General features: G+C 42.0%; 1 protein-coding gene across 2 annotated transcripts; it reads left to right on the top strand.

Annotated features, from left to right (window-relative positions):
- Positions 1 to 24,037: 24,037 nt before the first annotated feature.
- LOC144497332 (guanine nucleotide-binding protein G(I)/G(S)/G(O) subunit gamma-12) lies at positions 24,038 to 141,326 on the top strand. Of its 2 annotated transcripts, XM_078218444.1 has the most exons (6): positions 24,041 to 24,213; positions 41,041 to 41,082; positions 44,476 to 44,532; positions 127,063 to 127,122; positions 127,228 to 127,334; positions 135,614 to 141,326. In XM_078218444.1, the coding sequence occupies exons 5-6, from the start codon at positions 127,254 to 127,256 to the stop codon at positions 135,737 to 135,739; spliced, it is 207 nt and encodes a 68-aa protein (XP_078074570.1). In that variant the 5' UTR covers positions 24,041 to 24,213; positions 41,041 to 41,082; positions 44,476 to 44,532; positions 127,063 to 127,122; positions 127,228 to 127,253; the 3' UTR covers positions 135,740 to 141,326. The 2 variants fall into 2 exon arrangements, with proteins under 2 accessions (XP_078074571.1, XP_078074570.1); XM_078218445.1 differs by lacking the exons at positions 41,041 to 41,082; positions 44,476 to 44,532 and having other exon boundaries at positions 24,038 to 24,213.
- The last annotated feature ends 2,853 nt before the right edge of the window (positions 141,327 to 144,179 follow it).

Raw genomic sequence — 144,179 nt, 5'->3', positions numbered from 1 at the left:
GAAATGGGTTTGTCTGTTCATGTCCCCACAATTGAACAGTCCACTGGCAATTACTGTAAATTGGATAAAATATTGGATGTTAGTGAGGTGCTATGGAGCCTAACCAGTACACTTCAGGGGGCGGGGGGGGGGGGGGGAGGGGTGCGGGGAGGAGATACGTACGTCATGAGAAAACCAAAAAAATGAAAAAAAGGTTCAATGCTATTTGTGCAGATTTATCACATTAACACTGAAAGATATATACTTCATCCATATTAAAATCAAAAATAATTTTCAGAGCCTCTGGCAGTGACTGGTGTAACAGCCTGGAATAATTTCAGATCTGAAGAATGATGCACAGTAGGAAGTGTGTGCAGTAATGATGTAGGAGGTGTGTAAGATCTATTAAATGCCTTTTAAAGTGTTTTTATAGTTTTTGCACCATCACCTGGCAGAAATAAGGTTTTACAGCATCGCAAAAACATAATATATGTTGCAACTTCAGGAATCATCTTCATTTTCCAAACTCCCAATTTTAAGAATCTAGTCCCTCTGATAACTTTAAACCTTTGACAAAAAATTGTACTCCCGAAAGTCAATAATTGGGGGGGTCCCAAATTTCTTTTCTATTCTTTCCCACTGTACAGAGAGGCTTTTTATGATATAGAAGAGGCTGAACCTTTCCTCAGCAGTCCCCCCTACTGGCTGCTGTAACATTAGCAGAAGATATGTGCAGACCCTAATTGCATAGTTTATATGGGGTTTCTGACAATTATCTGTCAAAGTTATGTTGATGAATTGGGGAATTTCCCTGAGGAAATTCCAAGATGTCATGAATTCTACTACAAATGAGAAGTGAGAGTTCGAACAACTGAGATTGGTTGAGAACAACTGAGGTTTAATGTACAATGGGTATCAAGCAATATGAGTAAAGGTGGATACATAGAGCTAAGATAAAGATCAGCCATGGACTAATTTAATAATGGAAGAGTTCAGAAGGCTAAATAGGATGGCACAGTGCATGGTTAGCACTGCTTCTTCATAGTGCCAGGGGCTGGTTCGATTCCCAGCTTGGGTCACAGTCTGTGTGGAGTCTGCACGTTCTCCCCGTGCCTGCATGGGTTTCCTCCAAGTGCTCCGGTTTCCTCCCACAGTCCGAAATACGTGCTGGTTAGGTGCATTGGCCATGCTAAATTCTCCCTCAGTGTACCCTAACAAGCGTCGGAGTGTGGCAACTAGGGGATTTTCACAGTAACTTCATTGCAGAGTTAATGTAAACCTACTTATGACACTAATAAATAAACTTAAACTTAGTCTACTCCAGTTTCTGTTTTTTATTTTTCTAGGAAAACTTCTTCACAGGTTTCTATGCTTTAATATGATCTCTACCTTTGCTACTTTCTACTGAGACTGTATTCATTGTTGGACTGCTCCTGTTCTAAGACCTGGTTTAGTCCTGAACACTCAGTTCTTCTCCACTGACAGGAAGTTTTCACATTGCACTCAGCTAGCTCTGATCTGTTCCTGCTGGTTCCCATGCTGTTCTGGATTTGCTCCTTCGCTGCCAAGTAACCATGTTTTGCTCTCCACAAGCGCCCTGTGGTCTCTGGCTTCACTTGTCTTTCAGAGTTCATCTGTCACCCTGTTGGACTGCCTTGGCCCAGATCTTCTGGCACTGGCTGCTGTTCCCGCTCTTGTATGCTCCTCACTGTTAATTGTATAAATTAAGAGTAAGGATAAATGGGTGGAGGGCATTCATTCATGTAAAGAGGCACTTAGTGACATTGCCATGGTGTAATGTCCTAACCATGGGTTTTACACAAATAGAAAAAGATTTGGTTTGCACACACAGATTCAAAATAACAACAAGGTTTATTGAAGAGCTGTTGCCTGTAAGAGTAGAAACTGAACCTAAACAGCAGCCTGTGAAACATCCTAATGACATCACCATCAAATCGTGTCATCAGCTCTGAAAGCAATCATGCAACAACTTAGATGTATCACACATGGCGAGTAGGGTGAAGAGCTACATACTTATAATGTATCATCTTGTGAATAAATTGAAACTGCGTTAAAAATGACTTCTGGTCTCCTCTTTCACCAAATGGCTGTTAGAAGTTTAACATTCATCTCCTACATCAGCTCTCCAGAGCAATTATCTTTCGCTGTCCTCTAGCTCCTTGAGCTTCAATAGCTTTGGTCTAGTATTCCTTGCTTCTCAGTTGGTATAGATCATCTCTGCTGGCTCATGGCTAACTCTCCATGACCCTTAAGCTCTCTACTTTCCATTCGATAACCTCCAGTATCTGATTAGCTCTGCCTCTTAAACAAATCTTTAATACACAACTATCCTTAAATCAGGACACGCATTCATTCATGCGCTCAGGAAACTTTACATACAAGTCAAGCTTATCCCATTCTACCACTTTTTTCTCTTCCTTCTCATGCACATGCTTTCGAATTTTGGTTTGAATAGTATCGCTCAGTTATTTCCAGTTGTACAGCAGACTGTAGGGTAGCTTTTTATTAATCATTTGAATGCTTAACTCACTCATACCAAATTCCTCCCTGTCACTTTAACAGTTGAAATAAAGCAATAATTTGCATTCTCCAAACATGTGTATAAATGAAATTACATAACCTCATTGAAACTTCAAAGCTGTCGAGGGGCAGTCAAGATGTCAAAGAATTTCCAAAGCTGTCAAAGAACTGTCAATATGTCAAAGAACTATCAAAATTCATTGGAACTGTCATAGCGAATTGGGACTGTAAACACTGTCAAAGGATTTAACTGTGATGGGCAAATTTTTAAAATGTGTTTTTTTTAAAAAAGAGTACGTACTAATTCACTTACTGCTTCACACTGTTGACTTTAATGGGCTGGTTTCCTGGTCAGTATTACTGATATTAGATTAATATTCCAGAATTATTAAATTATCTGAATTTAAATTCCCCAACTGTCTAGATGGGATTTGAACTCCTATCTCTGGATCATTAGTCCAGGCCTCTGAATTAATAGTCCAGTGGCATAAGCACAAGTTCACTGTATCCTGTCTCTCTGTCATCTCTTCCTTTCCCACTCTTTCCTATCCCTTTGTCTTCTCTTTCAATTTGGAGTTATATTCTTAGTTTTGTTCATTATTTTGTTCCAAGTACCAAGTGTTTTGCATTTGCGTCAACTCAATATATTATATTTAATGGCTCTATCATCTGTAGCACACAGCTATTTATTTTAGTGAAGAGAAGAATATGTTTATCATTTTACTGCACAATATAGTCCTAAGCTGCAGTAAATAACATTTTATCTAATTTTCAATCTAGTTGTGATAATCCAATTTATTTGAAGAATAATATTAAAGAGCAATCAACAGTCTTTTGGAGTATGGTTTAGAAGCAAACATAAGCTGTTCTTTTGAAGAGTCAGTGCAGACTTGATGAGCCGAATGACCCCCTCCGCACTGTAGGGATTCCATGATTCTTAATGTAAATTGTAATAGTTGAGGCCCCAGCATTGATCTTTGTTACAGCCCAATAGTAACAGCCTGCCAACTTGAAAATGGCCCTTTTATCCCTACTCTCTGTTTCCTGTTCTTTAATCAATCATCTATCCATGGTATTATACACCCTGATCCATGAACCCTAACCTTTTGTAACTTATTGTGTAGTACCCTATTTAAATGTCTTTTGAAAATTCAAATATACTTCACTCCTGATTCTCCTTTATCCTTCCTGCTTGTTACATCCTTTAAAAACTCTAATAGATTTGTTAAATATGGTTTTCCTTTTATAAAACCATTTTGATTTTGCCTAATCATATTATTATTATCACTTCCCTCGTAATGGATTACACCACTTTCCCACTGACTGATATCAGGACTAACAGGGCCTGCAGTTTGCTATTTTCTCTTTCTTTCTTTTCTCGAATAACAGTATTATATTTGCTCCCTTCCTATCCACTGGGACAGTTCTAGAATTTAGGGAATTATTGAAGGTCAAACCAGTGCACAGAAACTACCACTGCAGCCATTTATTTTATAACCTTTTTCCAGGCCATCAGATCCAGAGGAGTTGTTGGTTTTTTGTTCCATTAATTTTTCTAGTAATTTTTCTTCACTGGTATGAATTACATTAAGATCCTCACTCTCATTAGATCTTTGGTTCCCCAATATTTCAGGCAAGTTTTTCATGTCTTCAAATATGAAGACAGACACAAAATATTTGCTTAACTTCTCTGCCATTTCCCTTTAATCCATTATAATTTCTCCTGCGTCAGCCTCTCAAGGACAATTTTTATTTTCACTAATCTCTTCCTTTATACATACTTACAGAAGCTCTTAGAATCTGTTTTATGTTTCTTGGTTGTTTACCTTCCTTCTATTTTCTCCCTCTTTATCAAATCCTATGGCAACTTTACTTTATACTAGCTTTTGACTGTTTTGAACTGGTATGAACTAATTTCTCCTCCTGGTAATCTACTCTGCATATGTCTGGTGCATGCTCTCTTTGCCTGCCCAAACACCCTAACCAAAATCGCATTCGGTTCAGCCTGAATCAGAAATATGCACAAGATGTGAATAGCATTTTGGGTGCAAAGTGACACTTATAGTATCAAATATAAGGGCGCTATGCATAAGAATTTTTAGGTTTTTTTTTAAAACAATGCTTCCTCTTAAGAACCAATGACAGAAAAGTAAATGGGCTGGACTTTGTGGGGTATCACAGTCCTGATCCCCGATAAAAAGTAAATGGAGATCCCAGAGCTGCCCTGAAGCAACTAAATGCTAGGAGCCAGCTGGAAGCAATGGTCTCTGCTTGGGCTACAAGCAGTTCCACCACACTCACGGGCCCAAATAAGGCTGGGATTGGGGCATCTCAGTGAGCCTCGGGGGGTTGGTGGACTGTGTTCAAGAGGCAAGGGGGAGGATTAAAAGAGGGATGACCTAGGCAATTGCTTCTGACTCACACAAGGCACCTCAAACGTTTTTCCAACCTCACATCCCGCCCCTTGTTAAGACTGCTGGCATCCTGCACGGTGTTGGCCTACCCTGCTGCAGGCAAAATACCAATAATTGCCAATTAAGGGTCATAGTAGGCCCAATGGCAGGTGGTCCACATAACATCTCTCCAGGCCCCCTGCAAAATTTAACACAGGCTGGGGACAGGTAGATAGATAGCAGGAAGGCTACCCAAAGAATTTGATGTGCATCTTACTTTCAAACCTGCTGGCAAGAAAGGTAATATCCCACCCAATATATCCCCCTCACAACAATCGCAAAATAAAGCTGTCACTTGCCAAATCATAAAGCAAATATAATGACATAGTCATCTCCTCAATTAAATGATATAGACTTAATCCTAACATCTGTCATTGGGAAAATGTTGAATCCATTATTAAGGAAATAGTAGCAGGACATTTAGAAAATCTAATACAATCAAGCAGGGACAACATGCTTTTAAGAAAGGAAAATCATGTTTGACAAATTTATTAGAGCTTTTTGAGGATGTAAGAATAAAGGGGAACCAGTAGATGTAGTGTATTCAGATTTCCAAAAGGCACTTAATAAGGGCCACATAAAAGGTTACTACAAGGCAAGGGCTCATGGTGTTGGAGATAATGTATTAGCATGGATAGAGGATTGTCTAACTAACAGGAACCAGGTTTAGGATAAATGTTTCAAGTTGGCAAACTGTAACTAGTGGTGTGCCACAAGTATTAAGGAGGGATATGCTTGCGTAGGAGGCATTTCAGAGAAAGTCAATTAGGTTGATTCCTGGGATGAAGGAATTGCCTTTTGAAGAAAAGTAGAGCAGTTTAGACCTATCCTCATTGAAGTTTAGAAGAATGAGAGATGATCTTATTGAAACAGGTCAGATATGAGAGGGATTAACATGATAGGTGATGAGAGAATGTTTCCCTTCATAAAGGAATCAAGAATGAGAGGGAGCTGTTTCAGAATAAAGAGTCTTCTATTTAAGATGTATAGCAGGAGGAATCTCTTCTCTCAGAGGATTGTTAATCTTTGGAATTATCTACCTTAGAGAGCAGTGGAGACTGGGCCATTGAATATATTCAGCACCAAGTGAGACAGATCTTCGATTGACAAAGAAGTGGAGGCATATACAAGGCAAACAAGAAAATTATCAGACCTGCCATGATCTTATTGATTGGCAGAACAGGCCTGAGGGGTGAATGGCCTAGCTGTTCCTATTTCTTATGTTCTTACGTAATCACTTCATAACTGAACAACAACAGTAAATATTTTCCCGGAACTAGAGGATTTTTGTATTAGTGCCCACATGTTGAAATTTCGTACAGGCCAAAACAATTGATCAGAAAATAATTTCACAAATGTTTTCTGAATTTGCCGACTTTTGTATTTTCAATAAACCAGCTGCGCTCAGAGGAATATTTGTTGCATTATCAAGCAATGAATGATGATTGACTCACTTGACACCAGAGAAAAAGAATAGTAGTTGTACTTGGAACTTGTATCGCAAAGTATGGTTAAAAATGTCTAATCAGTTTTTAAAATACCAAAGATGATTCAGATATCAGCTTTTCAGAAAAGTTATCAATGTAATGTATTACTCCAGAGTTCATTCATACTGTTTCACATTGCAGAAAAATATTGCCTGGCTTTAACTATTCTACTCTGTTTTTTTGATAAAAATCCTCTCAGGGGTAGAAGAAATAAAAATGAAATTGATTAAAAACAAAGCTTTAATTTAACTCAGTGCATTGGGAACAAGAGAACAGTGGCAGGCTGAGACTAAATATGGAATTAATGTATTTTTTCACTCTTCTGTCTTTCAGTGTGATATGCACCTAGTGCAGTGTCTTTTACATTTGTTCAAATTGAATATTAGAGAATGAAATGGCTTTCAGAGTAAAAATATCATAAATTCCAACACTAGCACAGATCATTAACCTTTAATACCTTTCCGGTCTGATACAGGGCTGCTGTGAAGTACTGGGGCATGTTTTCTCAAGGCAATGATGGATTTGTCTTTCCAATAATTGATATGGAAAAATAAATTAAAACACCACTCCAAGAGTTTAATTTTTCCAAACTAGAAATGTAATATGTACTTAGAGGGCAATAGTTTGGTGTGAGGTTGCCAAATAATGGAGCTGTGTTTTTTCACTACTTTTCTCCCCCTTTTTCTTCTCCTTTGATTTTGTGGACATGTTAGAATCTAGTATCACAAACTATGCCCCCCACCTCGCCCTCATAAGGATTCTTCACTTATGAACCTAGAACTTATGGCTATCTGATTACGGTAGTAGGTGGGGAATTCACCTTTGAATGCCTGGCTTCCAGGAAATAGATGAAACCCCTTCTTACACACTTTGGAAATTCACTCTGGCTATTTAGTCTACTGCTTCACTTGGTCTTCCTTATTGGATCTGGCCAGGAAGCCTCTACTTTGACTGTTCTGACACCAATTTGTGGGGAAAGCATCTGATCTCCTCTCAGTATCTCTCCACAACTACAATATCAAAATCAAGATTTCAATGGAGCTACAAGTTGCAGTTTCAAATCCAAAAATGTCCATACTTAACATAAACATCTTTGAAGGTTTGCTGCTTTTCACCAGCGAATTGTCAATTTTAATTGGAAAAGACACTCATCCTAAAGAGAGAGGAAAGTAAACACCAGGGATGAAGGCAGTAATTGGAAGTATAAATGAAACATTCCAGCTTTGAGTATTGAAATATTTAATTCAGAAGTGGTTTGGTCAATGGTGAATGTCCGCTTATTAAATTATGCTGTATATTTCTTTGAACATGTTTGCATTAGATATGATATATATAGTTTTCTTTAGATCAGAAAAGCTTTTGCTCAGTTTTTACTTTTGCAAGTTGTTTGGAAGTAAATGGATAAATGGTCAATGTAATTTGAGATGCATATCCCTCATTTCTTCCTTCTGTGCTCTCCTGAGGGTGCTACAACAAGCAGAGAATGAACAGCAAAATGAACTGAGTCTATTTCTCAGCTCTCCAGCTGTCTTTGCACAGGTTGACATTCACTTCCATACTGGAGTGTGTACCACGTAGTGAAGCTGTTACTGCTTTCTTTAATTTCTTCTACACCATTCATTGACTCGTACATGAAGTGTGACCTTCTCTTGGGCTTCCCCTATTACTGCTTATGATCTTATTTGGGCAGCAGCACAAACAGTTCTAGAGCCAAATAAGTGGCTAAATAAACAGGATGGAAGTAAACAAGAAGAGAGGGAGGATATATGAAGAAAATGAGATTTTTTGTTGTGCATTTTTAGTACAGCTATACTGTAGATTTCAGTGTATAAGTCAGCCTGGCATGTAAGATGGCCCTTTATTTTTCGGCACCAAAGTGCATGTTTAGATCTATACTCAGCATATAAATTGACACCCTTGCCCATTTTTCAGCTATTCAATGCATGTTTAGGCTGTACTCGCATAAGGAGTTGGCCTCAATTTTTCAGCTCGGAGATAAATGTTATGCTTGCTTTACAAGTCAGCGCATGGGATCAAGCACTAATATGGGCCATGTTACTAAGAAGGTGTGCAAGCATTTAAGACAACCCACACAGAGCAGCCCACGCATGCTAACTGATGGACAGCAATGTATCCTCCTGTACCAACATTTTATAATTGACATATAAGTTAATCCCAGGATAAAAAGCACTTTGGAAGGATCTTTAAAGTTTCAAAAGTCAACTGGAACACTGTGATCTAAGGTATATTTTTCTTCTTTTCCTCCCTTATCTGAATGAGTTTAGGTTAAATGTTCACTTTTACTTTGAGTTTACTGATTAAATCGGCACATTCCTGTAAGGATGAAGGATAAGTATCTTTGTATCCTCACTGGCTACAGGGGAGGTCCCAGAGGATTGGAGAATAGCCAATGTTGTTCCTTTCTTTAAGAAGGGTAGCAAGAATAATCCAGATAATTACAGGCCAGTGAGCCTTACATCAGTGGTAGGGAAGTTATTGGAGAGGATTTTTCAAGACAGGATTTATTCCCACTTGGAAATAAGTGGACGTATTAGTGAGAGGCAACATGGTTTTGTGAAGGGGAGGTAGTGTCCCACGAACTTAATCAAGTTTTTTGAGGAAGTGACGAAGATGATTGATGAGGGTAGGGCAGTGGATGTTGTCTACATGGACTTCAGTAAGGCCTTTGACAAGGTCCCTCATGGCAGACTGGTGCAGAAGGTGAACTTGCATGGGATCAGAGGTGAGCTGGCAAGGTGGATACAAAACTGGCTCGGTCAAAGAAGACAGAGGGTAGCAGTGGAAGGGTGTGTTTCGGAATGGAGGGCTGTGACAAGTGGTGTTCCTCAGGGATCAGTGCTGGGACCTTTGCTGTTTGTAATATATATAAATGATTTGGAGGAAAATGTATCTGGATTGATTAGTAAGTTTGCGGACGACACAAAGGTTGGTGGATTTGCGGATAGCGATGAGGACCATCAGAGGATACAGCAGATATAGATCAGTTGGAGACTTGGGCGGAGAGATGGCAGATGGAGTTTAATCCAGCCAAATGTGAGGTAATGCATTTTGGAAGGTCTAATACAGATAGGAAATATACAGTAAATGGCAGAACCCTTAGGAGTATGTTGTGCCGAGCTTTGTCCGAAACCAAGATCAAGCTATCCCACTCCCCATAATTCTGGTGTGCTCCATGTGCCTATCCAATAACCACTTGAAAGTTCCTAAAGTGTCCGACTGCATTATCACAGCAGGCAGTCCATTCCACACCCCAACCACTCTCTGAGTAAAGAACCTACCTCGGACATCCCTCCTATATCTCCCACCATGAACCTTATAGTTATGCCCCCTAGTAACAGCTACATCCACCCGAGGAAATAGTCTCTGAACGTCCACTCTATCTATCCCCCTCATCATCTTATAAACCTCTATTAAGTCGCCTCTCATCCTCCTCTGCTCTAAAGAGAAAAGCCCTAGCTCCCTCAACCTTTCCTCATAAGACCTACCCTCCAAACCAGGCAGCATCCTGGTAATCCTCTGCACTCTCTCCAATGCTTCCACATCCTTTTTATAGTGAGGTGACCAGAACTGCACACAATATTCCAAATGTGGTCTCACCAAGGTCCTGTACAGTTGCAGCATAACCCCACGGCTCTTAAACTCAAACCCCCTGTTAATAAACGCTAACACACTATAGGCCTTCTTCACGGCTCTATCCACTTGAGTGGCAGCCTTCAGAGATCTGTGGATATGAAGCCCAAGATCTCTCTGTTCCTCCACATTCCTCAGAACCCTGGTTGACCCTGTAATCCGCATTCAAATTTGTCCTACCAAAATGAATTACCTCGCACTTATCAGGGTTAAACTCCATCTGCCATTTTTCGGCCCAGCTCTGCATCCTATCAATATCTCTTTGCAGCCTACAACAGCCCTCCACCTCATCCACTACTCCACCAATCTTGGTGTCATCAGCAAATTTACTGACCCACCCTTCAGCTCCCTCCTCCAAGTCATTGATAAAAATTACAAATAGCAGAGGACCCAGCACTGATTCCTGTGGTACACCGCTGGTAACTGGTCTCCAGTCTGAAATTTTTTTAATGATTAGCACAGACCAGAAGGTAGTCAAGAAGGCATACGGCATGCTTGCCTTCATCGGCCGGGGTATTGAGTTTAAAAATTGGCAAGTCATGTTGCAGCTTTATAGAACCTTAGTTAGGCTGCACTTGGAATATAGTGTTCAATTTTGGTCGCCACACTACCAGAAGGATGTGGAGGCTTTGGAGAGGGTACAGAAAAGATTTACCAGGATGTTTCCTGGTACGGAGGGCATTAGCTATGAGGAGAGGTTGGAGAAACTTGGTTTGTTCTCACTGGAGCGACGGAGGATGAGGGGAGACCTGATAGAAGTCTACAAGATTATGAGAGGCATGGACAGAGTGGATAGTCAGAAGCTTTTTCCCAGGGTGGAAGAGTCAATTACTAGGGAGCATAGGTTTAAGGTGCGAGGGGCAAGTTTTAAAAGAGATGTACGAGGCAGATTTTTTACAGAGAGTGGTGGGTGCCTGGAACTTGTTGCCGAGGGAGGTAGTGGAAGCAGATACGGTAAGGGGCGTCTTGACAAGTACATGAATGAGATGGGAATAGATGGATATGCTCCCCGAAAGTGTACAGGGTTTTAGTTAAGTTGGGCAGCATGGTTGGTACAGGCTTGGAGGGCCGAAGGGCCTGTTCCTGTGCTGTAATTTTCTTTGATCTTTGTTCTTTGTTCAAAGTAAGTTATTAGTTGCCAAAAGGCAAGTCTGGATGATGTGAAGTTTAAAGGCTGCTGTTTTTACAAAATCAAATCAACAATATTTACCTTTGATTGGAAAGGAAGAGCTTTGTGATCAGACAGGTGAAATAATAACACTTAACCTGGGTGACACTTGGGAACCATAATTAGTCTCAAAGCTCCTGGAGGGTGTGGTGATATAAACAGGGCCTAGTTTTAAGGCTGATAAAATTGGATATCCTAAATTAAAGAATTGGGCACATTGAAATCAAACAGTCAAACCTCAGGCAGGCCAATTGTACAATACACAAACGTGTCTGGGCCTGACCCATCAACCACCCATCAAAGGTCGTTACACTCTACTTGAGACTTAGCAGGAGATCATGGCACCTCATTGAAATGCATCGGTCTATTGTTAGAAGCCCAGATCGGGCCAGACTTTCTGTCACCAAGAGATCCTGTAGAAACCTTACCTGATAACAAGTTCAACAACATGGAGATGGACACCTGGGGGGTGGACCCTGGTGTCCTGTCAGGCAGACATCAAGAAACCCACTGGGTATTGGAACCCCCTCCTGGGACCTCATTGGCCGGAAGCCAGGGAAGTTTCTGGAAAGGCAAGCAGGCTGGGGATAAAGGGACACACTCAAAGGCACACTGCAGCGAAGACTCGACAGGGGAGACAGCCGTGACCATTCGGAAGACTGACCAGAGAAGGAAGGAAGGAAGAAGCGGCCATCGAGACTCACCTTCGTGACGACAGACCAGAGGGACTCAGAGAATCGGGCCTACAGTTTAACCAAACCACCTTTACGGGTAGTATACTTGAATCTGGGGTACCCTCTTGTTTTATGTGGGTAATTTAAGGGTTAATAGTGTTATTTAATAAACTTGTTGAACTTTTACTTGTGTTTGTCCTTTGTCCACCTTGCAAATAAGGGCACCGGGGTAAAACCTTGGAGTAAGTAAACTGGTTGAAAGTATCTGAGAATTAACAGGTACAACAAGGGGGAAATGAAAAATGGTTCCTGCTCTTTGCTTTTTGGTGGGAAATGTCGGTCAGTTTTAATGGTTATGTGATTCCATCCCCATTTGAACAGCCTGCTGACACCCACTGCCTCATGTTTCACACCTAAACCTTGGCAAGGTGTGGGTGGACAGCCAGCACCTATAGAACCATACCATCAGGAAAGAAGAGGAAAACATGGGAGTGGAAAAATAAAGTTTGTCAAATGCTTTTTCATGAAAATCATGCCTTTTTAGACAGGATAAAAGATTTACTCATCATATATTTATTTTGCTGTCAGGCCACTTATTTTTCATTCAGAGAGTGCCAGTTAATCTCTCTATTGACCAAACCACTTCTGAATTAAATATTTCAATACTCAAAGGTGGAATTTTTCATTTATACTTCCAATTACTGGCTTCATCCCTGGTGTTTACTTTCCTCTCTCTTTAGTGTCTTTTCCAATTAAAATTGACAATTCACTGGTGAAGAGCAGCAACCCCTCAATAAAAAGCATCAGTGAACATTCCATGACCACTCTAGGAATCATTACACTTGCTCTCTTCACTCCCCCACCTCTACTTTTCATGATGGTCCTTAGGGAGGCAAAAGCACAAACTGAAGATTGGAAAATGGGACAGCTTGCTGGACCCAACATCTCCGTCATAATTTATATTATATTATGGAAGAAAAGCAAGTTCTGGGTGAGGAGGAGGTTCCTTGGTCCAATTCTCCAGCTGTTTCTTCTGCTGCTCCATCCAACTTGGGACGGGATAATAGAGGAAAAAACAAGCTGAAGCATGTGTAAAATGATTGCAAGGAAAACAGCATTAAATAGCCGATGTGTTATTAACACAAGGAAATAGGGCACATTAAAAGCAATTGAAGATATTTAAAAGGCACATGGAAATTGCAAAGAGTTGAGGTGATCTGACAAGGAAGGAAAAGCTGACAAATTGAACAGGATTCAATAATCTGAGGAGGAAAAGGGGAGTTTCATGCTTGTGGAACAGACTGTTCCACCAGTATGATATTCCAACAGTGAATCTTCACTGCAGGTACAAGCCTCAATCCTCCCCTGCAGAGAAACACACCCATCCCACATTGCTGGGATCCCATATCTTAACGAAAGTTGCAGCCTGAAAGTATTACTGTCAGTATCAACGGTGCTATTCTTTAACTTGCGTTTGGTTTCACTGGAATAGCATAGAAAGCCCATGTTGGAGAGACCAGAGTCAGAACATGTTGGGAAATTAAACTGGTAAGATTCAAGGAGCTCAGGGACAAACTTGCAGTCAAAATGAAGATCTTTGGCAAAGTGGTCACCTCATCTGCATTTGGTTTCCCTACTGTAGAAGAGAATCTATGATGAGCTCATACAACATGCTGGATTGGATACATGCAAATCAGTGCCTTATATAGGAGTGTTTGGAACCTTAACCAGTGGTGTGAAAGGACATTGGATCCTCTGATCTTCCCATCTATAATTTAACCAGAAAAAATTGAGAAAGGATGCATTTGCCTTGCTAAGGGGATATTCTCATCAAGCATCTGGTGTAAATATAATGCAATATTAAAGCTGCTTATGGATTATTCCGAAGTACTAATAGTCAGAGGTAATATTGAATCCAAAAAGTGTTCAAAGCTAAATATTTGATGGCTAAAAGTAATTACATAATTTAAATATCAAGGTCTCTGTTTTGATCCTTCCAAAATGTTTGGCTTACATCTGGAGGCTGCTTAGACACATGTGTTTACTCATTTGCTTTTTTACATTAGCTCTGTTTCTCCAATATTGGTACCAAGGGAGAAATTACCACAATGAATTAAAGCACAGTGATTACACTGAGGAAAAACAAAGATTATTGGAGACCAGGTTGGAATGGAAGACAAATGTTTCAAAGACGAGCTTTGAAGAAATTTCAGTTCATAGAATCATAGAAACCCTACAGTGCAGAAGGAGGCCATTCAGCCCGTCGAGTCTGAACCGATAACAATCCCACCCAGGCTCTATCCCTGTAATCCCACATATTTACCCTACTAATCCCTACTATACATCCTGGGGCAATTTACCATGGCCAATGCACCTATTCTATTTCATACCCCAATGATTCAGAAGAAATTATATTGAATTCATGTTTAGTGTAAAATCAGTTCAGCTTAATGTGTAGTGTACCATGATGTCAGTATATACTAAAAACTGTGGGTGCAATCTTACCACCTCGTCGGACCCGCGATCAGCATGGCAAGCTGGGAAAATAGCATGTGATGCAAAACATCTGATTTGCGACTGGCATGAAATGGTTTGCAATCTTCCCGGCTGCCTTTTAATGGAGCGAATCACTTTGCGCCCAGAGGGGGCGCGAAGCTTATTAACATGAGATTGATTGGATTACAATATCATTAGCAAGTTTGGCAAACATACATTCCCCCCCCGGATGCTTCCCACCTCTCTGGCATGACATCATGATTGATCTGTAGAAGTGTGGCTCAGGTGCAGCAGAAGTGAAGGAGGACTAGGAGGTGAGTACCACTAAGTGCCAACTCCAGGGTGGAGGGGGGCAGGGGGGGAGTGGTAGCAGCTGCTGCCAGGGTGTGGGATGGGGTTGGGGGGCAATGCATGGGTGTGGGGATTTGGGGGAACTTGTGCTGGTCTGGGTGTCCTCAGTCGTGGGTCATTGCTGGCTTGGGGCATGTGTTGCATGCTGAATGACCCCTGACAGGTTGGATATGAGGTTGAGTCCCAAGCCCATTAATGTTGCTCTGGTTGTCCTGCCATTTGTCTGTTCGTCGGGCTCTGTGGTTTATTGGTGACATTCCATCATAGGCCACACTAACAGTTACAAGCTCCAGGACTGGCAGTTGTTGCCCCAATCAAGAGAGCTCTGCAAGTGTTAACACGGCTCCTCACACTTCATGGACTCTGCAGTGCTCCCTACAATGAACCGTTTTCTTTCTCCACCGTCTGTCTGTATCTCAAGCCATTCCTGGAAGCCAGTGCATCAGACGTCCATGTGTATGCTTCAGGGGATCCCAATGTGGATCTCATTGCAGCCATCCTTATGCCCCCCCCCAATGGTGAGAATATGCCAATGGTCGGCAGCCCATTGAGATAGTTCATGGAACCAGGTTTGTTGTTGAGTTGCCAGCATCCATCTGGGAGGGTTTGCTGGGACGGAGTACAGGGCCCAAGATGGATGACCTTACGGACTATCTCTCTCACCTTCCCCGCCCCAAAGGATCTTGCTTTGGAGCCAGTAGAGCTGGCGGTTATTCTCATGGCTGCAGTGGCAGTCAAGCCAGAGGCCACAGCAGGAGGCCAGGGGACCACCGGTCTGGGTTGTGAAGCAGCCGCCCATCAGTCTGAGTGGGGGGTGCGGGGTGGAGGGGGGAATGGTGGAGATGGAGACTCAGCGTGAACAGGACCCGCAAGTCCTTTAATGAGCTGCCAGACGCCCAGTGGCGGATTAACTACCACCCGGACCCCTAGGCTGAGCTTTAGTAAGGTCCCCTGACCTTGCCCCCTGCCCCACCCTTCGTTGAATAGAATAAAGTGACGTTAAGTGACGTTAAATAACTTATATCGTTGTACTATGTATAATGTACTACATGTATAATATCATAAAGTTATATGAATCAATTACAGCCCTTTTATTCATTTATTTTTCATTTTCTTTACATTTGTACTTTAAAAAGCTTTTGTGTTCTTTGGTTTACAAAAGTGTCGATAACAGCATGTAAATCAACGGATCGAAGCATGTCTGATTCAATGTGCATGAGTGCCTGATGACTAAGTTTCTCATCGCTCATTGTTTCTCGGTAGGCTGACTTTGTCACGTCTGCAGTGATTGGTCAAACAAGATTTACCAACCGCTATTGTTCCAATCAGATGCCTTCTTTCTTCAGCTTCATTATGATGTCATGCACGTATTATTAATGAATTATGATAATGAATTAGAACTCTTTGGCTGGTGAGTGGTGACAGCGAGTCATTTGTCGCGTTGTAAACAACAATGGCGGCGCGCAAACGAAAGTCTGTTTTGACGTTTTCACAGGCGGTAAATGTGCTCAACAACAGTTTTGATGATGGATTATGCAGTGATGATAGTGGGAGTGATTTAGATGCCGAGGATTTTGATGTTGATATTGGTGAATTATCAGATGATGATCGTGAATTTGATGATACATTGATAGCACTGGAGGCAGTGATGACAGTCATCGTGCTGGGGTGTGGGACTAATACTATGTAAGGGTGAATGTTGAAAAAAGTACTATATGTAACTAAGTATGCACTAAAATAAGTATGTATACATGTTATAGCATGACAATATACTCTTTGTTGAATTTATTTTGTATTTATTTGCATGTAGTACAAGTCCGGAGGTGAAGCTCCTCTATTTATAGGTATTAGTTATATTAATTCACCCACGGGGTATAGTTATGAAAGTTTATTCACCCTTAAAAGGGTTAAACCAATTTTCTTTTGCTCTCGGGCCCCCCTCCCTTCCGGGCCCCTAGGCTTAAGCCGACTCAGCCTAATGGTTAATCCGCCACTGCAGACGTCATAGAATAGAACATAGAAACATAGAACATTACAGCGCAGAACAGGCCCTTCGGCCCACGATGTTGCACCGACCAGTTAAAAAAAAAAACTGTGACCCTCCAACCTAAACCAATTTCTTTTCGTCCATGAACCTATCTACGGATCTCTTAAACGCCCCCAAACTAGGCGCATTTACTACTGATGCTGGCAGGGCATTCCAATCCCTCACCACCCTCTGGGTAAAGAACCTACCCCTGACATCGGTTCTATAACTACCCCCCCTCAATTTAAAGCCATGCCCCCTCGTGCTGGATTTCTCCATCAGAGGAAAAAGGCTATCACTATCCACCCTATCTAAACCTCTAATCATCTTATATGTTTCAATAAGATCCCCTCTTAGCCGCCGCCTTTCCAGCGAAAACAATCCCAAATCCCTCAGCCTCTCCTCATAGGATCTCCCCTCCATACCAGGCAACATCCTGGTAAACCTCCTCTGCACCCTCTCCAAAGCCTCCACATCCTTCCTGTAATGTGGGGACCAGAACTGCACACAGTACTCCAAGTGCGGCCGCACCAGAGTTGTGTACAGTTGCAACATAACGCTACGACTCCTAAATTCAATCCCCCTACCAATAAACGCCAAGACACCATATGCCTTCTTAACAACCTTATCTACTTGATTCCCAACTTTCAGGGATCTATGCACACATACACCTAGATCCCTCTGCTCCTCCACACTATTCAAAGTCCTTCCGTTAGCCCTATACTCAACACATCTGTTATTCCTACCAAAGTGAATTACCTCACACTTCTCCGCATTAAACTCCATCCGCCACCTCTCGGCCCAACTTTGCAACCTGTCTAAGTCTTCCTGCAAACTACGACACCCTTCCTCACTGTCTACCACACCACCGACTTTGGTGTCATCAGCAAATTTGCTAATCCACCCAACTATACCCTCATCCAGATCATTAATAAATATTACAAACAGCAGTGGCCCCAAAACAGATCCCTGAGGTACACCACTTGTAACCGCACTCCATGATGAATATTTACTATCAACCACCACCCTCTGTTTCCTATCCGCTAGCCAATTCCTGATCCAATTTCCTAGATCACCCCCAATCCCATACATCTGCATTTTCTGCAGAAGCCTACCATGGTGAACCTTATCAAACGCCTTACTAAAATCCATATATACCACGTCCACTGCCTTGCCCCCATCCACCTCCTTGGTCACTTTCTCAAAAAACTCAATAAGGTTAGTAAGGCACGACCTACCTGCCACAAAACCATGCTGACTATCACCTATCAATTCATTACTCTCCAAATAACTATAAATCCTATCCCTTATAATTTTTTCCAACATCTTGCCGACAACAGAAGTGAGACTCACCGGTCTATAATTCCCGGGGAAGTCTCTGTTCCCCTTCTTAAACAATGGGACAACATTCGCTAACCTCCAATCTTCTGGTACTATACCAGAGGCCAACGACGACCTGAAGATCAGAGCCAGAGGCTCTGCAATCACTTCTCTTGCCTCCCAGAGAATCCTTGGATAAATCCCATCCGGACCAGGGGATTTATCTATTTTCAGACCCTCCAGAATATCCTGCACATCCTCCTTATCAACTGTAATACTGTCTATTCTACTCCCTTGCAACCCAGTGTCCTCCTCAGCTATATTCATGTCCCCTTGCGTGAACACCGAAGAGAAATATTGGTTCAATGCTTCACCAATCTCCTCCGGTTCCACACATAACTTCCCTCTGCCATCTATAACTGGCCCTAAACTTGCCCTAACCAACCTTCTGTTCTTGACATACCTATAGAACGCCTTAGGATTCTCTTTAACCCTATCCGCCAAAGTCTTCTCATGTCCCCTTTTAGCCCTTCTAAGCTCGCTCTTCAACTCCCTCTTAGCCAATCTAAAGCTTTCTAGTGCACTACCCGAGTGCTCACGTCTCATCCGAACATAAGCCTCCTTTTTCTTTTTAACCAACAAAGAAACTTTTTTGGTGCACCACGGTTCCCTAGCCCTACCAATTCCTCCTTGCCTGACAGGGACATACCTATCACAGACTCGCAGTAGCTGCTCCTTGAAAAAACTCCACATGTCGGACGTTCCCAGTCCCTGTAATCTCCTAGTCCAACCTATGTTTCCTAATTCTCTCCTAATAGCCTCATAATTACCCTTCCCCCAGCTAAAACCATTGGCCCGAGGTTCATGCCTATCCCTTTCCATCACTAAGGTGAACGTAACCGAATTGTGGTCACTATCACCAAAATGCACACCAACTTCCAAGTCTAGCACCTGGTCTGGCTCATTTCCCAGCACCAGATCCAATATAGCCTCACCTCTAGTTGGCCTGTCTACATACTGAGTCAAAAAAACCTTCCTGCACGCTTTGAACAAAAACTGACCCCTCTAACGAGCTAGAGCTATAACAATTCCAGTCAATATTAGTCAAGTTAAAATCCCCCATAACAATTGCCCTATTACTTTCACTCCTAAGCAGGATTGACTCCGCAATCCTTTCCTCAACCTCTCTAGAACTTTTAGGAGGTCTATAAAAGACTCCCAACAGGGTGACCTCTCCTCTCCTATTTCTAATCTCCGCCCATACTACCTCAACAGATAAGTCCTCATCAAACCTCCTCTCTGACACTGTGATACAATCTCTGACCAATAATGCTACCCCTCCCCCTCTTCTACCTCCTTCCCTACTTCGACTAAAACATTTGAACCCCGGGACCTGCAGCATCCATTCCTGCCCCTGCTCTATCCATGTCTCTGAAATAGCCACAACATCGAAGTCCCAGGTACTGATCCACGCTGCAAGTTCACCCACTTTATTGCGAATACTCCTGGCATTGAAGTATACACATTTCAAACCCTGCTCCACCCCACCTCTGCAATGCCGTGCATTGCAGTCCCCATCCATGCATCCCTCACTTTCAGCCCCACTACTCAGGATCCCTCATGTGCCATCATAGGCTCCAGCTCAGGAGGGAGACAGGGCGGCACTAATGTAGACCTGGCACCTCGTGGGGCAGATGGACACCTGCTCCCTTTGGTAGTGAAGGTCATGGCCGCCCTCAACTTCTACAACACTGGGTCCTTCCAGGCCTCCAGCGGTGACCTCAGCAGCATCTTGCAGTCCTCTGCACACGAGTGCATCCGTGAGGTCACAGATGCCCTGTACACCAAGACAGCCAACTACATGCACTTTGACATAGGCCAGGGCCAACAGGATGCCCGGGCTGCAGGCTTCACTCCCATCGCCGGGATTTCCTATGTGCAGGGGCTATTGACGGCATGCACATCACGCAGGTGTGCGCTCCACACCCAGGGATCATGCACGATAGCTACATACTTACGAGCTCGGCCATCCCCAGGGACTTTGAGAACACCTCAGGCTGCCAAGATAGCTGATGGAGGACAAGGACTACCTGATGTGTTCATGGCTGATGACACCAGTGCTGAGGTCTGAGATCGAGGCCCACATTGCCACCCAACCCATCATCGAGCAGTGCATCAGGATGCTGGAGATGCAGTTCTGCTACCTGGACCACTCTGGTGGTGTCCTACAGTACAGTCCCCCAGGGTCTCCCGTGGTTTGCTGTGCGCTTCACAACCTGGTACAGAAGTGGGGAGACATCCTGGAGGAGGAGGACTGGGCTGATGCCGCTGAATAGGAGGAGAAGCCCCAGGAGGATGTGGAGGACGAGGCCGAGGAGGAGCTGGAAGATGGAGGACAGGTGGCAGCAAGGGTCTGGCAGGGTAGGACCGCAAGGGAGGCCCTCATTGCAGCAAGGTTCACCAACTAGGTGGCGTGGTGTCCTGCAGCTCCAACCCCTCTCCACAGCCAGGCTTCCTGCTATGGGTCCCATTGACATTAAATCAGGGTAATGGGCCTGGGTTGGCCGTGTTAGCGAGTTCTCTGTCCAGGCAGGACGGTAATGATGACTTGCTATGCGGCACACTGTGATGCCCCAGTGCAACACAAGTTTGACTCCTATCTGATCTCTGACTGCACACTGGTGCCTGGGTCCACGTCTGAGTGATGTTCGGGGGCACCACTGTGTGGTAATGCCCTGGGGATGGTGGGGGGGTCATGCTTAGACTCTGGTGGGTATTGGGGATGCCATTCCAGACCGTCTGTCACTGTGGGCCTACATGGTCCCCACTGCTGGGACTGCTCAGGGGGGCCAGCGTGGACTGGAGCAGAGGAACTTAGACATTGAGTCCCTCATCAGCGGTGGGGGCTGCTGACCTCACAACACTATCAGCATTTTCGGTTGAGTGCTTGGGGTACCATGGCAGTCAGGGGCCTTGTACAGGTGCTGGGAACTGGTGATTGCAGACTCATGGGCTGAAGGGCCTCACTCATGCAGAACAAAGCTCTGAGCCACACAGTGGAAGAACGAGGCTCCCTGTGGGAGGTGGGTCACAGACAAATTAGTCATAGTTATGGGGCTCAATAACATTTATTAGTGCATTTGTAAATTGACAGTTACCAAAACTCTAAATAGTGCATGCCTTCACCCATATTGCAGCGGAGGTCCCCACAGGAGGTCCTTCTATGGAGGGATCCTCCTCAATACATCAGGGACCTTGGGTGGAGGCTCGTGCATGCAGCAGCACCATACAACCATAAATTATACCAGTTCATGGGCTCCCAAGAAACCTGCCCTTCTTGCGGTCTTGTGGAGTATGTGGACCAGATTCACTGTCTTAGGCTGCACTCACTTTTTTGTTACCTCAAAAACCTTTTATTGAGGTTTTGTTTGCACTTCAGTCTCACGTTCCCGATTTACGGGCACCCAGCGCACAGGAAGGTGGGGAAGCCAGAGAACGTCCTTGTGAACCTACTCCTGGGCCCGGCCAGACTTGCCATAAACAGGTCCAGGCAGCATGCGACCGAGAGGGTCGTCCGACCCAACTTTTTGCCCCTCTACCATGGCTACATTCGTTGCCGGATGTCTCTGGAGAGGGAGCATGCGGAATCCACAGGCATCATAGAGGTCACCTGTGCCTGTTGGGCCCTGCAGGGGCTGGGGTTAATTATGGACCCATTTAATCACGTTTTGATTTGATGTTTTAAGTTTCCTTTACACTTTGGTTTATTTTGGTTGGCGTGGTTCCCTTCTTTTGGAGCTGTCCTTCTTCCTTTGTCCCCGAGTTTGTTTGATTTAGTTTATTTGGTTGGCACAAATGAAATGCCCTCTTGGTAACTCGACAACCTCTTAACCTTACATAGCCTACCAATATGTCTAGGTGCTCCTCTCTCCAGTATGTACATCAGAGGTGGTGGTGATCCGCTGTCTTCTGTGCCCCATGGCCTGTGATGCCCTTGGCAGATGTCCTTGGGGGTGCCGGGACCTGGAGGGCCCTGGCCAACTTTCGGATGTCAGGGTTATAGCTGTGCCACCCTGTTCAGCCAGCTGCCCACGAGATGCACTGGTATCAGGGAGGGGGGTTCAGAAGGGCTGGGGATAGCGGGGTCTCCTAAGTGGAAGGCCCTAGCATGGGCTCCTGCATCTCCTCTTCTCTCAGAGTGCTCGTGGCCCCCTGGTATAGCTGTCTGTGACTGGGCCAAGCTCTGGAGCCCCTCAGTGAGTACTCTCTGAGACTGGGTCATGCTCTCGAGGCCTGCAGCCATGGTCTGCTGTGACTGAGCTATGCTCTCGAACCTTGGATCATTTACCACCTCAGTTGAGTTGGCAGTCTTAAAACAGGAAATGCTGGATTCAACAGATCAGGCTGAAGATTTTTGTATGATTATCAATATTACACCAACTGTCTTTTGGTATGTTGCCCTGCTTTATTCCAATTTCATAGAACACTTGTACCAACCTTGATTTGGAAATAGGATCCTTCCTAGTGCAGTCAAACCACAAGTCACCCTTTATAACACTAAACAATAGGATCATTTCCTGCTCCTAGACTCCACATGCTACTAGATTTAAAGAGCTCAATTTCTTTAATCATTTTGGTCGTAATAGTATGTTGATACAATCGGGGTTTGTGTCATATAGATTGTAATTGTCTGAATAGCCTATTCTTTTGTTGTAAGCTGAGCCCATTCAGTGTTGTTAATGGCTCAATTGGCTAGTTGACATTAAACTGTTTCTCTCAGTTGTTTCTGCCATAGCCTGCTGAGTGTTTCCAACATTTTCTATTTTTATTTCTTATTGTAACTGCTCCCTGGAAGGTTGGAAAACTGTGGAGCTGAAATGAGGGTGGGATTGCCTCCAACCTCCTGACACACAGGTTTGACAGCGTCTATGGAGACAGAATAGAGGGAACAGTGGTTAGCACTGCTGCTTCACAGCGCCAGGGACCCGGGTTTGATTTGGGTGACTGTTTGTGTGGAGTTTGCACATTCTCCCTGTGTCTGCGTGGGTTTCCCCCCACAGTCCGGGTTAGGTTTATTAGCCATGCTAAATTGCTTCTTCGTGATAGGGAGATGTCAGGGGGATTAGTAGAGTAAACATGTGGGGTTATGGGGGTAGGGCCTGGGTGGGACTGTTGTCGGTGCAGGCTTGATGGGCCAAATGGCTCCTTCTGCACGTAGGGGATTCTATGATATTCTGTGGAGTCTGGATGACCCTTCGTGGCTCTGACAAAGGGTCATCCAGACTCGAAACGTTGGCTCTACTCTTTCTCAGTAAGAAGTTTAACAACACCAGGTTAAAGTCCAACAGGTTTATTTGGTAGCAAAAGCCACAAAAGCGTGTGTGGCTTTTGCTACCAAATAAACCTGTTGGACTTTAACCTGGTGTTGTTAAACTTCTTACTGTGTTTACCCCAGTCCAACGCCGGCATCTCCACATCATGTCTACTCTTTCTCCACAGATGTTGTCAGACCTGCTGATATTTTCCAGCACTTTCTCTTTTTGTTTCAGATTCTAGCATCCGCAGTATTTTGCTTCTATCCTGACACACAATACTGTCTCCAGGTTGTCACATTAAAAACGACAAACCAAAAAAAAGATCCAGAGGAATCCCAGTCCTGTGAGGAACAATGTGCCAACAAGAACAGGAGAGAAGGCAGAAATGTATTTTGTGGGAAAAAAAAACTCAGTCGCTGCAAATTCCAAAACAAAACAGAGGCGTGTGTTAAAACCCTGCAGAGGGCGCAGCTATAGCGACAACTCATCAATCCGCCATTCACCATTTCCTCCCCTTCCTCCTGTGGTAGCGGGCAGTCCTCCGGAGGAATTCTCAGCTATCCCGGCAATCCCAGCGGCCGGCCGAGCGGGCTCTCCCCCCCCCCCCTCCTCCTTCCCTCGGGTCATCGGGAACGAGGCTGGAAAAGAGGTGAAAGGTCAGCGGTGTCGAGCGGCGACTGGAAACGGGCTTTACGGAGGGACATTAAAAGTGAGGGGCGAGGTTGGTTCCACGACAAGTAGCCTTGGTTCAGGTCAGTTTATATCCGTCTCCACGCCTAGAAAATAAATAATTTCGAAGGAGTCTTAACAAACGAACACCGGAGTGCCTCAACGTTTGGAGCTCAGACAGCGCGGTCTGCCCGGGAACAGGAGCTGTGGCTGGGGGAGGAACAGCAGCCTCCAGCTTGACTGCTAACTTCGTCAATAACCCCGAGTATTTTATTATTTCAATTGACCTTGCCGCTCAGCTGAACCTTAGTTAAGTTTTACTGATGCCCTATGTTTTGGACAAAAATGTTCATCGTTCCATTTTTACAGCGAAGTCTTTATTACAAAACGTGCTCGTTACATTTGGTTTTTTTTTAAGTGTGTGATCTGCTTTTTCACCCCATTAATTCAGCGTACCGAATGGCGGAGCAGCCTCGTAAGGGCCGAGTGGACGGTTACTGGCTGCTCCTCTTACTTACGCTCGGATGTTGTCGTCTTCTCCCACCCACCCATAAATCGTAGAAGAAAACGTTTACGTCCGGGAGTTAGTTTTCGTTTGTTTGAATCTAATTTTATCCATCGTAAATGTCTTCATTTTGGGGTGCATAATTCCACTTTCTTGTTATATAAGGCTGTAAACAACAATCGATAGCGAATTATTCTCCTGGATCATGTGCTTTAAAGAGAAAGTTCTGTTCTGGTTTTGTTTGCAGTTTGATTTTGGTGTTGTTTGGTTATGCAGGATATGAACTGTGCTTATCATGATAGTGACTTCTGGACAAAGACTTGCAAAATTTGATTGCAGAATCAAAATGATGTTTATCGTGAGATGATTGAATGTGGATAAGCAATAATATTTTAAATATGTTGCCTGATATACAAATGTTTTGGTAATATCTGCTTTTTTCAGTATATTTCTGGTATGTTCAGTAACCTAATGTTTATACAGAGCTTTTGGCTTTGATCTTTATGAACCTAATGTTTATACAGAGCTTTTGGCTTTGATCTTTATGTCGTCATTGTCTACAGGAATAGTGCCAGAAGACTGGAGGATAGCAAATGTTGTCCCCTTGTTCAAGAAGGGGAGTAGGGACAACCCTGGTAATTATAGACCAATGAGCCTTACTTCTGTTGTGGGCAAAGTTTTGGAAAGGATTATAAGAGGATTGATTTATAATCATCGAGAAAGGAATAATTTGATTAGGGATAGTCAACGTGGTTTTGTGAAGGGTAGGTCGTGCCTCACAAACCTTGAGTTTTTTGAGAAGGTGATCAAAGAGGTGGATGAGGGTAAAGCAGTTGATGTGGTGTATATGGATTTCAGTAAAGCGTTTGATAAGGTTCCCCACGGTAAGCTATTGCAGAAAATACGGAGGCAAGGGATTGAGGTTTGGATTAGAAATTGGCTAGCTGTAAGAAGACAGAGGGTGGTGGTTGATGGGAAATGTTCATCCTGGAGTTCAGTTACTAGTGGTGTACCGCAAGGATCTGTTTTGGGACCACTGTTGTTTGTCATTTTTATAAATGACCTGGATGAGGGCGTAGAAGGATGGGTTAGTAAATTTGCAGATGACACTAAAGTCGGTGGAGTTGTGGACAGTGCAGAAGGTTGTTGCAGGTTACAGAGGGACATAGATAAGCTGCAGAGCTGGGCTGAGAGGTGGCAAATGGAGTTTAATGCGGAAAAGTGTGAGGTGATTCACTTTGGAAGGAGTAACAGGATTACAGAGTACTGGGCTAATGGTAAGATACTTGGTAGTGTGGATGAGCAGAGAGACCTACGGTGTCCATGTGCATAGATCCCTGAAAGTTGGCACCCAGCTTGATAGGATTGTTAAGAAGGCGTACGGAGTGTTAGCTTTTATTGGTAGAGGGATTGAGTTTCAGAGCCAGGAGGTCATGTTGCAGCTGTACAAACCTCTGGTGCGGCCGCACTTGAGTATTGTGTACAGTTCTGGTCGCCGCATTATAGGAAGGATGTGGAAGCATTGGAAAGGGTGCAGAGGAGATTTACCAGGATGTTGCCTGGTATGGTGGGAAGGTCTTATGAGGAAAGGCTGAGGGACTTGAGGTTGTTTTCGTTAGAGAGAAGGTTAAGAGGTGACTTAATAGAGGCATACAAGATGATAGGATTAGATAGGGTGGATAGTGAGAGCCTTTTTTCTCGGATGGTGATAGCTAGCACAAGGGGACATAGCTTTAAATTGAGGGATGATAGATATAGGACAGATGTCCGAGGTAGGTTCTTCACTCCGAGAGTAGTAAGGGCGTGGAATGCCCTGCCTGCAACAGTAGTGGACTCGCCAACATTAAGGGCATTTAAATGGTCATTGGATAAACATATGGATGATATTGGAATAGTGTAGATTAGATGGGCTTTCGATTGGTTTCACTGGTCGGCGCAACATCGAGGGCTGAAGGGCCTGTACTGCGCTGTTATGTTCTATGCAGTTACAGTATGGTAGTAATTAGTCAATTTGTGTTTTATTAGATCCCAGTATTAGTGTTATAAGAATGCTGAAATATACATTTAAAATTATTATACTAATTGCATTTTATTATTAATGATTTACACAGACAACAGCAATAATAATGTGCACCTTATCTTCAGGATGCCATTTCCAGATAAGTCAACAGTTGCCTGATCATGTAGGCAATTTGTCCTTGACCTTTATGGGTTTTATATTATTCTGATGAATAATATTTTAACTTTAGATATTTCAGAACTCTGTGAAATAAATTAAAGAATTACTTATTTTGTTAGATAAAGCAACAGAAATAAAAATAATCAAGGATATATCTAAAATTTATATTTTTCATATGGTGGTCCTGGATGCAAGGGTAGTCCTGTAAGACGGGCACTAATTTTTTTTTTTATAGTTGAGAAGCTGGTTGCAAAATGACGATTGAAAATGCATGTGCATTGGGTGTTGCCTCTGTGTGGTGTAGTGCTTCCAGCCTTTCCTCTTCCAAGCATGAGAACAGTGGAATTCCCAGTGGGAAATCCATACTTGATGATGCAGAGCTTTTTAAATTATTTCTGGAAAATTTAGTAATTGCCATTTTTAATCATCTTCTGCACCTTCTTCAGTTTTTGAAGTGACTTCCAGCCAAACAGGATTGCTCTCTGTAAGTAGTTTGAGCATCTTGTGTTCGAAAATGTGCCCATTCTATCAAATAGTTAACCCAGTAATGGCGTAAACCAGGATTGCAACAATAGTTTTAGTAAGCACTTATCTTGTAATAATATAAAAGACCAAATGCAGCACATTTCCCTGCACCGAGGATCACCTTGATAACTTGCACAAAATAAATTTCAATTAGCATCCTAACCAGGATCATGTAAAATCATGTTCTTGTAGCCACTAACCCTTTTTTTTTGTTATCCTCCTTGTGTTCACTGCCCATGGGAAGGGTCTATGCCAGATGATGCCTGTTGAGCATCCAGGCTGAGAGACATTCCAAATCATTGGGGTGTCAGCAACACAGGCTAACAAATTGCTTTTGGCTCATAATCTTTGAAGAAATAACTTGAAAACCCACGCTCATTAACATTTTAACTAACTTTTAAAATTTTGGCCTGCTGCATCCATGCTTTTAATCCACCAGACACGAGACCAGCCTTCTCTCTCTCACTTTCCATAAACTTGAGCTCATGCAAAATTCTGTGGCTAATGTATGTTGGCTGCTGGTCTACCAACATCTCCATTTTAAAATTGTCATTCTTTTTAAGTTTCTCCATAGCCTAGTTTTTCCCTATTGCTGTTATCTCCTCCAGCTCTGTAAGCCTCTTGAGAACTCTGTTCCTTGAACTCTAGTCTCCTGTGTATTTTAAAGCGCTCTTCCTCCTTCTCAAGGTGTCCCTTCTTTTGTCTCCTCGTGTCTCAGTTCAGGGTGAGTGGGCTCGGGCTATAGAGTGGAGGTTGGCTTTAGGTTGGCTGGACACATCTTATTTAAACTCTCGTGGCACCTGAAGTAGTTCGTGATGACCGTGCCTCTTTCATGACATTGGACTTGGATATGTAAATCCCATTCCAAGCTTTTGAGGCAATTAAGATTTTGAATGGCTGCTGGAATGGGCCACAAGCTGGGTATGAAAGCATATGTAAGTATAACCAAAATTCAATGTCTAGCATGACTGAGTCAAGCTGCCGATGATCCATACCACCACGTGGACATACCTGCCATTTGATGGAGTATTATGAACTATGCTTATGTTGACATTAGGAGGTTGATGGTAGTGCAGTTAGTTATGCTGTTAGTGTGACGGTACTGTGCCTTTAAGAAATGCTTTTATGTCATGTTTTTGGTGCAGGATTTATTTTAGCAGTCAGTTCTATTATTGGTGCCACTTTGTCTATTACCGGCAACCTTCTTGTTGATTCTGCAGAAGCATAATTTATCTTAATTGCTGGAATGTTTGTTTTTAATCTGGACTATGCAGGGTTTTAATGTTTTCCTCTGGGTATTTTTCAGAGTGGGGTTTGATTGGGTTGATTGACAAATAAGGTTATGTGACTGGGCAGGGCTAGGCTCAGAGAAACCCAGTTCAGTTGCTGCTTGGGAGCTGAAGAAAGAAGTAGCCCTTTCTCTCTCTTAGGGTTGGAGATTGGGATTTGCCAGAAAATAGGTCTCTTTTTGAGGTTCTGCTGTTTGGAGATTAGATCTTTCTCTGGCGACAGTTGTATGGGTCAGGTGTCTGTCTAGATCTCTGTCCAGAGTGTTAAAAGGCTGGAAATCGAGTATCCACATGAGCTTTTTTTTGTGCTAACTTATTCTGTTTTATGTCTGTGAGGATATTGCTTACATTGGAACTACAGCGCTAGCTAGCTGTTAAGAATTACACCTTGTCATGTTGGAGTATTTTCAAATGGTAAAAGTTATGCTGATCCTTTTTGTTATATTTTAACTGTTAAATATTTTTGTTTTAATGAAAGCTTCCTAGTGGTCAATCAAATCATACCTAGACTGAAACATCTTATGCTCACCTAATGCTAAAGTTTTTTTATTTAAAGTTGCAATCGAGGCTAACTTCATAATATACCTTGGAGTTTATGATCTGGTCCCTAACATGAGTGAGAATTTCATCTTTCTTAATATTGCATGCAAGAATTCAGGCCTGTGTTTTTGATCTAATTGCTAACTACTGACTATCCTCCAAGGTAAGTGGGTCATTTTTGGAGTTAAAGTAGCTTTGAGGTGAAACTTTTGTGATGGAAGATTGGAGCTATGTCAGCACTTTACCAATGTTTCTCCTCTACATCCCTGACAAGCCAGGAAGATCTGAGATCTCTCCATTTCTTCGTTGACAGAGGGCCCACTGGTCCCCATGCACCACCCACCCTCTTCTGCCTAAATGAACATATTTTTCACGTTGAACAACTTCTTCAACTCACTCACTTTCTCCAAATAAAAGGTATTGTAGTGGGTACTTGCATGGATTATAGCAATGCCTGGCTTTTAGTAGAATGTGAAATATGCTTAATTCCAGTCCTATTCAAACCCCTTCTTTTGTTAATGTAGTTCCCCATGCTCACTTGAACTGTCAAACTTCAACATCGTTTGCTCCTTTCTGTTGGTTTCAAATGGTCTATCTCTGACTCTTTCCTTCCCTGACTTCTGTTTCCATTTTTGGGAATCAACCAATATTCATGATACGCTCGCTGACCTCCACAGCCACCTTGACTTCCTCACAGCTACACCCTGTAAGGATTCTATTCTTCCAGTTTCTCCATCTTCGTTGCATCTGTTCTGACAATGAAACCTTCCATATTAATGTTTCTGTTACATCTTTTTTTTCTCAAAGGAGGACCCCCACCACCATGGTTAATGGGCTTTTGACTGTATTCATTTTGTTTCCTGCACTACTGCTCTCACCCCTTCCACTTCCTTCCAGAATCCTAAGATGTTCTACTTGTCCTCTCCTTCCACTCCACCAGGTTCAATATTTAAAGGATCAGTCACCACCAAATCCACTTTTCTTCTTTCAGCATTCCAAAGTGACTGTTCCTTCACAACCTGTTGTGAAGGATCGGATCAGAAACTCCCAAGCTATATTACGAAGTAAGCCTAGACCCCCAACTTTATTTGATTTTGGCAGTAGTGTGAGCATGAAGTGATTTGCTCCAGATGTGATTCTATTGACCCACGAGGTAGCTTTTATTAAAACAAACTTTATTGGGCAACACAGTTTAAAATATAACACAGAATTAGCATAACTTTTGCCAATTGACATACTTAAACATGACAAGATATAATTTTAAATTGTTAGCTATCTCTATAGTTCCAATTTAAGAAATATCCCCACACACATGTATCCTTCTTCAGAATAAGTTGGCACAAACCGTATCACTCATATGGATGCTAGGTTTCCTGCTTTTTAACACCTCTGGACAGAGATCTGGAAAGACAGCTGTCTTCTGACTCCCAAACAGCAGCCACCAGAGGAAAATACTTATTTCCTTGGAGATACCAGTCTCCTAATCCAGAGCAAAAGAAAGACTGAACCACAGAGCTATTTCGTCTCTCTACAGCTCCCAAACAGTGACAAAGCTTGTTTCTGTGATGCTAGCCCCACCCAGTCACACACCTTTTCCTGTCAATCAACTTAATCACGCTTCACTCTGAACAACACCGGGGAAAAGCACTTAAAAAAGCAGACCTGCATTAGTCCAGATTAAAATAAGCACCTTGGCAATTAAGATCAATTATTCTTCTGCAGAATCAGCATGTAGGTGCCCGTTATAGACAAAGTGGCACCGATAAATAGAACTGACGGCTAAAAGAAATCCTGCACAAGAAATGTGACACATACTTTTCTTAAGGGGTTAGTATCATGACATCATTATACAGGTTGCTTTCAATACATCAATACCTGTACGCCTGGGAAAGTAGGTCCAAATATTCCTTATCTTATCTCAGGCATTGTTATTGTGAAAGAGTGGGTTCATGAGTGTGATGTGAGAGAATTTTATGTTAGTGTTTGGGATCTTGGGGCAGCATTAAGAATTAGTATTCCACCAGAAAGAAGATCTCATCTACCAGTTGATGATGGGAACGGTCAAAAAATAAAATAATCCATAAATTTATGATAGTGATCATAATAAGGATATTCTCGCTTAACCTGTGATGGAAAACCGCAGTTTGTCGCTTCTTATTGCCGGGAACATCACCCATTCCCGCCCTTGCTATTTTGTGTTTGTCTGGATGTTTCTTTGACAGCCAGAACTTGGTCCCATTTGAATTCCTGGTCGGTTCTGTCATCAGAATTGTTCAGGTACACTGCACTGTGTTGTACTCTTCAACTGTCTTGATTCTACAGTACTATATAATTCTCCAAGTTTAAGGTAACAAGTGCCTGCTCACTTCTTGGGATTCTGCCAACAGACCAATAACCACTGCCCCCTCCATATTTCCTCCCAAGATGCCTGTTTGCTTGCAAGCAAGGCCTGTGCCATCCACAACCTACTTGTGGATAATTACATTGATGTAATGATCTTGACAAAAACTTGTTTCATGCATGACTATACCTTACTGCTTACTGAAGTCCCCTGACTGGCTATACTTTCCACCAACTGCTTTAACTCACCATTGCAGAGGCAGTGTGGCCTTTAACACTAAATCACCCTTGATCTCTTCCCCACCTTTTTTATTCTGGCTTGCTCTCTCTCCAGCACCTCATCTTGTTCTATCCCTCTCGCCTCACTATTTAAATCTTTATTCTCCAGTGCCCATCCAAACCCAAGTTTTACCATGAGATTTCCTCATTCCCTTCCTCCTTCAGCTTGTGCACTGAGAAACTTGTCTTCCTCTCTATCAATCTTCATCTTTACTTGCCTTGCCCCCTCTTTGAATTCATTAGCTACCTGCGCTCTTTAGTCTCCTACACAAATTCATGACAACCCTTTCAGTCTTGCCATCTCATGCCAAAAAAGCTGCAGAATTCTTAGTTACCCCAACATTGGCCTTTTCTGCACCCCTCACTCCTCATTCGCTTAACCCTACCATTAACAGCTGTCTAGGCCTTAAGGTGTGTAATTCTCTTCCTGCATCTATCTCTTCACCTTTTCAAGATGCTCCTGCAAACCCATTTCTCTTGTCACTATGAACTTCTCCATTGGCTAGGTATTAATTTTTGTTACTTAAATTTCTATTAAGCTCTGAGACATTTGTCTACTTTAAAGGTGCAATATACATGCAGGATGTTAATTGCAGCTCCCATCAGCTCTACTGCTGTTCTGTGTGGCACCCTCTTGGGATTCACTTACCCTTTCTCTTGAACATTCTTCCTCTTGCTCGCATGCCTTTTTAAATGCGAGGATACTAGTAGAGCTCTATTGTTCTCTTAAGTTTGCATTTTGGGCAATGCAGTGCACATTCTACATTGCATCAAAATGTCAGCTTAGATTATGTATACAAATTCATAGTTTCACTTGTATCCGGGAAGACTGGAGTATGTCCAATGAAACAAACTGGTATTTGATTTGATATTGTCATGTGTATTAGTATACAGTGAAAAATATTGTTTTTTGTGCATTATACAGACAAAGCATACCATACATAGAGAAGGAAAGGAGTGCAGAATGTAATGTTAGTCATAGCTAGGGTGTAGAGAAAGATCAACTCAATGCAAGGTTGGTCCATTCAAAAGTCTAATGGCAGCAGGAAAGAACCTGTTCTTGAGTCGGTTGGTACGTGTCCTTGGACTTTTTGTATCTTTTTCTTAGTGGACGAAGGTGGAAGAAGAGTGTGTGTGGGGGTCCTTGAATATGCTGGCTGCTCTTCCGAGGCAGCGGGAAGTGTAGACTGTCAATGGGTGGGAGGCTGCTTTGAGTGATGGACTGGGCTTTGTTCGCGACCCTTTGTAGTTTCTTGCAGTCTTGGACAGAGCAGGAGCCATACCAAGCTATGATACAGCTGGAAAGAATGGTTTCCATGATGCATCTGTAGAAGTTGGTGAGAGTTGTAGCAGACATACCAAATTTCCTTAGTCTCCTGAGAAAATAGAGGCATTGGTGGGCTTTCTTAACTATAGCATCGACATGGAGGGACCAGAACAGGTTGATGGTGATCTGAAACCTAAAAACTTGAAGCTCTCGACCGTTTCTACTTTGTCCCCATTGATGTAGACAGGGGCTTGCCCTCCACTACGCTTCCTGAAGTCGATGACTATCTCCTTCGTTTTGTTGGCATTGAGGGGGCGATTATTGTCGCACCAATTCTGTTTCCTGTACTTCGTATCATCATTGTTTGAGATCCGACCCACAATGGTGGTGTCATCAGCAAACTTGAAAATCGAGTTGGAGGGGAATTTGGCCATAAAGTCAAAGGTATATAAGGTATGACTTTTCAGTTAAATAAAGTATTGTATGTACTTTTATTTCCTTCTAAAGGTTTACAAAATATATATATAGTTTATTGTTAACTTTTGAGATCACCTTAGTGTGGGGTATTAACTTTGTGCAGGAAATGTAACTGGATATTATAAGGGAAATGGATGTCATACTATTTCTGTATACTGGCTGACAGGACATTCTCCTTCATTCTATTTGCACATGACGTCTTACTGCTCTACTGGGGATTTTAATTGATTCAACTATAAATAGCATTTCCTTTCGTGATTCCAGCATTGGAGTGAATGCTACCTGTGGTGGTTGTTGATTTTATTGCTCATGGGTGTGAATTTGACTAGATATCAGAAGGTTGATGGCATTTACTTTTCTTTGGGCAGCCAGTATTGTGGATGAGTGGCTTTGATTTATAATTGCAACTTATAACTAAATGAGAACAATTTACAGAACTCATGCAGACTTTTCTGAAAGGATATCAGCCAAGAGAGCTTTCTGCCGAATAACATTCTGTACAGTGTATTTGTATTCTGCTACATACGTTTGTGCTTAGTGCACAAAGAAACTATACAGCAATTCCTCAGATTTCATCTTTTATCTGTTTTTCCAGTTTTAGTATTCTCTAAATAACTGATTTGTAGAAAGTCCTTTCCTTGTAGTTTTATTTGTTCCAAATTATGTTTGTGCACAGAAGATTGTGAATGCATTGCTATGATGAAATGATTCTGTTAGAATATTTAGATTTAACTTAATATCCATCTATAATGTGTTTTCCTGTATACTGTGCTTCATCCATAGGCTTTGAAAGTATCATGAATCAAATGATTTTGTTTTAGATTAATTTGATAGCAGAAGGAATTTGGTTTATGAACTCAAAACAAAGGTCTTGCTATCGGTACAATATGTCTCATCCAGCTAATTCTTATTGATGCTCTTGCAAGCAAATCTGAGGTGTCAGAAGCAAACTGACGCACATGCTGGCATTACTGATTTATACTGACATTTTGGATGAAAAGGTTGACTTCAAATATATTGTTTCCGTTGAAAGTGATGAAAGGTCTGATATGTTGAAAAATGTGAATTATTTGGTCACTTGCATGGTATATGGCTGTTACTTTAAACTGCACTGGATTTCTGTCAGTAATTTTATTAAACAATGTGTGTTCACGTCCACTGTTTCCTTTGTAAATGTTAAATCTTTACAATTGAGTTTTGCATTCTGAGCAGATTGCAGAACTTAAGTTCTGGCATGGATAGAAGATTGGCTGACAGACAGAAGGAAGAGAGTGGGGATAAGGGGGTCCTTTTCAGGATGGCAACCAATGACTAGTGGTGTTCCACAGAGGTCAGTGTTGGGACCACAATTTTTCACTATATACATTAATGATCTGTAAGATGGAACTGAGGGCATGGTTGCTAAATTTGCAGATGATACAAAGATATGGAGAGGGACAGGTACTGTTGAGGAAGTGGGGAGGCTATGAAAGTGGACAAAGAAATACCGGATAGAATACAATGTGGGAAAGCGTGAGGTCATGCATTTTGGTAGGAAGAATAGAGGCATAGACTATTTTTTCTAAATGGGGAAAGGTTTCGGAAATCTGAAGCATAAAGGAAATTGGGAGTCCTGGTTCAGGATTCTCAAAGTTTACACGCAGATTCAGTTGGCAGTTAGGAAGACAAATACAATGTTAGCATTCATTTCTAGAGGGCAAGAATACAAGAGCAGGGATATATTGCTGAGGCTGTATAATTTGATTTATTATTGTCACGTGTATTAGTGTACAGTGAAAAGTATTGTTTCTTGCATGCTATACAGACAAAGCATACTGTTTTTATAGAGAAGGAAAGAAATGTAGAATGTAGTGTTATAGTCATAGCTAGGGTGTAGAGAAAGATCAACTTAGTCTGATGGCAGCAGGGAAGAAGCTGTCCTTGAGTTGGTTGGTACGTGACCTCAGTCTTTTGTATCTTTTTCCTGATGGAAGAAGGTGAAAGAGCGTGTGCGTGGGGTCCTTAATTATGTTGACTATTTTTCCGAGGCAATGGGAAGTGTAGACAGAGTCGATGGATGGGAGGCTGATTTGCGTGATGGATTGAGCTACATTCATGACCTTTTGTAGTTTCTTGCGAGCTTGGTATGGCTCCTGCTCTGCCCAAAACATATAACTAGAAAGAATACTTTCTATGGTGCATCTGTAAAGTTCCTGAGATCTGGCTCTGGTTAGATCCCGTTTAGAATATTGTGAGCAGTTTTGGACCCCATATCTAAGGAAGGCTGGGTTGGGCTTGGAGGGGGTCAAGAGGAGGCTCAAAAGAATGATCCCAGGAATGAAGGATTTGTCATACGAGGAGCAGTTGAGGAGAGTAGGCCTCCAGAATACTGAGAGGCTGAGGTAGAGTGGATGTGAAGAGAATGTTTCCACGAGTGGAAGAGACTAGAACGCGAGGGTACAACCTCAGAGTTAAGGGACGCTTCTTTAAAACTGAGATGAGGAGGAATTTCTTCAGCCAGAGGGTGGTGAATCTGCATTGCCACAGAGAGCTGTGGAGGCCAGGTCATTGAATGTCTTTAAGATAGGTTCTTGATCAATAAGGGGGTTAAGGGGAGAAGACAGGAGAATGGGGGTGAGAATCATATCGGCCATGATTGAATGGTGGAACAGACTCTATAGGCTGAATGGTTTAATTCTGCTCCTGTATCTTGTGGTCAATGCAGGCATTGTGGAAACATGAATAGCCATGGTATAGATGTTACAAGTACAGTGGAATCTTGGCAGTTGGACAACATGAAGAAAAATAATCATGGACCACGCTTGCTGCCCACCTATATAAGACTATATCAAAATTAAATGTTGTTAGGGAGCATCACTTTATCGCATAAAATTCCAAGCTCTGTTGTGATAAATGCCAACATTCCATTAGCTAATTCAATTACCTTTTGTAATTGTGCACAAGATTAAGTGATTTCTGTACACTTGACATCCAAATTCCTTTGTTCTTCCACAGTTAATGGTAGGGTGTTGGGGAGTGTTATAGAGCAAAGAGATCTAGGGGTACAGGTTCATAGCTCCTTTGAAAGTGGAATCACAGGTGGACAGAGTGGTGAAGAAGGCATTCAACATGTTTGGTTTCATTGGTCAGAACATTGAATACAGGGGTTGGGACGTCCTGTTGAAGTTGTACAAGACATTGGTAAGGCCACACTTGGAATACTGTGTACAGTTCTGGTCACCCTATTATAGAAAGGATATTATTAAACTAGGAAGAGTGCAGAAAAGATTTACTAGGATGCTACCGGGACTTGATGGATTGAGTTATAAGGAGAGGCTGGATAGACTGCGACTTTATTCCCTGCAGTTTTCTGCGCTTTTGTAGCTGCTAGGATGGCTTGAGCTTTCATGCCTTTAGAATTGGTTTACGTACAAGGGTGCAGAGATATTACTGTCTGTCTGGATAACAGCCTTATCTATGTCCATTTTGCAACTCTCTCCTATTAGATCCTGTCTCCTCAAAATAACCCTCAACATAACATATCAACACATCACTGATCTGCAAGAGCACAGACTTGACAAGAGTATTAAACTGATAGTGGCCCCAGTTCATTCATTCTTATCCCTGAGGCTGACATGAGCATCTCAGACCTGCCCTTTCTTGAGTTATAGACTCTGTCATGGGGATACAGGTGGGAGTTTCTGATGTAGATGATCTTGAAGTGATCATGTCTTCCAAGGCAGACTACAGAGTTTTAATTTCGCATATCAGTACCTGCACATGAGATGAAGAACACTGGAGTTACTTCACAATCAGCGTCATAAAAACATAGTGCCCATTGCCTTCAGCAATATCCAGTCCAAAAGCATCCTATCAAAAAGCAAAGGGCGGCACGGTAGCACAGTGGTTAGCACTGCTGCTTCACAGCTGCAGCGACCTGGGTTCGATTCCCGGCTTGGGTCACTGTCTGTGTGGAGTTTGCACATTCTCCTCGTGTCTGCGTGGGTTTCCTCCGGGTGCTCCGGTTTCCTCCCACAGTCCAAAGATGTGTGGGTTAGGTTGATTGGCCATGCTAAAATTGCCCCTTAGTGTCCTGGGATGCGTAGATTAGAGGGATTAGCGGGTAAAATATGTAGGAATATGGGGGTAGGGCCTGGGTGGGATTGTGGTCGGTGCAGACTCGATGGGCCGAATGGCCTCTTTCTGTACTGTAGGGTTTCTATGATTTCTTCTATGAAGGGGCTGAAGCTTGCATTTTTTTCCTTATCAGAAGAGAGCTGGCTCTTGTGAATAGCAATTCATTTTCCCCTCTTCCATTATTGCTTGCTCTATTCATTCTGATCTCTGTATCAGGCAGTTCACTTTTCTCCATGTCATTTTTAAAATCATGTAAGATGTGTTTCTGAACTAATACTTGCAGGATATAAATGCATGCTCTGCATCTTCAGAAAACGCTTTTTTCATATTACCCTTGCATGAATCTCAAATCCAAGATGCTTCATGAGTTTCATAAAGCAAAATTTGATTCAGTCACATAGAGATATTAAGTCAGATGACTAGAAGCTTGGTCAAAGAGATTTAGAGAGGGTATTCCAGACTTAAGGCCCTGGCAACTGATGGTGTAGCATTAAAATCGGGATGCTCAAAACAGCAGAATTAGCAGAGCCCAGATATCTTGGAGGGTTGTGGGGCTGGAAGAGATTAGCATTAGGGAGGGATTTGGAAACCAGATTAGAATTTTAAAATCGGCATTGCCTTTTTTTTCTTCCATTTGTCCATCCGTCCAGTTAACATGGGTGTCAGTGGCAAGGCCATTTGTTATCTACCTGTAATTGCTCTTGAAAAGATAGTGGTGAGCTAGTTTTTTGAACCACTGCAGATGTCGCTATTAGGGAGCTCCAGGCCTTTGACCCAGTGCCAGTGAAGGAATGGCTATACATTCCCAAGTCAGAATGCTATTTGAAATAAAGGGGTTCTTGTGCACTTGCTGCCTTTGTTGTTCTAGGTGGTGGAGGTTGCAAGTTTGGAAGATACTGTTGAAACATTGAGCTGCTACAGTGCATGTTGTAGATGGTGCAAGGATAGATTTGTGGGGATGTCAGAGTAATGGTGTGGAAGTGGGAAGAGATACCTGCCCCCTGTGGATGCATAGTGAAATCTCCATCCTGACTCCAGTTTTCATGAGGCCTTGGGTTTGAGTGTACAAATTGAACACCTTAACATTTCTCAGGTGTATGTCTCCTGTGTGTGAGCAACTTTTGTGCCATAGGTGCCATGTTCAGACCACTGGTGTCATTATATTCTGCAAACTGGCACTTTAACAACCTGCAGCTAGAGGACAAGTTTTTCCAGGACTTTTTCCATCACTTCTGGGCCCACTAGAGAAAGAAGCAGCAAAGCTTCCCCTCCCTGAAGTTATCATGGGACTTGGGCAAGGCTTGTGTCTCTGTCTTCTGTCAGAAGTATGTGAGGGGGTTGATGAGGTGGAAATCCAGGGTCGAGAGGTTGAAGCAGGCAGTCCTGCTTTGGTCAGACTGTCGAGGACCCAATCCTGTGTAAGATGTGTGAAGTGTGCTGAGGGACCTGCAACCTGTTGAGTTCCAAGGTATGTACATGAGGTCATAGATCTGGACCATGGCTTGCCCTGCTTCTTCTCAGTGGGTGAAAGGGAGGCGTGAGGTCTGTAAGAAAATCCTTAAGCTACTGCCTGACAGTGGATTCCCTTGTCTTGGATCTGTAGAGAATTGGGCTGTGAGGCAGGGTGACACAGTGGTTAGCACTGCTGCCTCAGCGTCGGGGACATGGGTTCAATTCCTGGCTTGGGTCACTGTCTACCATGGAGTTTGCATGTTCTCCCAGTGTCTGCATGGGTTTCCTCCGGGTGCTCGGGTTTCCTCCCACAATCTGAAAGAAGTGCTGGTTAGGTGCATGACCATGCTAAATTCTCCCTCGGTGCACCTGAACAGGTGCTGGAGTGTGGCGATTAGGGGTTTTCACAGTAACTTCATTGCAGTGTTAATGTAAGCCTACTTGTGACTGACTAACTTTAACTTTAAACACAAGTCTATTCCTGTGCTCTTTTGCAGATCTGTCCTGAGTTTTATGGGAGGACCTGCTGCAGGTGGTCACAGGGCGCCTAGAAGCTCGTTGCTCCACTTAGCTTGGTGGAGTTGACTGGTGCCTTGGACTAACTCTTGAGAAGTGTGGCTGGATGGGTGACAGTGGAGTCCATCAGGATGTTCTTTAACATCCTGGGAAATGACTAAAAGCAGGTCCTGGAGGAAAGTTTAGTGACTGGGCTGTTATTGTCCTGCTGTTTGAGAGAGTATTTCTGCCATTTAAGAATTGGCGTCTGGTTCCCTTCTCGGCACCAATTAAAGATTTTTGCCAAGCAATGTTGTTTTGCTTAGCAGATGAAAGGACTCTTGCTACGTTGACCAGAGTCGGTGACATGCTAGAGGAGAGAGGACTGGATGTTATCAGTAGAACTTGTGCATCATGCAATGGTGGATGTCACGACCAAAGCCTTTGAAAATGGCCCCAACTGCTCTGGAGGTGGCTCAAGTATGTGAACCCACTCCTCAAGCTTTTGGTTGCTCTTGGCAGTGGAACTAGCAAACAGTGCCAGCTCAGGATTGGAAAAGAGGATGTGGGAAGTTTTCGAGATATAGATGGGAAAAGTAATTTACATGGTAACATGACCTTTAACTTTGCCTAGGATAAAGTGATGGCAGAAACAAGTATCATGCTTTTATAAATAATAGGTGGAGTTTTCTGCTTTAGCATATCTGATAGGTCTTTGAAATTTATCCTGCTTTGCAACCTTGTCCTTGGCATTGACTTGGTCGGTTGCTTGATAAATCCTTGAACTCTTCACAGAATGTAGTGCCCATTCAAGGGAAACAGGGTGTTGTTTTCTGATTTGTTTGCCAACATCATCCCTGCCTCAAAAGGAAAATTGGGACACCTTCCCACACCTTTAACTACTTATTTACATCATGATGATGAATTAGAAATCAGTTGTTTCTGCTCTTGTGGCAGGGATGTTGCAATGTCCCTTTGTAGTGGAAGAATGTATTGCTGTCAGTGGGTGAGCTGCCAAACCTAAGCACTATTTATATGTGCAGCTCGTCCACAATGCATAATTGAAGAACCACCTGGAAATTCAGTGATCCTCTAGGATGCTTATCTTGCTGTTTGAAGTGGGTAGGTTAAAACCAGTTGTTAGATCAAGGCCTCTCAACCTCAATGGTAGATACTTAATTAGTTTCCACAGGGCAGGGTTTATAACACAAAAGTGGAAAATATTTGTGCATTGGTTTTTTAATATATTAGCCCGATTTCCTATCTTGAAGGTTGAGGATCATTCTACCTAATCTACAGCTGCTTCCTGGTTTTCACTCAGTTGATATCTATATTTAATTGCAGTCCATGCCAGTGCCTTGAGAAGAATGTGCTTTGACCTGTAGTTTGGTTATTTTGCAACAGTTAACGCTCCTAAATTTGTGCTCCTTTTATGTGCTCCTACAGTGCCTGGAGGATGCGTAATGAAGAAGATAGATATTTTGCCTGGTAAGTTTCTTTCTTCAAATGATGTGCATTATCCATTTACCACTATCCCTCCAGGAATGATGTTTTGGTGAGGTTCACATTGACTGGTTTAGGAGTTTCACATTGCCTTCAGGTCATACTGAGCTGATGTAACCTGTAAGGAAAGAGAAAAGTTGCATTTCTATGAAACATCTTTCATGATCTGTACTGGGACATCCTTGAAGTATTTTTGAATTGTAGTCACTATTGCAATACAGCAGCCAACTTATACACAGCAAGTCCCACAACATCAATGAGATATTAATTAAACTCTCTTTTAGTAATATTGTTTAAGGGATAAATATTGGCCAGTGCTCCAAGGGGAAGTTCCTTCCTCTGCTTTGAATAGTATGATGGGATATTTTATGACCCCCAAGACAGCATACTTGTATTTGAAAAGCAGCAAGTCCAACAGTGCAATACTTCATGAAAGTATTTTGAAGATTATATGCTGAACTTTGTGCTGGGACTTTGAAGCCATAATCTTCTGACTCCAGTAAGAGTGCCACCCCTGAGTGGAACCTTGTATAGCATGGAAGTAGGAGGCCATTTGTTGATTGCCTATCTACAGCATCAATAACTTGGATAGTAATATAATAAAATGTCCCAACATTTCACAGGAGCATTACAACACTGAACCATAAAAAGCTTGGTCAAAGAAAGTTTTTTAAGGAGTGTGTTAAAGGAGGAAGTGGGAGATGTCAGGAGGAATTTCAGAGCTTAGTGTCTAGGTAATTGAAGATGCAGATACCAATGGTGTAGTTGGGGAGACCAGAATTAGCAGAGCACAGTATCGAGGAGGGTTGTAGGGCCTGAGCAGACTAGAGGTGGGGCGTGGGGAGGCCATGGAGGAATTTAAAAATAAGAGTGGTAATTTTAAATTCAAGACTTTATCTGGCTGGGGTCAATGTAGGTTAGTGAGAATAGGACTAATAAGTGGACGGGACATGGGCAGCAAAGTTTTAGTTTGGGGGGTAGAATTTGGAATACCAGCCAAGAGTGTTGGAATAGACAGATCCAGAGATAACACAGGTATGAATGAGATGAGGTAGAGAATAGAGACGGGCAATGTTATGGATGTGGAAATGGGAAGTATTTGTGCAAAAAGGTGTTCTGAAGTTCATCTCTGGGTCAAATATGGCACCAAGATTATGAACATATTGGTTTAGGTCCAGATAGTTGTCAAGAAGGATGGAGTCAGAAGCAAGGGAACAAAATTTGGAGCTGGGGCCAAAATAAATGGCTTCTGTCTTCCCAATGTTTATTTGGAGGAAATTTTTACTTGCCCAGTACTGAATGTCAGATAAGTAGTTTGATAATTTGGCAACAGTGGAGGAGTCGAGAGAGATGGTAGTAGGTTAGAGGAAACTGAAAAATAATAGTCTTTGGATGGTTTGTTGGGGGTGGGCAACATGTAGATGAAAAATAAGAGGGAAGCAAGGATAGAACCTTGGGGAACACCAACAGTGATGTGGAAGCAGAAAGAGAAACCGCTGAGGCACTCATGATGACATTTTCGGGTGTGCACAGGCTGTGGCTTTCCGAGAAGCTGACAAGTTGAAGTTGTGTGTAGTGATAGGGCTAAAGTTCCTATAGGATGGGTAATCTCATTTTACTAAATCTTTGTGGGTCAAATATTTCATGTGTGTTTCAATTTACACTTTAACCAGTGTAATTTAGTTGTATCAGAACTTTACCAATCTTTTATTTAAAGCATTTTTTGTAAATTAGGATATTTTATGTTTTGGTTTGTACTGAATGTATCACTGCAATTCAACGCATAAGAGAAACTATTCTCATCTAAGTTTGTGACTCATTCATTGAATGTGGGCATTGCTGTCAAAGGCCTTCAGTTATTGCCCCTGGTTGCCCCTTGAAGCTGGGCCATTTCATGGGGCTGTTAAGAATCAGTCACATTGCTGAAGATTTGGAATTTCATTTGAACTGGATCAGGTAAGGATGGCAAATTTTCTTCCAAATCGGCATCAGTGACAAACCAGTTAGGCTTTTCATCAGTCTGGTAGTTACATGATTGCCATCACTGCTAGCAGCTTACTTATTAATCTCCCTAGCTTCCCAGGGTGGGATTTGAACTTGCATCTCTTGGTTCATTCGATCAGGCTTCTGGATCATTTCCAATAGATTCCAATCTTGTGGTCTGATTGTCGAATAAAGAACATGTATTGCTTGCCAAGTTGCTAGTGGTTTGGACCTAAATCTGTGTCCTACATCACTACTGTAATGAAATCTGAACATTCTGAATATTGGATTCTGAGAGTTTGAATTTGGTTGAAATCTGTTGTGCTGCTAAAATCTGAGTCAGGCAGCCTCATTTAAACAGTACGATTCCTGACTCACCTTGGGTAAATAAATCTAGAGCAATAGTCTAATCTGAGGATGTCGAATGGTTCTTGCCCGATTCCCAACCTGCCCAGTTAAATTGGAAGTGGATGCATTCCCACAATTTTGCCAACCCTCTTCCCACCCCTGCCTTGTCTAAAAATCCGAAAGAAATCTCTAGAATAGTTTCATTTCTGTAAGTTGAAGTAGAGGAAATAGTTAAAGCTCCAACTAATTTGAAAGTCAGTTAGACTCTCATTCACAAATTTTGGATAAGTTGTTTTGTATTCACGAGAATTTTACCTTGTAAATCTATTAAATATTAAAGTGAAGTCCCTTGGTAAATTGTACTGTATAAGGGTGTCATACTATTGTTCTCTGCATTCGTTCCAAATAAAAATGGACAAATTGTGTTTGCACACATGTCCCTTTTTGTTCTGAATTTAATGAAACTGGATCAGGTTCCATAGTTACTGGAAGCACTCATATCCTACGTGTAAATGTTATGTTAAAAGATGCACTGTGTACAATTTCAAAGTTTACGTAGGATTGAAAATGTTTAGGTTACTCAAGAACTGTTATATTGCCAAAAAATGTGAAGAGAATGTTTTTCAAAGGTTACATAATCACTTGTACAATGATTTCAGTTTTTGCATAGATTGCAGTTTTTCATTTAAGGATTGTGTTGTGTAGTACTTTATCAGTCTGCATTTCCTGATGTGTGTAGGTTAAGTTCTAAATAAATCTAGAGCAATAATCTAATCTGAGGATGTCTAATTATATAATAATTTTCCAGACCTTAGTAAGAAATGTACCATAATGGGTTATTTGTTAGTGTTCAGCTGCACTAATTTAAATGCATTAAATTAAGATTGTGATTCATAAAAGACCTGAAACTGAGTTGTTGGAAACTAATCTGCAGTTACTTATGCACATAAGGAGGTATGTTCAAGGTAGCAATCTATACATTATTTTTATTATCCAAACCATTAATGGCATTGACAAGTTAAATTTTTGCAATTTATTATTTTTCAGATGCCTACAAAATAGAAACGAGCTTTTAACGAGTTCCTTTAAGACTGCCTGCATCAAGTACGTAATTTTAACTTTCTTCCTCCTTGCAGACCAACTGTTGAATTATCTGAGTGTGTGTGATTCAATTCACTCTGTACCTCCTCTGCTATCTCATATTGAATTCCAGGAGAATCTGTTATTTTGGAGCTTGTTACAGATTGGTTCAAAGATAAATATCAGGCAGCCTCTCCAAATATAGTCCCTGCTCTGGTTCTGCTTCAATAACATTAGTCATAGTGACACCAATTCTAAATTTAAAAGCTTTTCTGCAATATCTGCAAGCAATCTGACTTGCCAAAAATTACCACCTTTCACCTCACTATGGAGTTGTTGTGTTTTGCTGCTTTTCATTATAGTTACACTGGATAGTAAGATGTGTTTCAAATTAAACCATGGGAACCTTCTGTGACCACTTTTGAGCTGGTTGAAAATTTTCGCTGAAAATGAATTGGAGTACCTTACTAATTAATTCACACTAAGTTTATCTGCTGCAAAACATGCTAATGAAGGATGAGCATTATCATAATTTTATCCTGAGTCTGCATAATCCAGGCAGTTATTATCTTTTCAGTTATTGAACAATTTTTCAGGCTTTTAACCCATTTGCTGCACACATAGTCTCGTGCTGTTTTGCAAATGATCGTATAGATCAGGCTCAAACAGGCAGGTGTGTGACATTTCCAAATGTAGATTTTATATAATTGGTTTCAGGTGCTCAGTATGGTTCATGTAGAGTTCGTTGTTTTATGCCACATCTGATTGGTTTTGTAAGGCAGTGCTGATACCTTTGGCTCTACATTGATAAATTATAGTCTATTTTTTGACAGTTCTCCTTTAAAAGTGTCAGAGTAATATCTGGTGCATCAGTCTGTTTGAAATCTGCAAAAGTGTGAGAGTGGAGTTGCAACATTGATACAGCAGATTCTGTAAATGTGTGCATCCTGTCTTTTTTGCATCATGTACTTGCATGTAAGTATATTATCTGATCGGGTGTGCAGGATATTTTTCTTGTATTACAAATAATACAGTTGAGGAATAGAAATGCAATGGGAAATTTTGTCTGCCTTCAATTTGTGTTGCCAAGCATTTAAATTGGACAAACTGGCACTGATTTGATACATGTAATTTGGCCTTTTTCTTTTGTGGTGGATGTCATTTTACACTTTAGAACCATGTTTGCTGGTAGATAAGCCCAAGACCAAGAAGCTCTGCACTTATGGGACTGATCAATGTGACCAGGGCTGATCAAGGCTAGTAAATCCTGGTTCTCAAGTTAAATATATTTTGTATGTTTAAATGATATATCAATATTGCAGTAGCACATCACTCTATCATGTTCAGGAACACTTGTGCAACATGTTAAAAACAAACATATTCTCCAGATAACCTTTGGTGTAAGGGCAATGTGTGCTCGCATGACAACCAAATCCCTCAATCCTTTCACTGTGTCCAAATTGTCATGCTGTTTGTCCGACATTCGGTACTGGTGAGCAGAAATTTCCTCCAGCTAAGTATTAGAGAAATAAGTTTCCAGTCCCTACTACAAATTCTGTTCACTGGCCAGCAACTCCCTGGCAATAAAATGAGACTGAACTAGACTATTTACAGTCTCGGTGTCATATTGACCCCAGGATAAATATCTGACCACATAGTTACACCCCCACCCTAGCTGCCTTCATGACCATGCCTAGCTCCACTCTTGCCTCAGCTCATCTGCTGAAGTCCTCATCTTTGCCTTTGTTGTCTCTGTATTTAACTGTTCTTGTTCACTCCTGGCTGGTCCTGCATGCTACGCTCCATAATAAACTAGACGTTGTCCAATAACCATGTTCCTATTTTCCCCTATATCTGGGACCTTACAATGATTGAAGGCATCACACTCTGATTTTATTTCTTGAGATTGAGTGTTTCCGGATTTTCCCCCGTGTTTGAGACCACATTCTGAAATTCTGCCTTTTTCTAAAGAAGGTCACAAATCACCGAGTTCAATACTTTTTTTGGTGTAGATCAAATATAGGACTTGGAAGATGGGCAAGTAGACAAAATGGCCCACAATGTTGGTTCTTTTTCAAGTAATTATGGCTGTTTCTTTGTTGGTTAAACCATACAGATTTTAATGAATTTGTTGAGCGAGAGCGTTGACTTTCTCCAATCTTAATTTGTGATGCTGCTCACTTCTTTAGACGCATTTGGTGTAATCTTAGCCAACTAACAACCAAATCATTAAAAAAAATACCTATCAGTTTAACATTGACGCTAAGTTTTAGTGACCCACCTCTTACCTGGTGCAATTTAGTATGAACTGGAACTTTGAAGAGAATATCAATATTAAATTGCAATTATACTTCAAAATGTTTATATTCATGTAATAAACTGCACTGCTGTTTGAAATCTTTGCATGTCATAAGGGGTAACCAAGAAGGGTAGATGAGGGCAGTGCAATCGACATTGTCTACATAGAATTTAGCAAGGCCTTTGACAAGGTACTGCATGGTAGGGTGTTGCATAAGGTTAAATCTCACGGGTTCCAGGGTGAGGTAGTCAGTTGGATACAAAATTGGCATGGCATCAGAAGACGGGCGATGGTTGTAGAGGGTTGTCTTTCAAACTGGAGGCCTGTGGCTAGCAGTGTGCCTCAGGGATCAGTGCTGGGTCCACTGTTTGTCACTTATATTAATGATTTGGATGAGAATTTAGGAGGCATCGTTAGTAAGTTTGCAGATGGCATCAAAATTGGTGGCATAGTAGACAGTGAAGAAGGTTATCTAGGATTGCAATGGGATCTTGATCAATTGGGCCAATGGGCTGATGAATGGCAGATGGAGTTTAATTTAGATAAATGTGAGGTGATGCATTTTGGTAGATTGAATTGGGGAAAGACCTACTCGGTTAATGGTTGGGCGTTGGGGAGAGTTGCAGAACAAATAAATCTAAGAGTACAGGTTCATAGCTCCTTGAAACTGGAGTCATAGGTGGACAGGGTGTTGAAGAAGGCACCCTGCATGCTTGGTTTCATTGGTCAGAACATTGAATACAGGAGTTGGGACTTGTTGTTGAAGTTGTACAAGAAATTGGTAAGGCCACTCTTGGAATACTGTGTACAGTTCTGGTCACCCTATTATAGAAAGGATATTATTAAACTAGGAAGGGTGCAGAAAAGATTGACTAGGATGCTACCGGGACTTGATGGATTGAGTTATAAGGAGAGGCTGGATAGACTGGGACTTTTTTCCCTGGAGCGTAGAAGGCTGAGGGATGGTCTTATCGAGGTCCATAAAATAATGTGGGGCATAGATCAGCTAGATAGTCAATATCTTTTCCCAAAGGTAGGGGGGATAGGTTTAAGAGGAGAGATACAAAGGGTCTAGAGGGGCACGTTTTTCAGAAGGTGGTGTGTTTGGGATGAGCTGCCAGGGGCAGTAGTAGAGCAGGTATACTTTTGTCTTTTGAAAAGCATTCGGACAGTTACATGTGTAAGATGGGTATAGAGGGATTTAGGACTAGCTTAGTGGTAAACACTGGGCGGCATGGACATGTTAGGCCGAAGGGCCTGTTTCTATGCAGTAAACTTCTATGACCTCTGAGTACTGCATTGTGCAATTTTAAGTAGCCATTCATGATTGAATCTAAATATTTGCCAGTTGTGTACGTTCATGGGGGACTGGGACTAAAAGAATACAGAAATTCAAATTTGGAAACGCACGAATTGCATGACCCTATTGTGGAACACCACCTCCACTCCGTCCACAAGCAGACCCTGAGCTTGCGTTTTAATTCTACCTTGGTCTCACATTGCCATTTCTTTCCTTGGCCTGCTGCACCATTCTAGTAAAGATCTATGCAAGCTACACCATTACCACTTGCTTTGCTTTTTGTACCATTAAATCTTTTGTCAGTTAATCTCACCCACCCTTTACCCTATCACCAACCTTGCCTTTTGTTCTTCCTCGGCCGTTCTCCTTTTTCAGTGGCCTGAAATCTATTATGTTTCTATCTTCTATTAGTTCTGAAGAAAGGTCCTTGACCTGAAATGCTAACTCTGTTTTTCTCTGTCTACAGATGCTGCCAGTCCTCCTAATTATTTCCAGCATTTTCTATATTTAATTCAAGAGCCTTGAATGGTTCAGCTGATTTTATATAGCATGCACATTTCCCTCCTCATCCCAATAGTTATGATTTGTATAAAACACAACTTGTTTTTATTGGCGAATGAAGCCATGTTTAGCTATTGTGCCTTTATTTTAAATTGAAAGCATGCTATCATTGTCCCATTTGCACAAAACTATTATTTTCTATTCGTATATCTTTGGCTTCATAGTTATATGTAATGCAGGATATTTTATCCTAAATTTTAGGTTCCATGTTCTTATTTGGCACTTTCTACTTATTTTAATAAGAATGGATTCAAAAATGTAGTTAATCAATGCAGAATGCTAACTTAACTCAACTCCATGTATGGTGTCCCAAAGTGCAATAAGAACATAAGAAATAGGAGCAGGAGTAGGCCATCTAGCCCCTCGAGCCTGCCCCGCCATTCAATAAGATCATGGCTGATCTGAAGTGGATCAGTTCCACTTACCCACCTGATCCCTATAACCCCTAATTCCCTTCCCGATCAGGAATCCATCTATCCGTGATTTAAACATATTAAACGAGGTAGCCTCCACCACTTCAGTGGGCAGAGAATTCCAGAGATTCACCACCCTCTGAGAGAAGAAGTTCCTCCTCAACTCTGTCCTAAACTGACCCCCCTTTATTTTGAGGCTGTGCCCTCTAGTTCTAGCTTCCTTTCTAAGTGGAAAGAATCTCTCCACCTCTACCCTATCCAGCCCCTTCATTATCTTATAGGTCTCTATAAGATTCCCCCTCAGCCTTCTAAATTCCAACGAGTACAAACCCAATCTGCTCAGTCTCTCCTCATAATCAACACCCCTCATCTCTGGTATCAACCTGGTGAACCTTCTCTGCACTCCAAGGCCAATATATCCTTCCGCAAATAAGGGGACCAATAGTGCACACAGTATTCCAGCTGCGGCCTCACAAATGCCCTGTACAAATGCAGCAAGACATCTCTGCTTTTATATTCTATCCTCCTTGCGATATAGGCCAACATCCCATTTGCCTTCTTGATCACCTGTTGTACCTGCAGACTGGGCTTTTGTGTCTCATGCACAAGGACCCCCAGGTCCCTTTGTACAGTGCGGCACGGTAGCACAGTGGTTAGCACTGCTGCTTCACAGCTCCAGGGTCCCGGGTTCGATTCCCGGCTCGGGTCACTGCCTGTGTGGAGTTTGCACATTCTCCTCGTGTCTGCGTGGGTTTCCTCCGGGTGCTCTGGTTTCCTCCCACAGTCCAAAGATGTGCGGGTTAGGTTGATTGGCCAGGTTAAAAAAAAATTGCCCCTGGGATGCGTAGGTTAGAGGGATTAGTGGGTAAAATATGTGGGGGTAGGGCCTGGGTGGGATTGTGGTCGGTGCAGACTCGATGGGCCGAATGGCCTCCTTCTACACTGTAGGGTTTCTATGATTTCTATGAGTAGCATGTTGTAATTTTTTTCCATTTAGATAATCCAATTTTCTATTATTTCCTCCAAAGTGAATAATCTCGCATTTGTCTGTTATACTCCATCTGCCAGATCCTCACCCACTCACTCAGCCTGTCCAAATCTCTCTGCAGACCTTCTACGCCCTCCACACGATTCACTTTTCCACTTATTTTTGTGTCGTCTGCAAACTTTGGTATCCTACACTCAGTCCCCTCCTCCAGATCGTCTATATAAATGGTAAATAGTTGAGGCCCCAGTACCGATCCCTGCGGCATGCCACTAGTTACCATCTGCCAACCAGAAAAGCACCCATTTATTCCGACTCTCTGCTTCCTGTCGGATAGCCAATCCCCAATCCACGCCAACACCCTACCCCCAACTCCGTGTGACCCAATCTTCAGCAACCTTTTGTGAGGCACCTTATCAAACGCCCTTTGGAAATCCAAAAACACTGCATCCACCGGTTCCCCTCCGTCAACCGCACTAGTCACATCTTCATAAAAATCCAACAAGTTCGTCAAACACGACTTTCCCCTCATGAATCCATGCTGCGTCTGCTTAATCGAACCATTCTTATCCAGATGGCCTGCTATTTCTTCTTTAATGATGGATTCCAGCATTTTCCCAACTACAGACGTTAAGCTAACCGGCCTGTAGTTACCCGCCTTTTGTCTACTTCCTTTTTTAAACAGCGGCGTAACATTAGCCGTTTTCCAATCCGCCGGCACTACCCCAGAATCCAACGAACTTTGATAAATAACCACTAACGCATCCGCTATTACCTCTGACATTTCTTTCAGTACCCTGGGAGGCATTCCATCCGGGCCCGGGGACTTGTCCACCTTCAGTCCTAATGAAGCAATGTGACTTCAGAAAGTTTAGTTTTGAATACTTGCATGTTTCTAAGATAGAGATGAGAAGGAATTTCTTCTGAGGGTCATTTGGCTTTGGAATTCTTGTCTAGAGAGAGAAGTGGGGGTCAGGTCCTTGAATATATTCAAGGCTGAGCCAGACATATTTTTGATCTACAAAGGAGTTGATGGTTATGCAGAGTAGACAAGAAGATTACAATCAGATCAGCTATGAAGGGAGGGGTAGTATCTCTCGTAGGCAGATTCACCACTCTTTGGAGTGGCTCATTTTGCATTGACCTTCACCTTAACCCAACTCTCACCTCTGGCTCCTAGTAGTTGTTAGCATGCAACAGTGGTCACACCCTGATCAACTGCTTTGGGTAGGCCAAATCAGGTGATGGGTCTCCAACCCATGGTGACTCGGCGATCTGTATATCCTGGCAGATTAGACTTGCCTACCTGAGGAGGGTCAGCTCAAGAAAATTGGTGCAGATTATTCTTTTGGAATGAGTGTGGAAAAGGAAAACAGCACACAGTTGGTGTAGGCTTTGCTGTCATGGACCATCTTGTCAGTAAATTGATTTGCCTTCCTAAATGTTAGCACCGTCAGACAGACAGTTATTAAATTCCCCCTGCATGGCAACAATCAATTCATCCGTGCATACATCCTTAACCATAATGCACTCTGAAGTCAAGGATAATTTTTTTTGATCTTTCTGATCTCTGCTTGACCTCCCCCTTTTGGCTAATGTGCCAAAGTCAGACAAGCTAATCATTTTTGGTGACTTCATTGCAAGATCACCAGACTTGGGAAAGTGTCATTAAAAACATGGTTGTCAGTCATAACAGCAATGGCCTCCTCTTCCTGAAGAAGTGTGCTGAGCATGAGCTCTTAATCACCGACACAGTTTGTTTTCTGCCTCCCCAGTTGCAGTAAGATGCTCTGAATGCACTCCCATTCTATGCATTTGCATCTAATTGACTGTTCACCAAGCAGAAGCACAAGTAGAATTTGAGTAAAACCATGTGCTGGACCAAACAAAGTCTGACCATTTCAAAGCTAAACAGCAAGATCTACCTGATCAAATCGACACTTGTTGCAGTGCACTTCACCGTTCGAGGCCCTTGGCCTACCTCTTGAGCATCAAGATTGGTTAGATGAAAATAGTAATGGTATCCAGAAACTACTGGAGGGGAAATATTGCATCTACAGAATTTATCACGATGACAGGTCATCACTATCCCAAGCATATTGTCTACTGACACAGCCACAGGACTGCCCCATGTGTTATAATTCAGGTCAGAGTGTTTTATGAAGTCGGCCTGGATCATAAGTTTTTTGCAATTTGAATTTGGCTCGGGTAAGCATGAGGTTTCACTTCAGGTATAATTCAAATGACCCACTTGAGAGCTTTTATCAAACAAAGTTTATTTAATAATACAGTTAACATCGATAGAAAGAAAATTAGCAATAACTTTTACCAATGACAAACAGGAAAAAAACCCATGATATTGTATAAACCTTAACGGTTAAATACAATTCCAACCAAACAAAACCTTTGCCACAGGTTTAGCACAAAATACAAATGCTCACGTGATGTTGGTACTTAGTCCTTTGGTTGGATACTACAGTCCTCTTGATACACACAGGTTTAAAGTCAGAATCGCTTCCCAAAACACCAGAGAGAGAGACTCCAAGTCAGTGCATTAGGCCCAGATTAAAAATAAACACAACCCCATTGAAGCAGCAATAAAAAAGCTTCTAGCGGACAGCTCAGCAAAAATGAAAAAAAACAAAGCTGCTTAACTGCAAAGAACATGATTTTTTAAAAAAACATTTCTTAAAGGCACACTAGCATCACACATGCAAGCTCAAATGCGAAACACTTGGTTGAATCAGAAAGCAGATGAACTTCAGTCAAATGCAGACCGCAAAGACTGGGAAAGATTCTGCAATGCTGTGAAATTTATGGGCTCCAGCTGGTTCATCGCCAATCCTTGGTGCTAAAGAGTCAATGCTGCTTTCAGAAAAAACCCAAATTCTGGAAAGATAGGCACAGCCTTTTAACCACATCCTCACTCTGCCATTATCCATTGACGAAGAAGCATTAAACAGGCAGCCACAGGTCATCGGCTGTTGTTTTCATGACTGTCCCACTCTGTTAGAAATGACAAATACAATCGCGTTCCTGTCTTGTAGCAAAGCTACAAGATTTGATGCTATCCCAGCTGAAATCTACAAAGCAGAAGGTCAATGTCTGGTTAAGAAGCTCACTGAACAATTTCAGTCTTTGTGAGAACAAGGAACCATCCAAAGAGACACAAGTCTTAATAATCCACATACAAGTGGAAAAGAACTTGCCAATCTTGCGACTATCAGAGGAATCTCAAATCTTCGAGGATCCTTCTGAATTGCTTAGTGCAACATTTTGACCAAGGTCTTTCAGGTAGTTTCTGCAGTTTCAGAAAACATTGAGGAACCACTGATATGGTGTTTACAGTTAGATGCTTCCAGGAAACAAGTTAAAAACAGAACATGGACCTCTACACCATATTTGTTGACATAACCAAGACCTTTGATACAGTCGACCATGAGGGCCTTGGAAGTAATGGAGAAATTCGGCTACCCTGAATAATTTATCAAAATGGTTCGACAATTACATGACAGCATGCTCGCATATGCCATGAATAATGGTAGGTCAGTCCAAAGATGTGTACATTAAGTGGATTAGCGATGGTTTTGATTTGATTTATTGTCACGTATTAATATACAGTATTTTCATGCTATACAGACACAGCACATCATAGAGAAGAAAAGGAGAGGGTGCAGAATGTAGTGTTACAGTCATAGGGTGTGGAGAAAGATTGACTTAATGAGGTAGGTCCATTCAAAAGTCTGATGACAGCAGGGATGAAGCTGTTCTTGAGTCGATTGGTATGTGACCTCAGACTTTTGTATCTTCCTAATGGAAGAGAGTATGTCCGGGGTGCATGGGGTCCTTGAGTATGCTGGCTGCTTTTCTGAGGCAGCAGGAAGTGTAGACGGAGTCAGTGGATGGGAGGTTGGTTTGTGTGATGGGCTGAGCTTCGTTCGTAACTCTTTGTAGTTTCTTGCGGTCTTAGACAGAGCAGGAGCCGTACCAAGCTGTGACGCAACCAGAAAGAATGCTTTCTATTGTGCATCTGTAAAGGTTGGTGAGAGTCGTAACGACATGCCAAATTTCCTTCACCTTCTGAGAATGTGATGGGTCTGGGTAAGATGTTCTTTTGGAGAGTCGGGGCAGACTTGATGAGTTGAATGGCTTCCTTATGCACTGTAGGTATTCTATGGTTCTGACCCATTCCTAATAACTAATGAAATTAAGCAGGGCTGTATGCTAGTGGTAAGTGTCCGTGCTTTTTTTCCTGCCATGCTATCCCAATGCTTTCCATGATGGTGATCCTCTGCTTGCTCCAGGAAAACCCTCAAGTTCAAGGTTTTAGTCCATGATTAGAACTCCTCAGCAAATTAGTTCACTTAGTTCAATAGCGCAATCTTTTGAGCTGTGCACGTCAATGCTGAAACATACAAGAATTCCTAGTGTAGCATCACATAAAAATTCCTAGTGATAGCATTTGCCAGATTTTAACCGTCAGTCTGGGAACAAAGAGGTGCAAGTCTATCTAACAAATCAAAAATCTGTAGAGCAATAACCCTACCTACTCCTCTTTACGGATACAAGACTTTGCATGAAGCTGACATACAGTCCAAGAAGTCCAGCTATTTTCTTTTGAGCTGCCTTCACCAGCTCCTAAAGATTGGTTGGCAGGACAAAATACCAGGCATGGCATCCACCCCATATTGGGATGGTCACATTTGAGTTGGTCTGTCATGTGGTCAGAATGTCTGACAACATGCTAAAACAAATGTTCCATGGAGAGCTCGAGTCTGGAGTGCGCTTTCACCATGGGTGAAGAAAGCACTACGAGGACACTGCACTACAAAACTTCAGAGTTTTGAAATTGATTTTGAATCCTGGGAGAAACTCGCTCAGGATCACTGCACCTGGCTCAACCAAATTTTTAAAAAGTGTGGCCTCCTTCGAATGCAAGAGCATATCAGAAGCCAAGCAAAAACGCAAAGAATGGAAATCCTGAGAGCCAAAAACTCGATCATTTGTGGTATCCTGTCTTATTTGCAGCCTGACTTTTTGGGTGCAGATTGGCATTAGCAATCATCTACGTAATCACCAGAATCCTACCAAATACATTTAATTAAGATGGTAATTTTTACCTTAAAGAACAAGCAAGAATGATGTCTTGCAAAAATTAGATATTGAACACTGCAGCCTTGAATAGAAAGGCAAGAGCAGTGTTGCATTCTGTGCACTGATTGCTACCTCTCCCTGGTGGATGATTGTTGAATTGCTTCTCTGCATAATTTTTTTTAAACCTGTAAGTATATTTGGCATAGTGCACTCTACTTTTCTCTGCTACCCACTCTTTCCCCCACTCCCCATGAAATGAATACGAAAACAAAACATATTTTGAAGAAGTTTAGGAACAATGGAACAAATCTTGATCAAATTATTTAAAATTCAACAAATTTAACATGATAGAACTGCAATAAGAAATGTTAATTGCAATTCTTTAATTGTTCTTTAATTCATTAGCATGTCAGTCATCCTGGAATCTCAGGTTTTTTTTTAACCTGAGAATATGTATTTGTTAACTCTTGATAAATGAGTAGAGATCATGACTGGTAGGACACTAGCTTTAACAGCCCACACGGTCTAGATCCTATCCATCATCAGGGTGTCATGTGTACTTCCATTATGTTCTCTTGTAAGCACCCCTCAGGACTTTGCATAGACAATGCCTTATTTAATGTGCTTGTATCTGGCTTGCTTATAAACGTTATAGTGAACCACAGTGTTTCTGACCCCATAATACTGACCAATATGAATTTGTATTAAAGTGAGCTGGGGAGGGGTTGGAATTTATGGCTATTTGTACTTTCTCTTTGCCAATCTCCAAATTTGCATGTTGGTCTAATTCACTTGCAACTCATTCCTAGTGACCCTTGCTGTTGCTAATAATAATTGGTTGTGGGGGGGTGGGCGGGGGGGGGGGGAGACAATAGCTAAATATCTAAATTAGGAAATACAGGTTAGAATGTTTAATTAAATGGAGAAGGTGAAATAGAGGGAAAAGTTAGCATTAAACAAGAGGGTTAGAGACAGCTTGCTCTTCAAATTATTTTTAAACCATCAACAATCATTAAAATCTGAAGGAATTAGACTTGTGTATAAGTGTTTAACTGCCAAAAAGTTTGGTCATATTTAAAACTGGTTACACCATTCAATTGTATGGGAATGGACAAGCTCCAACCTTTTCTTGCCTGCTTGATGCATATTCAGTGAATAAGTACCACAACATCTCCTTCCTTGGATTTGAAAGCTGAGTCTCTCAGCAATGTACTGTTATAGTGAGGCCTCTGAAGGTCAGGACAACTGTTTCCAGATCAACTGTAGTGGATTCTTAGATCATTGAAATTGATGCTCTTCCAGCTGGGTATGTTTTGCTTTTCTTTATCCCTTCTCATAGTTGCTTTATTTTTGGCTAGACTAAAATTTATTGCTTTTGAGAAGGTAGAGGTAAGCTGTTTTTTTTTAAACCACTGCAGTCCCTGTGGTATAAATACACCCAAAGTGCCTTGGTTTGATACAACTCCTTGCTAGGCTACTTCAGAAGGCAGGTAAGAGTCAACCATATTGCTGTATATCTGGAGTCACATGTAGGCCACACTAGGTTTCCTTCCCTAAAGGACATTGAACCCACCTGGTTTTTACGACAATTGACAGTGGTTTTATGGTCATTGTAAGACTTTTAATATATATTTTTATTGAATTCCAATTCCACCAACTCCTGTAGTGGAATTCAAACACTGGTCCCCAGAGCAATACCCTGGGTCTCTGGATTACCAGTCCAGTGACAATGCCACTACACCACCGCCTCCCCAATATGATCACTATTGGTCAGAATTTCTCCCACTGCAACACAGTCCAGTTTCAATTCCCCAGAACTACATACAGCACTCCGTCCTCCTTGGGATAGAAACATACTGGTATTAAGGAAGTTCTCCCGTACACATTTTAGGAACTTTTATCTTTCTTGCCTTTTATTCTTTTTACCTCAGAATCTGCATGAGGGTAATTAAGGTCCCCGACTACTTTTGCTGTATTAGTTTTTGCCTCGATTTGCTCCTCTACTCTCTTTCCTCCTGGCTATTTGGAGATCAAGATAAATACAAGACACAACAGCTCAGAGCTACTCGACTCTAATCAAATAGATTAAATCTTTTGAATCCTTAACATTGTCTCTAATATTATCCTTAATACTGCTACCTTACCTCTGCCCTTTTTCCTTCCTGAGTATATTGTAGCCAGTAATCCCAATCCTGCCAATGTTTAATCTAGGTCTCCATTATAGCAAATATATCATAATCCTGTGTGGCAATTTGCACCTTAATTCATAACCTTATTTGCAACACACCATATTAATAACATACATGCATTCCAACACCATGCTAGTTGGCTTTGCTTTTCTCTGCCACATAATTCCTGCTCTCTTCTTTGCTCTATTGTTGTATGTCCCTCCTGGTTTCTTTTCCACCTTGTCTCCTCTTGCAACAACTTAGTGCCACACCCCCCACCTCTCAAATTGGCTTCACAAAGATATTGGTTCCAATCCTGCTCAGGTGAAACCCATCTGGCCCACCTGGTCCCAGTGTCCCAGGAATCTGAATCCTTCCCTCCTGCCACCACTTGCCCAGCCGTCCTTTCAGCTGTATTATCTTCTGTTTCTATTCGCCAATCATAGAATCCCTACAGTGCAGAAGGAGGCCATTCAGTCCATTGAGCCTGCACCAACACACACCCACACAGACTTTATCCCCAATGCATTTACCGTGCTAATTCCCCTGACACTAATGGGGCAATTTAGCATGGCCAATCCACCTAACCTGCACATCTTTGGAGTGAGGAAGGAAACCAGAGTACCCGGAGGAACCCCACACGGACACGAGGAGAATGTGCAAACTCCACACCGTCACCGGAGGCCAGAATTGAAACCCAGGTCCCTGGTGCTGTGAGGCAGCAGTGCAAACCATTGTCACCATGCTGTCTGTGACACTGCAATATCTAAGTTCCTGACATTGATCTTTTGCTCAATTTCTTTATTAGCTTCATTAGGGAGTATAATTCTTGATCAAAATAGCTTCCTCCCGGTGAAGCCTACCACCGTTTAGATAAGCATTGCACTTCTCAGTGGCAAGATGCACTTCACTGCCTTTATGTAAACAGGAAACCTAACTGGGCCAGCTGATTAAATATGGTGGCTACAAAAGCAGGTCAGATGCTGGAAAATCCACAGCGAGTAACTCATTTTCTGACTCAAGTAAAATACTGCAGATGCTGGAAAATCTCCAGGTCTGACAGCATCTGTGGAGAGAGAACAGTTAGATTTTCCAGCATTTTCTGTTTCACATTGTGACTCTTCTGAAAGCTCTTAATAGGAAGTATTTGGTTCCTTGCACTCCAATAATGCGAATCTTTGCCAGAAAAATATTTAATATTGCAAAGTTGTGCATTGCAAAAGCAATTCTTTGGTGTCGCAAGTCCAAATTATACTGTGATACATCAATAGAAATTTTAAAATTCAGTAGGTGAGTTCTCAAAAATCATGCATGGGATTTATTCTTGCATGGATAATGGGTGTTACTGGCAAAACTAGTATTTGTTGTCCTTGAGAAGGTGGTCATGAGCTGCTGCAGTCTATCTGGCGTAGGTGCTGAACAGGTGTTCCAGGATTTTGATCTAGTTCCAAGTTAAGGTGCTGCTTGGCTTGGAGGGGAACTTGCAAGTGGTGATGTTCCTGTGCATCCTGCTGCTTTTGTACATCTAGATGGTAGAGATTGTGGGTTTGAAAGATGCTGTCGAAAAAGCCTATGTTACACTCTGCCATTGTGCATCAGTGCCAGAGAGGTAAATATAGAACATTACAGTGCAGTACAGGCCCTTCGGCCCTCGATGTTGCCGACCAGTGAAACCAATCTAAAGCCCATCTAACCTACACTATTCCAATATCATCATCTGACAGCACACATGTAATGTGAAGGATCCATAGTTCTTGCCACTGGTGGTACAGTTTCACTAACTCAAAGGGATACAGTTCACTGATGTAAAGTTGACATCAGCATAGCATATTTATTATTCTGATTGAACTTGTCCAAAAGCTGAGACAAGTGATACAAGATCAGTTAATTATTTAGCTACATTAGTATCAAACTCCATCTCCGGAATACTCAAACTATGAATGCTTAACGATTTAAGTGTTTCCCATTGATTTTCTACTTGCTAAGTACATACGTAAACCAGATTTGTATCAAGCCATAAAACCTGATGACATGGTAAGCCTCCTGTTTGCAACGGAAACTTAACTGTGCTATAAACTGTAACTTTGCTTTATAAAAATTCACTTACCTATGTTAATTATTTTGTCCGTTATTAAATCTGCAATGTAATTAATCATGAATGATCTTTGAAAATGCCTTTTAAAAGCCAGATGAACAAAATTGAGGCTGATGGAATAAGGGGGTCAGTTTCAGCTTGGATTTTTTTTTAAAAATTGGTTTCAGAACAGAATACAGCAAGTCATGACAAATTATTATTTTTTGGACTGGAGGTAGACGGTCGTGTTCTCCATCCCCATTTGATGGGCCGAATGGCCTCCAGAGCTGTAATGACTCTATGGCACTATTGCTATTGAATTTTTTTAGTATTTAAAATAATACTTGTGGCAGAAATAAGACTTACGTGGGTTAAAATACAAAGTAATTTTTGTCCTAGTCTAGTAGAGGAATAACAGCACTGTGGGATGGAACTTCTATGTTTGCTGCCCAATGTCTGTAGCATGTGGAGTTAAAACAACTTCCTCTACTTTTCAATGGTTTTGTTGGCCTACCCATACCACTTTTTTCTTCCATGCATGATCCATCTTTAACTGCCTTTTTTACTGTTCGACTGTGTGCCTATGGCTACTAAGAAATATTTAGGGATTGTCCAAGATTCCTTTCTAATAGTCATCTGAGGTGTCATTGCACCTTTGAACCCAAATCCCACAGGCAGATAAACTACTAATATTGTCAGACTCTTCACATTCTTTTTGTGAATGGAAGTAAGGAATTATTGCAATAATTGTCAGATTTTGTGACACGTTAGATTATTTTCATTGGCCAAATCCAGAACAGAAAGATGTTTTTGACATTCCCACTATTATCCAATCATGGAACTTTATAGCATAGAATGAAGAAGCCAGTTGTCCATCTCACCTGTCAGCTGTCAGAGCTGTACATTTAGTCCAATTCCACACACCCTTTAAAATTTTGAATTTTTCAAATGTTTATGGGAGCAGGAATAGGCCATTTGACCCTTCGAGCCTACTCCACCATTCAGTTAAATCATGACCAATCTTATCAGTCCTTGAACATGTTGTCACCTCCCAAATCTGTTCCCACTTTTCCTAGAACTCTTAAGTTTTAATTCTTCCAATTGGGTTTCCGCCCTGCCACACTGTTTAAAATTCCTTGCTTAAAGTTGTAGTTGCTTCCCTGAAAATTGTGACTTGAAGTGAATCATGGATTCCCATGGAAATCAATGTTAAACCTGGTGTTAGGTTCCATTGTAGTTTTCTCTCAATGTGCAGTTTGAAATACTGTACCATACACGTGCAGCACTCTGCATTCCGAGCTGAAGTATCCTGCAACATAAAAGAAATACTTCATAAGCTCAAATTGGATAACACTGTCTTGAGAGTCTTGTTTCTGCGGCAGTCTTTCAGGTTCTGGGTGACTTGCTTCCACTCTGGCTAAAAGCAACTTACTGCGGATGCTGGAATCAGAAACCAAAAGAGAAAATGCTGGAAAATCTCAGCAGGTCTGGCAGCATCTGTAAGGAGAGAAAAGAGCTGACGTTTCGAGCCCAGGTGCCCCCTTGTCAAAGCTTTGAGAATGGATCATCTGGACTCAACATCAGCTCCACTATGGCTTGATGGACTCTTGAGATGGCTGATAAATCCAATCTCTGGACTCTGCCACATGTTGCTTGAAGCTCAGTTGAAGGCTTTCACACTCTGCTGCTTTGACTTTACATATTCCTGATGAAGTCTCTGTTAAGTGCCTTCCCAAATAAACCTTCACCCAATTTGGTCAATCATCGTGAGTTGACCTCTTCAGTGATGCTTTGAGGCCATCCCTAAAGTGTTTCACTGGCAGTGTCTGAGTTATTTGAAGCCTTAAAGTTAATTGGTAGTAATAAAATGATGACAGATTATTACTTGAATGGCTGTAAATTGAGAGAGGTGAATACTCAGCGAGACCTTGGTGTCCTCGTGCATCAGTCGCTGAAAGTAAGGGTGCAGGCACATAGGCAATAAACAAGCTAAATGGTATGTTGCCTTCATTAAGTGAGGATTTGAGTATAGGGATGTTTTGCTGCAGTTGTATAGGGCATTGGTGAGGCCACACCTGGAGTATTGTGTGCAGTTTTGGTGTCCTTATCTGAGGAAGGATGTCCTTGCTATAGAGTTAGTAAGTTAAATTTATTTTTAGTCGCAGCTAGGCTTGCAATAACACTGCAATGAAGTTACAATGAAAATCCCCTAGTCACTACACTTCGCCTGTTCAGGTACACTGAGGGAGAATTTAGCATAGCTAATGCACCTAACCAGCAGCATGACTTTCAGACAGTGGGAGGAAACCGGAGCACCGAGACAGACACTGGAGAACATGCAGACTCCATATAGACAGTGACCCAAGCCAGGAAGCAAACCTGGGTCCCTGGCATTGAGGCAGCAGTGCTAACCACTGTGCCACCATGCTGCCCGAGGGAGTACAGCAAAGGTTTACCAGGCTGATTCCTGGGATGGCAGGTCTGTCATATGAGGAGAGATTAAGTCGGTTAGGATCACATTCACTGGAGTTTAGAAGAGTGAGAGGGAATCTTATAGAAACTTATAAAATTCTAACAGGATTAGACAGGGTAGATTCAGAAACAATGTTCCCAATGGTGGGGGAGTCTAAAATTAGGGGTAAACCTTTTAGAACTGAGGTGGGGAGAAATTTCTTCGCCCAGAGGGTGCTGAATGTGTGGAATTCACTACCACGGAATATGTAGTTGAGGCCAAAACATCATCTGATTTCAAGAAGAAATTAGATTTAGCTCTCGGGGCTAAAGGGATATTGATTGATTCAAAGAGGAATCAGGATATTGAATTCAATGAGCAAAATGAATGGCGGAGCAGGCTCGAATGGTTGAATCCTGTTTCTAGTTATGTTTAATCCTTGCCTGCTCATATGGCTCTCTCTGCTTTTAAAATGGCTTTTACTTCACCTACTGCAGACTTGAAAAAGGCCAGATTTGGGGGAGTTTTAATCAGATGAGTGCAGGGTTAGCTCCTGAAGGATACACCTTGTATTTCTCACCCAAACAAGTCCCAAGATAAGGAAAGCAATGCCTGTGTACTGTCGCAAATACCTCTTGTGCAAGAACATTGGCAATGACATGCAATGATGTAACAACAGAAATCGCGAGTCCGAGAAACGGGCCTTGAAAAAGAAACTACTTTAAAATGAAACCATGTTAAGCTGTGTGATTTGAAGTGAGGACTTGCTGTAGTACCAAAACAGTTCTTAAAGTCACAACTCACATCCTTTGACTGTGACAAAGTGTAATAACTTGGGAAGCCTGACTGGAAAGGTATTTATTGTTAAACACAAAATAAAGCTACTACTTTGTGGCATGCATACACAAGTCCCAACTTTTTATTTAAACAATTCATCCAAATACATTATAATTTCACAATGATAAATTATTAAAACAACAAGGTAACATGTCAACAGCAAATATCCTGTTAATACAGCAGCAAACAACCTCCCTTCCAATGAAAATGGAGCCCATTGTAAGTTAAGTTATGTCACCTTCTGGGGTTTCACCATCTGGAGTTTTGCTATCTGGGGTGTCATCTTCTAGGACAAAAGTCCCAACTGGAACAGCAGTTCTCAGCCAGGGCAACAGTTCTGCAGACACTTCCCAGTGTCTACTTTATAAAAGGCTCAGGTGACTAGTTCCACATGGGCAGGCCATTTCCTGTTACCAAGGGAACACGTATTCAACAAACCCCATAGGGAGATCAATTAGAGATTTCCCCATGAAACTCATGGGGGTTATCTCACAGGTTAATTCCTCTTCTCAACCTGTCTGCAGTCTTTACCATAATTGATCTCACCATCCTCCTCCAACACCTCTCCATTGGTATCCAGCTGGGTGGGACTTCTCGCATTTGGTTCCATTCTTATTTATCTGCTTATAGCTAGAGATCACTTGTAATGGTTTCTCTTCTTGTTCCTGCATAGCTACCTCTGTTTCCCAAAGTTCGACCCCTTGCCTACTCCTATTCCTAATCTACATGTTGCTCCTCGGCATCATCAGAAGGCATGGCATTTCACATGTATGCTGCTGACACCTATCTCTATCTCGTTGACACCTCTCTCTACCTCGCTACCACTTTTCCTGATGATTCCACTGTTGCTAAATTATCAAACTGCTTATCTGACATCCAGTACTGGATAAGTAGAAATTTCCCTTGATTTAAACATTAGGGAGAAAGAAGCCATTGTTTTTGGTCACTGCTCCAAACTGTTCCCTAACTAACGATTCCATACTTCTCCCTGGGAGCAATCTGAGATGAAACCAGCCTGTTGCCATGTTTGATCCTGAGATCAGCTTCCAACCTAGTCATACCATAAGTCTTTTTCCACCTTTCTATAATATCTCTCGACTTTGCATCTGTCTCATTATTTACTGCAAAAAATGCTTATTCGTGCCTGTGATACCTCAAGACTCAACTGTTCCAATGTGCTCCTGGCTGGTCTCCCATCTTCAACAGCCCATAAACCTGAGGTCATCCAAAACTGTTTTATTTGTATCTTAACTCTCAAAAGTCCTGTCTCCCTCTCACACTTGAGTTTACTGGCCTAAATTGGCTCCTGATCATTCAATATCTTGATTTTAAAATTCTCATCCTTGTTTTCAAATCCCTCTCTGGCCTTGTCCTCTACCTTTGTAATCTCTTCCAACTCCACAACCCTCTGTGATATCTGTGGTCATCTCATTCTGCCTCTTGTATATTCCCAATCATTTCTCCACTATTAGTGCCGCAGGTTCCACCTAAACTCGGCTGGGGCCACATTAAATTGCCTCAGTCCCAAGTTCTGAAATTCTCTCCCTCGCCCTCTATGCTCTTTACTCACTTTCCTCCTTAAGACACTTATTAAAACCTACATCTTTGACCAACCTTGTGGTCATCTGACCCAATATCTCCTTATGGGTTGTGTCATTTTGTTTTTAATGCTCCTGTCAATGGGTTGGGATGTTTCATTTTGTTAAAGGTGCCAGATAAATGTTATCTATCTCAGCTCCATCTTCTCACATTTGTTGGAAATGCTTTGTGTATTTGTATATAGTGCCATTAGACTTTATCTTTTCTGCTAATGTCATCTTAGTCACTAATGCCCCATTCCTGACCCAATCAGTTTATTTTTTACCAAAAATGCATCTCTACAGCTGTGACATTTCTTTTACTGCCTTTGAACTTGCTTTTTCTTGAATGCTCCAACAGCATACCCCTTCATGAAGTCTGTCGATTGCTGTAGTTATTTAATTCGCCAGAAAGGTGGTTCCAGCAGAGTTTAAGTGAAGCCTGTCCAAGCTGAACAGCTCATTTCCCCAGTACCATGCCAGTCTTCCATGAAGCGAGACTCCTGTCTCTCACCACTCTGAGTCACATATTATCTATTTATCCCTATGCCAAATTATGCTTGGCTCCAGAACAATGCAGATATTATTACCTTTTGAGATTGTTTTAATTTTGACTCTAACTCTTCTAAATCTCTCAGCAGAACCATGTTCCTAGTTCTCATGTTATTGGTTCCTTTGTGGGCCGCGTCAACTGGATCCACCCCTAATTTCAAGTTCTCCTCCAGTTGCAAGATGTCATCGCCTATGGCACTGGGCAGGCAATACAACATTGAAACGTGCGGTTCTCTTCCCCATCTATACAGTCTCCCTACCACATTTATTTTCACCCTCCTTGCTTGAATAGCCTCTTGTACTCTGGTGCCATGGTCAGTTATTCATTCACCCTGCAGGCATTGTCTGCATCCACACAGGTTGTAAGAACATTGCACCTGTTGGATAAGGGCAAAGGCTGAGGCTTCTTCTGGACTGCACCTGGGGTTCCTTTCTCTGACCTACTGACAGTTGCACACTTTTTTGTCTCTGATCGTTAACTGGACTTATCCCACAGCCTAACCTGAAGGGTGTGACTGCTTCCTGAAGTTTGCAGGTACTCCCTTTTGATACCCTTTGCACCTCCAGATGTATAAGTCAACCAAAGTTCCTTGAGATCCAAACACTACCGACATGGTTGTCTGGAGTCGCAGTGCTCTCCACAAACTCCCATATGCTGCAGTGCAGCACGCCATTGGCGTTACCATCCCTATGTAACCCTAGGTAATTAAAATTAAATCAAAATTGGAGGTTCCTTTTTAGACTGTTCTGATTCCTACTCTTACTCTACCCTACGCCTTGTCTTTTGTTTATCAATTCCTTTTTATTTACTTGACCCTTATTTGACAGATTTTAATTTAATGAAAACTCAGAACCCTTTTAATATTTTAACCCTCTATTTAGCTAATTAGTCTGATTATCATAATTAGATTTGCTGTTTAAGTTATACACCTTGAACTGGTTATAAAATAAGTTAATAACTTTGCCTTTACCTTCTTGCATCACTTTTTCAGATTTAGAAATTTTTATTTAGGGTTTTCCCGTATTTGTTTTCTAGCCTCTCGGCTGCTTCTCCCATGCTTTACGGCTGTCTTAAAACTAATGGAATCGGCTTTACTAACTTAAATGAGTAACAGTCTTCTGTATACATAAAAAGAAATAATCTGGACCTCTTCCTTCATTGTTCAGATATCAGCCACATTTATGCCTGCTAGTTATTGACTTGTTGAGCAGTACAATTGGTATATCACTATATATACCTGATGAAGAACTATTAGGTTTTTTATTCACTTGGGGATATGGGCGTCATTGCCTAGACCTGCATTTATTGCCCATCCTGAGTTGCCCTTCAGAATGTGGTGATGAGCTGCCTCCTTAAACCCCTGCAGTCCCTGAGGTATAGGTACACCCACAGTGCTATTCGGGAGGGAATTCCAGGATTTTGACAATGAAGGAATGGCAACATATTATCAAGTCAGAGTGGTGAGTGACTTGGAGGGGAGCCTCCAGGTGGTCGTGTTCCTAGGTTTCTATTGCTTTTATCCTTCTAGACCAGGGGTCTCCAAACTACGGCCCGCGAGCCACATCCGGCCCACAGCGGGTCACATCCGGCCCGGATAAAATTTTATTCATTCATTTTATAGAACTGATTTTTTTTCTTTGGCTCGCGAAGATGTGTAGAATATACGATGTGGCCCTCGTACTGAAGAGTTGGAGACTACCATTCTAGATGGTAGTGATTTAAGGGTTTGGAAGGTGCTGCCCAAAGAACTTTGAGTTCCTGCAGTACATCTTGTAGATGGTACACATGGCTGCCAATGTTTGTCAGTGGTGCAAGAATTGAATGTTTGTGGAAGGGGTAGCAAATCAAGTAGGCTTCCTTGTCCTGGATGGTGTCCGGCTTCTTGAGTGTTAACTTTTTTTGTTCTCGTGAACAGAGCCCTAGTTTCACTGCAGATAGGAATTTTCAGACGGTGTGAGCTCAGCATTTTTGGGCATGCATTGAAAACCTTGTAGATCAAAAAGGGCACAACAGTATCAATGCTGTTTTAAGATCTACAGGGAAGCATGGTGAAGCCAGGTTCACTGAAGATAAACGTCAGAATAGAACACCATTGAATTCATACAGTATTGATACTAAGCTGTTAGTAAATGAAGAAATTATTGGAAAAGGTTTCTCCATTTTAGGAACAAAAACGGAATCCCTCTAAATTCGAATACTGCCTTGGCCTGACGCACTTAACTGAGATACTGTTAATAGAGCATATTATCTCTTGCTGCCTGCTGTTATTTAATCTTAAATCTTCAAGATTTTAAATTAAAATCATATAATTAAACTTGAAACTTTACATTCAGAAGTTGTGTAGCCTGTGCACTATGGTTTGTAACCACTCCAGCAATATCATCACTGTGTAAACAATGTATAAAGTTCAGCTATCTCTGTCCCAGTTCTGTGATCGAATTTTCGGCAACAAACGGTCTTCCTGTGCGCACTTCCTACATATTGTCTTTTTGTTGCTTATTGTGAACAAGGATCAAGTGCAGTAAGATGGCTTGTTCAAAGCAGAGAAAAAGTGTGTTTATCTGACTATGCCACTAACCAGAGATGAGGCAGTCACAGTTTAGCAAGTTAAGATTCTGGGATGTTCACTAAAAACATTGTTCAATACTCTTCATGTAAATTTCACCATTAATGGGAATTTTAAAAATGTTAACGTATAAATCATAAAAATTAGTTGATAGCCTAATATTTTTGTGGTTAGATGCTATTGGTCATATAAAGTTGAAGTATATGCAATTTGCAATAGACATGTCGTATCAAATTCGAAAGTTTTGCTAGCAAGTTTAAAATGACTTAATTATTTATGTTACAAAAATCTAAATCGTAATTGAACTCTTTGATTATGGTATCCCACATGTTAAAATTAATAGAAGAAAAAAAACCTATCCTCTGATTTTCATTGGCTAAATGAGCATATAAGCATACAGATTTGTTGAATACAAGTCCGAAAAGAGATCTCAAACCACGAGCAATCTTAAAAGCCTGCAATTTCAACCAATTAGTTGTTCTTTCCAGTAATTCAGGCTGCCATTTTGTTTCTCCCACCTGGGCTGTGTAAATTAGATTTATGAGGGGTGGCGTGGCGGCACAGTGGTTAGCACTGCTGCCTCATAGCTCCAAGGACCCAGGTTCAATTCTGTCTTTGGGTCATTGTCTGTGTGGAGTTTGCACATTTTCCCCATATCTGCGTGGGTTTCCTCCGGGTGCTCCAGCTTCCTCCCACACTCCAAAGATGTGCAGGTTAGGTGGATAGAAACACAGAAAAACTACAGCACAAACAGGCTCTTCGGCCCACAAGTTGTGCCGAACACATCCCTACCTTCTAGACCTACCTATAACCCTCCATCCTATTAAGCTCCATGTACTCATCCAGGAGTCTCTTAAAAGACCCTATTGAGTTCGCCTCCACCACCACTGATGGCAGCCGATTCCACTCGCCCACCACCCTCTGTGTGAAAAACGTACCCCTAACATCTCCCCAGTATCTACCCCCCAGCACCCTAAACCTGTGTCCTCTCGTAGCAGATATTTCCACCCTGGGAAAAAGCCTCTGAGAGTCCACCCGATCTATGCCTCTCAACATCTTATACACCTCTATTAGGTCTCCTCTCATCCTTCGTCTCTCCAAGGAGAAAAGACCGAGCTCCCTCAGCCTATCCTCATAAGGCATGCCACTCAATCCAGGCAACGTCCTTGTAAATCTCCTCTGCACCCTTTCAATCTTTTCCACATCCTTTCTGCAATGAGGTGACCAGAACTGAGCACAGTACTCCAAGTGGGGTCTGACGAGGGTCTTATATAGCTGCATCATTATCCCCGGACTCCTAAATTCAATCCCTCGATTGATAAAGGCCAGCACACCATACGTCTTCTTAACCACCTCCTCCACCTGCGGGGCCGATTTTAGAGTCCTATGGACCCGGACCCCAAGGTCCTTCTGATCCTCTACAGTACTAACAGTCTTTCCCTTTATATTGTACTCCTTCACCCCATTTGACCGACCAAAATGGACCACGACACATTTATCTGGGTTGAAGTCCATCTGCCACTTGTCCGCCCAGTCTTGCATCTGATCTATGTCCCTCTGTAACTTCTGACATCCCTCCAGACTATTCACAACCCCACCAACCTTCGTGTCGTCGGCAAACTTACCAACCTATCTCTCCACTTCCTCATCCAGGTCATCTATGAAAATGACAAACAGCAAGGGTCCCAGAACAGATCCCTGGGGGGCACCATTGGTGACTGACCTCCATTTAGAAAAAGACCCATCTATACCCACCCTCTGCCTCCTTTGGGCAAGCCAGTTCTGGATCCACCGGGCAGCAGCCCCTTGGATCCCATGCCCTCTCACTTTTTCTAGAAGCCTTGCATGGGGTACCTTATCGAACGCCTTGCTAAAATCCATATAAACCACATCTACCGCCTTCCCTTCGTCAATGTGTTTAGTCACATTTTCGAAGAACTCCACCAGGCTCGTACAGCACGATCTGCCCTTGACAAAGCCATGCTGAGTATTCTTGAGTATACTAAACCTCTCTAAATGCTCATATATCCTGTCCCTCAGGATCTTCTCCATCAGTTTACCAACCACTGAGGTTAGACTCACCGGTCGGTAATTACCTGGGCTATCCCTATTCCCCTTCTTGAAAATAGGAACCACATCCGCAATCCTCCGGCACCTCTCCCGTCTCCATCGACGACGCAATGATCATCGCCAGAGGCTCTGCAATCTCTTCCCTCGCCTCCCACAGTAACCTGGGGTACATCCCATCCGGACCCGGCGACTTATCTATCTTGATGCCATTCAAAGATTCCAGCACAACCTCTGGCCATGCTAAAGTGCCCCTTAGTGTCAGGGGGACTGGCAGGGTAAATACGTGGGGTTATGGGGATAGGGCCTGTTTGGGATTGTTGTCGGTGCAGACTCGATGAGCCAAATGGTCTCCTGCACTGTAGGGATTCTATGATTAAGTTTAAATCCATTTATTTTTATTCTTTATTGAGAACTGAGCATTGCTAGCAAGGCCAGCATTTGTTGCTCATCCCTGATTGTCCTTGAGAAGGTGGTTGTGCCTACTTAAACTACTGCAGTCCCTTTTGATAGCCAAGTGCACCACAGTGCTGCTTGGATATTGACCCAGCAACAGTGAAAGAGCTGCAGTATATTTCCAGGCCAGGATGGTGATTTTGGTTTTTTGATTTATTATCACATGTATTAGTATACAGTGAAAAGTTTTGTTTTTTGCACACTATACAGACAAAGCATACCATACGTAACGAAAGAGAGGAGAGGGTGCAGAATGTGGTGTGACAGTCATAGGTAGGGTGTAGAGAAAGATCGACTTAATGCAAGGTAAGTCCATTCAAAAGTCTGGCAGCAGGGAAGAAGCTGTTCTTGAGTCGGTTGGTACATGTCCTCTGACTTTTGTATCTTTTTCCCGATGGAAAAAGGTGGAAGAGAGTATGTCTGGAGTGCATGGGGTCTTTGATTATGTTGGCTGCTTTTCTGAGACAGCGGGAAGTGTAGACAGAGTCAATGGATGGGAGGTTGGTTTGCATTTGCTGGGCTTTGTTCACAACCCTTTGTAGTTTCTTGTGGTCTTGGACAGAGCAGGAGCCATACCAAGCTGTGATACAACCGGAAAGAATGTTTTCTATGGTGCATCTGTAAAAGTTGGTGAGTTGTAGCAGACATGCCAAATTTCCTTAGTCTTCTGAGAAAGGAGAGTTGTTGGTGAGCTTTCCTAACTATAGTGTCCGCATGGAGGGACCAGGCCAGTTTGGTGGCCTGGACACCTAGAAACTTGAAGCTCCTGACCATTTCCACTTTGTCCCCGTTGGTGTAGATAGGGGTCCTCCACAATGCTTCCTGAAGTCAATGACTATCTCTTTTGTTTTGTTGACACTGAGGGAGAGATTATCATTGCACCAGTTCACCAGATTCTTTTTCTTTTTCCTGTACTCCCATCTCATCATTGTTTGAGATCCAACCCACTACGGTGGTGTCATCAGCAAACTTGAAAATCAAGTTGGTGTGTGGCTTGAAGGGAAAATTTTTGGGTGGTGGTGTTCCAATCCGTCTGCTGCCTTTGTCCTTCTAGGTGGTAGAGGTTGTGGGTTTGGATGATGTTGTCGAAACAGCCTTGGTGAATTGCTGCTGTGTATCTTGTAGACGGTACACATTGCAGCCACTATGCAAGGATGGTAGGAATGAATGGGATGCTATCAAGCAAACTGCTTTGTCCTGGATGATGTTGAGCTTGTGTTATTGGAACTGCACTCATCCAGGCAAGTGGGCAGCATTCCATCACACTCCTGACCTGTGCCATGTAGATGGTGGACAGGTTACCTGCTGCAGAATTCCCAGTCTCTAATCTGCTCTTGTAGCCACAATATTTATGTGGCTATTTTAGTTAAGTCTCTGGTCAGTGGTAACCCCAGGGTGAGTGTCTGGAAGAGTGCAACTCCAACAGCACTTGAGCTCAGCACCATCCAGGACAAAGCAGCTTGCTTGATTCACACCTCATCTACCTCCTTAAACAACCACTCCCTCCACCACTGAAGCACATTGGCCCACTTAGAAAGACAAGGGCAACAAACACACAGGAATCCCACAACCTGCAAGTTTCCCTCCAAGCACACCCCATCCTATAGTGGTCAAGAGAATTTCCTTGATCGGTACTTATCCAGCCCTGCAAGAAAGGCGGTATTGCTGGATCTGGGGAATGATGTGGATCAAATGTCACTAGAGGAACATTTAGGGAACACATTTTGTATTATCGTTAGGGTTTAGATTAGCTATGGAAGTTATGATAAACCTTTAAATCACTGGTTCAGTCTCAACTGGAATACTGTGTACTCGCGAGAATGGTTCTAGGGATAAGGAACTTGAATCATGTGGATGGATTCTAGATGTGGATGAATTCTCCTTGGAGCAGAGAAGGTTGAGAGATTTGATGTGTTAAAAATAGTGATAGGTCCAGACATAGCAGACAGAAAAAGTTCCCATTTGCAGAAGTATTGAGAACCAAAGTGCGTACATTTAAGGTGATTTTAAAAAAGGACAAAAGGCAACATGATAAATTTTTTTACATACAAGTGCTTAGGATCTGGAATGCACTACCTGATTGTGTAGTGGAGACAGATTCAATCGTGGCTTTCAAAGTGGAATTGGATAAACACCTTTGAAGGTGAATGGGTCTAGCTAAATTGCACTTGCCAATAAAGTTGAAATGTATACCATTTTAGGTTGATTTTTGTTCTTTCGTGAATTACACCTTCCCCCAATTAAATGCTGAAATTTTTTTAAAGTGAAGCAAGTTTTTATTTTCAATCTGTATTTGTAGATTTTCGAAAAGGAGTGGCGAAACTTCCATGTATACATAGAAAATAGGTGCAGGAGTAGACCATTCGGACTTTGGAGCCTGCACCACCATTCAATGTGATCATGGCTGATCATGCACTTTCAGTATCCCACTCCTGCTTTCTCTGCATACCCCTTGATCCCTTTAGCCACAAGGGCCACGTCCAGCTCCCTCTTGAAAATATTTAACGAACTGGCCCCAGATATGGTATATTGGTGCTTTGTTTTTGAGATTAATGTGTGTATCATTGTCTGTTTATAATCTATGCATAATACTATGACAACCTTTTGATATTGAACTTAATGTGCTGTAATAACCAACAAATTTCATCAATAGAAGTAAAACACTGCACTTGTTGGAATGGAGGTGGTGTGTCCCTGATTAAAAAGATGCTATATTTTTCGCAAAGTGCCAGAGGAACTATTAACAAATTACAAGGCTAATGAGTTCCAATATCTATTACTATATAAAATGGCATGTCATTCCACAGAATTTCAGCATAGCCTCCAGCAACTGACCAGGTGCCAAAGCTCAAAACTATTTTGGATTAAAGTGAGTTACCTTTCAGACAGTGTGAACCTGACCAGAAATAAGGTGGTGCAGAACTGCATATCTTTCATGTTCTGGCCTCCATTTGCATTCCTGTGGTCAGTTTTGGTGGTGATACTATTGACGAGCTTCAGGTACATAAACACCAATGATGGGTAGTTAGTGGGCAGGAAATTACATGCTCTTGCTGGAAGATTGCAAGCTTATAACCTAAATGCATATCTGGAACAAGTGCAAAAATCGTGCGTGTGCTTTGGGTCTCCGGGATATATGACTGCGGTTCCCAGTTCTCCTAGAATTCCTAGGAATCTTCTGAATCTCCTCGGGGAACTTCAGATGTAACTCTGTGGTAAGATATAACCATGCAGCAGCAGTAATGTATTGGATGATAAATATAAACAGTTGGTTATGCCAGAGGTGAAACAACCTGCTGGTTGGAAGGCTAGCTCGTGTGATGTGCTGTGATTTAATTATCGAAATCTACTTTGAGAATCTGAAAGATAAGCCCATCAGCCAGCTCTGCATGTGTGCTTGCTGATTTTGCAGCACAATAATCCACCATGTGGCAACTCCAGGGTTATATGTAGCAGAGTCCCAGTGATTGAATCACAATGGCTATTGGTACTTTTTATACAAATGTTCAAACCATTGTATTAGAGGTCTAGAATCTTACAACAGCAACAGGTTTACTTTCCAGATTTTAGGAATGCTTGGACAGAACCATGAAAAAGAGCTTCATTAATTTTATTGGTGATGTTTTTAATCAGCGGTAATGTTGAGGCAGAGCCCAGTCGCAGTGGCATGTTTTCAAAAAATCTTATTCAGCTCTTTTATACACCTGAGCCGCCGGCCACCCCGGGTCTCTGGGCCAGTAGCTAAATTGCTCCTATTGCACTGAAAAGTTTTTTTTTGTCGGTTATTGGAATATTCTTTGAACATTGAAATGACACCACAACCCAATAAAATACTTTCCCCCTCCAGGGGTGGGTGATACTGCGAGTAAGTGGGATAAAAAACAACACCCCTCAGTTCCTTTCCCAATCAAATATATTCCAGTATTTTTAAAAATCTTGCATTATTGTTTGGAAATATATCAAGTTATTCTGACAGTTGTTCAATATCATGTAACTTACCTCTATACTCTTGCAATAGTTACATGTTTAAAGTAAATAGGATACAAAACTTATCTGTATTTGATTTTACAAGTAATATTTATCCTTATTTTAAATAACCTATTTTTGTACTGTATTTCATAAGTGATTAACATGTTAAAATTTCAATGTTCACGATAACAAATGGAATTAAAGTTTGGATATCAAAAAGTTAGATCATTATTATAATCTATATCTTAGAAACCACACATGGTTACAGTGGTCCAAATGTTGCACCTCCAGGTGGTGCTATGAGCATAAAGTTTTGTAAAAATGCAAACTGCAGCAACAAATCGTGAATCCATTTTGGAGCCTTGTAAGAGAAAATGTTTAATATTTCTTCAAAACAATCTGCACCCTGTCTTTTTATTTCACCCTTCTACAATGAACAAATACACAGCACCCTAAAATTTCAATGTCTTAACTGAGCAAGATTTTGATCCAGACCAGTCATAATAATCAGTGGTGAAAAACCTGCCACATGTGGCCCACCTATTGAGTTGGCCACTGAGACATTTGTTGACTATTGCCCATGCGCAAGTTTGCCACATTCTGCTGATTTCCACTTGCGTAGTTTTCTTCCTACAGGTATGACAGTTCCAAGATGGCGCCGGAGTGAGGCGACTTCTTGCAAGCTGTGCCCAGCATACCTTCTAATTCTATATTTTACTCTTGTTCTATGCTTCAAAAACTTCATTCTAACTCTTTTACATTCTGCACTCTCTCGTTTCCTTCTCTATAAACGGTATGTTTTGTCTGTATAGCACGCAAGAAACAATACTTTTGTTAATGCATGTGACAATAATAAATCAAATCAAAGACTGAAGTGATATGCACTTAAAGCAAGGGCATGTGAGGTGCATGGTATTGACTGAAAACCATTTCTCCAAAGGGTAAATTTCTTCTGTTTTACCATGAAGTTGATAGTTCTATTATATAAATGATTAGGCATAAATCTCGTTACAGAACACTCGGCATGTATTTATTCCTATTCATGGGATCGTGGTTAGTGAACAAACCTGATTTCAATCTTGCAGTCCACTAAGGTTATGGAGTGCCACTCAATAGCCTAGTTGGCCATCACTGATGTAACTGAATAATAGATTGGCTTAAGAGGCTGAACAACCTACTTCTGTTCTTGTAATTCAACCCCTATCCCCTTCTCAAAGCCAAGGTTTCAAAAATGAACTCTTAACCTGTGAAAAAGACTGGCTCCACTTCTCTCTGCGATGAACCTGCCTTGTTTCTATGAACTGGTGGATGGATTTCTTTACCCCACTTCTTCCTCACCTCCTTGTTTCTCCAATCGACTCACCATCTCTTCCTGGTCTTGGCCCCCCATGTGCAGAATAATGAGCAGAAAAACTTAATGTACACCAAGTTAACCAGTATTGAAAGAGAACCGCAGTTGGAGATGGTTCCCTCCATCAGAGCTGGCTACGTCTTATTTTTCACTTCAAATTTCCAACATATCTTTTCCTTTTTACTGGTATTATTCCATTTAATCTAATTGAAGATTAGTTCAAGTCCAGAATCCACCCCTTCCACCTTGCCCCAAGTCCTCATGAACACTACCCCATTATTTGGAAAAGACATGGTTGGTTTGGAGGAAGAGAAAAAGTTGTAGTTCTTAAGAGCAAAGAGTAAACTAGAATATCCAGAGTGTATCCTAACGATCAGGTAGAGATTTTACAACTAAATTCATGGAGTGAATAACAAAATATGTATTTTCAGTTGGGGTGGCACAGTGGTTAGCCTCGCAGTGCCAGGGACCTGGGTTCAATTCTGGCCTCGGGCCACTGTCTGTGTGGAGTTTGCACATTCTCACTCTGTTTGTGTGGGTTTCCTCTGGGTGCTCCATAAGACATAGGAGCCCATCAAGTCTGCTCCGCCATTCAATCATGGCAGTTTCCTCCCACATTCCAAAGATATGCAGGTTAGGTTGATTGGCATGCTAAATTGCCCTTAATAGTAAGAGATTTCTGAGAACCCACTGTCCTCACTGTGGTTTTAAGGAAGCAAAAGTTGAGAAGTTTGAAATCTCTTTCCTTTTAATGTTGGCAACAATGCTAGTAAATAGTTGCTAATCCAGGAACAAATCATTGTGTGCTATGCATTTCCCGTCGTAATTATGAAGGGAGGCTGGGGTGAAGTTGCTTGCTTCATAACTGGAAGAGGATGTACAAGTTTGCCAAAAAGAGGAACTATTTATTTCTAGTAAGCCAAATGCAGATTGAAGGAACTTGCAACACTTTTCTGTTCAACCATTTATCATTCCTTGGTCTCATGATTTGCTAAAATGTGACCATGCACATGCTGGACTCAACTCATTACTTGCCAACACTTCAATTTTTTTAGACAAAAGATGTTAATGTTCTTGTACATTAAAGGAAATCAACATTTTTTTCACAAAGCTATAAGCAATACAGGTTTTAAATTCTACATTTTACAAATATGAGTTAAACTAAAACATTTTGCTTGTACAGAAATATATTCATTTTCTTTAGCATGTAAGAACATTTTTCAGGCAAAACAAAAGCTATTTTGAAGGCAACATTAAACTACTTGTGTTTATATGTTACCTTTAGCATAAAATTCTCCAAAGCACTTTGTAGGATATCTGTCAGAGTCATAGAGGTTTACAGCATGGAAACAGGCCCTTTGGCCCAACTTGTCCATGCTGCCCTTTTTTTTAAAAAACCCCTAAGCTAATCCCAATTGCCTGCATTTGGCCCTTATCCCTCTATACCCATCGTACCCATGTAACTGTCTAAAAGCTTTTTAAAAGACAAAATTGTACCCGCCTCTACTACTACCTCTGGCAGCTTGTTCCAGACACTCACCACCCTCTGTGTGAAACGTTTGCCCCTCTGGACACTTTTGTATCTCTCCCCTCTCACCGTAAACCTATGCCCTCTAGTTTTAGACTCCCCTACCTTTGGGAAAAGATTTGACTATCTAGCTGATCTGTGCCCCTCATTATTTTATAGACCTCTATAACATCACCCCTCAGCCTTCTGCGCTCCAGAGAAAAAAGTCCCAGTCTATCCAGCCTCTCCTTATAACTCAATTCATCAAATCCCGCTAGCATCCTAGTAAATCTTTTCTGCACTCTTTCTAGTTTAATAATATCCTTTCTATAATAGGGTGACCAGAATTGCACACAGTATTCCAAGTGTGGCCTTACCAATGTCTTGTACAACTTCAACAAGACGTCCCAACTCCTGTATTCAATGTTCTGACCGATGAAACCAAGCATGCCGAATGCCTTCTTCACCATTCTGTCCACCTGTGACTCCACTTTCAAGGAGCTATGAACATGTACCCCTGGATCTTTGTTTTGTAACTCTCCCCAACACCCTACCATTAACTGAGTAAGTCCTGCCCTGGTTCAATCTACCAAAATGCATCATCTTGCATTTGTCTAAATTAAACTGCGTCTACCATTTGTCAGCCCACTGGCCCAATTGATCAAGATCCTGTTGCAATTGGAGATGACTTTCTTCACTGTCCACTATGCCACCAATCTTAGTGTCATCTGCAAACTTGCTAACCATGCCTCCTATATTCTGATCCAAATCATTAATATAAATGACAAATAACAGTGGACCCAGCACTAATCCCTGAGGCACATCACTGGTCGCAGGCCTCCAGTTTGAAAAACAACCCTCTACAGAAGCCAATTTTGTATCCATTTAGATACCTCACCCTGGATCCTGTGAGATACAACCTACCATGCGGTACCTTGTCAAAGGCCTTGCTAAAGTCCATGTAGACAACATCAACTGCACTGCCCTCATCTACCTTCTTGGTTACCCCTTCAAAAAACTCAATCAAATTTGTGAGACATGATTTTCCACTCAAAGCCATGCTGACTGTCCTTGCGTCTCTAAATACCTTCCAACAATTTACCCACCACAGATGTGAGGCTCAATGGTCTGTAATTCCCAGGCTTTTCCCTGCAGCCCTTTTTAAACAAAGGCGCAACATTTGCCACTCTCCAATCTTCAGGCACCTCACCCGTGACTATTGATGATTCAAATATCTTGGCTAGGGGACCCGCAATTTCCTCCCCAGCCTCCCACAATGTCCTGGCATACACTTCATCAGGTCCCAGGGATTTATCTACCTTGATGTGCTTTAAGACTTCCAACACCTCCTTCTCTGTAATATGTACACTCCTCAAGACTCTTTATTTCCCCAAGTTCCCTAACATCCATGCTTTTCTCAATAGTAAATACTGATGAGAAATATTCACTTAGGATTTCACCCATCTCTTGTGGATCCGCACATAGATGACCTTGTTGATCCTTAAGAGGCCCTACTCCCTTCTTACTCTTTTGCCCTATCAAGCAATATTTGACACCAAAATGCATAAGGAGATTTTGGGCCAGATGACCAAATGTTTGGTTGAAGTATATTTTGAGGAATGTCTTAAGTGAGAAGAAATGTGGTAAGGAAGGAGAGCTTTTGAGCCTCGGCAGTTGACAGTATGGTTACCAAATGCTGTGTGATTAAAATTCAGGAGGTGTTGGAGATCAGAATTGGGTGCATGATAAAGAACTTAAATGCAAATGAAGTTTTTCATGCTGATGGTGGTGTTATTTTTGTAATACCTCCATCCATTTTGTTTTCCTGCCAATCAATGCATGTGCATGCACACCAGCTTGGAAAACAATGCCAGTGAGATCCACATGTTAATATAATCATTGTTCACTGTATGCATACAATGTAATCTAGCCAGTGTCATAATTCTTAACTTTTTCTGCAGCAACATTGGGATCTGGTATTTTTTAAGATATTTGTACTCCAGTCCAACCCAAATTTTTGATAAACAAGATTACGTTTATTGTAGACTTTTTTTCACCATGGGTGCAGCCTAAAATTTCAACTTGTCTGGAATGCCTTTACAGCTGTTTTACTGTAAACCAGTAGAAGCTGTATAATTCAGAAGCATAATACAAACTTGCCAATGGACAGTGAAAGAGTTGATTTATTTTCTAAGCACATAGCAACTTTTAAATTAGCACGTGTCAAACCTGTGTTTGGTGCAGAAACTTGACGGCCTTTAAGCCTTTATTGTCTTAAATATGGAACCTTTTTAATGCAGCACTACTTTGTTATATGGATGAAACTTTAACGCATACCAGTGAAAGGGAATTGGGCCATTCTAGCATGAGCAATACAGCCTTCACACCCCTCGGTGTGCCTGAAAATTATTTGGTTGGCTTTTTGACTAATTTCACATCAACTAGCAGAGATGCTCAAAACTGTCATGGTCACATTGGTATTTTTGTTGTAACAGTTGCAGTGAAATCGTGATGAGTCAAAGTTGGATGATGTGAAATTCCTGTTGAGTCAAAAGTTCCCATCGACAGAACAGCAAATCCCATAGAATTATGCCTGTGAGTCAAAATTCCTCACAGGTAACTCCGGATTAGCCAAACTTGTTTAAACATTGACCAATCAGAGCAGAGTCAGAACACGAATGCAAAATCGTATGGCGTTGAGAAAGCCATCATTTGACATCAAGATCTTCCTGTGTAAGGACATGCAAAGCCTGTGAGTATGGCTTAACCCCGTGAGTCAGTTAAAAGTGTTGTTGAGCAGAGAGAAGGTGAAGCTGATACAGCAAGTGGAAAACCATGGTGTGAAGTAGGAATGGGAGATTCGACCATTGAGTTTGTCCACATTATAAAACACAAGGTAAACATCTTGACAAGTCGGTATTCTCTCCTACAAGGAAGAAGATGAGAAAGGCTACTTATCCAAATGTTGAATAAGCTTTGTTAATGTGGTTCAAGACCACCTGAGCAGCGAATGTTCCCATTTCTGGTCCAATCCTGCAGGCAAAGGGAGTGACCTTAAAAAGAACATGGGCCAGATAAAGATCACCTGCAGCGATGGATGGCTGGACTAATTCAAAACCAGGCATAGCATCATCTTAAGAATGTGCAGGTTAGGTGGATTGGCCATGATCAATATGTGGATAGAGTGGGCCTGGGTAGAATGCTCTTTGAGGGTAGGTACAGACTCGATGGGTTGAATAGCCTCCTTCACTGTAGAGATTCTATGGATGATAAACGATGAGGCTAGATTACAGGAGCAATGATCTTATCCATGTCTTGAACTAGTATGCAACATTTTATTGTAGATGAAACAGGACTGTTTTACTGCCTTTTCCTAGCCCGCTCTTTGATATTTAAAGGTGAAACACTGGTGGAAAGCAGAGCAGGGAATGTGTTATTGCTATGGTCTGCACCAATATCGATGGCACCAAAGATCTGCTGCTTCCTGTGATGAGTGCGAGAAGCCATGTTCTTTTGTAAATGTAAGACACTACCCATGCAGGCTGAAGCTAACAAAACTGCCTGAATGATCTCCAGCATTTTTGAGTCACGAATCGGGAAACTGGACAAAATGCTTCAGCGAAAGAAGATTATCATCATTACAGGCAATTGCCATGTACACCCTGACATCACGGGCCCAAGAGTGTCAAGATCAAGTTCTTGCCTCCCAACAACATGGCCAATGGATCAGGGGTGAATCAGAAGATGAAAACCCACTGCCCACAGCAGCTGATCTCAGGTTATTGAAGTAATCACTAAGACGCGGGAGTATAATCCAACTGTTCTAGAGACCATGTTCGTGATGAAGGTGGCATGGAAGAAGGTGATGGAAACCACAGTTGCTAACTGCCTCCACCACATTGAATTCAAACAGGTTAGGACTTCAAGTGGCAGTGTAATTAGCACTGCTGCCTCAGTGCCAGGGCATGGGTTCAGTTCCAGTCTTGGTTGACTATGGAGGGGGGGGGGGGGGGGGGGGTGTCGGGGTCTGGGTAAGATACTCTGTCAGAGTTGGTGCAGACCTGATGGGCTGAATGGCCTCTTCTGCACTGTGGGGATTCTGTCGTGAATAAGGAGAAGCAGGATGAGTCCAACCAAACTGATAGTCATGCAGGAGGCTGGCATGGGCGTTTTCGTTTTATTCTTGCATGGGATATGGGTGTCACTTGCAAGGCCAGCATTTGTTGCCCATCCCTAATTGTCCTTGAACTGAGTGGCTTGCAAGGCCATTTCAGGGGGCAGTTAAGAATCAGCCACATTGCTGAGGGTCTGGAGTCAAATGTAGGCCAGACTAAGTACGATCAGCAGATGGGTTGAGTGCCAATTTGAATCGTTCACAGTTGGTTATTTTCAAATTTCTAATTGAGATATAATTGTCAACCATTTAATATGGACATCCATGACCATGAATATATTGACTATTTCTCATGCCTCTTGGGGGGGCAAATTGTTTATCTTTAAAGATTGTCTCCCTTCATTTAAACCAAGACAGATTTGCTGCCTCCTGATTAAATACTCAGCCTGCACTGTGTGCATTTGTCCTGAGAGCATTTTCAATTTCAAGAACTGATGCCAATTGTACTTACCACTGTGAGGATTAGATGAACGCAGTGCCTTTGCTAAATTGGGCCCCATTTGCCACTTCACCTGAACTGCCTACCCGAAATCTGGCACAGCCTCATTCGTGAAGTGCCCGTTTTGAGACACAGTGCTTGTATTAACCCTCAGACCAATGACATAGAAAAGGGCAGCACTTAGAGGTGGCAAGTCTCCATGAGCCTCATTAACAATGCAACCTGCAGCATGGCTCAGTTAATAGCATTCTCACCTTTTAAGTCTGAAGGGTTCAAAGCCCTGTCCAGAAAGAAAAATCTACACTGATACTCTGGTGCAGTACTGAAGAAATTCTCCACTGTCAGGGTGTTTTTGTTTGGATAAGATGTTAAACCAAGGCACTATCTGCCCCGTCGGGTGGAAAGGTCCCATGACATTTCAAAGAAGATTAGGAGTATTCTCCACACTGTCATGACCAATTTATCCTTCACCATTATAGAACCATAGAACCCCTACAGTCCAGAAGGAGGCCATTCGGCCCATCGAGTCTGCACCGACCACAATCCCACCCAGGCCCTAGCCCCATACCCTTCCACATTTACCCGCTAATCCCTCTAACCTACACATCTCAGGACACTAAGGGACAATTTTAGCATGGCCAATCAACCTAACCCGCACATCTTTGGACTGTGGGAGGAAACCGGAGCACCCGGAGGAAACCCACGCAGACACGAGGAGAATGTGCAAACTCCACACAGAGACAGTGACCCGAGCCGGGAATCGAACCCAGGTCCCTGGAGCTGTGAAGCGGCAGTGCTAACCACTGTGCTACCATGCCGCCCTATCACTGAAACAAATGATTTTGGTCACCATCAAATTGATATTTTGACACCTTGCTTCTTGTAAAATTAACTTGTACTCCCTACGTTATGACAGTAAGTACATTTCAAATATATTGTAAAGAGCTTTGGGCATTCTTGGGTCATGCAAAATGCAATAAAAATGTTAGATTTTTATTTTTATGCTATAAGTGCCAACATTCAGAAAACTTTGCAGAGTATGCCTTGGATTCATTCATCTTGATAGTGGGTTCAATTAGGCCATGGGGACAATTCTTGATGTGTGTAGCATTGCCACGTTGAGATTTACCTTTGGTTAAACTATAAAAGAAACAACAATCTTGGCAATTGACTTAATTACTTTGCATGATTGATATGTGATGCCATGTAAGAGGAGACATGAAAGCACTAAAAGCAAAACTGCATCGTGAGAAGCGCAGTTGCTTTTATCTCCTACACCTCAAAGCACAGTGACGCCTTTAAGCAGGGTTGGTCCACATGGCCCAATGGGAAGACAGCCAAAACTGGAAAATGTTTGCATTATGCAAAATACTGGACAAATGCTAAAGAAGCACATGAAAGCTTAATTCCCGTTAAAATTCTGAATTTAAGCTATAGATTTTGTTGATGAAATAAATACCATTTTAGTGAACATTTTTGAACCCTGATTGCAATTTTGTCTATAAAAATACAGCAAACCTGCGACCTCTACCGACGATTTCACCTATTTTACTCCAAACATCCTGCATCACCTTCTCCATTGGGCATCCTGCCCTCCGTGCCCAGCAGGCTGCCTCTGCTAGCCCTCATATCCATCTTTAGTGATTTATTGGAGGACCCTTGGCGCTACTGACTCCATGGTTGGAGTGGAGGAAAGAGGATGTTGATGGTGTTGTTGCTTTTGACATTGCTGCTATTCTTCTTTGCACTGTCAGGATACTTTAAGTAACTGCAGCAGTAGTACAATACCTACCAAGAGTAGCATTACTGCTTCAGATCTACAGATATGGCTTCCTGATCTCAAACCATTCCCTCTGGCTGGAGTACCCCAAGTATCTTTGGCCTTTCCTATTCTGTCCATGCTGTCTCTCAGTAACATCGTTGGAAGACAAGTCAGGCTCGACCCATACACAGAATATCCAGCTCCACCTCAGCATGCCTCTCAATCCCTCCACAGCCTGTGTTGTCAGACTGCTTGTCCAATACCAAAATTCCACCAAATAGATATTTGGATAACAAAAGCAACTGTTTTGGGTGTGGATCTCACACTCTGGGCATGGTCTTGGGCTGAACTGGGCAGTGAATATTCTTACTGTGATTTAACCATTAGCTGAGCTTTCGACCCCTGTTCCCACCACATAACATAAGAACATAAGAAATAGGAGCAGGAGTAGGCCATCTAGCCCCTCGAGCCTGCCCCGCCATTCAATAAGATCATGGCTGATCTGACGTGGATCAGTACCACTTACCCGCCTGATCCCCATAACCCTTAATTCCCTTACCGATCAGGAATCCATCCATCCGCGCTTTAAACATATTCAGCGAGGTAGCCTCCACCACCTCAGCGGGCAGAGAATTCCAGAGATTCACCACCCTCTGGGAGAAGAAGTTCCTCCTCAACTCTGTCTTAAACCGATCCCCCTTTATTTTGAGGCTGTGTCCTCTAGTTTTAACTTCCTTACTAAGTGGAAAGAATCTCTCCACCTCCACCCTATCCAGCCCCCGCATTATCTTATAAGTCTCCATAAGATCCCCCCTCATCCTTCTAAACTCCAACGAGTACAAACCCAATCTCCTCAGCCTCTCCTCATAATCCAAACCCCTCATCTCCGGTATCAACCTGGTGAACCTTCTCTGCACTCCCTCCAATGCCAATATATCCTTCCTCATATAAGGGGACCAATACTGCACACAGTATTCCAGCTGCGGCCTCACCAATGCCCTGTACAGGTGCATCAAGACATCCCTGCTTTTATATTCTATCCCCTTCGCAATATAGGCCAACATCCCATTTGCCTTCTTGATCACCTGTTGTACCTGCAGACTGGGCTTTTGCGTCTCATGCACAAGGACCCCCAGGTCCCTTTGCACGGTAGCATGTTTTAATTTGTTTCCATTGAGATAGTAATCCCATTTGTTATTATTTCCTCCAAAGTGTATAACCTCGCATTTCTCAACGTTATACTCCATTTGCCATATCCTCGCCCACTCACTCAGCCTGTCCAAATCTCTCTGCAGATCTTCTCCGTCCTCCACACGATTCACTTTTCCACTTATCTTTGTGTCGTCTGCAAACTTCGTTACCCTACACTCCGTCCCCTCCTCCAGATCATCTATATAAATGGTAAACAGTTGCGGCCCGAGTACCGATCCCTGCGGCACGCCACTAGTTACCTTCCTCCAACCGGAAAAACACCCATTTATTCCGACTCTTTGCTTCCTGTCGGATAGCCAGTCCCCAATCCACTTTAACACACTACCCCCAACTCCGTGTGCCCTAATCTTCTTCAGCAGCCTTTTATGGGGCACCTTATCAAACGCCTTTTGGAAATCCAAAAACACCGCATCCACCGGTTCTCCTCCATCAACCGCCCCAGTCACATCTTCATAAAAATCCAACATGTTTGTCAAGCACGACTTTCCCCTCATGAATCCATGCTGCGTCTGATTGATCGAACCATTTCTATCCAGATGCCCTGCTATCTCCTCTTTAATAATGGATTCCAGCATTTTCCCTACTACAGACGTTAAGCTGACCGGCCTATAGTTACCCGCCTTTTGTCTCCTTCCTTTTTTAAACAGCGGCGTAACATTAGCCGTTTTCCAATCAACCGGCACTACCCCAGAATGCAACGAGTTTTGATAAATAATCACTAACGCACCCACTATTACCTCTGACATTTCTTTCAATACCCTGGGATGCATTCCATCCGGACCCGGGGACTTGTCCACCTTCAGTCCCATTAGTCTACCCAGCACTGCCTCTCTGGTAACATTAATCGTATTAAGTATTTCTCCTGCTGCCAACCCTCTATCGTTAATATTTGGCAAACTATTTGTGTCCTCCACCGTGAAGACCGACACAAAAAACTTATTTAAAGACTCAGCCATATCCTCATTTCCCACTATTAACTCCCCCCTCTCGTCCTCCAAGGGTCCAACATTCACTCTAGCCACTCTATTCCTTTTTATATATTTATAAAAACTTTTACTATCATTTTTTATATTAATTGCTAGCCTAGCTTCATAGTCTGTCCTTCCTTTCTTTATCGCTTTCTTAGTCTCTCTTTGTTGTTTCTTAAATTTTTCCCAATCACTTGTTTCTCCACTATTTTTGGCCACTCTGTACGCAGCTGTTTTTATTTTAATACTCTCCTTTATTTCCTTCGTTATCCACGGCTGGTTCTCCCTTTTCTTACAATCCTTGTTTTTTGCTGGAATATATTTTTGCTGAGAACTGAAAAGGATCTCCTTAAAAATCCTCCACTGTTCCTCAGCTATCCTACCTGCCAGCCTGCTCTCCCAGTCTACCTTAGCCAATTCATCCCTCATCCTATCATATTTCCCTCTGTTCAAACAGAGGACACTGGTTTGGGACCAAACTTTCTCCTCTTCCATCTGAATCAGAAATTCGACCATATTGTGGTCACTAGACCCAAGAGGGTCCTTCACAATAAGATCCTTAATTCTACCTACCTCGTTACACAATACCAGATCCAAAATAGCTCGTTCCCTCGTCTTTGTGATGCAGAATGCTCTGCATCACAAAGACAGTTGATGTCTACTTCATACAAGGTAAACGCAAAATACTGCAGATGCTGGAAAATCTCAGCAGGTTTGACAGTATCTGTGGAGAGAGAGTAGAGCCAACGTTTCGAGTCTAGATGATCCTTCGTCAGAACTCTACTCTTTCTGTTGAAGGTGAAGACCACAATGTCTTCACCTTCAACAACCAGTTCTTCATCCAGACACATGGAACAGCCATAGGGACCAAATTCGCACCTCAATGTGCCAACATCTTCATGCACAGGTTCGAATACGACTTCTTCACCGCACAGGACCTTCAACTGACGCTATACACTCGAGACATTGATGACATTTTCTTCCTTTGGACTCATGGCAAACAAGCACTGAAACAACTATATGATGACATCAAGAAGTTCCATCCCACCATCAGATTCACCATGGACTACTATCCAGAATCAGTTGCATTCTTGGACATGTGCATCTCCAAGGATGGTCATCTCAGCACTTCACTGTACCGCAAGTCCACTGATAACCTCATGATGATCCACTTCTCCAGCTTCCACCCTAAACATGTTAAAGAAGCCATCCCTTTAAAGCCCTCTGTATACACAGGATCTGCTCAGATAAGGAGGATCACAACAGACACCTACTGACGCTGAAAGACGCCCTCATGAGAACAGGATATGGCGCTCGACTCATCGATCGACAGTTGTGACATGCTACAGTGAAAAACCGCACCGACCTCCTCAGAAGACGAACACTGGACATGGCAGACAGAGTACCCTTCGTCGTCCAGTACTTCCCCGGAGCAGAGAATCTACGACATTTTCTCCAGAGCCTTCAACATGTCATCGGTGAAGACTAACATCTCGCCAAGGCCATCCCCACTACTTGCTTTCGAGCAACCGCGCAACCTTTAAACAGACCATTGTACGCAGCAAACTACCCAGCCTTCAGGAGAACAGTGACCACACAACCCTGCCACAGAAACCTCTGCAAGACGTGCAGAATCATCGACACATGCCATCATCTCATGTGAGAACACCATCCACCAGGTACACGATTCGTATTCTTGCGACTCGGCCAACGTTGCCTACCTGATACGCTGCAGGAAAGGATGTCCTGAGGCATGGTACATTGGCGAGACCATGCAGACGCTAAGACGACAGATGAATGGACACCACTCGACAATCGCTCTCCTGTCGGAACACTTCAGCAGTCAAGCGCATTCAGCCTCTGATCTTCCGGTAAGCGTTCTCCAAGGCGGCCTTCTCGACAACACAGAATCACTGAGCAGAAACTGATAGCCAAGTTCCGCACACATGAGGATGGCCTCAACCGGGATCTTGGGTTCATGTCACACTATCTATAACCCCCACGACTTGCTTGGGCTTGCAAAATCTCACTAACTGTCCTGGCTTGAGACAATTCACACCTCTTTAACCTGTGCTTAACCCTCTCTCCACTCAGCCTGTACCTTTAAGACTTGATTACCTGTTAAGACTCGCATTCCAACCATTATCTTGTAATTGAGTTTGTGTCTATGTACGCTCTTTGTGAATCATATCCTGCACTCACCTGATGAAGGAGCAGCGCTCTGAAACTTCATGTTACCAAATAAACCCGTTGGACGTTAACCTGGTGTTGAGATCACTTACTGTGCCTACCCCAGTCCAATGCCAGCAACTCCACATCATGAGATTTTCCAGCATTTTTCTGCTGTAATTCTATTTCATACAATATTGTTTGCCTATATCCCTACTTCAACCCTTCTACTGAAACCCTCATTCATGCCTTGGTTATCTCTTGATTTGCCAACTCCACTGCTCCCTTTGTCTGTTTAAAGCACAAACTGCAGTGGGTTTTCCACTAATAAACCAATCAACAGGTGGTGAATTCGTCCCAAGATGCTCATTTCAGGCAGAGCTCAAAGGTTCAGGCAAGAAAGATCACCAACTTTGGTTGCATTGAATTTCTTCACATTGATGAAACTCCTCACCTCAAAGCAATATTGTCCTTTTGAGAGGATAAAATTAATGCTTTTCTAATTTGCCCGACAGCAGTTATGCCTCCAGGCAACGTATGGTCTGGAATGCATGCCTTTCCACCCTAATGAACTTCAATTTTATGCTGCAACCCCAAGTACAAGCAAAAAGAGAAGAAAACACAAGAGATTTATTAGTAAAGACTGATTTGGAGTCAGATGGGGCTGAAATGGGCCGCAATCTGACTGTGGCAACATGAGGTTTGCAGAACCTCCATGCAATAAGGCAAGTTTTTTTTTAAACCTTTCGGACTACAACTTTTGTGTTGCTTCTGGCCTTGGCTCACCTTCCCATAGGTTGGCCTGGTTGGACAGCTACTGTGGCTTACCCAAATCTTCCACACAAAGAAGGAATGTTGCTGCCTGTCCGCCCACCCACCCAGATTCTGCTGATTGGACAGGCTTAAAATCATCCCTTAGACTTTTTGTATCAAAATCTAAAGATTTCAAAGCTTTGACTATACACTTGGTCAATTCAATTTTCTTTAATGTATTAAGGCTGAGTTGAAACTTCAGGGTGCCTTTTCTGGTTTATTTCTTTACCAGATCTGTGTTGTTCAGTAGTTTCAGTGGTGGGCGGGGGGGGAATAAGTCCCCTCAAATTGTAGCTTTGATACTGGTTATTAACTGAAGCAGCTGATGCAAAGCACTTGCGTCAGCAGATGCTTTACCTTGTGTAATCATAAAGGTTATTGCTTAAAACTCTCTCGTGCAATGTCCTAGTTCCTGGTAAATAAAGAAACGAAAAACAAATATTTTATCCATGTTGTATCTTCGCTACTTCAATAAGTTTTTTTTAAATGAAATACTTTTTTGCATGAATCCTCAGTCTTGGCACTTGCTGTAATACGAACATAGAATCATTAGAATCCCTACAGTACAGAAGTAGGCCATTCTGCCCATAGAGTCTGTACTGTCACATCCCACCCAGGCCCTATTCACCTAACCCCCACACACTTACCCTGCTGATTCTCATTCTCTCTCTCTCTCTCTCTCTTCTCCACCCCCCCCCCCCCCCCCCCCCCCACCCCAACATTAGGGTCATGTCCCCCCCGTCCCCCCAAACATTAGGCTCAATTTAGCATGGCCAATCAACTTAACCTGCACGTCTGTGGACTGTGGGAGGAAATCAGAGCACCCGAAGGAAACCCACGCAGAACAGGGAGAGAGTGCAAACTCCACACAGTGACCCTGGTGCTGTGAGGCAGCAATGGTAACCACTGTGCCACCGTGCCACGGAACAGGAGTAGGTACTCAGCCCTTCAAGCTTATTTCGCCAATCAAAGAGATCACAGCAGATCTGATTTATAACCCCAAATCCACATTCCTGCCGACACCTGATAACTCTTCACCCCTTTTGCTTCTTAGACGCTGCTTCCACTGGCTTTTGAGGAAGACAGTTCCAATCAACCTGCAGAAAATATTTCTGCTCACCCGTCCTAATGGGCAACCCTTTTATTTTTTTTAATGTGGTCCCTAGTACTAGATTCTCCCACAAAAGGAAACCTCCTCTCTACATTGACCCCTGTCAAGACCCCTCAGGATCTTGTATGTTTCAAACAAGTCGTCCCTTACTCTTCTGAACTCCAGCAGATACAAGCCTAGCCTCTCACCTTTCCTCATAAGACAACCCACCCATTCCAGCTACTAATCTAGTAAGCCTTCTCTGAGCTATTTCCAATGCATTTACTTTCTCCTTTAAATGAGGTCAGTACTGTACATGGTACCTTGAATGTGGTCTCATCAATGCTCTGTATAACTGAAGCATAACCTCCCTACTTTTGTATTCAATTCCCCTTGCAATAAATTATAACATTCTTATAGTTTTCCTAATTCATTGCTGTACCTGCATACTAGCCTTGTGATTCGTGCACTAAGATACCCAGATCCATCTGCATTTCAGAACTCTGCAATATCTCTCCATTTAAATATTTATTTTTCCTGCCAAAATGAACAAGTTCACAATTTCCCACATACTCCATTTGCTAGATCTTTGCTTTGTAGCCTCTTTGTGTCCTCTTCACATCTTACTATCTGACCTATTTTAGTGAAGTCAGCAAATTTAGCAACCATTATTTCTTCCTTCGTACCCCATCCTGCCATATAGTTACTGTTAGCTGGCCTATACACCATTCCCATAAGTGGGATTGTTGCCATTATCTCTCCACCTCTTCTCTCTCTCTCTCTCCTCCCCCGCCCCCCAACCACCACCACCACCACCCTCCCAACCAACCACTTGAATGGCTTCCTGTACAATATTGCCTTGAACAATTTGAACATTCACCGTGCAGCCCTTCCATCCAAACAAGCTGAGAAAACATCAAACCTTTTGGACATTTACAAAAGGTAAGGCTCCTTCAGTTCTGTCCTCTGGGTCTCCTTACCTGCCTCACGTGCAGTAACATCCTTCCCAGTCCCTGACTACTAACCAAATCAGAAGACCCAATCCTAAATTGTGTGACTGCCTCCTGCTGCAAAACCTTCAGGCAACACTCCTCCTCCTTGATCCGTCAGTGTCTGAAGCTCAGCTTCTAGCTATGTAACCTTGAGCCAGTGTTCCTGGATTACACTGGCATCCAGGAGCTCCCACATTCTACACCCTAAACACATTATCTGCCCTGTCATCCTTAATGGGTTCTAATTGATTACTTTATTATTCAATTCTTTATTTTCCTATTTTACATATTTTATGAACTTTATTACCAGTTTGTGCATTATTTTAAACCTTGGGTCTGGAATAGACCATAACCACCTACCAGAAATTAACTAGTCCAAAGATGTGTGGATTAGGTGGATTGATCATGTTAAATTGTCCCTTAGTGTTAGGGGGACTAGCTAGGGTAAATGCATCGAGTTGTGGGGATAGGGTCTGGGTGGGATTGTGGTCGGTGCAGACTCGATGGGCCGAATGGCATCCTGCACTGTAGGGATCTATGATAAACAATGAGTTCCTTTCCCTGTAGTAGAATAAGAACCAGTTCGTATAGTGTGAAAAAGGTAGGAAAGGAACACTTCCTTCCCCTCCTTGCTGACTCGGTTCCAAAGTTGCACTTGTTTACCTAAGATGCACTAAAGAACCCTGAACTTACAGTAAACTGAACTGGAGCTAGATAAACCAGATTCCACCAGTTAGCTAATTAACTAACTAGGGTGGCACAGTAGCACAGTGGTTAGCGCTGCTGCTTCACAGCTCCAGGGACCTGGGTTCGATTCCCGGCTTGGGTCACTGTCTGTGTGGAGTTTGCACATTCTCCTCGTGTCTGCATGGGTTTCCTCCGGGTGCTCCGGTTTCCTCCCACAGTCCAAAGATGTGCGGGTTAGGTTGATTGGCCATGCTAAAGTGCCCCTTAGTGACCTGAGATGCGTAGGTTAGAGGGGTTAGCGGGTAAATGTGTAGGAATCTTGGGGTAGGGCCTGGGTGGGATTGTGGTTGGTGCAGACTCGATGGGCCAGATGGCCTCTTTCTGCACTGTAGGGTTTCTATGATTTCTATGAACTACTCGGCTCTCTCAGCAGTGTGTTTACCCTGCCGAAGGCTTGAAGAAAGAATCGTAGTCTACTTGCATAGAACTTTTCAGCTCCTGCTAATTAGAGACTAAACTAGGTTTTTCAAAAACAAGATTAACTCATTAAACACTCCATTCACCAAATTCCCAGGTATGCACTCTGTTCCAAAGCTGCACTTGTTTGCCGAGCAATAAAGTTGCATACTTTGAATGTGATCTTAAAAGGGGATGTTTGCTGTAAGTGATGCTTTCGTTGTCCCTAAAATATCTCCCTTTCCCTCTCCCAAAAGTCAACGTTTATGTGGGCACTGACCATCCTTGGTTAATTTGCTCAAGTGATCCTTCCTCATGCAAGTACAATACCCCCATCCCATTGCAAATATTCTACCTCATCTTGACAGTTTACCTTCCTACCGATCTTGGTGTCATCTGCAAATTTAGCTACCATACAGTCAGTCTGTACACTGCCAAGTCATTGATGTAGATTGTAAATAATTGAATCCCCAGCACTGTGGCACTTCACTAGTTACAGCTTGCCAACCTGAAGACTCATTTACCCCTACTCTCTGCTTGCTGTTAACTAACCAATCCTTTGTCCATGTTAGTATTGTTGCCCTCGAACTCTGGCCATCTGACACTATGGAAAATTTTAAAGTTATTGCACAACGAATTTCCTTTATTGTACTCCCAAGTTGCCACGAATACTAAACTTTAGCACACCAGGCATCAGCTTTGTTATACACAAAGTAACTAACTCCTGACTTAATTATGCACAAAGTAACTAACCCCTGACCTGCTTTATTATGCGCACAGTATTCACAAGGTAACAAAACTTCACAAAATATCCAAACTCACAACTTGGACTTAGAGATACTACCCATGGTGAGGCGAACTGATCAGATTCCCTCTTGAGAGCTTTGATCTGATCTTCCTGAGTCCCAAATTTGGGGTCTTGCTGTGCTTCTGCAGTGGTTGACCCCCGGTTACTGCTGCCAATGTTTCCGTATCTCTCTTCCTTATTCAGATATTGCTGGCACTGATTATGCATCCAGTCATGTACTCAGGGCAGGCACTAATCAATCACTGTCTTTTTGGGAATGAATGCTGTAGAGTCGTGCCTCTGTTTGGGGTCATAATTCTACCCGGAACATGACTCTCAGGGATCTGTGTTCAATCATTGTCTATTCAATGTCCAATTAACTCCCATGCTTGTTCCATGGCTACACATCCTGTTCTTTGCTGGTCCTACAGTCCCTAGCCTGAAATGTCCTTTTAACCATCAGGCTTTGCTGGTGTCTTTATGTATACCCATCAGACTATAGTACATTACCACCGACAACATGTTCTTTTCAGTAATATTTGGTACCTTTTCAAATGCTTTTCGGAATTCCAAGTGCATAGCATCTACAGGTTCCTCTTTTTCCACCTTGCTTGCTACTTAGAGTCACAGAGGTCTACAGCACAGAAGGGCCCTTCAGCCCATCACATCTGTGCAGGTCAAAGACAGACTACCCAATTACTTTAATCCTATTTTTCAGTACTTGGCCCACAGCCCTGTATGCCTTGGCATCGTAAGTGCACATCTAAATTCTTAAATGTTATGAGAGTCTCTGCCACCAGCACCCTTTCAGACAGTGAGTCCCACTGTCCTTTGTGTGGAAAAAGTTATTCCTCACATCTCCTCTAAACCTCCTGTCCCTTACCTCCGGTCATTGATCCCTCCACCAAGGGGAAATGTTTCTTCCTGTCTACTCTATCTAGTCCCCTCATAATTTTATACATCTCAATCATGACCCCCTCAGTCCCCTCTGCTTCAAGGAAAACAGTCCCAAACTCCAATCCAATCTCTCTTCATAACTAAAACTCTCAGCCCAGGCAACATCCTGGTAAATCTCCTCTAAACCCTTCCCAGTGCTATCACAGCTCTCCTATAACAGGTTCCAGAACTGCACACATACTTGAACTGTGGCCTACTGAACATTTTATATAGACTGGTGTACATGCACATCAAGATCCCTCTGATCTTCAGTGCTTCCCAGGGTCCTGCTGTTCATCATGCATTCCCTTGTTTGTCCTGCCCAAGTGCATCACCTCACAATTATCCAGATTGAGTTCCATTTGCCACCTATCAGCCCATCGGAGCAGCCCTCTATATCTTCCTGTAATCTAAGACTATCTTCCTCACTATTAACCACACTATTAATTTTCGTATCATCCACGAACTTGCTGATCAACTTTTGGAATCATTTATATAAACCACAAACAGCCGGGGCCCCAACATTGATCACTACAGGACCCCACTGGACACAGCCTTCTAGTCCAATAAACACCTCTTGGTCATCACCCTCTGCTCCCTGCCACTCTCAGTCAATTCTGGATCAAGTTTTCCAAATTTCCATGGATCCCATGGGCTCTTACCATCACTATCAGTCTCCCATGTGGGACCTTGTCAAAAGCCTTGCTGAAGTCCAAGTAGACTGTCAAATGCATTGCCCTCATCTGCACACCTGTCACCCCTTTGAAAAATTCAATCAAAATTGGTCAGACATGACCTTCCCTTAACACAACCTGACTGTTCCTGACTAATCCCTGCCTTCCAAATGTAGATTAATTCTGTTTCTCAAAATTGCTTCCAATCGTTTCCCGACCCCACCTGAGGTTAGACTGACTGGCCTCTAGTTTCCTGTTCTATCCCTTCCTCCTTGAATAATACTGCATTGACTGATCTTCAGTCCTCTGGCACCTTTCCTCTGGCCAGAGAGGAATTGAAAATTTGCTCCCTTGTCTCTCTGAACAGCCCTGATTTCTATACCCTCTTTCATGAGTGAACACCGACACAAAGTATTCATTTAAAACCCTACCTATGTCCTCTGGCTCCACACACAAATTACCACAGTGGTCCATAATGGGTCCTACTCTTTCCCCAGTTATTCTTTTATGCTTGAAGGAAAGTGTTTTATAAGTACATTATTCTACCTGCTGGTATCCTTTCATGCCCCCTTTTTGCTCTCTTAATTTCCTTTGCACACACTCTAGTCTTCTAGGGCTTCTGCTGTTTTGAGCCCTCAATGTGTGCCACAAGTCTCCCTTTTTCTCGATATCAAATTCTGTATATCCCTCGATATCCAGGGTTCACTGGATTTGTTGGTCCTGCCCTTCCTCTTTTTTGGACCATGTTGGTCCTTCACTGTCCCTATTTCCTCTTTGAATGCACCCCCTACTGTTCCTTCGCACATTTACCAGTCCCCTCTGGCCAAATCTTATTCAAATCAGCTTTCCCCCAGTTTAGAACTTGGACTCCTTGTCCATCCTTGTCCTTTTCCATAAACAGTCTTGAATGTAACAGAATTTTGAGTGCTGTCTGCAAAATGCTCCCCCACTGATACTTCAACCACTTGCCTGTCTTTGTTACCTCAAATTCAGTCTAGGACCGTGAGATAGTCAGCATCGAATCACCTTTTCAAGGCAACAGATGAATCGACTTGGAAACTGACAAACAATTAATTTGGGGTTCAGTTTAATTCAGGCCACCAGTTATTCTCAGCCAGTCAATTTTCAAAAATCTATTTGTTACCTTAGGGGCCAGCATGAGAGAGATCTCCCAATGGGACTCACCAGTGTATTGGCAAGCATCGATTTCCCTGCAGCCCAGAACTTGAAGATGACTGCAGTTCAGCAGAAAAGGTTAAAATCTCACAGACCACCTTGTAGGACCTTCTATGTACTGGCTTTAAAAGCTCTCCTGGACATATTTTAAGAATTCAGCTCCCTTTTATGTTTGGGAAGTTGAAATTCCCCATTATCACCACCCTATTACTTTTACTGTTGTCTGAAATTTGCCTACATATCTGCTCATCTATTTCCCTTGGACTATTAGAACACTCCCAGTGGTGTGATTTCTCTTTTTTTGGTTTTTAAGTTCTACCCATATGGCTTCATTTGAAGAGCCTTCTCTGATGCTCTTCTTATTGCAAAATTGCAAGATCCCCTCCTCTTCTTTCCTGTATCACCTGAGGATCCAATCTCCAGGAATATTGAGCTGCCAATCTTGTCCTCTCTCAATCATGTTGCAGAGACAGCAATGACATCATATTCCCATGTATTAATTTGTGCCCTCAATTCATCTGCATTGTCCGTCAGGCTCCTTGCATTAAAATAAATACCATCCAGTCTTGCCAAACTCCCTTGTACCTTAAGTAGTCTAATGTTCTCTCAGGATCCCGTAACCTTGCCAAGTTAGTTCAAACACTCCCCAACAGCAGCACTAGCAAACCTCCCTGTAAGGACACTGGTCCCAATTCTGTTCAGGTGCAACCCGTCCACCATGTACAGGTCCCAGCGTCTCAGAAATCTAAGGCCTTCCCTCCTGCGCCATCCCTCCAGCCATGCATTCATTTGGACTAATCTTCTATTTCTGAACTCTCACACACACACACACACACACACACACACACACGTGGCACCAGAAGTAATCCAGAGATTGCTACCTTCTGGGTCCTGTTTTTTAATCTACTTCCCGCTTCCTAAATTATGCTTGCATGACCTCATCCATTTTTCTATCTATATCATCAGTACCAATATGCATCCTGATCTCTGTCATCCTGATCTCTGTCTGTTTGCCCTCCCCCTTCAGAATGCCCTGCAGCCATTCAGCGACATCCCTGACCCTGGCATCAGCGGGGCAGCACATCAACATGGAGTCTCTTTTCCGACCGCAGAAACCTTGTTGACTTTGCCTGATCACATTGTGATTTTCTAAGTATCCTGTATAATACCCTTAATGATGGATTCTAGCAATTCATTTAATTTAGTAATTGGGATTAAGATTTTTTTCCTGGTACAGAATTGGTATTTTTCAGTTTTTTTAGGCCTTTATCAAACCATTTACAAGTCCCCTTGCCTGATTTTTCTCTTCCCATGCTGAGATTCTAAACATATTATAAATAACTAACTTCATAATTGGAAAGATGCCATAGTTCTTACGCAAGTTTATTTTTAGTACACTACTTTGCAATATTCCTGGAAGACTTTTGGGTGGAGTGGGGATGATGGAATCTATGCAGAACGTTACCATTATGCAAAGGATAATTGGATACAATAGTATAGGATTGTATGCTAGTTGAAAGCGTTTTAATTCTTAAACTGTTGCAAAGGCAGAAGTTTTTTTTTGTATCTCTATTCCAAAAACTATCATTTAAAATATAATTTTCAGTTTAAAGCTAAAAAGTGAAGCATAGGAAATATTGATGGTCCTATTTCCAAATAGGGTTTTCAGTGTTTTAATGTGTTTAAAAGTCTGTTTTTCAGTTAGTTAAAATTCCAGAATGTAAATTCTGACACACACAGCGTTATAGAGGCTCACCCAAACAAGTAAACTTTCTGGCAGCTTTTTGAGATTTACTGTCACAGGTGAATTAACTCTGTACATCAACTTTTATGTCTCCATGGTAAGGGCATCCAGTAAGAATGCAAACCTGGACAGAAACTTCAACACTGCAAAAGGTGGAGTTGTTTATTCAAATACTTTAAACTAAGCTATTACTCTCGGTTGTTTTCAGGGTGTTGCCATGTATGTTAGCATACATACCAACCTAGAAAAATTCAATAGCTAATGCAACTCCTAAAAAGTTGACAACTCTCAAAGGAACAACCCACCACTCCTAAACACCCCTGAATATAGGCCAATGTCCAAGGCCGTTTTTAAAAAAATGTGCTAAATTCCTTATTTGTTCTATATGATCTTTGAATTTTTCACCCTTGTACAGTACAGAAACAGGACACTCAGCCAAAATGGCCTGTGCTGGTGTTTATGTGCTCTTCACCCCTCTGTCTCTAAGCCATCAACATTTTTTCCTTTCTCCCTTATATGTTTATCTACCTTATTAAATGCATCTTTGCTATTCATCTCGACTAATTCTTATGGGAACTCATTCCACATCCTAATTATTCTCTGGACAATTAAGTCTGAATACCTTTGAGCCCCTTATTGGATTTATTAGTAACTATCATGTATTTAAGTGATGCCTATTGCCAATTCTTCACAGTTCCACATTTGGGAAAGTAGATTTTAAGTACTTCTTGTTGATTTCCAGCCTGCAGCAGCCCCTTTAAGGGCTGAGAGTAGACCTAGTTTTCCAGAATGCAACTGACAGATTACATAACCTCTTTCAGAATCCTTTCTCCAATGCATCATTTTAATACTTATTTTAAGACTTTAAATTGATGATTTTAAAAGGTAATTGTCTTCTGTAACTCTGAAATACTGGAATGGTTACAGCTGAAAATATTGTCCTACCCTAGATTTCATAGACAATCCGCGAGTAATTTTCAAGAGCTAAGGTGTGAACCACCTACAACGCCATCACAGCAGGTCAAAGGATGTTCTGTTTTATAAGGTGAGGCAGATTGGGAAGAACTTGTCAGTGTGTGGTTCCGGTTAGAAGCACACACTGGTAAATTCCATGTGTTTCTTTCTCTCTCTTGAAAATTATTTTTCAGCTGTAATGTCTTGGGCAAAGATTGTTTATTAAAATATATTCAGAAGAAAAATAACAACACGTATGTTTTATTCTCAAGAAGCATCATGCATAATAGTGGCCTGTGTTCTGATTATTGTAAAATTCGTTATTTGTGAAAATGTTTCCCCTGCAACAAAGGTGCAACAGGCAATTACTTGCCCCATCCTCAAGGTTCACAGCTCATTATAAACTTGCATGAAGGTGCTCCTTGTGCAGTGAAATTCACAGCAGCACAAGAAGAACATTCAACTGTGGATTATGTAGCTGAGGTTTTATTGCAATTAGGATATGCAGTAAAATACTGGTATCCCATGCTGGTATATGCTGGAAGTTATTTGTTCTGTAATTTATTTAAAATCCTTTAAACTGCAAGTGGCTGCATACAGCTTGCATTTATTAAATTTATAATACTGAGTGAAGTATGTGGGGATTAAATTAAACCTGGCAAATATGAAATTTGATAGGTAAATGGGATTTTGATATGTTGGGGTTCTTTATCTAACATTCAACGGATATAGTTTCTTACACATTTCTAAATAAGCTTTAATTTTGCTTGGTGTTTCAGAAGAGAAATGCAAAATGTTATTGGATTCAAAGTTAAGGCTGTTATGATGTGGCAGGGTGGTAACTGCCGGGCTGACCAAATCCCAAAGGGAAACTTGGACAAGCTATGATTTGCGATTTATGTATTTTATTGCAAGAAGGTACATGTACTAAAGTCAGGAGTCAAAAATTCTAATATTACTTTTGGAGATTTTAAATATTAAATTAAGCATTTATTAACAAGAGAAAAGAAAACTTAAACACTAAGATTACCTTTACGCAGTTGAGAATTAGTCTTAGAATCATTTCCCCAAAAGATTTCTACTTAGACTCAAATAAACACCCTTTTTAGGCAACAGTCTAGAATGGGGCATGCTCATGAGACAGGGACAAGTGCCTTGATGAGCCCTTCAGAGGGTATCCGGAGACCTACAGATGGAAGGTATGGGTTCCTCTAAATGTGGTTTCCTTTTAATAAATAAAATGCTGACTTGGAACTGTATTGCTGTTCCTTCGCTGTTGCTGGGTCAAGGTCTGGAACCCCCTTCCTGATAGTGCTGTGGGTGTACCTAAACTGGGTGGACTGCAGCGATTCTGGAGGGTGACTCACCAGTGCCTTCTCAGGGTCAATTGGGGGTGGACAACGAATGCTGGCTTTGCCAACGATATCCCATAAGATGTGGGTAATGAAAAAGTCAGTCTTTCTGACTAGGCAGGGCAAATTGAAGACCCTGTGATGAAACTTCGAGGAAAACATCCAATCAAGAGTCAACACCATCTGGCACTGATCTGCTTATTTTCAGATTTTATCTAACTGCTTTTTTTTGATCTCTTAGCTTTTGTTTCCTTATTTGACTGCCTAGTATTATCTGCTAATTTGGTTATTTTGCATTGGGTTAGAATGGAACAAATTAATGTAAAGCACTAAAGCCTTTAGCACTGATCCTTGCACTACCCCACTAAGGAGAGTGTCAGCGTGAAGGCAAGTACCCATTGCTCTGGTACAATGAGGAAAGAGCATGAGAGTGGGACACCCTCAGATAATGAAGTAGTTTGTGCCCACATGCAGCAGGAACTGGACAACATCCAGGCTCGGGCTGATCAGTGACACATGGCATTTGTGCCACACTAGTGCCAATGACCATCTCCAACAAGGGATAATGTAACCAGCTCCTCTTATCATGCAATGACATTGCAAGTGCTGAATCTCCCATCATCAACATCCAGAAACTTAACTGAACCAGTCATATAAATTATATCAGAAAATGCTGAAAATAGGCAGCAAGTCACGTAGCAACTATGGACACACAAACAAATAATCATAGATTGGTTATAGCATGAAGGAAGCCATTCAGCCCCTCATTCCTGTGCTGCTGACCCTCTGAAAGAGCAATTTAGCTACTGCCACTCTCCTCCCGTTTCCCTGTAGCCCAGCAAATATTTGCTTTTCAGTTAATAAATTCCCTTTGGAAAGCCTCAGTTGAGCCTGCCTTCACATGCGCAGTGCATTCCAGATCCTAACCATTCGCTGTTTGAACAAGTTTCCTCGTGTCACTGTTGATTCTTTTACTAAATACCTTTTAAATCTGTGCCGTCTGGTTCTTCCTTCAATGGGAAAAGTTTCTCTTCTATCTAGCTTTAAATTGAGGGGTGATAGATATAGGACAGATGTCAGAGGTATGTTCTTTATTCAGTGTAGTAAGGACGTGGAATGCCCTGCCTGCAACAGTAGTGGACTCGTCAACATTAAGGGCATTTAAAGGGTCATTGGATAAACATATGGATGATATTGGAATAGGGTAGGTTAGATGGGCTTTAGATTTGTTTCACAGGTCGGCGCAACATTGACGGCCGAAGGCTCTGTAATGTTCTATGTTCTATTCTGTCTAGATCCCTCATGATTTTGGATACCTCTATCACATCTCTCAATCCATGAGAACAGTCTCAACTTTTCTAATCTTCCTCCAAAAGTTCCTCTTTGCAGGAACCATTGTCAGGAATCTTTTCTGCACTCACTCTAAGGCCTTCATATTCTTACTGGTTAGGTTCATTGGCCATGCTAAATTCTCCCTCAATGTACCCAAACAGGCACTGGGTGTGGCAACTAGGAGATTTTTTACAGTAACTTCATTGCAGCGTTAATGTAAGCCTACTTGTGACACTAATAAATAAACTTTAAAGTGTGGTGTCTAGTACTGGACGCAATACTCCTGCTGAGGCTGAAGAAATGTTTTATACAGGTAACATCCTTGCTTTTGAACTTTATCAATCGATGCATAAAGCCCAGGATACTATATGCTCTGTTAGCCACTCCCTCAGCCTATCTTGCCACCTTCAATCATTTGTGCATATAAAAACCCAGGTCCCTCTGCTTCTGAACTGCCTTTAGAAATGTACCCTTTATCTTGTAGGTTAGATGGATTAGCCATAGGAAATGTTTGTGGGTTATGGGGATAGGGTGGAGGAGAGGGTCTGGGTAAGCTGGTCTGGGTGAGCTGCTCTCCGAGTCGGTGCAGACTCAATGGGCCGAATGACCTCTTTTTTGCACTGTAGGGATTCTATAATTTCTATGATGGTAGCTAAGAAGAGTTATATTGAACATGGTTAGTAAAAAGGATTGACATTACTCCAATAAAGATACAAAAGTCTGAGGACACATACCAACCAACTCAAGAACAGCTTCTTCCGTGCTGCCATCAAACTTTTCAATGGGCCTACCATGTATTAAGTTGATCTTTCTCTGCACCCCAGCTATGACTGTAGCACTACATTCTGCACTGTCTCCTTTCCTTCTCTATGAATGGTATGCGTGCGCAAGAAACAATACTTTTCACTGTATACCATAACATGTGACAATAAATGAAATCAAATCAAAGTAAAATACTGCAGATGCTGGAATCTGAAACAAAATCAGAAAATGCTGGAAAATCTCAGCAAGTCTGGCAGCATTTGTGGAGAGAGCGTATTTGTGGAGAGCGTAGAGCCAACGTTTCGAGTCTGGACAACCCTTTGTCAGAGCTAAGAGCAAAGAAAATCGGAGATTTTCTGAAGGTGAGGAAGCACTGTCATTGGACAAAGGGAATGTAAATGAGGATGAAGAAGGTTGAGAAAGGTGCTATAAGAGTCCATTAAGTGATCAGAATGTGTGAATGGCAGAATAGAGGCGTAGATGGTTAAGGCAGCTGCCTTGAAAGTGAAGGGGGGAGGGTGGGTGGGGATTGCTAGCAGGGTGGCAGATGGAGATTGGGAATGGAGAAGTGGAAAAATGGAAGTGAGAAAGAAGGATGATAAAAATGGATGAATGAGATGAAAGGAAGAAATGGAAATGAGGTGAAAGTGGAGGAGAGAGTTCATTCTCTGAAGTTGTTGAACTCAATGTCCAGTCCGTAAGGTTGTAAAGTGCCCAATCGGAAGGTGAGGTGCTGTTCCTCCAGTTTGCGTTGGGGTTCACTGGAATATTGCAAAAGGCCAAGCATGGGCATGTGGACAGGAAAGCAGAGTGGTGTGTTGAAGTGGCAAACGATAGGAAAGTCTGGGTCCTACTTGCGGACGGACCGAAGGTGTTCAGCAAAACGGTCGCCCAGTGAGTGGAAGCCTCCCCCTGTTCACCTTCAGCAGATCCTTTCACCCACCTCCAGCATCCCCCCTCCACCTGGACCCCTCTCTCTGGCCTCTTACCTGCTCTTGATTTTTTCATTGAGAATTGTCGGCATGACATCGGCTGTCTCAATTTCTCTGCTTCTCTCGACTGACCTAACTTGTCTCCTTCCCAGCTTGCTGCACTTTGCTCTCTCAGGTCCAACCCTGACCTTGTCATCAAACCAGCCCACAAGGGCGGTGCTGTTGTTGTCTGGTGTACGGACCCCTACTTCGCAGAGGCTGAGCCCCAACTCTCAGACGCTTCCTCCTACCTCCCCCTAGACCACAACCTCACCGCCGAACATCAAGTCAGTGTTTCCAGGCCTGTCCATGAGCTCATCTCCATCAGGAGATCTTCCCTCCAGAGCTTCCAACTTCATAATCTCCCAACCTCCGATAGCCTGCTTCTACCTCCTTCCCAAAATCCACAAACAGGGCTACCCCGCTAAGCACGTCGTGTCAGCCTGTTCCTGCCCCGCCGGACTAATTTCTTCCTTGACTCCATTCTCTCTCTTCTTGTTCAGTCCCTTCCCACCTACATCCATGATTCCTCCAATGTCCTATGCCATATCAACAACTTCCAGTTCCCTTGCCATAACTGCCGCCTCCTTGTTATGGATGTCCAATGCCTCTACACCTCCATTCCCCACCAGGATGACCTCAAAGCTCTTCGCTTCTTCCTCGAACTGAGGTCCGAACAATCCCCATTCACCACCACTCCTCTGTCAGGCTGAACTGGTTCTCTCCCTCAACAATTTCTCCTTTTAACTTGTCTCACTTCCTCCAAAAAAAGGTGTGGCTATGGGCACCCGCATACGTCCCAGTTATGCCCGTCTCTTTATGGGTTATGTGGAGTATTCCTTGTTCCAGTCCTACTCCAGCCCCCTCCCACAATTCCTTAATCGGTACATTGACGAATATTTTGGTGCCACTTCAAGCTCCCGTCTGGCCCTGGAAGAATTTATCAATTTTGCTTCCAATTTCCACCCCTCAATCACTGTCACATGTCCATCGCTGTCACTTCTCTTCCCTTCCTAGGCCTCTGTCCCCATTTCTGGTGATAAACTGTTGACCAGTATCCATTACAAGCCCACTGACTCCCACAACTACCTTGACTACAGCTCTTCACACCCCACATCCTGTAAAGACTCCATCCTATTCTCTCAGTCCCTTCACCTCTGCCGCATCTGTTCTGATGCCACTTTCCAAAATAGCGCTGCTGATGTGTCTTCCTCCTTCCTCAATCGTGGTTTTCCACCCACTGTGGTTGACAGGGCTCTCGCCCATGTCTGACCCATCCCCTGAGCCACTGCTCTCACTACCTCCCTCCCAGAACCAAGATAGGGTCCCCCCTGTCCTCCCTTTTCACTCCACCAGCCTCCGTGTTCAAAGGATCATCCTTCTCCATTTATGCCAACTCCAGCATGATGCCACTACTCAACACATCTTCCCCTCACTCCCCCCGTCAGCATTCCGCAGGGACCGTTCTCCGGGATATCCTGGTCTACTCCTCCATCACACCCAATACCTCCCCCCCTGCCCATGGCACCTTCTCATGCAAACGTAGAAGGTGCAACACCTGCCTGCCCCCTTACCTCCTCCCTGCTCACCATCCCAGGTCCTAAATATCCCATTTCGGGTGAAGCAACGCTTCACTTGCACCTCCTTCAATCTGGTCTGTCACTTTCGCCGCTCCCAATGCGATCTACTCTACATCGGAGAGACCAAATGCAGACTGGGTAACCACTTTTTGCTGAACACCTTCGATCCATGCGCAAGCAGGACCTAGATCTTCCTGACGCTTGCCACTTCAACACATCACCTTGCTCTCCAGTCCACATGTCCATCCTTGACCTTTTGCAATGTTTTAGTGAACCCCAACACAAGCTGGAGGAACACCTCATCTTCTGTTGGACACTTTACAACCTTCTCGACTGAACATTGAGTTCAACAATTTCAGAGCATACTGTCTCAACCATCTATATCTCTGTTCTGCCATTCACACTTTTTGATCACTTAATGGACACTTTTAGCACTTTTCTCAGCCTACTTTATCCACGTTTACATTCCCTTTGTCCAATTACTGCGCCCCCTCACCTCCTTGTATAAATCTCTCCTGATTTTCTTTGCCCTTTGCCCTGACAAAGGGTCATCCAGACTCGAAACGTTGGCTCTATTCTCTCTCCACAGATGCTGTCAGGCCTGCTGAGATTTTCCAGCATTTTCTGTTTTTGTTGTTGACTTTACCTCTGCAGGTTTTGTTTTTCTGACACTTCATGCACTAGTATTGTCATTGACAGCTGAGATTTTGTTTTTCTTTATTCATCGTGGGACATGGCCATCACTGACTGGCCAGCATTTATTACCCTTACTTAGTTGCCCTTGGATGGCAGTTGAGTCAACCACGTTGCTGTGGCTCTGGAGTCACACGTAGGCCAGACCAGGTACAGACAGCAGATTTCCTTCCCTTAAAAGACATTGCTTAATTAGTTATTTTACCTCCGCTACATTGTAGCATTGCGTAGATGAAGAGAACAGAGCTGTGATAACAGTAGTATGAAAAGAAATGCATTCCACAAGTGAGCTGGAGTAAGCAATATCTGTGATAGCTCACATATTGAAACTTTCATGTGCCATTGTTTTACTTGTCAGGGCAAATTGGGTTATGGAGGCATATCTGTGACAATGCATCAACTCTCAAGGGTCTGTACCTTGACCTTAACTAACTTCACTATTATTTTCTTCCCATCTGCAATGGTTTTATTTTATCTGATATGAGAACATGATAGTTGCATTCAGTATATGATGTGTTCATATCTTCAGCGGATGGCAATGAAGTAACTAACAAGTTGGAATTCATTTGGGTTAATTTTGTGGTGGTCACCAAGGGCATGCTTGTAAAACAGTAAGGATAGTGTAATCTGGCAACATTTAAAAGCAGCAGACAATTGCTGACAAATGTGAACACAGCAGGAATTGAAAAAGCGAAGTGAAATGGAAAAGTAAACATGCATTTAAAAACGTGGACTAGTAGCAGGCAATTATCAATTAATGTAGCAATCTTTTTGATGGAAGAAAGCTATTCTGCGTTGGTAAATTAGTTTTATTTGGCTTAGAAGAGGGACCTTTTTTTTTGAAGAAACATTCAGGCACAGCTATGTTGTCATGGAACAACCCTACTCGAGTCAGAAATACTTTCTTTTTAAAGGGCACTTCTTGTGATTTTCTAAAGAGCTACGTTTTGAGTTTTGAGGATCTTTTGGTTTTTGGGGGCTCCTTATTCATTTTCACACTAGTTCAGGATATTATACTTAGTTACTAGTGGAGTGCCACAGGGATCAATACTGGGGCCTCAATCACACAATCTATTTGGATGAAGGGACTGAATGTATTTTTGCAAAATTTGCTGATGACATAAAGATGGGTAGGAAAGTAAGTTGTTGAGTGGACATATGCTGGGATTATCTGGCAGCAGAAGGGGCTTGCCATTGGCCGCCAATGGGATCGTCTCGTTCCACCAAAGTCAATGGTCATTTACGTTGCTTGCCAGTTGTGTCACTGGGAGCCTGCCATGGGGGGTTGCATTGGCAGCACTAGAAGATCCTGCCAGTAGGAAGGACTAGAAAATTCAACCCTTAGACTCTGCAGAATAATTTGGATAGGTTAGGTAAGTGGGCAAAAATTTGTTAGATGCAGTATAATGTGGGAAAATGGGAACTTGTCCACGTTGGCAGGAAAAATAGGAAAGCAGAATATTACTTTAGTGGAGAAAAACTGCAGAGCCCTACAATACAGGGTGATTTGGGTGTCCTAGTACATGAATTCAAAGTTAGTACACAAGTACAGCAAGTAGTGAGGGAGGCTGATGGAATGTTGGTGTTTATTGCAACGGACACTGAATAGAAAGGAGGGAAGTGTTGCTGTCGCTGCACGGGGCCTTAGTGAAACAGCATGTGGAATACTGTACAGTTTTAGTCACCTTACTTAGGATATAATTGCATGAGAAGCAGTTCAGAGAACGTTCATTTGATTGATATAATAGCAAATTACAGCAGATGCTGGAATCTGAAACAAAAACCAAAAATGCTGGAAAATCTCAGCAGGTCTGACAGCATTTGTGGAGAGAGAACAGAGTTTCACTTGACTTGACTGATACCATGGATGAAGGAATAGTTATGAGGGAAGGTTGAGCAATTTGGGCCTACGCCCATTGGAGTTTAGGAGAAAGGTGATCTGAAATATTTAGGATCCTAAAGGAACTTGACAGGATAGATGCTAAGGATGTTTTCCCTTGTGGGAAAGCCTAGAACTAGGTGACACTGTTTAAAAATTGTGGATCTCCCATTTAAGACCAAGATATAGAACATAGAACATAGAACATTACAGTGCAGAACAGGCCCTTCGGCCCACGATGTTGCACCGACCAGTTAAAAAAAAAAACTGTGACCCTCCAACCTAAACCAATTTCTTTTCGTCCATGAACCTATCTACGGATCTCTTAAACGCCCCCAAACTAGGCGCATTTACTACTGATGCTGGCAGGGCATTCCAATCCCTCACCACCCTCTGGGTAAAGAACCTACCCCTGACATCGGTTCTATAACTACCCCCCCTCAATTTAAAGCCATGCCCCCTCGTGCTGGATTTCTCCATCAGAGGAAAAAGGCTATCACTATCCACCCTATCTAAACCTCTAATCATCTTATATGTTTCAATAAGATCCCCTCTTAGCCGCCGCCTTTCCAGCGAAAACAATCCCAAATCCCTCAGCCTCTCCTCATAGGATCTCCCCTCCATACCAGGCAACATCCTGGTAAACCTCCTCTGCACCCTCTCCAAAGCCTCCACATCCTTCCTGTAATGTGGGGACCAGAACTGCACACAGTACTCCAAGTGCGGCCGCACCAGAGTTGTGTACAGTTGCAACATAACGCTACGACTCCTAAATTCAATCCCCCTACCAATAAACGCCAAGACACCATATGCCTTCTTAACAACCTTATCTACTTGATTCCCAACTTTCAGGGATCTATGCACACATACACCTAGATCCCTCTGCTCCTCCACACTATTCAAAGTCCTCCCGTTAGCCCTATACTCAACACATCTGTTATTCCTACCAAAGTGAATTACCTCACACTTCTCCGCATTAAACTCCATCCGCCACCTCTCGGCCCAACTTTGCAACCTGTCTAAGTCTTCCTGCAAACTACGAAACCCTTCCTCACTGTCTACCACACCACCGACTTTGGTGTCATCAGCAAATTTGCTAATCCACCCAACTATACCCTCATCCAGATCATTAATAAATATTACAAACAGCAGTGGCCCCAAAACAGATCCCTGAGGTACACCACTTGTAACCGCACTCCATGATGAATATTTACTATCAACCACCACCCTCTGTTTCCTATCCGCTAGCCAATTCCTGATCCAATTTCCTAGATCACCCCCAATCCCATACATCTGCATTTTCTGCAGAAGCCTACCATGGTGAACCTTATCAAACGCCTTACTAAAATCCATATATACCACGTCCACTGCCTTGCCCCCATCCACCTCCTTGGTCACTTTCTCAAAAAACTCAATAAGGTTAGTAAGGCACGACCTACCTGCCACAAAACCATGCTGACTATCACCTATCAATTCATTACTCTCCAAATAACTATAAATCCTATCCCTTATAATTTTTTCCAACATCTTGCCGACAACAGAAGTGAGACTCACCGGTCTATAATTATATAATATGATTTTTTTTTTTCTCTCTTGAGGGTCATTAATTTGTGGAATTCTCTTCCCAGAGAGAAGTGGAGGCTAGGTCATTGAATATATTCAAGGCTGGGTCAGATAGATTTTTGATTGACAATTGATTTTTGATTGAGGGTCATTAGAAGGCAGACAGGAAAGTGGAGCAGAGACCACGATTGGATCAGCTGTGATCTTATCAAATGGCAGAGCAAGCTCGACGATCTGAATGGCCGCCTACTTATGTGCCCTTGGTATTTCTCTCACATTTGAATTCTAAATATAATTCCATATTTATAATAAACTAAGATCAAACTTTTCTCAAATTCCAGCTACTTGACACAATGAAACAGCAATCACAGGGCTATAGAAAAAAAGCATGGGTGTAAATGTACAGAAAAACTTTAACATAAGGAATGAGATTCAATGTTATAATTTAATCAGGAGCTTCAATTGTAAACCAGTTCGGCTTCACCATAAAATATGATAAATAACATCCTTGCAACTCTGTTCTAGTTTTTGACGCCCTGTTAGAAGTATCAGTTAAAGGTACCAAGTTGCTGAACAGAATTTAATAAAGCAGAACTTCAAAATATTGCTCTGTCACCTCTCTCTATCCCCCACTTGGATGCGTAGGAGAGAGACACCCAGTCTTGACTATAGTCCACGTGCAGGTCACTCCCAACGTACATACCAGCTTTAGTTGAAGCTGGATTCGGAGACAGTTATAGATGGATCCCCCAGGACCCGAAGCTTAGTGAGCTTCCACTGGCAGAGGAACAAGTGGAGGACAAAGGGCATGGAACCTGTGGCGACTCAAAGAACAAAGAAAATTACAGCACAGGAATAGGCCCTTTGGCCCTCCAAGCCTGCACCGACCTTGCTGCCCGACTGAACTAAAACCCCCTACCGTTCTGGGGATGATATCACTCTCTTCCCATCCATTCACGTATTTGTCCAGATGCCCCTTTTTTTACACCCTCTGTATAAAGAAGAACTTGCCTTGTACATCTCCTTTAAACCTTAGCCCTCGAACCTTAAACTTATGCCCCCTAGTAATTTACTCTTCCACCTTGGAGGGGGGGGGGGCTTCTGACTCATCCCTGCTCAGGCCAAAGCCAAAACCTGTTCCTCCAGAGCCAGTCTCCAATTTCCTGTCAGCCACATCCACCAGCTACTGCACAGTGTGCAAGGATCTCTTTGCGAAGCATGTCAAGGTTGGAGCCCCTGACAGCCATCACAATCTTGCAAATTGCTGTCAGAGTGACTCGGAACAAGAAGACCCCATCTTCCCTGCCACATCCAGCTCGCCATCCATGATGATGAGGAGCTCAACAAACTGCTGGGAGGATTTGCCATTGCCCCGGGTGAGATCCTATCCAAATTCCAGTCCGTACACCTGTCCAGGAAAACATGACACTCCTGCAAGGTAAATGGAAAAGATTAAAAAAAACAAGTGGGAGGGAAGGGGCCTGTGATTGGAGGAGCTGGAGCAGCAACATGGGAGATATAGAATCTGCGATTGGGGGAGTTTAGAAGTTCATATAAAAGGAAAATGCTGTGGATGCTGGAAATCTTAAAGTTGAAGTAATGTTAGACTCAGCGTTAATGCTGTTTCTTTCTCCACAGATGTTGCCAGACCTGATGAGCTTTTCCAGCATTTTCTGTTATAATTTCTGCCACATCCAAATTAGTTAGCATTTATGTTGTTGAATGGGGCTTTTTGTCACTATCAATTATGTTTCCAAAATTTAGGAGATGCTACAAAAATACTGTAAACATGCTTTCGTTCTGGAATGACTGCGGGATCTCTAATCTGTCTGGTCTGTTAGTTTTGAGAATTGATGTAACGTTAAAGCAAGTAGAATGTCTATAATGTGAGTTTGCTGTTAGACCTTTCCATGTTCATGCCAGTAATTTGAATCTTTGATTGCACATGGGTTTAATTGTATCCTAAGTGCTGTACAGTGTGTCCATCTCCAATTGCTCTAGGTTGATTATCTCAAATTTTCAAAATGCAACCCATTAGTGAGAGAAAGCCATGTCTTTAAAGCCCATTTATATTGTTAATCAAATAGAAACTGTTTATCAGCTCTCTTGGTCACCCCTTTACTGCAACGTAGTGATGCACAGCTTTTTTAATGTTTAGCCTAAAATGCCATCTGTACATGGTAGGGATTTGTGTTTCTGTCACAGGAATATTACTTGTCCCCTTTTTGAAGTGATCATTTTTAGAAAACAAGGGCTACATTTGGGAAAGATACAAATGGACTTTTTTGGGGGTTCAGGGGTGGTAGAAGAGAGTCAGTGGTTCCACTAACATGCCACGTGATATTAACCATCTATCTTTGCGCTTGATCTGAACTTCCAGCAGGAAAAGAGCGTTAGGCTCAGTAGAAAGCCAACTCTTAAGAAAAAGCAAACTTTTTTTTTGTAATCTCAGAAATCTGAGTTTTGCAGGTGAGGTGCTAACGGGTGTTCAGACTGGCCCCTTCCCCTGATAAACTCGCTGCACAACCTCTCTTCCCTGGTCTCTTTTTCAATTGACTGATATCCATGTCCAGTGTGTGTGTACGCATATTTAGTGATAGTTCAAATTGAATTCCCTTTGTATTAGAAAAGGGAATGCTGCTCGAGGACAGGCAACCACCTAATGTCATTCCTATATTTAAAATGGGAGGTCGAATAAGTGCAGGGCATTATATACCAATCTACTTAATGCCAGTGGTAAGGAAGGTAATAGGATCCTTACTCAAATAAAAATAACCATACACGGCACAGATTTTAAAAGGGAGGGTTAGGCTTGACTAACTATTGAATTCTTTAAAGAAGTAATGTAAAGGTCAGCCAAGATTAATGTTGTAGATGTACTGTATCTGGACTTTGACAAGACCTTTTATAAGGTACGTGTGGTAGACTTACGGTTGGAGTCAGAACGTGCAGGGGGAGAAATAGCATTTGACCTAACAACATCTATCAGAAATTGCTTATTCGTAAAGTGGGATTATAAACAGTTGAAGAACTTTAGTTGACAAATATAGCTAAGCTGTGAATCTGAGTCATACAAAAAATTTGAGGCTTGATTATGCAGAATTAGCTGATTTCTGTCAGGCTGTGTCAAACTACTTAGCATGTTTGAATTCCCGCTTCTGTGTTCAAAAATGCGCATGTTCAGTATTGCATCCATAAATACCCACAGTCTAAATTCCCTCTTTTAAGAAATAGCCATTTGGCCGAGGTGTTCCATAGAACCATGCCATAGCTAGAAATTATACTTTCAGGGGCAGAACAAAAAATCGGAAGAAAATATGATGCTCCCATACCTTTTTAAGAGGTATAGAAATAAACATGTTTTTTAAAAATGAAACATGCTAAAATCCTTGTTTTAGAGAATATGATTAGTTGCTAAGTTTTATTCTTATTTCGATAGATTTATAAAAACTCCTGCAAAGTATTGGGACTATTTCAGTCCAAAGATGTGCGGGTTAGGTTGATTGGCCATGCTAAAATTGCCCCTTAGTGTCCTGAGATGCGTAGGTTAGAGGGATTAGTGGATAAAATGTGTAGGGATATCATAGAATCATAGAATCATAGAAACCCTACAGTACAGAAAGAGGCCATTCGGCCCATCGAGTCTGCACCGACCACAATCCCACCCAGACCCTACCCCATATCCCTACATATTTTACCCACTAATCCCTCTAACCTACGCATCTCAGGACACTAAGGGGCAATTTTATCATGGCCAATCAACCTAATCTGCACATCTTTGGACTGTGGGAGGAAACCGGAGCACCGGAGGAAACCCACGCAGACACGAGGAGAATGTGCAAACTCCACACAGACAGTGACCCGAGCCGGGAATCGAACCCAGGTCCCTGGAGCTGTGAAGCAGCAGTGCTAACCACTGTGCTACCGTGCCGCCCTATGGGGGGTAGGGCCTGGGTGGGATTGTGCTCGGTGCAGACTCGATGGGCCGAATGGCCTCTTTCTGTACTGTGGGGCTTCTATAATTCTATAATTTTATAAATGCAGGTAAAATGACTGGAACTTGTCACCCACTCAGACTAGTTGCTGCCTGACACCTGCCGTTACACAGACTGTACTACTGACCCTAAAAATGAACTAGTTTGTCTAAGCTCCTTCTCCCTTCAACCAACTTACAGTAATATTTGGTAGCCAAACGCAATAAACGTAACTTTTTTTATTTACATTGCTTTTGTTAATCTTTGTTTTAGCTTAAAAACATATTCAAGTACTTCCTGAGCTAACTGAGACTACTTTGAAGAATTCCATGTTCCTTGTTGGGACATCATAAATACAACTTGTACAGTCCCAAAACACTGTTCCATTGTGGTGTCATATGCACTTGATAGTGGTTTCCTAAAAATATGAATATAGACTGAGGCTGAATTGTGACCATTATATTGGAATAATGAACAGATAAATTCAGATAAGAGCACTCCTGCTCATTAATATCCTTTAGGGAATGTGACCTGAGTTACTACGGACCCCCAGTACTGTGGTTCACGCTTAATTGTTGTTTGAAATGGCCTTGCAATCCATTCAGCTGTATCAAATAGCTGGAAAAAAGCACAACAAGAATAAAGCTGGGTAGGCCACCCAACTTCGTTCTAGGCATCGGATTTGGACAAGACTAGGCACATCCAGTTCCGTCGACCCTGCAGTGTCCTTGTTAACATCTGGAGACTTCTGTACCAAAATTAGAAGAATTGCTCCACAGACAAGTCGAGCTTGATATTGGTATGATTCTCCGAGTGTGGTGATCAACCAACATCCCAGGTTCCATCCCTGCCTTTTTTTACTGACGGTAAGAAGTCTCACAACACCAGGTTAAAGTCCAACAGGTTTATTTGGTAGCAAATACCATAAGCTTTCGGAGCACTGCTCCTTCGTCAGATGGAGTGGAAATGTACTCTCAAACAGTGCAACCAGACAAAATCAAGTTGCAGAATACTGATTAGAATGCGAATCCTACAGCCAGCCAGGTCTTAAAGGTACAGACAATGTGGGTGGAGGGAACATTAAACACAGGTTAAAGAAATGTGTATTGTCTCCAGACAGAACAGCTAGTGAGATTCTACAAGCCCAGGAGGCAAGCTGTGGGGGTTACTGATAATGTGACATAAATCCAACATCCCAGTTTAGGCCGTCCTCATGTGTGCAGAACTTGGCTATCAGTTTCTGCTCAGCGACTCTGCGCTGTCGTGTGTCGTGAAGGCCGCCTTGGAGAACGCTTACCTGAAGATCCAAGGCTGAATGCCCGTGACTGCTGACGTGCTCCCCCACAGGAAGAGAACAGTCTTGCCTGGTGATTGTCGAGCGGTGTTCATTCATCCGTTGTCGTAGTGTCTGCATGGTCTCCCCAATGTACCATGCCTCGGGACATCCTTTCCTGCAGCGTATCAGATAGACAATGTTGGCCGAGTTGCAAGAGTAGGTACCGTGTACCTGGTTTTTTACTGACACCAGAGGTGGTGGTGCAATGGGATACAATCGAGAGGAAGTGACCCTGGGAGTCCTCAGCACTCACACCAGACCTCAAAGGCTTCTTTGACACCACTTCTTAACTGCACTACACATTCCTAACCTACAAACTCTACTAGAAACATAGAAACTAGAAGCAGGAGTAGGCCATTCGGTCCTTCGAGCCTGCTAACCACTGTGCCACCATGCTTCCCAAGTTGCTTTGAAGTAAGATGGAGCGAGCCCCAGATACTCTAAAAGAGGCAGTTCCACCAAGTAGTTAAAGTAAAGTTTATTTATTAGTGACAAATAAGGCTTACGTTAACACTGCAATGAAGTTACTGTGAAATTCCTCTAGTCGCCACACAGCAGCGCCTGTTCAGGTCAATAAACCTAATCAGCACATCGTTCAGACTGTGGGAGGAAACCGGGGCACCCAAAGGAAACGACGCAGACACTGGGAGAACATGCAAACTCTACACGGATAGTGACCCAAGCTGGGAATCGAACCCGGGTCCCTGGAGCTGTGAGGCAGCATGCTGCCCTGTGCTGGTGCTGTGCTATGCTGGGTTTCAGGCCAACCCAGCCAGACAAAGTAGCTGCTGCTTCTGGAAGCATTTATATTTGTCAGCAGCAGAGTATTCTATTTTATTATACAGTACCAGTGACAGTCCTGTCACTGAAGATTCTGTGATGAAAGAGTGTTTTAATACTGTTTAGTTGACCAGTGAAGTTCTTGCATATTGATAGTTTGCTCCAGTCCTTCATTTTCAACCAATACGAATGGCACACAAGTCGTCGTCATTGTAGAAAGACAGCTGCTGACATTTGCAACTATAATGCTTCAGAGTCTGATGTCTGCCCTATCCACGTCGATTTGTCATTTTGTGTCCCCATTTGACCAACTTGTCTTCAGTTTATGACCCTACTAATCTCGCATATTTAGTACACGTTACTGTTTCTATTAATGCTGTTTTGTTGGAGAGTCTTGCCCAGGCTGCAACTTGATAGTTGGATTTGCATTGCATAGAGCTGTGCCTTGGCATCATAAGTGGCATACAATTTAATGGAGCTTATAGTTCATAGCTAGATCTTGATGAAAGGTGATTGAGTGCCTAACAAAACAGAAACCAAAAAAAAAAAGTTTTTTATTTAATGATTCATTCACCCTGGCAGTTCACTTTTCTGCAGATTGGTAGCTGATTAATGCCAACAACTACACAAAGATGAGAATCAACAATGCCAACAACTTGCATTCATAGTGTCTTTAACAGAGAAAAGCACCCTAAGGCAGTTTGCAGGAATGTTATCAAGAATTCCAGGGCTTTGAAATTACCCATTACTTAATCAAGCAGTAATGCGGTGACCGGTTTCTACGTCAAATATTCTGGAGTTCACCCACCCATTCCAGAGCGATTAGCAAAATGATGTTGTTTTATTTAAACTTCAGTTTGCTATGTTAGAAGCACAAGTGATCATTATGTGCTATTTAGAGGTGCAACATGAGCAATAATTCTTCCAATACAGTGTAAGATATAAGAAGTAGAAGCAAAGAAGCAAACTACCAAGAGAGATGAAATCACTTTGAAGAAATAGCTTAACAGCTCTAGCAGGAAGTTGAAGTTATTGCTGCAGTCCTTAGAAGCACTTGCTTTGCATTCTGGTACAGTGCTATTTATTATAAGCCCTTGTGTTCAGTGGCAACCTTGAGCAATCTAATATTTTTTTAATGGAAGCTGAATCACACTATTTTCTGTCTCTTTTTCTAGTGCAACCCAGAGCTATTACAAAAATATACCTGTGTGATCTGAACTGGATATTTCTGTCATTCCCGCATTATGTTCAGTTTCTCCTGAAGGCAGACTCTATTAGTTGGGCTTTGGGCCAAGCCATTTTATATCATGAATTGTTGCCTACACTGACTTATTTCTCAGTCATTGTTTCCAATTAAGCTGGTCCAGTGTGAAATTTGGTTTGGATGTAATGTGCAAATGAGAGAACAACACATATTAGTTGTCTCCACAGACCTGCAGCCCAGTACAGTATGAAGTAACTTGAGACAAATTACTGGCCAAACTAAGCAACAAGATTGAACAGTTAAACATAAAAGCATAGACTTGTGCAACTTTGTTTATGAACAGGGCTGCAATTGTCAGCGCTAGTACTGTACTATCAGTTCAGCTTTTTATTCTTGAGTAAAGTATGAGGGCTCGTATTAGCATCAAGTAAGAGGTGCTTCACCATATCCCAACCCTCATCAAAACAAGCCTGCGCTCATCATTTAGCTGTTCAGAACTTTCCATGGGGTATTTAATGAAGACATTACTGACCATAATTAACTTTATTACCTGAGGAAGATCATGGATGGATATTCGTGGCCTTGATCTTTATACCTATGATTCACTCTCAGTGCCAGCACTTCAGCTCCGTCACTGGTATATAATTTGTGAATGCACTGAATCTTTGTTTCAATAAATATTGGTAAAAGTAAGTAGTTTTTAGATTACTGATTCCAGTTCAAATTTCTCAAATTTTGAATAAATCTTGGAAGTCTTTTGAGGTTTCCAAGTTCTGCATGTAAAGCAATGTGTTGCTATGTACTCTGCATAAACTACGATTTGCCTATTCCATATGCTATATCAAAGTAGAAAAAATTAATTTCTAATTCTCACTTTAACTGCTTATTAATTTGATGTAACTAATGGTGACAATGAGCATTTACTGATCATTAATGTCACCATTAGTTACATCAAATTGATAAGCAGTTAACAGTGAGAATTAAAAATTATTTAAATTTATATTTTTAATTAAATAAGTCCGTTTCTTCACATGGTGTTATGCCAACTATCTGTATTTCCTGGTGAGCATTCAATATTGAGGCTGGTGTTGTCATTTGTAGACGAAAACCAGTAGTTCTCACAGCTACTGCTTCAAGGAATTAAATACTGCTGTGCTTTTAAGTGCTTAACTTTTTACTAGTTTTTCAGGTTCATGTACATGCATTTATGACTCCAAATATAAAGCAGACAAATTTGCAAAAGGCATGGCAAAGGCAAATGGGTAATTTAAAATTTGAACAATCAGAATTATGACTTGTGTTAATCCACCTTTCAATCATTTAATTCTTCAATTTTGTTCCATCCTCCATCTCCTCAGTACTGTCTTTTAATGAGACTATTCCTACATGTCTCAATGTAGCTAGCCATTTTCTTGATAACTCTTCCCATGCCTCTGGCCTATCCCAAAGTTCCATCTTTGCCCCATATTCCTCATCTACATGCTTCCTCTCTCGGATACATTCCATGAATATGCATTCAGTTTCCATGAGTATGCTGATAATACACAACTCTACTGTTACTATTGTATGTATTTGCCCATCACACATCAGGTCCGGATGAACCAGAACTTCGTCCAACTCGGTGTTGACTATTTTATTCAGTCCCCAAATGTGAGGATTCTCACATTTGGCTAGTGTTGGGGAAAACTAAACAGGGCTCCAAATAGTTTTCCATTTAATCCCCATGGGCACGACTATCAGGTGAATGTGGGCTCTGCTTAGAATGAGGTCCCACATTCAAATTTTACTTGAGTTTGGCGTCCTAGTGGCTTTCCACCTATGTAAAATGTCAATCACTGTAAACAATGAAGAAAATAGTCTCCATTATTGACACTGCCTGTAACTATTGGTAGATGTTCTAAGTAGCAGAATAAACAACTTGGATGAATAGCTTTAGTGTAGCTTTCATTGGTTAATGCTCTCATTGCTTTTATTGACAATGAATTAATTTTCTGTTTTAGTTTACTGCACTTTCTCAGACTTGACGCTAACTTTTATGTTTTGCATTTGACCAAGTATTTTTCAGCTTTATTTATCCAGCATTATAAGACACAATTGTCAATGTTTAATGCTTATATACTTTTGCCCAACGTTGCTCTTGTGCTTCATATTGTAACAACTTTGTTTTATCTCTCGCCCTGTTTTTTTTTGTCATTTTTATATTTACCTCAGGTTTGGCTGTATGTAGCAATAGTGCCTGTTCATTGAATGTACTTTGCTTAGCTCATCAAATATTTGGAGAATATTTATTTAATAGGTAGGCAGTAGGAAAAAAATTACATTTTAGTTTAAGGGAGAAATAAACTTGCTACAGAAAATGCGGACTCGCCACCACCCCATTAAGCGCCTGTTTTATTTCACTTCCGAAGGTGGTAAGTTTTGCTGAGGTCAAGTTCCATGGCTGCTGACAGGTATCATCTGGTAACTTTCCCAAGTGTTCATTCCTCACGATGAACCAAGAGTGTAAGTGAGCTATTCTGTCATGGGGATATGACAGGCCTGACATTTACACATGTATGTTTTCAAACAGAGACCAATGTATATCATTAAGAACTGGGAACTCCAGGGACTAGAAATTAGTCTGGACTAGATTTCCATAGCGACTCCATTGTCGAGCGAAGAGTTCAGTTTATCTGCCTCGCAGGTGATGGTTCACCGATCATAAGGCATATGGTAGGAGTTTGTGGGGATTGGAGACTCCTGTGCAGGGGGGAAAAATTCAATTTAAATATTTTCACAAAACTACCTTTCAGTTGGCAATCTTTGAGGGCACTGAAGATTCCTCGCACGTTGAAGATAAATTTCTAAAAGGAGTCTTCAACTATAAAGTAGTGATAATGGGATCATGAATTATTTTAACATAGACTGGGATAATAGTTTAAAGAGTTGAGAAGGGGAAGAGCTTTTGAAGTGTGTTCAGGAGAATTTTCTTGATCAGTAGATTTCTGAAGGAGGAAGGAGGAATTGCTGAATCTGGTTCTGGGGAATTCAGTGGATCGAGGGGAACATTTAGGGTATGGTGATCATTAGCATCATACGGTTTAGATTAATTATGAAAAATTATATGAAGCAATCTGGAGTAATAATACTTAACTGGAGGAAGGCCAATTTCATTGGTGTGTAAATGGATTTCTCGCAGGTAAATTGGAATCAAGGGTTGACTGACAGAACAATCATTGAATTAAATGGACTGTAATTAAAGAAGAGATGTTTTGGGTATAGTTGAATACATCCCCACAAGGGGGAAAGGCAGGGCAACCAAAAGCAAAGCTTCCTGGATGATGAAAGAGATAGCAAGTAAGATGAAGCAGGAAAAAGGTGAGTTTGACTGATATAAAATTGATGATGCAACTGAGAACCAAGCATAATACGTAAAGTTGAGAGAGGAAGTGATGAAGGGGGAGGAGTATGAGAGGCATCTAACATGAAGATATCTGTAGCATACAAAGAGTAAAAGGAAGGATAGGGTCAAGTGAGACCAAAAGGGTGTCTATATGCATGGAGACGTGACTGGGTACTAAATTAATACTTATCTGTTTTTACCAAGGAGTAAGATTCTGCCAAGTCATATTGAATGATGAGGTAGTTGAGATACTGACTGGTTAAAAATTGGTGTTCGAAAAGCTGGCTGTATTTAAAGTCGATAAATTTCTAGGATCTGAAGGGATGTATCTGGGGAAGCTTGTGGGAAGTTGGGGTGGAAACTGTGGAGACACTGACAATCTTCCAATCCTCTCTTTTAAGGGACTAGCAAATTGTAAATGTTACACACACTTGTTCAAAAAAGGATGAAAAGTTAAAACCAGTAACTACGGGTCAGTCAGTTTAACTACATTTGAGAAAGCTTTTAAAAATGATATGGGACAAAGTTAATAGTCATTTGAATAAATGTCAATTAATGAAGGAAAGGCAGCACGTATTTATTGAAGACCAGTCTTGATTAACTTATATGATTGAATTTTTGGATGAAGTAACAAAGACGGTTGATGATGGTAATATAGTTGATGTGGTGTCTCTGGACTTCCAAAAAGTATTTGACAATGTTCCATATAAAATAGGCTTGTCATCAAAGCTGAAGCCCATGGAATAAAAGGAAAGTGGCAATAAAGGTGCAAAGGTCGCTGAGTGACAGAAAACAGTGGGTAGTGAGGAATGGTAGGAAGCAATGGTGAGGAAGGCACACGGGGTTTCTCAGGGGCTGCTACTAGGACTGCTTTTCTTGATGTACATTAATGACTTGGCTGTGCAAGACACAATTTCAAAATTTGCAGTTTGCACAAAACTTGGAAATAATATGAACTGCGAGGATGATAGCGGTCAACTTCAAAAGGATATAGGCCGGCTGGTGGAATTGGCAGCTGGAATAGGCATGTGACAGATGAAATTTAATACACGCTACTGTGAAGTGACACATTTCAGTAGGAAAAATGAGAGAGAATATAAAATCAACTATATTTTTCAACAGGGTGCAGGAACAGAGACCTGGGGGGTGTATGGATGTGGTGGCACTGGAGGCAGTTCAGAAGAGATTCACCAGATTGATTCCAGGGATGAAAGGACTGTCGTACGAGGAACAGTTGAATAGCTTGGGCTTGCACTCACTGGAGTAAAGAAGAATGAGGGGGGAATCTGATTGAGGTATATAAAATGCTAAAGGGGATTGACAATGTGGATGTTGAACAGATGTTCCTCCTTGTGGGACCGTCTAGAACAAGAGATCATAGATATTGAGTGAGAGGAGGTAGGTTCAAAACTAAGATGAGGAGAAACTTCTTCTCTGAGGGCTGTGAATCTGCAGCAGTAACTGCTCCAGAGTGCAGTGGCGGCAGAATCAATCAACCGATTTAAGAAAGAGATAAAGGGCTATGGGGAGCAGGCACGAAAGTGGAATTGAGACCAGGATAAGGTCAGCCATGATCATGTTGAATGGCAGAGCAGGCTCGAAGAGCTGAATTGCCTACTCGCACTCCTAATTCCTATGTTCCTATGAATGTGCAGAAATCGTTGAAGGTGGCAGAACAGGTTGAGAAAGTGGTTAAAATAGTATCCAGGATCCTGGGTTTTATAAATAGAGGCATGGTGAAAAAGCAATAAAGTTATGATGATACTGTATAAGATAGTACAGCATCTACTGGATGTTCTGTCCAGTCTTGGGCATTGCACAGTAGAAAGGATGTAAAAGTTTGAGGATAGAAAAGATTTGTAAGAACGGTTCCAGGCTTGAGGGACTTGAGTTATGTAGATAGATTATAGAACTGGGACTGTGCTGTTTGGAGAAGAGAAGAATGAAAGGAGATTTGGTAGAGGTATTCAAAATCAAGCAGGGTCTGGACAGGATGTATGGGGGGAACCTGTTCCCATTAGCAAAATAATTGAGGATTAGAGCCAATTTAAGATGATTAGCAAAAGAACTAACAGCAACATAAGGAAAAATGTTTATTGCGTGCAAGTAGTTTGGGTTTGGAATGCACTGCCTGAGATTGTGTTGGAGATGGAGTCAGTTATGGCTTTCAAATGGGAATTGGATAAATATCTGAATGGGAAACATTTTCAGGGCTGGGGACATGACTGACTGGCTTCCTTCTGTGCTGTAACCATTCTGTGACTCTAAGCATTAGGCCCTTCAATTATACATTCTAAAAATGCAAAGGCTATGGGGAAAAAGCAAAGGAGTGGAAATAATTAGAAGCTCTTTCAAACAGCCAGCATAAACCCAATGAGCTAGGTGGCCTCCTATATTGTGTTATTCAGTAACGTGCAACTATTTTGGGCATGCTCCTTTCTAATAAATAAGGGCCTGATGAATAACAGAGGGTCCAACACCTGTGCAGATTGGTTGACTTTGCACCCATTTATGTCCTGAAAGATTAGTTCAATACATATCAATTTCTACTATTGGTGCCCCTCCCCACAGCTATCCTGACCTGAGGGGGTGCAGAGGCCAATTGTGATGCCCCAATTATTACCTCGGTTTGGATCGGCTAACAATGCATAGACCACAATCAAGCTTCAGTTTTCTGATTGATAGGGCGTAGTGCCTCGTCACATATTGGGGGGGGGGAAAGTATATTTAACTTGTGAAACATTAATTCTGTCCACCTAAATACTCTATGCGCTTGTACAAATTGTGGCAATTGCAAATGGCCACGTAGTGTATGTGCTGTATATTTAGGAGTATATCCAGAGCATTTTACTTGGACAGCCAACGCTGAACTTCTTACCATATGAGTATCAATACTTGAATGCAAATTACATTATGCATTGAATGAGTATTCCAGTCACAGTACAGTGCTATATGCATTACACCATAGTTTCATCCACAAGACTGTTTGGTTTGCCAAGTGGGAAAACAGAATGGTGCTATCTGAAAATCTGTGGAAGCAAAAGGGTAGGATTGCAGCAAGCTAGAGACCAAACCCAGCCGTGTTTTTTCCACATATTATTTGCTGTGAAATCCTTAGTTGGAGAGTATATCATCGTTCCTCAATCAGTTATAATCTCATTAGCTGACAAGTACGTGTGGGGAGGGGGAACAGCTGCTGCTGTGATCACCCCAAGTTTAAAAGCTCATTGGCAATCATCACCTTGGTTCACACACTAGGGCCCTGATTTTACCAGCATGGCCACCCGAGGCTCGTAAGATCGTGCCCGAAGCCAACAGGGAATGCCGTTCTGCAAGCCTTGCCTGCCCCGATTTCGGGGTGGGCCATGCTGGTAAAATCAGGGCCGAAGGCTCACTATTCCATTCCAAAGTGGACTCTCAGTGTTTCTTGGGAACATTATGCTAACATAGACTGTCACTTTCAGGAAATGAAGGGATACAGTTGGAGGGAAAGCTCACTTGATGAGCCATTAAAATAAGCTTCTGGCTATTTTGGAGCAAAAGTGCGAGGCCCGAGCTGTCTCCCTTGATGAGCCATAAAATGATCATCTGCTATTTCATTTTGGAATAATACTGAGAGTCCATAGCTTAACTAGCTTGAGAATATAGCTAAATGTTGATAAAATATCTTGGGACATTGCATTCAAACAGGAATAGTTACGAGAAAATGGGATGCCATTTCCAAAGGCTCTAGCTCTGGACAGAGGTGCCTGCAAAGCTTTACTTTGGGGGTTCACAAGTGCCTCTGGCTAAACATACTGAAAATCCAAAGCACTCTAGCCAAGATTTTATGCTTTGGTCAAATCCCAATGAATCCTAATTGTGGCACCAATTCCTCTACGCCTGACCCCAGCAGATTTCTTTTTGGGCTGGTTAGGCTATGTGAGTCTTTTGCTCACTGAACGCAGTAGAGAAAAATGCTGGCAAGGATCAAGCACCGTATGCAGTTTGGAAAGGCCCTGGCCTCTGAGCTGAACTTAAGGGCATTCTTTTACAAATGCCTCCCCACTTGCCTCCAGCAGCTCTGAATACCAGGAACATTTCTAGGGTACAAATAACGGAAAACATTGGCATGTCTGTGGAATATAAATTATAGTCTGAACTAATTTCTGCTAGAAAATCCACGAATTGACAGAACCAAGTTAGGCTTCCAAAGAACTTCCTGCTAGGGAGTCAGTGTCACTGCATGGGGAATCCAGCTAATATATGCAGATGTGAGAAATAAAAGCTCGTCCATTCAACTTAAACAGTCAGATAGAGGATCCATTAATTTTAACCTTCTAAGAGCAAATGGCAAAACTTGGCTCTGATATATTATCTAAATCTATAAAGATTCTTATACCTGAGATGATTGCCTGAATTTAGATTTTTAGGGTGCAAGAAATATTTCCATAACTGATCACTGCAGAAATAGTGCTGATTTCTTGTTCTGGAACTTTCACTTCTCAAAGGAAACCTTGTGTTACATCTTTCTGCCTTGTCCTGGGTCTACAACTATTTGGCTCAAATATTACTGATTATGGGAGTCCGTTTTTTTTTGTAAATTTTTCGGTATTCTGGTATACGCAGGTTGCACCACTAACATTTGAACATTTGTGGATCAAGGTTCAATGAGTTGTTGAAAACAAATCAAAAAATAGTAAGAAAGGCTATATTTCACTGTTAAGGAAGTTTTGTTAGTTTGTGGTTTGTCCAATTTATTGCTTTAACCTTTGTGTGTATATTTCAACAGTATGTTAAAAATTCACAGCATTTCTGGGAATAAAGAACCACTGTCATATGTTTGAGCTAAACTGCTATTGAATTCTTGGAGCTCAGACTGAATGCTGAAACATCCAAGTAGTTCGCACGAATTGCTGTTAACTTGTTGCATTGCAAAAGAACACTAACATGCCATGTGCTGCTTTTAAGAATGTATGATGTGGAGATGCCGGCGTTGGACTGGGGTAAACACAGTAAGAAGCCTAACAACACCAGGTTAAAGTCCAACAGGTTTATTTGGTAGCAAAAGCCATTAGCTTTCGGAACAGGCTGTCCCTTCGTCAGGTGGGTGGGAGTTCTGATCACAAACAGGGCACAAAGACACAAACTCGATTTACATGAATAATGATTGGAATGTGAGTCTTTACAGCTAATCAAGTCTTAAAGGTACAGGCAATGTGAGTGGAGGGAGCATTAAGCACAGGTTAAAGAGATGTGTATTGTCTCCAGACAGGACAGCTAGTGAGATTTTGCACATCCAGGCAGGTTGTGGGGGTTACAGATAGTGTGACATGAACCCAATATCCCAGTTGAGGCCGTCCTCGTGTGCGGAACTTAGCTATATGATAGCCAAGCTATATGATAGCCATCATGATAGCCAAGTTCCGCACACATGAGGATGGCCTCAGCCGGGATCTTGGGTTCATGTCACACTATCTGTAACCCCCACGACTTGCCTGGACTTGCAAACTCTCATTAACTGTCCTGTCTGGAGACAATACACATCTCTTTAACCTGTGCTTAATGCTCTCTCCACTCACATTGTCTGTACCTTTAAGACTTGATTAGCTGTAAAGACTCACATTCCAATCATTCATGTAAATTGAGTTTGTGTCTTTGTGCCCTGTTTGTGGTCAGAACTCCCACCCACCTGACGAAGGGACAGCCTGTTCCGAAAGCTAGTGGCCTTTGCTACCAAATAAACCTGTTGGACTTTAACCTGGTGTTGTTAGATTTCTTACTGTGTTTAGGAATGTATGATGTGGAGATGCCGGCGTTGGACTGGGGTAAGCACAGTAAGAAGTCTCCCTGTTGGACTTTAACCTGGTGTTGTGAGACTTCTTACTTTAGGAATGTATACAGACAGTTTTAAAAAAATACAAAAATTGAAATAAACCATCATATTAAATTAAAACAGCTCTTAATTTTACTGCTTCGCTGCTTTTCCATAAAAGCAATGGAAGGAAAATATTAATTTGGGACACCAGGCCAGCACATTAAAAGTACCAACAATTCATATAGAGGTTGTATCATCTCTTTCTGCATGTGACAACAGTCTTCCTTAGAAAATGAGCATGCATATCTGAGCAATCCAAATATTCTAAAATTTGCAGATGAACCTTGAATGATCCTTCAGTTTTGCCTTCCTCCTAAAATCTACAAGCTTTCATAGTACGAACAAAGCATTATCAAATCACTATTTCTCGATTTGCCTTGTCTTCTCTGCTGCACTTCTGACACCCATGGTTCAGTTGCTTGCATTCTCTCCTCCAAGTCAGAAGGTTGCGGGCTCAGCCTTACTCCAGAGATTTGGCACCCCAGTGCAGCACTGAAACGATGCTATAGTTTGAGGTGCTGTCTTTCGTATGAAACCATAACCAAGGCCCTGTCTGCTCACATGGGTAAATGTTAAAGATCCCATGGCAGTATTTTGGAGATGATCAGGAGAGTATTATGGTGTGCAGGCCAATATTTACCTGACAATTAACATCCTGGCAAAACTGTAGTCAGTGAGAATCAAAGAAAACTCTCCACTAGTTGGAGTCATACGCAGCACAAAGGAAGATGGTTGTGCTTGTTGGAGGTCGATCATCTCAGTCTCAGGACATCACTGCAGGATTTTCTCAGAGTAAGTGTCCTGGGCCCAACTATCTTCAGTTACTTTATCAATGACCTTCCCTCCATCATAAGGTGAGAAATGGAGATGTTTGCTGATTGCACAATTTTCAACACCATTTACGATTCAGACACTGAAGCAGTCCGTGCTCATACGCGGCAAGATCTGGACGACATTCAGGCTTGTGCTGATAAGCGACAAGTTACATTCATGCCTCAAGTGTCGGGCAATGACTCTCCAGCAAGAGAGAATCCAACCATCTCCCCTTGACATTCAACAGCTTTATCATCACTGAATCCCCACTATCAACATTTTAGGGGTTACCAATGACCAGAAACTAAGCTCAACCAGCCATATAAATACTGTGGCTACAAGAGCAGGTCAGAGGCTAGTGACTCTGTGGACAATAAAACCTCTCCTAACTGTCCACCATTTGCAGGGCACAAGTCAAGAAGCTCAACACCATCCACAAATTGGCTTGATTGATTGGCACCCCATCCACTATCTTCAATATCCACTCCCTCCTCTACTGACTCACGGGGCATGTATACAATTAATAAATATACACTACAGCAACTTAACAAGGATCTTTTGACTGCAATTTTCAAACATACGGTCGCTACCATGAAGAAAGACTAGGGCAGCAAATGCATGGGAACACCATCTGCAAGTTCCCTTCCAAGCCCCACACTATTCTGACTTGGTACTATATCGCTGTTTCTTCATTGTCGCTGAGTGAAAATCCAGGAACTCTTTTCTTAACAGGCTCTCTAGGTGTACCTGCATCACATGGACTGCAGTGGTTCAAGAAGGTGGCTCACCACCACCTTTTCGAGGACAATTGGAGATGGCAATAAAAATGCTGTGATGCCCACATCCGTTAAAGAATGAAAAATAAAATAATACAGTCATTATTCGATTGTCTTTGTGGGAGCTTGCTGTGTGGAAATTGCCTGCCATGTTTCTTAGATTGCAACGATGACCATACTTCAAAAATACTTGAGTACAATATTGCTGGGGCTAGAAGTTTGAATTAAAAACAGAAAACGCCAAAAATACACAGCAGGCCAGGCAGCATCTGTGAAGTGAGGAACCGAGCAAATGTTTCCCGTTGATAATCAATGTTACATCTCTAGCTTTTTTCAGTTGTGATGTCACCAATCTGAAGCATTAATTCTGCTCTCTTCCACATATGCTGCCTGACTTGGTGAATGTTTCCAGTATTTCTGATTTTACTTGGTGCTTCATTAGCTCTAAAGTATTTTGAAATATCATGATATTTATGGAAGACATTGGCCAGAATTCTCTGACCTCGCCCGTGGTTGGGATTCTCCGGTCCCACTGCAGTGAATGGAGTTTTGGTTGAGCGCCAAATTCTTCATTCTCACTGGCAGTAGTGGTGGAGGAACAGGATCAGAGGATCCTGGCTGTTATATAAAATTAAGTCTGTTTTTTCAATCTTGATGCAATGTGCTACAGATGAGAAGAGTAAGAATAAATCCAAAGAAGTTTGATTTTCTAATTTCCCGTTCATCTCCTGCAGGAAAACCTACTGATTCTACTTCACTTTCTGCTTTAAACAAATAAACTGAAATGCTGCTTGTTAAATTCATTATTATGACACAACTCTTGCTGGAGTAGAGCTGAAAAGATTGTTCATTCTCCTTTTTCAGAAATGTGATTAGATAACTGCATACAACAAATCATGAGATTGAAATAGAAAAAAGGCAATTAATAAGGGATTGTTGTACATCAAGACTGTGAACAGCAGCTTACTGTAAAGGACAAATTTGGTTTAGGTTTAATCCTCCACGTGTACTGATGTAGAAATTATTTATATTTTGCAGGATTTGCACTGCAATATCTCTGAAAAACATCATTTTCAACTGCTCTCAGAACCAAGCTAGGTATGTTTTACAGGCATAACATGCCATTTATTCTGTTTTAAAAATAAATTCCATTGTTCATCTGCTTTCTCACCTTATACGCTACTATATGCTTTTTTGGTCCAGGTTTTAATTTTAGAATATCAACAAAAATGGCTAGCACAAACAGCATAGCGCAAGCAAAAAGGACAGTTCGACAGCTTAAAGTAGAGGCCAGTATTGAGAGGATAAAGGTAAGGAATTTGAATTTTGTAATAGTTTGGGCCATTGTTATGCTGCTGTAAATGAAAATAAGTGTGCTGCAAGGTTTGACACTTTTTTTGGTGAAATTTTGCAATGCAGTGTTAAGTCAGTCAGGTGTTTGAGCACAGCTCAGAAAAGCCTTACATTTTAACTGCAAATTTATACAATCAGTTTGCAGGTTTCACAAAATCATAAATGGAGTTCATTGATAACTCCTTTACTTTCACTCAGCTTAAAGGACCAGTGAACATCACAACTTATCTAAAGTCCTGTTTTTTTGGCAAGTTTTATGCTTTTCACCCCTCTCCTTAAGGCCTTGGCACTTACTGAAATACAGTTCTCTGGTGTCAATAACATGATTACCTCATCCAAGTGGATATTCCTCATAGGCAAGATTAGACGACAAGTATCAGCAAGTTCTTTGGTTTTGCACAGCATCTCGGCTCAGTCCAATTCTGGCTGATTTGATCCTCATAGACCAAGTGGCACTGAAACTAGTTGCCATGCTGAACACGATTTGCTAACTCCACACAATCTGTGAATCAAATCTGGTTTGTTCTAGTGATTACGGTTTGTTCTGTTTTATTCTGATATCCATGCAGGAGGCATTGTTAAGTAAATGCATTTGCTTTTTTCAGCTGCAGGTCTACTGTGACTGTTGAAAATAGTAAAAATCAGCCTGAGGTCATCTCTTTAAGAGTGGATGTTTTACAGTACTGTTAAGGTCATTACCATGTCAGGGGAATTATACTACAGTGGCAACAGTAATTAACTTTCAAACATTACACATTTAGGCTCAGTGTCTTAATGTAATAATGTGTTGCATAGACAAGAATTAAAATTATACACATAGAATTCCTCGCAATTTTTGTGAGTAAATATGGGAATACCTATATACATAATTTTTGTCGCTTTCTCACTGAAGGATCACTTCATGTGTGTTCCCTTGCTCTTCTTGGCCAGTTTTCGCAACCTACTCATTGGAACTCGATTGCTCTTGTCCATTACTCTGCCTCCCAACCCCACTCCATCCAGTAGTGCAACTGACATCAAATTCCTGCTTCAACATCACCAATATTATGTTGTAGATTTACGTGAATATGAGGCACAATGGGGTCCATGTTACCCAAATTCAATGCAACTGAGAGTTTGAGCACTGAAGAGACCCCAAACTAATTTGCTGCAGTTTTGTAATGTGCTTGAGTTCACTACTAACATCATCCATAGATATGGGGTCAGTTCCCATGTATACACTGCTAATTCTGTCACACTGAACCAGAGTGAAAGCTGAGCTGCTTACTCAGTTGGCTGAAGTTGCAACAAACAACAAACTCACCATCTAGGATAAGACGGACTGCTTGGTTGATACTTTGCCCATTTACCTATGCATACAGTATGTACTATTGACAGGGTGCCCAAGGCACCTTTGGTATCACCTTGCAAACCCACAGCCTCCACTACCCAGGACAAGGGCAGCAGGTGCATGGGAACACTATCTCCAAATTCCCCTCGCGCCTTCCAGACTTGGACAAATGTGACTGTTCCTTCATTGTCACTGGATCAAAACCCTAAAAGAACCTACAGCATTGTGGGAGTATCTTCACCACAGGCACTACAGTGATTTAAGAAGGTCCACTATTACTGCCTAGAGCAACTAAGGAGGGGCAATAATTGCTGGCCTTTTCCACATCCTGTGCATTTATTATTTAAAATTTAGGCCAGTTAGGAGTTGGACCAATTTATGAATTATGTGCTGTTGTGAAGTGGAAGTACCAATGCATCGTTTGCTTAGTAGTAAGGAAGCAGGACTGACTGCATACTCTGCTTAGTGCTTTTATTTCGTAATTCATTCACGTGTTGAGAGCATCGCTGGCATTCATTGTTCACCTGTAATTGCCCTTTAGAAGATGCTGATGAACTGACATTTGCACAGCTGGAGTCCTTGTGATGTAGGTGCTGCCAGTGCACACAACTGGTCATGTGATTTGGAGGGAAACTTGAGGGTGTTGGTGTTTACATACACCTGCTGTCCTTGTCCTTCTCGGCTGTAGAAGTCAGGGGTTTGGGAGTTCCTGCAGTTCATCTTATAGATGGTACACACTGCAGCCATGGTGTGCTGGTGGTGGAAGGGTTGAATATTTAAGGTAGTGGATGGGGAACAAATCAAACTTTATCCTGGATGGTGTTGACTTTCCTGATTATTGCTCCATCACATTCCTGGCTTGTCCCTCATAGGTGGTGGAAAGCCTTTGTGGAGTTAAGCGATGAATCACTCGGCAAATTCCAAACCTCTGACCTGCTCTTGGTTTCTACTAAGTGATAACCTCCAGGATGTTGATGGGGGATTCGGTGATAGTAATGCCATTAAATGTCCAAGGAGAAGTGGTGAAATTCTTCCCTGAGATGGTCATTGTCTGCTACTTGTGTGGTGCAAAGATTACTTTATCAACCCAAGCCTGAATATTGTTCAGTGATGGAGCAATAAAAATTGGGATCCTAAAGAGATAGGAATGTAGAGGAGTGCAGAGATCTTGGAGGGTTGTAGGGCTGGAAGAGATAGAGAGATATAAAGGGGCCAGGCAATTCAAAGATTTGAAATCAAGGATGAGAATTTTAAAATTGAGACAAGAAATAGCTGAAGATAATTGGGTTGACAACACTACCTTGAGGAACTTTTATAGCAATTCCTGGGATTGAGATGAGGTTGAGAGGAGATTTAACGGGTGTTCAAAATCATGAGGGGTTTGGACAGAGTAGATAGCGAAAAACTGGTCCCATTGTTGAAAGGGTCCAGGACCAAAGGATTCCAATTTAAGATGAATGGCAAAAGAACCAAAGGTGACATGCGATAGAATCTACAGTGCAGAAGGAGACCAATCGGCCCATTGAGCCTGCACCAACGACAATCCCACCCAGGCCCAAACCCTGCAACCCCAAGTATTTGCCCTCCTAATCCCCCTGACAACAAAGGGGCATTTTATCATTTCCAATCAACTTAACCCACACATCTTTGGACTGAGGGAGGAAACTGGAGCACCCGGAGGAAACCCACGCAGACATGGGAAGGATGTGCAAACTCTACACAGTCACCCAAGGCCAGAATTGAACCTGGGTCTCTGGCATTGTATGGCACCAGTGCTTGCCACTGTGCTGCCCATGGTGGCACAGGTATTGTTTCAGATGTAGAATGCACTCCGTGTATGGTGGAGACGGAGACAATTGTGATTTTCCACAGGGAGTTCCGAAGGCGACAGGAAAATGATAAGGAAATGGAACTGGCTGAGTTGCTCTTACATTGCCTCATCCTATGTTGTAACCTCTCTGATTCCACGAATCGGGCAGGTAGTCACTCAACTGATGGAGGGGGTGCTGTTTTTAATGGTTGAATTTCAGCTCAATCCATTGGAGGGGTGGGGGGGGGGACGGGACATTTTGTGTTGTCAAGTGCATCTGCTGAGTGGAAGTAGCAGTCCCTGTTCGTTGGGAGATTAATCAAAAAGAAAAAGGAGGCATACATAAGGTTTCAGAAACTGCAGACAACGTCCTTGAAGAATATAAAGAAGGCAGGAAAGAACTTAATGAGTTAGGAGGACTAAAAGGCGCCATGAAATGTCCTTGGCAAACAGGATTAAGGAAAATCCCAAGACATTTTGTACGTATTTAAGGAGCAAGAGCTTAGCTAGGGAAGGGGTAGGTCCGCTCAAGGACAAAGGAGGGAATCTAAGCATGGAGCTAGAGAAAGTGGGTGAGGTCTTCAATGAGTACTTTGCATCGGTATTCATAAAGGAGAAGGACACGGTGGATGGTGAGCCTAAAGAGGGGTATGTTAATGTTCTAGGGCATGTCAATATAAAAAAGATGTTGGATTTTTGAAAAGCACTAAGGTAGACAACTCTCCGGGACCTGATGGGATCGATCCCAGAATACTGAGGGAGACAAGGGAGGAAATTGCTGGGGCCTTGTACGAAATCTTTGTAACCTCTTTAGTCACGAGAAGTCCCAGAGGACTGGAGAATAGTTGATGTTTTTCCTCCCTTTAAAAAGGGCAGCAGGAATAATCTGGGAAATTTAGGTTTGTGAGCCTTGCATCAGTGGTAGGGAAATTATTGGAGAAGATTCTTTGGGACAGGATTTGCTCACATTTGGAAAAATACAGACTTATTAGTGATAGGACACATGGCTTTGCGCAGGGGAGGTTGTGTCTCAAACTTGATTGAGTTTTTTGAATAAGTGACAAAGATTGAGGGCAGAGCAGTGGTTGTCGACATGGACTTTCGCAAGGCCTTTGACAAGGTCCCTCTTGGATGGCTGATACAGAATGTGAAGTTGCAAGGGATCTGCGGTGAGCTGGTAAGATGGATACAGAACTGGCTTGGTCATAGAAGTGGAGATGCCGGCGTTGGACTGGGGTAAACACAGTAAGAAGTCTCACAACACCAGGTTGAAGTCCAACAGGTTTATTTGGTAGCAAAAGCCACCTAGCTTTTGGAGCGCTCCTTCGTCAGATAAGTGGGAGTTCTGTTCACAAACGGGGCATATAAAGACACAAACTCAATTTACAAAATAATGGTTGGAATGCGAGTCTTTACAAGTAATCAAGCCTTAAAGGTACAGACAATGTGAGTGGAAAGAGGGTTAAGCACAGGTTAAAGAGATGTGTATTGTCTCCAGCCGGGACAGTTAGTGAGATTTTGCAAGCCCAGGCAAGTCATGGGGGTTACAGATAGTGTGACATGAACCCAAGATCCTGGTTGAGGCCGTCCTCATGTGTGCGGAACTTGGCTATCAGTCTCTGCTCAGCGACTCTGCGTTGTCGTGTGTCGTGAAGGCCGCCTTGGAGAACACTTACCCGAAGATCAGAGGCCGAATGCCCGTGACCGCTGAAGTGTTCCCCAACAGGAAGAGAACACTCTTGCCTGGTGAGTGTCGAGCGGTGTTCATTCATCCGTTGTTGTAGCATCTGTATGGTCTCCCCAATGTACCATGCCTCGGCACATCCTTTTCCTGCAGCGTATCAGATAGACAACGTTGGCCGAGTTGCAAGAGTATGTACCATGTACCTGGTGGATGGTGTTCTCACGTGAGATGATGGCATCCTTGTCGATGATCCGGCACGTCTTGCAGAGGTTGCTGTGGCAGGGTTGTGTGTTGTCATGGTCACTGTTCGCCTGAAGGCTGGATAGTTTGCTGCAGACAGTGGTCTGTTTGAGGTTGTGCAGTTGTTTGAAGGCAAGAAGTGGGGGTGTGGGGATGGCCTTGGCGAGATGTTCGTCTTCATCAATGACATGTTGAAGGTTCCGGAGAAGATGTCGTAGCTTCTCCGCTCCGGGGAAGTACTGGATGATGAAGGATACTCTGTCCGCTGTGTCCCGTGTTTGTCTTCTGAGGAGGTCGGTGCGGTTTTTCGCTGTGGCGTGTCAGAACTGTCGATCGATGAGTTGAGCGCCATATCCTATTAGGAGGGCATCTTTCAGCGTCTGGAGGTGTCTGTTGTGATCCTCCTCATCTGAGCAGATCCTGTGTATAGGGTGGAAGCTGGAGAAGTGGAGCATTGTGAGGTTATCCGTGGGCTTGCGGTACAATGAAGTGCTGAGGTGACTGTCCTTAATGGAGATGTGTGTGTCCAAGAATGCAACCGATTCCGGAGTGTAATCCATGGTGAGTCTGATGGTGGGATGGAACTTGATGTCATCATATAGTTGTTTCAGTGATTGTTCGCCATGAGTCCAAAGGAAGAAAATGTCATCGATGTATCTAATGTATAGCATCGGTTGAAGGTCAAGAGGTCTTGTTCGAACCTGTGCATGAAGATGTTGGCATATTGAGGTGTGCATTTGGTCCCCATGGCTGTTCTGTGTGTCTGGAATCTCACTAACTGCCCCGGCTGGAGACAATACACATCTCTTTAACCTGTGCTTAACCCTCTCTCCACTCATTGTCTGTACCTTTAAGACTTGATTACCTGTAAAGATTCGCATTCCAACCATTATTTTGTAAATTGAGTTTGTGTCTTTATATGCCCTGTTTGTGAACAGAACTCCCACTCACCTGACGAAGGAGCAGCGCTCCAAAAGCTAGTGGCTTTTGCTACCAAATAAACCTGTTGGACTTTAACCTAGTGTTGTGAGACTTCTTACTTGGTCATAGAAGACAGAGTAGTGGTGGAAGTGTGTTTTTTCTGACTGAAGATCTGTGATCAGTGGTGTTCCACAGGGATCTTTGCTGGGATCCCTGTGGGTTTTAATATATACAAATGATCTGAGGAGAATGTAGGTGGCCTGATTAGTAAGTTTGTGGATGTCCCAGATTGAGGGAGCTGCGGATAGTGAGGAGGATTCCGAGGATGCAGCAGGATATAGATAGGCTGGAGATTTGGGTGGAGAAATGGCAGACGGAACTTAATCCGGACAAATGCGAGATGATGCATTTTGGAAGGTCTAATGCAGGAGGGAAGTATGCTGTAAAAGAACTCTTAGAAGCATGAACACAGAGGGACCTATGTTTACAGGTCCACAGTTCTCTCAAAGTGGCAACGCAAGTGGATAAGGTGGTCAAGAAAGCCTATGGCGTGCTTGCCTTCATCGGCCAGGGCATAGCGTATACAAATTGCCAAGTCATGTTGCAGCTGTATAGAACTTTAGTGAGACTACGTTTGGAATATTCTTTACAGTTCTGGTCGCCACACTACCAGAAGGATGTAGTGGATTTGGAGAGGGTACAGAAAAGATTTACAGGGTGTTGCCTGGCTTGGGAGAGTATTAGCTATGAGGAGAGATTGGGCAAATTTGGCTTATTTTCACTTGAACGTAGAAGGCTGAGGCACGGCCTGATGGAAGTTAAAAAAATTAGGAGAGGCATGGATAGAATGAATAGTCAGTCTTTTCCCAGGGAAGAAATGTCAGTTATTAGGGGATATTGGTTTAAGGCAAAAGGGGTAAAATTTAAAAGAGACATAAGAGGCAGTTTATTTTTTTAACGGAGGGTGGTAAGTGCCCTGCCAGACGAGGTCATAGAAGCAGATACAAAAGCAACATTTAAGATACATGAATAGGGGGATATGGACTAACAGAGGCCAAAGATCTTTAGTTTAGAAAAGTGTCATGTGTCGGTGCAGGCTTGATGGGCGGAAGGGCCTGTGCTGTACTGTTCTTTGAGATGAATGCATTGTGGTTCAATGCTATGTTTCATTGCTTCTAAAATTGACATGTTCTCCATTCTGTTCTAGGCCACTAGTACTATTATTGTCTCTGCAATCTCTGACTTCTTATTGTGAGTCAGGCTTACATTTTTGACGGAGGGTTTTATTGGCAATGTTGTCTGTAGCTAGCTTTATCCCTACTTGGGAGAGTATTAGCTTCTGTTTTTTGTCATCTTGACTGTCGCCAGTGGAGAAAGGCTGTTGTTTCTGGTTAGTAAAGAAAATCTCTGGAATTTCTGCTCTACTTGGCTATATTGCACATCAGTTGAAGGTTTTCTGAAAATTAGGATGTACACTCCTCCATTGGGTAGACTGACCCTTATCGAATTCTGTTCAAACTGCAGCTTTCTTAAATACTGACTGCGATTTCTCCATTTCACAATCCCTCCATTTGACTTGATATTCCTTTTGAGGACTAAATTTAACTTTGTTTTCAGGGCCATGTTCTTACCTTCATTGACTTCTGGTTATTTTTGCATTTCTGCTTAATGATTTGGATGGCAGATTATTTTAAGGTTCTTTAAAAATAATTTAGGATCATTAGAACTGAAAAAAATTAATTAGCTGTTAGTTTTTATGGCATGGATGCCATGTAATTTTGTTTCATATGCTGTTGTTTTAATTAGTCGCATATCATTACATTCACAACACTACTGCAAATGCTGTGCTTTTGAAATTCTAAGAACACTTGGTATTTTTAGTCCGCAATAGGTATATATTTTAAAAATAAAGAATTTGGGAGAAAACATGAAGATTACAAATCTGTTACTAAAAGAGTAAATAGCCAAAGGTTTGGTATTTAAAAAACAAAATACAAGTGAACGTTTTGGTTGAGATTCTCCATCAAGTCTAAGAGTCTCATCCAAACTGATAATCTTCCAGATGTGAACTGACATACTGTGCATTTCTAACATTTTCTGTCCACTAATTCCTTTTGTTTATGTATGTTAAATGTTATTTCTAAAAAGACAGTTTTGTAATAGTCTAGTGCCGTCTAGTATCAGTTGCATTCTACTTTCTGTTGAAAACCCTCCAATGTGAACAATTCAGACTTTTTGTTTTATTTTGCAGGTTTCAAAGGCTTCAGCAGATCTTGTCCGCTACTGTGAGGAACATGCCAAAAGTGACCCTCTGCTCATGGGCATCCCAACCTCAGAAAACCCCTTTAAGGATAAGAAGCCTTGCATTATATTATAGTTATAGATTACCTTTGTGCTTTTCTTTTTAAACAAATCCTAATGATGCTATTTTAATGCCCTCTGGTATTCAGATGAAACAGTTTCATTTTTCTTCCCTTCCACCCCCACACCCTCCCCCCAACAAATCAAATTCCACTCCTCCCCCCCCCCCCCCCCCCCCAAAACAAATCAAATTCCCCCCCACACACACACACACACACACACACAAATTAGATTAGAGTTGGGAACAGGTTATGAATTCAGACCAAAAAGATGTTTTAACAAAAAGTTCATTTGTGCCAGAAAAGAATAATGAAGTCAGAATGTAGTAAATAACACATAATATGCCTTTATATTTACCATAGTTTCCTATGTTACATCAAGAGTGAGATTTTAAACTTGCAAATGTATGTGTTATATATACTTAACAATGAGGACGATGGTCTCCATTAACCTTGAAAACAGATCTTTTCGAATTCACTGATGTGCAGAACTCTGTAGCCACATTTGAATTGTAATTCAACTGAATACTACAATGCAGTCTATCACAGGAACCCTTGAGTTGACCCCAACATCCTGATTGCCTATGATGGTGTGTATCATTCCTCTATTCATTCACTGAGATGCAATATCTGTTCAGGACATCCAGCAAAGTCTCCCCATTCAGCAGGGCTTTAACACTGTCCCTCCACACAACTTGAATTTGCACGTTATTCTGCACACTTAACCTTCAAGAATGTGACTTCCATCCTGATGAAGCTTGGAGATTGGAAGTCACAAACCAATGCCCCATGAAAGGCTCAACATAGAAGATCATCTGCAAAATTTGTGGGTAACCTTGAACTGCATCCGCCCAAACCAAGGCAGACGCAGAAACTTGATGTGTATTTGGAGAAGTAAGAATTCTCCAACGTGTGACTGTGTCACCTGCAACAGATCTTGGAATGTATAACAATTCAATGCCCATTCACAAATAAAAAAAGAGACATCAGAGTGATACACTGTGCTATTCCTGAAGGAATTATCAGGCTTAAGCACCTGAATGTAAAATTGTAGTTGCTCTACATCAATGTCAGCCATAAGAAACAAGAGACTGTCCCATCATTCTGACTCCATCCCTCTGCCCACCTTACCGTTGCACTTGACCAAGCTTTTGTGATTCACCCAGCATCCTTTGTCCCTTTTGGCTCTGATTTTCTTGTCTAACCTCCGCTTCTTACCTCTGCATTGGTGGCAGAACCTTTACCTGCCTCTGTCAGAGTCTGAAATCCTGCCTTTTCTCGTCTTCATTTTTTAAAAGCCTCATTAAAACACAGATTTTAACTGATTAAGTTCACCTATTTCAACTCTTACACCTTATCTCTCCATATTAATGGTTCAATATACAACTCCTTTTAATTTCCTTCCATAACACCATTAATGTTTTCAGATTTATCTGCACGACCATTGGTTGAGACTTCTATCACCAATATTTTCAAAACATCAAGGAGTGGGCTTGCCAAGTACAGCGTACACAGGACCTGTGTTTTCAGTCTCTATGTTTAATGACTCGCATGCAAATGCACAAATTTGAAGATTTCCTGTGCACAGAAGTGCCAGTCAGATCTCTGTGAAAGGGAGGTAAAATAAAAGTGAGGAGAAAATGTTGTTTAGGCAACCTGTCCACCATCAATAATTATTAAATTCACTTGCAGTTTTAGGTCAATAAGAATAATGCTTTGTTTAACTTAAGTTTTGTGAAGAACTATCTTCAAATCCATTAGTCCTTGTTTTTAAACTTCTTCTTGGCAAATTTGGATCTAGGTTCTTTGCACCGATCTGTTCATGTTCTTTTCATATCTTTTTTGATATCTAAATTTTGGAAATTAGCAGCATGATTTTAACTTTTAATGGTGTTCAAAGAATTTTATATCTGCAGTATTAACCATGATATTGCCTTAGATCAACACAACAAAAATAAAATATTATTTTTAAAAACTTGCCAAAATGAAAACTTCAATGCAAAACTCATATTTACCAGTTGAATGGTATTATATTGCCTGTGATCAATATAGAGTAGCTTTAATTATTATAACAAAACGCTTTTAAGCATTCTTTTCATTTGAATTCCAGGAACCGGCTCTCAGTATTTATGCCATTTAATCCATTTTCAGTTACCCTTCAGAGTTATAGATGCATTTTATCCCAAGTCTGAGAGTCTTCCATCACTTGAAAGAACAGCACATTTTAACAGCAGATGCACCTGGTGCCAAAAGTGGCACATTGAACATGTCGCCATGTGACCAGCATTTTACAACTGAAACATTTTTAATTCTATTAAGCTTATTTGCATCCACAAAAATCATCTTACATCTGAGATAATAAACAATCTTCCGTACAATTCTATAAATAAAAGTGATTGATCTAGAACCTGATTTCTTTCTGGTGATTTGCCCATGTTGGAGTTTATTCTTGTCTTTAGGACTGAGATTTCCTTGTAATCTCTGCTGCACTCTAGCTGTGTAGATCCTAATTCAGCTCTACTAAAAAAAATGGTACTGGGAGTGCTACTGTTCTGATGTAGGTGTTTCTTTATTTACCTAAATTTCTAGTTGAAAAGCTCCTGATGGAGGCTCTGGTGATAGATCTTGAACACCTCTCTGCCTCAATGTTTGTGGATTTTTCTTTCATTCCAAAGTTGGATCACAGGAGCCTTTCTGCAACACGAATGTGTAAGAGACCAAAGGCCCAATTCACTGACTTATTGAAAATATTTATTATGACATCACCAAACACAGTCATTTCCTTGAGAGCCTTTAATTAGTCTGTACTGTTTTAATAGTAAAGCAACTAATTTGCATTTTACTTTTACTTTCAATAGAAGGGGTCAGCTCAACACTCAGTGAAAAACAGTTGCTAAGTGTTTGTTCAAATCTTCTTCTGTGCTCTTGTTAGAATTCATTAATCTGCTCAAGTATCCCTGCAACCTTTCTATTTGTTCTCTAATGGACCTCTGACTCGTAGCAAACAAAAGTGCCTTCTCACTTTTTACTGCATTCAGTTATTCTTTCCAGATCCATTTTAGCCTTAATATTTTTCATAACACCAATTTTCCTTTTCCAAAAGGTTTTCACTTATTTTATAAGTCTTGGGTAACTTCCTTAGGTGCAGGTTACCCAAGTCCTCACAAAGCCATTGTGGCTCTCTCTCGTCATAAACCCTTCAGAGGAATATAAAAGTCTTCATATCCTTTCAGGACTTTTTGGAAAATATTAAATTTCCTTTGCATGTTGAAGTAATCATCAAGTTCCCTCCCTTAAGTCCCTTTTCATTTCTATTAGCTGAGCCAATGGAAAATGCAGAAATTGCATGCTATTACCCTAAACCTTTTACAGCCGCAAACTTTGAATACAGCAAGTTGTTCTCCCAACTCTGGGGAAGCAATTGTAGTCGATTGGTTGTCCTTGCATGCTGAATTAAGGAGCAATAATTTTAATTGGCAAAAATTTCATGAGGCTCTTTTATCTCTTGGGCTTGCTCCTTGTTTACCTACCTTAGGAATTGAACAACTGAAATCTCTGATCACCACCGCCCTACTGAGTTGATTGCAAAGCTGTCACTCCATTCCTTGATTTAGTGTCTGTAACACAAGGAGCACTTCAGTATTTCTGACAAATCCTAGTTGCAGGCACATTGTTTCCCCTTTATTTTTAATACTTGCAGTATTATATCACTACTATATTCTTTTCTTAGCAAAGGTGGCCATTCCACCCAGTCACCACCCTGCATACTCTACAGTTTCTAAACAATAAAAATCAAAGCGATGTGAAATAAAGATCCAACAGAAAATCCTAGCAACACTTCTGTATGGATCAGCTATGTAGCATTCATTTGCTCAACTTGAGGCAAAGATTACATCCGAAATACTTTTAAACTCCGTTGCAAAAGGTTTTAAACGCGGAGATTGGAAAAATAAATCATTTTCATTCCTTTTTAAAAGGCTAGCTGAATTCTGTAGAAAAAAATGTATTAAATTGGAAAGTTTAAACTTAAAAATCCTTTGACCATTTTGCTTATTATACTGTTTCACTCTTCCCTCTTTTGAATTATTCCACAAGTCAGTTTTTGCTTGTGGGTTGCAACAGTTTAATGTCACTCTCAAATTAACAATGCTTAAATAAAATTCAAGTTATTATCCTAGCGAAACATATATTTTCCCATGATTGCAGACTCACATTCTTAATAGATAGTTGCTTCTAATTAATGATCTTTACATTGACAAAGGTGAATTAGGAGGACAGCCTATCAGCTATGCTAAGAATATGGCTGGACTTGTGTTCTTACCGTATTGACCAGATCTGTTATCTATGATTTTTAAATAATGAGGAAAAAGTTAACTGGCATTTTTTCGGGTCTAGTCATGTGCAGTGATAAGTCAAACTTTAAATGCCTTAGTATGAAGAAAAATAAATATGAAGTATTAAGATTTTGTATACTTATTTCACAGCCTTATTTATGTTCATGTTGAATGAAAAGCTGAATTGTCATAATGGTAATGTTGCCTGTGCCATAATGGAGTCTAAATGGAACTGTGTTAAGAGACTCAAAAACTTCATTCTTCTGTGGTCAATAAACCAGCAAAGAGAATTATTAGAAATTGGACAAAAAAAATTGAATCAATGCAATTTGTTAACATCTATCCTTTCACCTCTGGGATATAGGTTTGAATCTAGCACAGGTTGGGATGATGTCTCTCTGCTGCTGATTTGAGGATTGTGATTAATTTCAGTCTGGTTCAAGGCTGACATGAATCTGCAGTTCAATGCTAAGTTGCCAAACACATTTCAAGGTTGTAAAGATGACTATGGAAGTTCATATTGGTAATGCAATGATTAAGACATTGGGACACTGTTTTTGCCTTTCCCACCTTGGGTATACTTGATTGCAACACTTCCAATAAAATAGAATTCTATGTTTCCTTAACTGAAATCCTCCCCTTGATGTCCCACAATATTTCAGAAAAGTTAAAACTGTACACAAAATGCATAACTCCAGAACTTGAGTCTGATTGCATTTATACATGAGGATTCTTGCTACCAGACCCTATAGCCATGACACACCATGCTGCACAGTGCTGGTGATTATTTTATGCCTCAGAATTAACATCCAAATTTGCTATTTCATGTTTAGACTAAATGTCACAAGATAGTAAGTAGTAAGAAAAAAGTGTGTTTTCTGAGCACTGGTTCTGTATCATTATAGTATGAACTAGGAAGCCTGCGTCATTATTGTATGTTCATTTAATCTGTGAATGTTGTATTTCTACTTTGTATGTATTTTCTTCCTTTGATTTAACCCTTGCCAAAAATAATTTCTGCTTTACACAGACATGTTGCTATTTACCTTTATTAGAAAAAAATCAGTACTACAGCTTAGTGATTTTTCTATTAATACTATTTGCCAACACAAATTATTAGACAGCAAGTAATTTTGTATATCTTTGTCTTTATTTCACTAATTCCACTTTGTGAAAAAGAAAATGCTGAAATTGTTCAGTGCTGTGAATGTAAGTATTGTGGATCCAGTTACTCGATTCATTTTAGTAATAAACTCATTGCATTTTATAATTTGTTTCTTGATTTTATTAAGCACCAATTAAATGTTTTATGTGCTTGTGGCAGTGTAGGGATTGTTCTTAGTTGATTACCTAAAGTGTAAATGAACCTGCCTTGCAAACTCACTGATCTACTGCTTCCTCCTGTAGAATCCAAGAGGATTGGCCAGTGTGATACATACATCTATGTAAGCAAAACTTGGCACTGTTCCTTGGAGAAATGGGTACAGATAGCTGAAGATCTGAGCAAGTTTTGTTTTTGAGATGCAGTCAACTACCTAGGACTGAAATTGGTGAAAACACAGATTATCTAATGACAACAGGTATAGAAAGTAAGAGAAAGGACTGAATGTAGAATGATAGAACGATTACAGTGCAGAAAGAGGACATTCAGCCCAAGGTGTTTTTGTTGGCTCTCGAAGAGTAATTCACCTCGTGCCGCTCCCCTGCCTTTTCCCTGTAACTCTGCAATTCTTTCTCTTCAGATAATTATCCAATTCTCTTTAAGGCCTTGATTGATCTGCCTCCACCACACACAGGCAGAAAATTCAGGATCCTAACTTCTCTCCACTTTTTTTAAAAAAAAAACATTTTCCTCATGTCATTGCTTCTTTTGCCAATTACCTTAAATCAATATCTTCTGCTTCTTGATCCTTCTGTCAATGGGAAGAGTTTCTCCCTATCTACTTTGTCCATACCTGGGAGTTGTCCCTTGTTTTTACTCTTGATTTTATGATTTTGTCATATATAAATCTGAAACATACAGATCAGAAAAGTCCCTAGTTCCATAAGTGCTGATTTAATTAGGGTGCGAGCAGTACAATTGGCCTCAGCACTCTGAATAAATCACGTCAAGAATTCCCTGTTAGTGTGTTTGTGGAACATTTAATGGAAACATTGAGAGATTTCAACTAAGAGTTACCAGAGTGATTAACGTGGGAGGTGTGAACACACTTTTTAAAGTGAGTGTGCAGAAGAAGATTACGGTTTTCCTTTACTTGACCACCTCAATTTGAACTATGCAGATCTGTGACCAAAGGGTGCATTCTTTCACCACTGAAACTTTGCCCACTTTAGAACCCAAATCATGATTTTTATCTTTATCTGATGGAGCAGATTACCTACCCTTATAAAATCTGCCTGCTGTAGATTGCTATTTACAGAATGGCTTTAAGGCTAATGGATTTATACACTGTGGGATCTCTCAATGACTGGTTAGTAGTTTGATGCTCTACCTGTAGGTCTAATTAAGCTGTAGATTCAATTGATAACATTGATAAGGGAAAAGTTGATTTTTAAAAAAATATTTCTTCAATGTCACCTCACCAGCCTCCATTAACTCCAACCTATGTATTTTCCCACAAAATCACAACTGTTCAAACCACCCCTTCTCGCCAAGCCACCTAAAATCTCCTATTTAACCATGCTTTTAGTCTCCAAGTGATTTTCATTTTCTCTTCTGTTTAGTATATACTTATGTCTTGCAAAATGCCAAGTGGTTTTATTGACTATTGAAATGCAAGTTATTAGATTTGCAAACTGAATCAGGATCTCTGCAAATAGACTAATAAGCAAGGTTTTTAAAATAGGGCTTAAAACTCTCCAATGAGTGTTTCACAGCATGACAATATGGCCTGAGGGATCAATACCAAAACTTTGAAACCCTAGTCAATCAGTCTGAGAAAATACGCCTTTTTCCATACTTCATTCTTACCTTCAGGCACTTAAACATTGTCAGAGGTTACCACCCTCTATTTCAACAAAACCTCTAAGGAATTCACTGTGGTATACAAGGATGCTACTCAAACATGTCGACTTGTAATTTTCATTTGGTTTTACAGCATTATTGGTACATTAGCATAGAAAAGAAAATACCATTTTGCTTAATTACATGTTGTTTTGTAACACAGCTTTGCTTAATTAGACCTACAGGTAGAGCATCAAACTACTAACCAGTCATTGAGAGATCCCACAGTGTATAAATCCATTAGCCTTAAAGCCATTCTGTGACTGAGCTTTGTTTTGAGCCCTGTTCAAAGGTTTTCAGACTAATAAACTGAGCATACTGCCAACTTTTGATCTTACAATACCAATTTAATCTGAAACTGTTTTAATATAAAGGATTTATACAAATTTATGTTTAACCATGAAATAAATTGTTGTTGGGGTCGCTCACTTGTTCAGTACTCAACAGGCTGGAGTTGCTTTAAGTTGCAGCACTAGTTTTGGGACAGTAGAACTATACCAGGTGTGGAAGTCACCCATTTACATTTTTATCTGGCACTGTTCCCCATAAGGCAACCTCCACAACCTTTCCCTATCATTCTGTCCCTGAGCACCCAAATCTCTGCAGCTACCCCCTGTAATCTTGCCTGCCTTCTCCAACTCAGTTTGACTGTGAGACCCACTTCCATCTTGCTTCCCTTCCCATTTAACTTCTGGCCATGCAACTCCACTTCCAGACGCCCAGGCTAACTAATGTCACCTTCCCACTCCTCATTCAATAATCCTCTTTCCCTTGAAACCACTGCTTTCACCTTGTCCTCAAAAGTAACTTCCAGCTATTGAAAGGTGATTTGATCGAAATATTAAACATCATGGGTTGAAACAGAGCAGATTCAAACTATTCCAGTTAGCAGAAGGATTGAGAACCAGAGGACACTGATTTAAGGTGGAACGGCTTAAAAACTAAGGGCAACATGAGGAAAACCTTTCATGTGAGTAATTAGTATCAGGAATGTACCACCTGCGAGTGTGGTGGAGGCAGATATGATTGTAGATTTCCAAAGGATAATTATCTGAGGGAAATGATTTGCAGGGGCTACAGGGAAAGGAGGGCAAATGGGATGAGCTGAGTTGCCCTGAG

Source organism: Mustelus asterias, chromosome 8 (genome assembly GCF_964213995.1).
Source record: "Mustelus asterias chromosome 8, sMusAst1.hap1.1, whole genome shotgun sequence".
Lineage (NCBI taxonomy): Eukaryota > Metazoa > Chordata > Chondrichthyes > Carcharhiniformes > Triakidae > Mustelus > Mustelus asterias.
Note: the sequence above shows the minus strand (reverse complement) of the source record. Positions and strands in the feature narration are given on the sequence as shown.

Bases quoted from the DNA above. Each gene is read 5' to 3' on its own strand.
- LOC144497332 (XM_078218445.1), top strand. From the start codon at position 127,254: ATGGCTAGCACAAACAGCATAGCGCAAGCAAAAAGGACAGTTCGACAG. The intron at 127,335-135,613 runs GTAAGGAATTTG...TTTATTTTGCAG, and splicing joins CCAGTATTGAGAGGATAAAG to GTTTCAAAGGCTTCAGCAGA.